Genomic DNA, 122831 nt, shown 5'->3' on the forward strand with positions numbered 1-122831 from the left:
AAGCTATCAGATGAAAGGTCTAAATACAAGACTGTAAAATCAAACACAGTGTAAATTCTCTCAACAAGCCAAAAGCAGTAGATGATGGATTTGACATTCTTCTTAATCCAGATGGAGAGAGCTCTCTGCGCAGGTACAATCTGGGTGTAGTAGAAGAAGTTCAGCCAGACAGAGGATGTTACACTGTTGGACAGACTGCAGATCACCACCAGATTTGAGATTTGAGAAACATTCCAATATTCAGCTTGACAAGTAAAGCCCATCACCAAAAAGGACATCAGATATGTTATTGAACAGCAAATCAAAGACCCCAGGAGAAGCTTCAGAGGTTGCTTGATCCTTTTTCCGTGAAGTGGACAGGCCAAGCAAAACACATAAAAGGCATTAGTCAGTGCATTTAGAACAACAAGAGGTCCATTAAGAAGGAGAAATGTTAGAAAGTTCATCTTTAATTAGTTTGCTGTTTCCTTTGTTATGTCTTTTTCCTTTGTAGTGAGCTCACAAATAAAGCCTGTAAGACTCTATGCAATGAAACGAATCCGAGCACTTTGCATACCATGCAAAGCCAGATGTAAATACAGCATAATAGTGTGAAATTGCCTAAAAAGGATTACGGACATTACTCCATGTGTGTATTGATGATTTGATAAACCTTAACATTGTGGGATTTTATTTACAATGTTTGTTTTCCAAGCATGATGAATTAAACATTAGTTTTTTAAATAAAAGTTATGCAGAACATTGCATCATCTCTACAAAGTTACAAACAGTAACAGGATCATATGAAGTTAAGGGGCTGATATCGGGCAAAATGTAGTGCCTTATTCTGAGTGGCTTTGGAAGAGCATAACATATAGACAAAAGAGCGTTTAGTTATAGATTCATTCAATATACAGACAGAAATTATTCAAACTACGAAGAATGAGGAGGAGAGATTTGTAGGCCTAGTTAACGCTCAAATACACCATAGATGCTCACATTGCAATATTTCGGACAAATCATGAAGGTAACAACGTTATTCATTGGACCTCAGTCCGAATGTAACAATAGTGTGATCGACAGAAAGGGATGGTTAAAATGATCTCGTTTTTTCCCTGTAAGTGCCTAAATGTGGTGCGATCATTCTTTGAAAGGAGCGATACTTCTGTGTTGTGCAGCTTATGCAGCTTGATATGATTTATAAAATACATTGTTCTTTGACTGCCCTTATTTAGCATTAAAACACACTATTTAAATACATATTGTTTAAAGTTTTTTAGACCGATGAATGACCGTTTCAAAGCGTTAATTAATGTACAGTACAGATTGTCATTCATATATAACTTCTCGAATAATGGCTTGTTATTTCATAATTTAATACATCAGCTTTGTTATTTCTATATTGTCATTCATTATTTGTTCACACATCAGCCTCTACATATGGGGGCCCACATTAGAAACCTTAGTTTTTGACAAATACATTAATAAACATTTACCTTTATGTCTATTCAATGACGCTGTAGTATGTTTTAATCCTTTTTTACGTTTATACACATCTGATTTATAAATATGGGAGGGTTATAGTAATGTGAAAAACTTCCATTATGCAACTGTAATAAAACCAGGACCCATTCATCTCTTTTAAAAATACATAGTAGGAGGAAATTAGACTTGTTTCAAGAATCAGGATGGCATAAATAAGTAAATTGCAGAAATAAGCATCTCTTTTTATTTTGTATTTCAATATATTGGCTGAATCAAAGTTTTACAGCTGCTGAATTCTGAATCTATGCAAAGGAAAGTCAGAAATCAAGCATTTACAGAGATGAAAACACAAAACATATAATAATAATATTACTGTATTTCACAAAATATCTCATATACATCTGAGGTATCAATAAAACTTGTGTTACATATATTTTATCAAAGTAAGAAAACAAGAATACAGTGAGCTACAATAATATAAATATGCTGTCATGGTTTATATTTAATGGACAGTCTTTGATTACAGCAGAATGGCTGTCGTTATTTGGGATAATATACAGTATGTGCACTTTATTTATACATCATGCTGCACAAACCTATAACTTTCAAAAAACTAAAAAACTTATTTTAATTCAGAAATATTGTTTATGTTTTAAAATATAATAGTAGCACATGTTGTTTTCTTGTATTCTATATTCATGTCTTTGGATTTTGTACTTTTTAAGAAAATGTCCTCTATGTATGTTCCTATTATGCTCCAGTACACCAAAGCAAATTTCTTGAAACAAAAACATACTTGGTAACAAACAGGATTGTGATTTGACATCTCGCATGATATCTGTTGGCTCTTGGTTTTAAACCTATACCCCATGCAGAATTTAAGGTTATAAATTGCATTTATACAAAACATAATCTACATCAGGGTTTGACATTCAACCATGAAAGCAGTTATTTTCTCTGAGCTCCTTCAGGGATGCAGCATATCCCTGTCTTCTGGTTTGAGCTCCTATCTCACCCTCCTTGTTCAGTCTGATGTACTCTGCAAAATTGAGCTGCTGTAAACCAGATGTCCCCTGCTCTCTGCCTGAATACAGCCTGATTAACTCCCAGGGCCACCGTAGTGCCTGACATGTACACGTTGAAGACAGTCAAATGGTTACATAGAATGATGAACACAGGGGCACAGTCATAGTAAAAAGTCTCGTAAAAAGTCCACACAGTGCAGATCATGTACAGGACTCCCTGTAGGATGCCAGTGACGGTGACCCTCACCTGGCAACGTAACCGTGGAGAGGACACTGGCTGTCCGTTTGCAACCATACGACGCATGTGTCCACACAGGTATACTACAGTACAAACACTCGAATTCACCATCACACCCAGACATAAAATCACGTGGACCTGAATTAGATAGGACACAATGTCATGCTGCGTCTGCGATTCATTTTGTAACTGAATTGTGTGGTTATATCTCGTGAAATTGTAACTGCAGCCATCAAATGTATAATTAGCAGAAGTCAAATATTGCATAACCATGACAAACACAACATTAATTCTCTCAGAAAGCCAAATGCAGTAGATGACTGAATTGATATTCTTCTTAATCCAGATAGAGAGAGCACTCTGTGCAGGTACAATCTGGGTGTAGTAGAAGAAGTTCATCCAAATAGCTGAGGTCATATTAGTGGACATACTAGATTTATACAACACATATAAGACTTCTCTAAAATACAACATGACACCTTTTGATTCAGTAAAGGACAACACAATAGCTGACATCAGGCATGTTATTGTACAGCATATAAAGGTCCAAACGAGAAGCTTCAGAGGTTGTCTGATTCTTTCTCCATTAAGTGGACAGACCATGCAGAAGATGAAAAATGCATTAACCACGATGCTGAAGGTAGCAATAGGCCCGTTGATCAGGACAAATGTTAAAAAGTCCATTCTTATTTTTTTAACTCTGATGAAGACCCGTAGTGTTGAAAGGCTTGTCTGCAGATCCATCAGTGTTCATGTCCTGTATTCACTCTGTGTTCAGTGGTTGCCCTGCGAAGCACCTGATGCAGCTGCACATTGTTGAGAGACACAGATTAGTGAATTCTTCCTTTGTGGTCCTCTGACAGAGAAAACATGTGAGGTACTCTAACTCTGAGCAAAGTAGCTTATCTCAGGTATTTGCATCACATGCAAATCAGAATATTAAAATAAAGCAAATGACTATGAAAATACAAAAAAAGTAGGAATACAGCAGTTTCTTGATAATTTGGTAACAATAACTCTGAGGCCCAGTGTCTAAAATGTATACTTGTAAAGTGTCATGATCTACTTATAGCACTGTATGATTATAACTAAAAGCACACATTCATAACTCCCTATAGGATAAATAATATACTTTATATTATAAAACATCTTCTAACGATTGATAATGTCAGGTATGTTATAATAGCATTTTCATAATCAGTGGTCACTCACTGAACTTTTTTTTTGTGAGTATCATAGTATATTAAAATTCCCACAGTTTATTATAAAATATTTATATATACTTTTTGTAATTTAATCATATGCTCTATGCATTTAGACATAGCTTTGCATAAACATTTCAGGAAGGACCAGTAATTATAAAGCATATCATAATTACTTACACCTATTAATCATAAATATTTCTATAAAAGAATGAATTATTTAGAGTTGTTATAGCTGTAATTATAGAGTACTGTAAGCTAAATTGGATGCACAATTAGTATGTTTATGATGCATTAGACCTGGGCATAATAGAAAGTGTTACTGATTTCACTCCAGCGATTAAGTATGTGATCCTGGGGGCAACAGGAGACAGATTTAGAAAAAGGGAATGGTCCCAACTCAAGGTCTTTATAGGTTTAACTCCCAAAACACAGGATTCTACCCCCCGTAATGCAAATCTTAAGGGCCTTTCATAAGACACCGATGTAAACAGAGATATTTTTTTCAACTTGAAAAGCTTCTTCTGAAAAAAGTATCATGTGTTCACAAACTCGATCCTCATTACATCGTAGTTCAACATCCTGCCTGAAATTCAGAGTTCTCCTTTAATGGAGAAGTCACATAAAATGCCTTTTTTACACATCAACTGCCTCTACTCATACTTCAATTTCTGTTTAGTCACAGGCTTGGTACAATAATGTGTTAACATACAATCATTGCATGTGGCCATTATCTGTTGCTTGTCAAAGCATGAAGTGAGCCTCTTCTGGCGGTGTTCTTTCCATTATTCAACCCACTGCAGTTGTGTTAAAAGGGACCTTTATATAATTATTTTTCTATTCCATTCATCAATTGAAACATTACACTAGCTCAATGATTCCAAGCAACACTACCATCGCAAACATCTGGTAATCACCCTGACATTTGGACATCAACAGTTATAGTAGTTGCTATTTCAACTGATGCCAACCGGCTGGAGTGTGATTCATTTGTTTCGATGCCAACACCACACAGCGGTTTGAGTGCCTTCCAGAGATCGGCTGCCTTTTGCCTGAATATAGCCTGACCAATGCCCAAGTTGACTGTGGTGCCGGATATGTACATCGTGGAGACTGTGAAGTGTACCCAAGCACTGAAGTAAAAATGCAGGGATAAGATGTTGATGAAATAATCAAAGAAAATGAAAGTGGCAAAGAGTAAAAAGAGCACACCTTGAATGATCCCAGTGATGGTGACCCTTATCTGACTTTGAATTTGTGGAGTGGTGGAGTAGAGGTTGCCCTGTGTCACTCTTTTTATGTGTCTATGCAGGTAGTGGACCGTAGAAAAGCTAGAAACCGAGTTAATACACAGAAATAACAGGATATGCATTTGTAAAATTATGAAACAAACATTGACTGCCTGAGAGAGTTCATCAATCCAAAATTCAGTCAATGTATCATTGACATAAGTCCTGGTGTAAATCAATGCATCTGCTGTACACATAACACTATAAAACAAGAAAATGATCCCGTCATAAAGCAAAACCATGTACATGAAAAACTTAATGTTCTTCTTTACCCAGATCAGAAAAGCTCTCTGTGCAGGGACAATCTGGATGTAGTAGTAGAAGTTCAACAAAACAGAAGATGCCATGCTATTGCTCATATAGCACTCCATAATCCCCCACAACACTTGAAACACTTTAAAGTGATATTTTATATGTAAGACACAATACAGAAGGGCCATAGAGACACAATAAATAATAGAGCACCAGACAAGGACTACCAGTAGCATCTTCAAAGGCTGCTTGAGTCTTTGTGTGTTGCAGAAGATCAAGCAAGATGCATAGAAAATGTTCGCAGTGAGGCTGAGGAGGAGGAGAGGAACATTGATTAAAAGAAAAGCCTGCTCACCCAAATCAATATATTGACGGTCCATTGCTGGTTTAGAAAGGTCAAAATATCAAAAAAGTTGTGCCTGTGTTTCTGTTCAACTCTAATGCCTTGCATTGTTGAGAGCAACATACAGTACATGGATCAGAAATGCCACATTATGTAAAGAACTGTACCCACAAAGGAAGGAATATAGTAGCATATGTTTCTGAGTAACACCTTAACTGTCAATATGTGAAAAACAACACGTGAGTAATTTGTTTGATGCAAATCATGTTTTAGATATAGCATAGTCGTGCTGTTTTGAGGGTTGCTGAAGTGAAAACAATGTCTGCCTTCCCTTGATATCCTTCATAATGTAGATTTGAAAAGATTTTCCCGAAACAAGCCTCTTTGCTCTTTGGCAATACTTTAATGAAGTGAACACTAACACTATCATGTCTGTGTGTAAAGAACAGCGCTAAAGCAATTAGCTTAGCTTAGCTCAGAAGAACTAGAAGCAGGAGAAAAACAGCTAGCCTGGCTCTGTTCTCAAAAACACACCATAATTTGTGCTTTCATCAAAATATGCATACACTTGGTGAATAATGGAGCTTTTGCTTCTTTTTTTCTTTCTTTTTTACAAATTCATTTTATATATTTGAGAAATACTTTGGTATATGTCCCCATGATAACAGGGTGCTATTCCATTGCTCGACAGCCCATGTTACAAATCTGAATAGTTTGAAAAACGTAGCAGTTGGCTGAAAGACTGCAATGGGACCATTTTTGAAAAACAAAAGCCCGCTTTTGTTTAAATGACTTAGTTTGCAAAAGATAATTGCAAATGGATCATTTGGGATCATGGGCCATCTGAGTCTTGGTCCTGACAGATGGTTGGTCTCTTGAGTAAATGCTCTGAGAATTCATTTTTTCTCTCTGTTGTTTTCCAATTTCTAATTCCAACCAGTAACTCCATTTTTGTTTGTGGAACAGGGTTTTGTACAAGGTTGAGAGCTAGGCTATCTGTTTCTACTTGCTTCAGGTCTTGCTAAGCTAATTGCCCCATGGCAAGCTCCACATTTGAAACACTAAAAAGAGAGTGGTATTGCCCTACTTATCTTAAAGGAAACAAATATGAAAATGTTTCAACATTTTCAATTATGCATTTGAAATACTAAAATGATAGTTAGTGATGTGTAATTGCACATGACAATGAACCCACATTTTCAGTGTCATTGTTTTATGTTAAGAATTACACCAGTCAAGTTTTTTCCCCCATTAGAAAGTTAAGGTTTTTAGTGAACATACCTTGTTTGGGACAGTTGCAACACTTCTTCTGTGGAAAAGGCCTATGCTGTGTGCGCGGCAAAAAACAAACAAAAAAACACAAACCAGCGAAACAAAAAATATTGTTGGAAAATGCAATACCATTTTAGTAAGTATTTTTAAGAAGATACGATATAGCAGATATTTTTGTTTTATTTTGAGTCAAGTTTTTCCAGGGTATGTTGCGACTATCCAAGTCTGATGCTCTGCCTCCATTTGAGATGTGGCTAAGAGAGCTGAGTGACATCCTTTATTTGAAGAAGGTTCAATAATGCAGGAAGGTGAAAAGGGTTTATAAGACATGGGACAAAAGTTTTCTATGAAAGTCTTTAAGGAGGATTTAGGCGTGGGATGCATGACATTAGTGTTGTAATAGTGGTATATAGCTTGATATGTGTTTCTTATTTCTTTATAAATGTTCTTCTTTTGTATTGCTCCCTCTGTTTGCACTTGTTTGTTTCAACATGGGTCCTTGATAAATCACCCATTTCTTTAAATAAGAAATGCGGCTAATCATTTTAGGGGTAGATTTGCACTGATTGAAAAATTTAAATAGCATTGCTTCTTATTTTCCTGTGTCTAACCAACATAACCCGGGCTATGGGGCTGACCCTAGTGTGCACTGGATTGTTAAAGTATCCAAATGCAGTGGTGAGCCATATGTTGCTAACTAATGGCTATACATCCTACAGGAAACCAACTTCAAATGGGCCATGAGTACATGTAAAACATATTTTACACAAATAAAGAAATATCCACATAGCACAGGTCTTTGAGCTAATCAGGGATCAAAGACATATGTTGTCTTTTTTGGATAATAATGTAAAGAACATTTCAATTGTTGAAAAAATAAATAACTTAAATGTGCAGTACCACTTAAAGAACACAATCAATGATTGTTTGAACCATTTAAATCTATTTGAATTCAATGGCAAACTGTTAAAAAACAAATGGTGCTAAAACAAAATTAACCCTAAATGGAAAGTATTTGAAATACCTTGACATCATTTCCTCAGAATGGAGTCAGAAAGTGCTGTGCAATTTTTATTTAAATAACAAACGCCTGACTAAAACGCCAGAATCAACAGATCATATATAAAAACAAAGATAAACATGTCAGAAACGGCAAACTAATTATGATACTATTTACATTCTTTACAGTGAAACACTCATTAACAGTTATAATCCTTCTCGTACACACACACACACACACACACACACACACACACACACACACACACACACACACACACACACACACACACACACACACACACACACACACACACACACACACACACACACACACACACACACACACACACACACACACACACACACACACACACACACACACACACACACACACACACACACACACCTCCTCGTTCTGTCAGTGTGTAAATGGGATGTCCATTGTGCTACATGTCAGGGACTTGGACAGAGTGAATAAATAAACATTGGCATCAGAATTCAGTCATTCCTCAGTTTCTATTGGCATTAAATCAACCTTTGTGCATACTTCAGTGGTTTTATATGGACTTGTTCCATCAATACTTAATGGAATCATCAAAGAAAAACTTGGAAATCACAGCATTGGCACGCACATTTTCATATTCCAGCACTCAAAGGACCATTTCCATGTTTTTGCATGTTCTAGTCCATTTGCTACACCTCACATAAATCTGAAATCACTGCTGTCTTCTATATTATCTGAATGTATTTCAATGATTCAATGATTCCTGCCTGTGAGCATAGTGGGTAAACATCACATCTGCATTTATTAATCATTGTGCATTAATGCAGAGCAGATTTTTTTCACACTAATCTGCACGTCATTACCGGGCAGCAACGCGGCAGATATGATTGTTTACTGTCATGGATCACCTACCTCACGCATGTCTGCAAATTGTTTTCCGTGGTGGAGTAAATGAGAATCAGTGGCTGTCTGGGAGGCAAATAAAAAAATTAAACATTAAACAGTCTTTACCAAAACAGCAGCAATGTGTGAGTTGAAGTAAATGAGCTAAAACATTCAAAAACACTGAAATGGCCACGCAATAACACTATGGGAGACATTTCACTTGCAAAAAATTAGCACTTCCACACACACACACACGCACACCTGCATTTACATAGTAGGCCACCCTGAATGCTGATGGTCAAATGAGTTTTAACTCATTAGCATTCTGACCGTGGCAGAAACCCATTATAACACATCATCATTATCAGTAGAAGTCATTTTCTGGGTGTGTGTATGTGTTTGTTCAAGGCGGGGCAGTTAGAAGTAGTCTCTTCTTCGTGACTCGTCACTGATGAAGGACGGGTTCCACTGGGCGGGGTAGATGCACGAATGGCGGGACCCCGGCAGGCCTGTGAACGGGTACAGGCCATTTCTCTCCAGGTCTGAGTTACGTAGCGCAGGCTGAGGAAAAGCGCACAGAGAGGGAGCATATTGTTTGAGATGTTTCTTTTTGTAGAGTCTAGTCTAGATTTAGCAGTGGTATTCAAACACAAAAAACAAAGCCTTAACTTGAGCAATGAAGCTGAATGACGGTGTGTGAGTGTTGTGTTTCCACTTACAGAGTAGTAAATGTCAGTCATCTGAAGCAGGTTCTTGGTGCTGCCGTTCTCTTGCATCTCTATGGTCTCCCTGCCCCACTCCGTGGATATGCGGTTATTTTTGGGAAAGTCGGCATACGGGGACATCTGCATGTCTCCACTCTTGAAGATGATCTTGTTTATGTCGTTCTTGTCTTTCCTTGGAGATCAAACATGTTTATAAAAGTGAAACCTTTGCCACATTTCATCAAGATGATTCACTTCATCAAATCATTGAGAGGGAAGAACTGTGTGTTTTGGTACATTGGGTGAACTGATTTGCATCTTGAAAATACAGTAGAGAAAGGTGTGTATTATTAGTGTGTATTAAAACATGTCATGGAAATAGAAAATGACACTTTAAGATTAAAAAAGTTGAATTGAATGCAAAGCTAAATATATTGTTGTGCTAAATGAATAACAGCCACTCACTTGCAACAGGTGACGATGAGAGCGATGATGAGGATGAGGAGCAGAGCGCCCCCTGCAGGCGATACCACGATTGCAATCAGCTTGTAAACTGAAATATCAAATGACAACATTTTAATGCTTATGTGAATAAATCAATTGTGTGATTAGTTTACAAATGCATCCTCTAATGAAGCCGAACATGTTGGACTCCAGTTTAAAAGCCACTTACAATTTCCACAGTTGAATCCTCCAAATCCGAACATGCACCTGTAAGGTAGACCCAGAATCAGCAGTGAGAATTTGGACTTGAACCGTACAGTATAAGTTATCAGTACTGAAAGGAACCAATAAATGAACTTACGGAACACAGGTGCCATTTTCCAGCTTGTAGCCATCCCCACATTCTGAAACAAACATGTTTTGTAGAAACTTTTCACTCTAGATTTTTTCTTGTATTTCTTTGAGCATTATCCATTTTTTCCTCCTTATTTGTATTTAGTTTCAACCCTTTTTTTTTAGACTGTAACTTCTGTGCCCTTTTTACATTTTGTAAATCAATGACGTGTGTTTTCTACGTGCTTTATGCCCACATTTTCTACATGTGTATGCACAAATTGATGAATAAAGCATAAACAAAAGTAAAAATGTGCACACTTAGCTCACCTAAGCAGGACAGGTCGTCGGGGTTGTGTTTGTAGTAACCTTGCAGACACTGGCAGCTAGCCGTACCGCTGTTGTCCGTGCAGGTAGAGCGCTCTGCGTCACACTGAGTCTTCTGGGCCACACACAGACTGTCCACTAGAACACAGTGTGGACACAACTAGTCATGACTACTGCAACAACACAGGAATCTCTTTTCTGTCCTGACCCCTATGTAGTCCAAACACCAATCCAGCCTCCTTGTTTCCCTCAGAATATCTTAACCCACAGTTCTGAGTAACAACAACCACCCAACATTGTTTTTTTTCTTGGTATTGCATGCTTTTCTTTGCTGTTACTGTATGATTTCCTGTAGTAAATGGTTGTGAAATAACAGCTGTATGATGGAGTTTTAAGTGGTGTAATGATACAACTCCGAGAGCTGTATACAGCTTTATTATGCCCTCTAGTGGCTGTAAACAAACTACCTTAAGCTAGCTTATGGTAGGAAACCAGTTCAAAAACTGTAACTAAACTTTTCTCAAATGAGCACAAAAAACCCCAATACCGTTTATTAAAATAATTGTCTATGGTGTTTACCGTGATAGGTGAGCTGGTGGTGCAGCACCATGCGGCAGTGGGCCAAAGAGGAGCTGCAGTTGCTGAGAGACCTCTGGATGCTGTTGAAGACCTCCGCGCTCGTCACATCGGTGGAAATGGAAAACATGTTGACAGCTGAGATACGATCCCCGTCCGCTTCTCTGTGGGGGAAAAGGTCAGCGGTCAAAACAGAGGTGGCAAAACGTCATGTCGCATCATTCAGATTGTTTTGTCTTCCTTAGTTGAGATTGTCTTCTAATGCAGGCCTATACATATTAAGGTTTACATCTTGTGAGTTTAGAAATATAACAAATTACAGAAAAAGTACAAGAATAACACGTTCAGCAACGGCAAGGACTTACTTCTTACTCAGCGTTGAGCGGCTGTAACCTCGTAGGACTGACAACGAAGCATTGAGCTGAGGGGAAAAACAGGAAGAGTGTGTAGCAGATATAATAGACATGGACCTAATGGAGATTTTATCAGAAAGAGCAGGGACACAGGATGATGTGGACCGCCTCTCACCAGCTGGATGATCTCTCTCTGGATCTCATGCATGGTGGCGCTCTTGAAGATAAGGGGGTCATGTGGCAGCCTGTTGACGCTGAATGTTCCCAGAAACGTCTTTGCTACGGAGGGGAAAAATACTGTCGGCTTTAGGGGAAACAACTTCAAACATTTGCAAACATTGCATTTGCATTCTGAAACTATAACTAACATATTTCTATTCTAAAATGTGAGCAACTACGTCTAATGTCACACAATGTATTAAAAGGGCTTTACCTCTGGTGCAGGTGCGCCCGTCCTCCAGGTCGAAGCCGAGCGGACACTCGCAGCTGAAGGAACCTCGCATGTTCACACATCTGGAGCCGACGGGGCAGGGGTCCCTCTCACACTCATCCACATCTGGAAACACAAGCACACGGACATATTACAAAGCCATTTCTGAAAGGGTTGTCACTGAAACCTTGACACGCATCATAATCCTCTGCATTATATAGATAAAGAGCTTTTTCAATTTAAATGTAATTATACCTTTCTGGATACTTCATGCTTGGTTGAATTGAAAAACAGCAGATAAAGAGCGTGCTGCAAATGTTGTTATGAGGAAGAGAGAAAAGCTCACCCTGGTTGCAGGTCAGTCCTGTCCAGGCCTGCTGACAGTGGCAGGTGAACTGATGCCCTAAATAGCTCACACACATCCCTCCGTTCATACAAGGGTTTGACACACACAGGTTTCCTGCAGTTTAGAGAGAAGACAAAATGATTGGACCATTAAAATAGTTCATGACGGTGCAACATATACTGATATTCTTTATGGCTCATCAATCTGTGTGACTTTTTTTGCACATTTCTGTGATTCCTTCTTTGTATTGTTTCTCAGTGTTGCACACATAGAAACATCATCGCGGTATTATCATCATCACAGTCACACATTTTAAAGATGAGGAAATAGATGTGCATCAACGGAAAGAAAGCAGCTCCTTCAGACATTAAAGAACAGATCTGTGGTCGTTTGAATAAACTAACCTGCATTTAAATCTACTAGTTGAGTGAAGAAATACACCAAATCCTATGCAGGCAGTCAACTAAGGTTTTAATCTGCCTAAAATCTATCTAAAATGATGTCCTAACATTGTGTTAAATGTGTAATGCTTTTTCTGTGTCAGTTTTTGTACATTCTACGATTTAAAACTTTATGATGTTGTGATGAAAATGGTGTTCTTGATTGCTGTTTCACTGCCTCCTTATTAGTGTTGCCTACCTCACTGTGTGTGTCAAGTGGGAGACCAGACTCATTTTTTATGTTGTTTGGAAAAGACCAAACCCCCCCAAATATGAATTGAAGAAGACAATTTCAATAGATCAACTAAAAACACGTCAGTTTCGGAAATGATGTGTCATTATGATGTTTTTAAAAAAAAAGTTTTTCTATCAAGCACATTTGAATAGTATTAGTCTTACAGTATGTTGATCTACTCTGCAGAAATACTAGGTTTAAAAACAATGAATACACAAATTGGAACACATCTTGTGTGGAAACTGCATTTCAAAGATGGGCGTTTGGAAATGGTTTAAGCATGTAAAACACTGACTTGGTGGTGTTGGTGCCGTGGTGGGTGATGTGGTCCCAACCAGCTGCGTTGTTCCTCCCTCTGTCTGTTTTTTCCCGGGGGTCTGCAGAGCCTCTGTACTCTGGGTGGGGGTGCTGAGTGTGTAGGTGGTGGTAATGTGACTTTGAGTTGTGATGATTCCCGGCGTGCTGGTGCTGGTTTCTATCTGTAGGGTGGTGGCGCTTGTGGGGTTATCCATCCCAGTTGAGGGCCCCTGGGTTTGGCTGGGGGACACCCGATGAGTTGGAGCTGCAGAGGTCAGCAGGGCCAGGGTTGAGGAGGTGGTGGAGGGTCTCATGTATGGGATGGTGGCCTCGACAGGCGAGTTTGTGGTAGAGCTGCTAGCGGTGCTTCTGAACCCGGAGGATGAGGTTGCAGCTAGAGGAGCGGTGGGGGTGGTGGTTGTGGTGATGGTGGTGGAGGGGGTGGCAGTTGCTTTAAATGTGTCTTCCTCTATTATCTGTGGTCTGACGAAGACAAAAGAAATACATCAAATCTTTTACAGAATTAAGCAAATAAGAATGCTACAGCTGCTGGAAGTCGGACGCTTATTTGCATATTGATGATACTATCATACAGTGCTAGTCTTAGCAGCATTTGAAATGAATTAGAAAATAATATATGTGTGAATTCATTTATTTCTCTTTCCTAGATGTCTGAAACACTTATACTATCATAAATCCGTACCTCTCTGTATCAGAACCAGCTGTGGTGGTGAGGAAGGCCTCAGTAACCACCACTGGAGTGTCTGTTAGGGAATGGTCCACTTCCGAGGTACCATTGCTGACAGTAGGGGGCGCTGTAGTCAGGCCCAAGCCCACCAGGTCATCGGTGGTGTGGGATGAAGCCCCCTCAGTGCCCTCCTGGTTCTGAGTACTGGAGCTGTGACCCCCACTGGAGGACTCAGTGGCGGGTGTAACAGTGAAGCCCGGCCCTGGCTGTGTCCAGGAGGTGTTTGCAGTACCTCCTGCAGGCGAGGTGGCGGACGGGGAGGAGGACACGGACACTTCAGATCGCTCAGTGCTGAGCTCCGTCACTCTGAGAGGTGGTGTCGAGTCGGAGGTCTCCTCTGATGTGGTGGTGTATCCATGGTTGGTAGCATTAGTTTGTTCAGTTAAACTCTGGGTCCCTCCTGAACTGCCCGTCTCTGCAAATACCGTCTTAAAGGTGCGGGTCATGTGCTGTACGTCTGTTGTGTCTCCGCTGTCAGTCCTGGTGGACAGGGCACTGCGGGTGTAGTCCTCAGTGTCTGTAGCAGAAATACTCAAGGTGGAGGGGGCCCGATGGGAGTTGGAGTCCTCTGTAAAGGCAGAGGAGGTGCTGTTGCTGGAAGAGGAGGTAACAGACAGCAGCGTCCTCTCCCCAGCGCGGCTGATGTCCGTGGAGGTGTAGGTGCTGTCGGTGTGGACGTCTGTGTGGGACGTGGAAGCATCTCCTATTCGGAGGGTGGTGTCCGGGCTGTCCTGGGGGAGTCTGGCGTCATCTGTCAACATCCAGGAAGAAGCCTCCCAGGACACAGCGGGGGAGGCGTCTGACACCTGGTCTGTGAGGGTGAAGTCCTTCCTGCTGCTGCTGCTGCTGCTGCTGCTGCTGCTGCTGCTGCTGCTGCTGCTGCTGCTGCTGCTGCTGCTGCTGCTGCTGCTGCCCTCAGTGTTGGCTACAACCAGGGTGGAGGAGAGTGGCTCAGTAGACTGACTCACGGCCTCTAATGACATGCTGCTTGTTTCAGTGAAGGTCTGTGTCTGCTCAGTGTCTGTGGAACGAGAACAAAAAAAGTATTAACAATATAACGTGTTCATTTCGGTTGTTTTTTCTTTTTCTTGTTTTCTTTTTTTAGTATTATCAATATTTACGATCTGGCTGTTTCTGCACTTTCAATCACCAACTGTACACATTGAAGATCACTTCCAGCTGTGGCCACCAGAGAGCACTCGCCGGGCTGAGTCTGCCTGCACAGACTGCAGAAAGGGGGAAGATGCCGTCAGAAGAGCTGTTGTTTGCTGCAGCAGCGGCAACGATTTTGGGTGGAGAACAACTGGCAGCCAGGCTTGTCTGCTTTAACAAAGGATTGAGGTCCTAAATATGGCGGTTACTGTCCACTGGGATTCCATTTCCTTCCTAAAGCTGAGTGAGCACAAGGCTCCGGCGGAAAACTGTCACCATGAGCATGTGTTTCATACTCAGTGGCTGTGGAGTTGTTTTTAGCCTGTCTTTAAAATGTTAAGTGATAAAAAAATTAAAAATGAACACCCAAACAGTATCAGAAGTAAAAGAAAGAATGTTGCCTTGAAAAGACGTTGTTTTTGGATATATATTTTTAACAGTTTCCTTTTAGCAGTTTACATAAACAAGCAAAATGCATAGACAGACAGGATGATGGATAGATGCTTAAAATACAAGATGAGTGTCAGGCAACCAAAACTTTATAAAAGGTATAATTATAATCTTTGTCTGATGGCCAGTCTAATGGTGTTATCAAAATGAATGTTAGCATCAGAAAAGAGAATAATTTTCAACTCAAAAGCTCGAAAAACAGTGAGGCGATTTATAAAATTTCACATTAACTTTTAAGTTTATAGGGAGAACAGCATGTTCCCGTGTCTGCACATTGAGGCGCTATTTGGTAACATAAGCATTCATTTGGATGAACATTAGTCCAAAATGTACTTTCATTTTATTTGTACGTTCTGTTCAGTTCACTTTCTTAATTTGTTTCATTGTGGGTGGATGCACGGTCAGTGCTGTAGTTCACATGTGGTTTATCACAAGTTTTGTTAACTGTTGTTAAAACCAAAACAAAGAGCTAAAAATAACTGAAGTGCACCACAGAGATGAAGGCTTAGGGTAATCATTATCTGTGGGTCCGTCTCCATGTATTACACTCTTTCCAAACTTCATGTGCATTAATACTATGTACTCACACATTGTAGTATGTAGTAAGGTTTTAGCAAAAACTGCATGTGTAGCAAGTAAGTAGTGAGCAAATGACTAATGACACTTGGATTATACTGCACAAGTTGTGCGAGTTTGTAAACATGTGTTTTGATATAGCTTTGCTTCTGCTAAATGCTGCTCCCATATAATTCAATACATCATGACGTTTTAGGATCCTTCGCTTACTGTGGAGATATCAAGGTCTTCTTCGAGAACTCAACGTATGACTGAATAATTAATATACAAATGACCAGGTTGGAGGTTATGTATTCTATGAAAGTTTCAAATGAGTGCGAGAGGAAGAAAAACCTCTCACAAAGTGTGTGGTTGTTTCTCTGCCCATCACTGAGGCTGTGCTGTCTGACAGCCTGCTGTCTGGCCAGTCTCCAGCAGCATTAGGACTGGAACAACAGCACTCTGAGGACGAGCGTCAGCGCTGGACGGCATCCTGACAGCCAACACGTCGCAGCCAGCGTCCAAAACCAAAGGAGGGGAGAGTTCAACTGCAGAACAGCCCCTCCACTGGGAGTCTGTGAGCAGAACTGGGCCACTTTTTTTTCTTTCTCACTTCCTCTGCATGTGTCTCTCTCATTATTTCATTTTCTCTCCCTGGATCCAGTCAGGGCAACAAACCTCAAACTGGAACGTGGTGCTGGCAACAATCGAGGGACCCTCCCAGATTCTTCGCTGGTTATCACTCAGCTCTTGACTGTTAACACGGCTGTCCGTGTCACTCTTCACATCTGATATACCGGAAGCTCTACGGCTAGCATATTCATTTAGGCAGTAGGGTAAGTATAATAATGAGTATGGATGCTGGTATGACGCAGCAGTGTTTTTGAATATATACACAATAGGTGTGATTTTTGTTTATCAGCAGTTGTCTGTGAATGGAAACCCTGGTGCGTGACAGGAAAGGTGAAACTGCGTAACATCAGGGTGAAGAAAGTGAATCATTTCATCTTTATCATTCAAACCAACTCATTCCCTTTGAGAAACACTTTTGACCCTCACATTGTATTCTGTGACTTGTATACAGGGCAGCTCCAACGCTTCATAAAGTTAGTTGTATCTATATGTCTCAGTTGCATCAGTGTATAAATTCAGTATATTTTGGCTTCACTTTGGTTTAAATGAGGAAGCCAGTGACAATATATCATAGTAATCCCCCTAATATAAATAAATGTACTAAACATATTTAGCATCAGAGAGACTTATGTGGTGCAGAATTGCATACAGGTAATGGTATAATGGACTTGCTACTGTAAGCGCAAGGGCCCCCATCGTTGGGGCCCTTTGTTGCAAGTCACACCAAAATGCCAAAATGCCCCCAAAATTACTCAAAATAAAAGATTGGAATTGCATTTGTGTTGGAACTATAGAAAGCAATGGTAGATTTGAACAGCAAATGGAGCAGGTGGATTAAGCTCGTGAGGGTTCTCTGCTGTACTTCACTGTTGCAAATGATGCACATGTAACAAGATGATCTCTAACCAAATGGGTATTGCAGTCCATACATTTAAACACTTCAGTGTTCCTTATTACTTATAGTGCTATCTTTAAATATTTTGTTAAATGCTATTGTTAAAAAAGGTTTTGTTTTTTTAAATATTTTGAATATATATTTATTTATTTGTTCAAACCTGTTGGTCAATTTAACTGTTTGTTGGATATATGTCAATTGGCTTTTAGATCTGTCCCTTTTTCTGACAATGTGTAAAGAAAGTAATATTTAATGAACATATCTGTTATTTAGAGCATACAGAAACAAAACGAGAAAAAGAGCATTAAGAAACTTCTTTCTGACACGTAGGATGCAAATCTGTTGAATTCAATTCAAGCACGCAGTTTTTGCATTCATATTTCAGTTATTCCACAAAAACAGGATTTAATTCATTTTTAACCTTTAATTTATAAAGTTTTAACTAAGAGATGTTTCTCTAGTGCTATCAAAATAGCATCATTGATGAGCTGTCCTATTTCTTTTGTAGCCTATTCCTAAAGCTCATCTTCATACTGTGGAAATTAGTAGTGCCTAACACAGCTCTAACTTTGCCAGGGACAGAAATCTTCATATGGAGCAATACACTGACTGAAATAATTCTGTATCTAAACCGTTGCACTTGTTGCACACAGGCCTCAGTGACAGTGGTCTTACCAAAGGCTCCAGCAGCAGCGGTGCGTGTCCCAGCGGAGTGACTGAGCAGGATGTTCCTCTGTGATGAGGATAAACTCTCGCTCGAGTAAGCCGTTGAAGTTGCATTGTTTTCCATACTGCTGAGTTCATCTGTTGCTGTTGAAGAGTACAATCCCGCCGTTACCGGGTCCGTAATGTTGTTACTGGGGGTCCCTGCCCCGAGGGGCCCCGGTAGACCCAGCAGCAGGACCGACAGAGACACGCCGAGGACGTGGTTCAAAAACCACGTTTCCATGATTTTCAAGACCCCAAAACGGTCGCCGAAAGTTTCCGTAAAGTGAAGTAGAGGCCGTGGAGTCTCCCGGGGAAACCATGGGAGGAGCGCTGCAGCGTTTAGTGGAGTTTCATAAGAATTAAAATTAATCCTACAGCAGGTCCGGAGGTTATCCGCTGCTCCGACGGCGGGGAACGGAAGATAAGAGTGCTGAGGAGCAGCCTGTTATCTGGCGGAGGAGCCGGACTCCGCCTCCTGCACACACACGCGGGCACGAAAACACACGCACGCGCAAACCACTGTGGTGGGTTTACTCAGGCTGCATCTGCTGCCTTCAGGTGTTGTCGGAAGCCATACTTTTGTTTTTCAGCGCATTGATATAAGCATTTTTTTTTAGTTATAAACTTATGTGTTTTCCTGGTCGAAATGGATTCCAATTAACAACATGCAATCATGGCAGCTATACAAATATGTTGAATGCTTGAGAAAAAGGGTTTTAGTAATTACAGTTAGTATACAGGCTATTATACAAAATAAATGTGGACAGAAAATGATGGTGTTTTAGCTCAGATTCTCAAAATTCTGAAAGAGCTTCCCTCTGCATCTGCTGCCTACACTGTCTACAGGCAAGTGTTTGAATTTAATATCAGGGACACACTACAACAATAACTGGTGGGAAATAATAAATATGTCTCCAACACTGAAAAGCATCCAGAATGTCTGTTTGTGAATCCTGCTGTTAAAAGGTAATCCTTTAGTTGGAGCCATGCTGTTCTACGGGCCTGACTGTTTATAGGATATGGTGTTCTGGCTTGGATCAGTGAAAAGTCAGGAACAATTACAATATACTGTATATGCTGGGGTTTAATAAGCTTTTCACTGTGCATGGTCCCACTTCTTAGCCCTCTCATCCAGAGGTGTGTCTCCTTCAAGAGTGTAAGAAGTCTTTACCATCACTCATCTGGAGTACTCATCTGGAGATTGGTAATGATGGGGAAAGGTAGTATTCTCTTTGCAAGAGAGCCAAGTGCTTGAAGACAGGTTTCACCTCTGATACCAACATGCAGAGAGGAAGTGGTTTTCACAGCTTTGTTGTTAAGCTGCTAACAGTGCAACTCTTCAAAACTCAATTCACCTGAATAACATAACCTTATGTATTATGACATAATGTACATTCAGCATGTTTTGCATACATTTAACTGACTTCTTATTCCTTCTGGTATAACACAGCAGATCAGACACTCTTCCTCTTCCATGAATATCAAACATTATTTTGTTAATAGGATGCTGGCTGAGATTTGTTCTGTATATTTCTCAAGTGGTTCACTTCAATGTTAAATATATTCAGGGATCGAATTATTGTAGGTCTGTAAGGTCTGATAGTCCACCTCTGAAAGGTGATTGTCAACTAGTAAAGGCAAACTAAAAACGACCAACTAGAAAATATTGTACATAGAAGTAAACTAACTCATTTTAATGAAACCTTTGTAACATTATGTGTACGTGCGCTGCATGTGGCCCAAGTGGTCTGAGGCAGGAAATGTGGTTTCAGGCTTACAGCTATGACATGAAACAGAGGCAGAGTTTATGTCAGTCAATGGGCTGGTTGCACCATTGTATCGGTTCTTATGAAAGACGATTGGTGATATCGATGACGAGAGGCAAAGTCAGCATTTTCCTCCGTCAGCTGCTTGGTTCTCAGCCCAACCCCGGACAGAGATGGGGTGACTACGATCTCATCCTGAGGGGACACTTTCCCCCTGAAGACAGGGAGAGAAATGGGCTTTAGGGTCATAGGAAATTACGCACTCCTTGAAAAACATGTTCAGATAAAATGTCTGAGTAATACAAGAATGAATTTATTAGGACAGGCATGAACTTTTACATTAGTTCCAGTGTACTTTATAAATTAGCTGGACAAATAACTTAAACATTCTTTTGATGAATTACATTTAAATGTCAAATTTTTCCTATATGCAATCATAAGTTGATACTTGACTGATCATTTTGTACCTGCAAATGCTTTTCAACGATGATTTGAGCCACATGAAAAAGCTGAATCGAGCTGCAACACCTGATAATAAATCAAAATCAAAACTTATCCGGAGAAATTAGCTCAATGAGTGGTTATTTTAAAAACTAGCCTCAGAAAAACATAAAAAAACACATGCAATCACAATACATTAACATTTTACTGAGCGTTCTGCGTCATTATTTGAAGCTGTAACAAAGAACAGTGGTAACACACAGCGGCACATTGACCACCTGTGAGACAAGTGTTTAACACTTGTGGCGCTTGTGCTCAGAAATTAGTCAGCTAAGGCGTGCTGTATTGTGGTGAGTTTATTGCACGGATGCTGCTTAGTGTCTCATCCAGCTATTCTAGAAATCCTAAGCCACAACAGCTGCCAGCCTGCCAGGCAAAAAGATTGCAAGTGATACTCCCACAAAAAGTGCCAGTGAACGTTACAGGGTCACATTACAACGGAGTGACAAATGGAAATACTTGGAAAAGGTAAATGCCACATCAAGGTCTATTGTTGCACATAATGGGATAATCTAAATGATGTACACACAAAAAAAGGCACCACTTGCATACTACCCCTAAGTGCTAATACTTTCAAATACTTAGATTTTTTTTCAAACATTGCTTTTCCTATCTGAGGTTATATTGTCAGTTAAAAAAATATCCTGGTGCTAGCCTATACAATACTAATGCCTGAGTAAATTCTATTTCTACAATTGGAACAGTCATGTATTGGCTCTGGTCTGGTTAAGTTTAAGTTTAGTGATTTTACATCATATCAAACCTGACCTGCACTGACTGTCACTATCATTCCAAAAAAGATGGACAATGCCACAAGAGCAGGCTCGCATGTTGTGCAAAGTTTAGTGCTGCCTGTGATACAGTGACAAAACGCTTTATTAAAATCCATTTTATATTGAAGTTCTAGTCTGGCATACAAAGCTGGAAAATGCTGCACATGTGCAGGTGGTTTGTATGAGAAAGACACAGGAAATCCCCACAGTATGTTAGTATAGCATTTCATCAACTTGTATTTTCCATCCATAATGCACATGCTTTTTATCAGGGACAGTCATGGCCAAATCAGGATATATGGTCCCCATGACAGAACCTCTCATCAGGTGAAGCTAAATGTGTCTAAACAGGAAATGAAATGATGGAAATCACCTATAGGTAGTCCAGGACTCACTTTCCCGATGTAGAAGAAGAGCAGCAAGGCTAAGACGATGTTTGCTAAGGCGTAAGCCCATTGAATAACAAACATAATCACTATGGAGCTCAATGCCTGAAAGAAAGAAACATTCATTAACCTCTGTAAATATTATCTTACATTATACCATGACAACAAAAAGAGGTGTTTAACGTACCCCGATGAGAGCGACCCAGTGGTTGCAGAATTTAACATACAAAGAATCCTGCATAGGTTTGATTTGAACGCTCTGGTGCTCCACTTTCCCTCCAGCAACTAAAAGATTAAATACAGGGTCAGGTTACTTAAAACACGCAAGACAAACTATGAACTCAATGAGCTGATCACCTGTGCTGTGATGGTGGGGGTCACCAGCTGACTCCTGCGGTTCTTCTCCAGCCTCCTCATGTGCAGCAGAACTCATCTCCTCTACGTTGTCTTCAGGGAACATATTCCTGTTTAGGTCTAAGCCAAAGCTTTCCATCAGCTTCTGCTTAGGAGTGACTTGAGCTTTTCTGCCTTTGCATCTAGTGCTCAGCTCTTGCATCGAGGAGGTGTTCTCAGGCCCAGCATCAACATTTGACACTGGGGGAAATATTTGGTCCATGTCCTTGGTAAACTCCAGCAGAGTGCCTTTCATCTGCTGCGGACTCTCCCCTTCACTCCCGTAGCTCGGAAGAGATTCCTCGATCAGAGGCCTGGAGCTCTGCCTGGTTGAGCCACAATGGTATCTTTTGGCCGGGCCGATGGTGCTCCTTTTCTCTTTACTCTGCAGCTGGCAGGTCATAGCCACACTGAAGTAGGAGTAGTCGATGAAGCTGTAGGTGAGCATGAAGTTTATGGAGACGATCGGAGCCAGCACGTTGACCTGACCGATAAAAATGAAGGCCATGGTGAGCAGACTGGTCAGACAGATAGCAGCCACGGGAGTCCTGTTGGGGCCTTTCTGTGAGAGAGGGAGAGGGACACACCATGGAATGACAATGATGTCTGATAAAAGAAATTAAATAATAGAAAAAATACTGAAATGTGGGACCCATTTCTAAACACAGAGTGGAGAAATGTAAACTGAGTGTCCAGTGATGGTCTGTTGGGACAGGAATAGGATTATAGGATGAGGAGATAGTTTCCTTTAATTTGATTTCTAACTGCTGTTTGTATATTTTTGTTTGTATTATTTTGTGGGGCCTTTTTTATGCATGTAAAGGAAACAATGAAAAAAACACATTTATAAAAAAGTTCCCATTTTGATTGAGTCCAAAAATGTACTACAGATGCATGCGTCTCATAGAAAAATGGTTGCTTTGTTAAAAATAAACATGCCTTTGGTCCAATGCGGTACATATACTATCATCTTAATTCTCGTGATTGAGACTAGTATTAAAACTTCAACCTTTTGCCCAAAAAACCCTTAAGTATAGGCATACTAGGGACAAACAGCCACGCAGAGGGAAATCTGAACCTGAAGTCATATTTGAGAAACATAACACCAAACCAGTAGAGAGTTTAGTAATTGTTTTAACATGTGATTTTAACCAGCTTGCTTTCACATCCCAGGTCCTAACACACAGTTTAAGGAGCACTGCTGTGTGCCTGGCGGGCCTCCAGAGCACACAGCGGAGCGGGGCCCTGCCCGTCGCCCTTCCTGCGTTTGTTCTGAAGCTTTGATTTGGGCCAAGATGTCTAGGGCCTCATTCCAGTCCGCTGAGAGAGGTCCGACACCGCTGCCACCCAGGGAAGTCTGAGGAAAACTGGGGTGGACGGGGTCAGGATGTCAACGTGACTGAGGGTGTGTGTGAGTGTGTTGTGTAACAGAAGTTAGTCTCAACTGCAGTGCAGTCAGTAAACTCACTTCTATGAAGTGGAGTCCGCACTCTATAGTTAGGCAGTCCTGTCACTGTTTCCTGTTGAGTCCACCCACCACACCCCCCTGCACATCCAGACTACACACACTCATTAGCAGTGGTGGAGGAGGTACTCAGACCCTTTACTTAAGCATATGTGCTATCACTTCAAAAACAACAAATACAAATGAAAGAACTGCAGGGTAAGAGTAAGAATAATTAGCTCAAATGTAATTATTGAACTTGTATTAAAAGTGTTTTTACAAGATCTATAAATGCACTTTGATGATTAAATTATATAGTTTAAAAAATGTATGCAGCCATCAATCTTCTAAAGGCTTTGCTGCATGCATCTCTGCTTTTTAAAGAATGACTGAATGCCAAGGCATCAAAAAATGAGTATGCCTAACTATGGTAGAGTCATATTCATTAATAAGACGTTGTACCATTCCTTTAATAGTCGGTCTTTTGTTTTCCGATCTAATGCATTGCAAGGCCACTTAGCAATGTGGCCTTTAACTGTATGTGTGCAAAGAAGTGCTACAACTAATATGTCACTGAGGAAGGAAAATGTCCAAATTCCCGCCGGACACAACAGGCAAGACTATCACCTTTTCCATGCTTTTCACCTTTAGTTTCTCCCTTTAGAAGTGTGGGTTTATGCTACTGTAGGAGCTGCTTACTTGGATCATCTCTTAACTGCAAACAGATAAGCAGCTAACGTAACAGTGACAAATTAAAGGTAAATTATGGCTTCAAATAAGTGAACTTACTGGTGCATATAACTACACTCCACTACATAATTTACATTGACATCAGGGTGATGTCTCTAGCTAATATTTTTCATGTACTGTTCCTGCCCAGACATCCCTCCCTTTGAGGCTCCATCCATCCATCCACCTACCCCTCTTCCCAGGAAGGCCAGAGCGGGGATGACCCTCTCTTGGGCGATGCACTGGAGGATCCTGGGTGCTCCGTACAGGCCTCCCATGCAGGAAGCCAGGGAGGAGATGTAGAGGCCCAGCAGAAAGAGGAAGCCCACCAAGGAGACCTGGAGGAAGAAGGAAAACAAACAGAGGGTGGAAGAGGATGGGGTGGGGTCGAGAGCGCACAACAGCTACACCCAGTTTTGGTTCCGTTGCAGCCAGCCCCTTATGAAAACAATGAGAGCTGACCACGGATGAAGAAGTCAAGGATGTTTGAAAATTGTACGTGATGGATTAAAGTTAAATCAGATATTAATGGAGTGGGAGTTTGTAAACCTTTGATCTGGAGTCTACTGAACTCTGGTGATGTGAATGATAATACTATAATGCGCTGAATCACACGTCATAAACTTCTTCTTGTCTGTTGATGGTTATCATTCCCAAAATCAGCCTTGAGGCTTCACCACCACCAACTGGCCTGCTGTGAAGCTGTACTGTAATCAATGTTGGGATATTCTGAGTTACACAGTGTTAGGAAAAGTGCACAGTGTGAAGTGGACTGTGTGTTAGTATGTTTCCGTCATTGGACTAATTGTGTGTGAAAGTGCACTAACAAGTGGGGTTATTGGGACTGGCACAGTATTTTCCAGATACTTTAACCCGGGTTTTCAGCTCCACATCTCAAGGAACATTCATTTAGTCAGAACCTGAACTATTACCACATCTACAATGTGAGCAATCATGGGGAATCCCCTCACCTTAGCCCTTCTGATGAGAGTGCCTCTCCGACAGGGCAGGATGGAAACACAGATTTGGGGCTTTACCTTTTCTGCTATCAAGAAGTCATAGTGCAGAGCTTCTCTGGTGCAGATGGCCCCCAGAAGGAAGACAAAGACCAGATACAGGAACCACCTGTAGGTCAGCAACATTACATCACACAGGATTATGAACAACTGCGGCGCTCTCACTATTAATAGAGGGGTTGTGTTTAAGTAACTGACTGTGTGATAGGGCGCTTAATCTCTCCAGTGTAGATGGAATAAAATGCCCCTTTTTTAAGAGAGTCCCACAAAAGTAAAATCAAAAGCATTTGGAAAGTACCATCTTGGATGAGTCACACCTTGAGGGACAGAACCCACAGATGAATATTTGAAAACTATAATTGTAGTATGAAATGAAGTTAGAAATAAAACTTTAAGATAACTGTTTTTAAGTTGTGACATGTTGATCAACAGCTTCACATTTTGCCACAGCTTTCAGTGTAGCTCAGTGTTTAGGATTCCACAGTATTCAAGTCTGTGCACTTTGTGGTGCTAATTTTAATTTCACAATAAAATAATCACCACAAAGTTTGTGTGTGTGTTTGTGTGTGTCCTCCTACGAGGTGAAGACAGCAGCCAGTGTTCCCACAGGGATGTTGTGTTCAGGCCGCTGAAGGTCTGCGCTCATGTTGAAACCTGCCATAACCCCTACAGACGCACACAGACAAACCACAAACATGCATAACACATACTGTACGATACAAATGTATTTTCAGACTGATTTTAGTTGCAAAAAGTGGGCTGGTTTCTTATACATACTGCACATATGCTATGCAACTGTAAGTGTGTTTGTTGTTAGATTATAAAGAGATGATGGGGGTCTCCTCACCTGTAGCAGCAGGGAAGAAGACCCCAAACACGGTGAAGAAGCTTTCTCCTGAGGTGTAATCTGGCATTGTGTTGCTTCTGAGCAGCCTGGGTGAATAACCAATGAAACCATGTTCTGAGAGAGGAGACAACAACACACTAATCTGTATCTTTACTGAATTACCTGTCCAAGATATCAACAGTACACATTTATTAGCAGAAGACATGATGTCATTTTAAATAACTTGGGATTGATCTTGATGAAATTAACTGGTCAATGGGCATGATATCTGTTCTATAGATCGAAAAGCATTTCAGTTGTTAAGTCTTTCTTGAATTCATATTGTGATGGATGATGTATTTTAAAAAAAATAATTTCCCATGGTCCAATCTCACTTGCAATATTGCCCACATATGATTGAGCTTGTTAAGACTGAATACCTAGATTTAACATTACATACTGATAAGATAAAGAACAAACAAACATAACCCCCCAAATGGCTAGTGTTTAGGCTGTAGGCTGCAAGCTGTACTGCAACCCCCAGCTACAGTATGATTTACCAGTGATTAAAAATGTGCTTGATTTCATTTATTTCCTTGTTAGGTGATTAATGGTGAGTTTTTGCACTGCACTTCTTGGGAAAGTTGAGTGGAAATATAAACACATCATATCTGCAGCAGGGGATTTTCCCAGGGAAGACCTACAGTATCAGACAGCATGATTTTAAAGACATATATATGATAGGTTTTAACAAATATAGCATTTTGCAAGTAATAGTTAGAGGTTTTATACTCAAATCTACAGTTTTATATTTAAATTTAAGTTTTTATATTCACCTAAATGTAGTACAGCACTACCTGAACTCAGAATTTGTGAGGTTAATTCGAAGTTTAACACATGTATTTTTAAATGTAAGTTGTTTGACAGCCTCAGTCATGGTCAGTCAGTTCAGTCTCAGGTCTGCTTGTTGAACGTGCAGGAGTAGAATTGTTCTGCAGTGCGGGGGCCATTTAAACCACACGGGCTGAAGGGTAGGCCCATGTTACAACACCGGACATTTCCCCCTTGGTTATCTTGCAAGGGGAAAGAATGTGTTCTCTCGGATTAATGACATGTTTATCCAAAAGGAAGTCGCCACCCTTTTCAGAAGCTCAGCGGCTTCCAAGTTTGTGTAAAAGAATGAGAGTGAGCGAGAGAGGGAGACAGAGAGAAGAGAGAGACTTGTTTTTCTTTTGTTTAACCAAAACATAAGGTCTGAAAAATCACTAACTATAAATGCACATGTTCTCCAGGAGAAGAATTTAGGGAGGCTGTAAAAACAGACATAAAATGGAACAAGGTGCCCAAACTCGTGTTCACCCTGTGACCCTGTGAGACCGCCCTCTGTCCAAACTGCCAGATCTAACAGATCCAGGGTCCAAGTCTGCATCATGGGCTCCCCACCCATATTACAACATGCACTCCAGCATCCAACCATGCTTAACTCTGACTGCTCTGTTGAGTATGTTGGAAAACTATGGACACAAACGCATTACTTGTTTTTCTCAAACTTTGGTGCAAAAATCTAAAAAAGTACAGTACAAAAAGCAGAATACAGATGGCAGTGTCCTTATATTTTGCACAGTAACCATTGTTTCTTTTGTTTATTTTAATGTCAGTTAGTTTATGGTCATCTGATGAAGCATGACTTTATTGAAGGATATGGCAGGATACAGCCTCACTGATATGATGGCATGGTTGTACAAACTCTGAGTAAAACAACAGCCATTGGGGTTTTTACTTTCATATCTTATATAATATGACAACTGTACAGCAATGTGGCTAGACCTTAGTATGTATAAAAAAACATCACTCCACTCTAGGGAGGCCTACAGAGCATTAAAGATTTCAGATAAGCTTCGGAGACAGCAATCATATTACAGAATCATATTGTGTGAAGAACAAGTGTATATTCAGAGTGGGGCTCCTTTCTGAACGCAGCATTCCTCTGATGCAGACTGGAATGTGTAGTCAGATTTCACAAGGCCTCTCCCACACTGACCAGTATAAAGTGTTGTGCATGGAGCACAGAGGTGGGGCAGGTCCCACTGGGATGATAGAGAGCTATATATTATAGCATCGGATCACAGGGGGACATGTTGTGGCGCTCTCTTGAGGAGCAACAGGCTGCAGATCTCAACTCCGGCCTTCTCTCTTTGTCATTTTCCAAAAATGTGGGAGAGCCTGGTTAACACCCTAAACCCCAGATCATAGCAGCATATTATGACTTCCTGTTCGGTTGGGAATAGGCTGCAACTAAAGGGACTGGGTTAGGTTGGATTGCATCTGTGCACCACATTCAAAAGGATTTGTGGTTGAGTTGTTCTGCTGCAGAGACAATGTGTTGGCAGTGTAACTAACCAAACTAAATCATCTACGACACAAAAACTACTTGTGAAAGTAATTGTCCTCCCATCAGGCATGATAAAGCACTATTTTAAAAGTCCACCTGTCTCAGTGCTGCAGGAAGGACTTGTCATTATCAGTCACTTAACAGATCCTTAAGGTGGGGAAATGTGGAAACCAGGTCAGCCTACAGGTTAAAGTTCATGTTCATATATAATGACACCCCTAAAGAGTGCTACACATGATACAAACACAGAGTCGTCAGCTTCACATGTTTAGATAAAGAAATTGAGTGTAAAATGTGAAATAAACAATAAAGCACCTATTGTTTGTCCCCCACAACCCCAACACTCAATTTAATATATTTTAAAAAGGTAAACAAACAGCAAATGTTTAAGTTGAAGAAGCTGAAACCACTAATTGTTTGGGATTGTTTCTTGAAAAACACCTTGATCTATTAACTGTATAATCATAAAGCCATTCATTTTACCATTTCAGATCACGAACACAGACAATTTGCCAGCAGAATTTGCCAACAGGCCAGTATCCCAGGGTAGTTTTGATATAAAATGTCAATTGGCAAACATGAAATAAATGGGAGTGATGTACCACAATGTCTTATCAAACTGTGACCACATGATTTTGGCGGTGGCTCCTTTTCGTCAGGACGGGCCTTGAGATTTGGTGAGGTGAGCCAGTCTGGGCTGTTTCATCCAGCTAGTGGACCTCCTGGTGTTCTGCCAGCCATGAGGTCACCACAACGCACACAGAAGCTCTTAATTAGAAAAACCTGGAAAAGTCATTATGCCTGCTACTCCCACACTTTTTTCAGGACTGCAAACCAGCCTGCTCTAATATGAAGACGGCTGGAGGTTGGGAGTGGTGGACAAGTTCAGGTTAGGGGTGGTATTAGAGTTTGTTTAGTTTTTTATACTGGTGTAAGAACAGTTGTAAAGTTTGCAAAAGCTAGCCACTGTCCCAGCGGAACAGGCACACTGAGCTCCTTGTGATTTGCTAAAGGCAAAAGGCAAAAAAACAGGACAATTTTTGCAGTATTTTGCACACACTTCTCAGTTTCTGTTTCTGTCCAAGGTCTGTTTTATGAACCGTCCTATTCATAAAACAACAGGATTGACTCCTAGAACTCCTTTACTCTTCCCACTGGACAGGACGTTGATAATCAGTGAGAACAGGAAATGTGGGGAAGGACTTCCTGAAGGCCAGCAAAAGAATACAATCTACTCAAAAAAAGGCAACATTTCCTCACCATAAAAGAAAAAAACAAAAGGAGAAAAAAGTATTCTCAGTAAACACACTGCAGTCTCAGAGTTGGCTTTAGCTACCCGAAAATAGCACTTTATATCATCTATCTAAAGCAAGAAGCCTCTGAAGGCAGGGAAAGTATCTTTGGAGAAAACAAGAAAACTGATAAAGCTGGGTGGAATCTGTATCAAAACGGATGTTACTCAAACACCCCCCTCCTTAGAAAATGATAAATGATACTATAGCTACACCTGCTGGCCTCAACAGGTCACAGCTATTCACCAATCAAGTCATTGTTCCTCAATGTTTCCTGCAGGCTTTGGAGGTTTAGCACAATTACCAACACCTCTCCCCAACCCTACTGATCATTTATCAAACAGTAAAAATGCTGTGGAAACTAGTAAAAACAGGAGCAAAGAGGAATTTGACAAACTCAAGAGAATAATATGCCTTTCAATATTTGGAATATTTGGATTTCATACTTGATTCTTTCCTTACCCGTCAAAATCTATCCCAACTTGTGCTATTCATACATTTTTTTCCAAAGAATTCTTGCTAACCTGAATGTTTTGAGCCTTAGGAGCACTCTTGTTTCTCTTTCGCTCCCTATAGAGACAATTTCATGACCTTTCTGCAGTAGACATTTAAACATGCTATGGCACAGTGAAACTAATAACATTAAACTTCCTAATTTACTTAACAAGCATTGTGTTTTGCTTTCTTTTCCCCGATACAGTAACTTCTGTAGGGATTTTTTTCGATGGTAATACTGATGACATGGCTACTCGGTTAATGACGGAAACATGTTCACTTATTTTCCTCCTAAAGTGTCCTGGAAATGCTTCTGAATGTCTACTAAATGTTCAATTGTATCATGGCTAAATAATGCTTCAAAGGCTCTAAATAATATTAGAACACTAAAACATGGATACTGATTTAACATTCTTACCTCCCTAATAATAAAGGTATTTTGATTTGGATTCTGATCCCTGTTAGCTTCTCACTTTACCCTTCAAATATAAATAAACGCACATCTCTACCTGGGTCAAGGTGCGTGAAGGTGCCGATGACAAAGTCCAGTGTGGAGACGGCCAGCACCGCCAGCAGCAGCAGCTGGAGTCGAACAATCCACTTGACACCGGCCAGGTTGATTCCCAGCAGTGCCAGCAGCACCACCGCTGACATGCCGCGCACCGCCCACTGGCTCTGTAGTCCCAGCAGCTCCGCCACTGACTCGGAGAAACCTGTGATGTACAAGGCTCCAGCTACGCACTGCAAAGGTGGGAGGCAGCATTAGAGATCTTTCTTAAAAAACAGCTCACCTCTAACTGAGCCTGGATTTGTTACTCACCTGTCCAAAGACGTATAGTAGGCCCACTGTCCCCCCGACCCTGCCACCCAGGACGGTGGAGATCATAGAGTAGATTCCTCCACCCCCAACACCGCAGTGCTCACACACTCCGATCCCCGACATCACCGTTACTAAAGCCACCAGAACAACCAAGGAGACCAGGAACATCCCGAGCAGCACGCCCGTGTTCCCCTGGATGATGAAAGAGACAAGATGACACAAAATACTATCCCATGTGAAAGTATCTGCGGCATGTAACTCATCTACAGCTTTTAATTAAAATACTTGTACACACAAAATCTAGTTATAGAGTCTTTAACTTTCAAATATACAGTGGGGCAAAAAAGTATTTAGTCAGTCACCAATTGTGCAAGTTCTCCCATTTAAAAAGATGAGAGAGGCCTGTAATTTTTATCATAGTTATACCTCAACTATGAGAGACAGAATGAGAAAAAAATCCAGAAAATCACATTGTAGGATTTTAAAATAATTTATTTTCAAATTATTGTGGAAAATAAGTATTTGGTCAATAACAAAAGTTCATCTCAATACTTTGTTATATACCCTTTGTTGGCAATGACAGAGGTCAAACGTTTTCTGTAAGTCTTCACAAGGTTTTCACACACTGTTGCTGGTATTTTGGCCCATTCCTCCATGCAGATCTCCTCTAAAGCACTGATGTTTTGGGGCTGTCGCTGGGCAACACGGACTTTCAACTCCCTCCAAAGATTTTCTATGGGGTTGAGATCTGGAGACTGGCTAGGCCACTCCAGGACCTTGAAATGCTTCTTACGAAGCCACTCCTTCGTTGCCCTGGCGGTGTGTTTGGGATCATTGTCATGCTGAAAGACCCAGCCACGCTTCATCTTCAGTGCCCTTGCTGATGGAAGGAGGTTTACACTCAAAATCTCACGATACATGGCTCCATTCATTCTTTCCTTTGCACGGATCAGTCGTCCTGGTCCCTTTGCAGAAAAACAGCCCCAAAGCATGATGTTTCCACCCCCATGCTTCACAGTAGGTATGGTGTTCTTTGGAGGCAACTCTGCATTCTTTCTCCTCCAAACACGACGAGTTGAGTTTTTACCAAAAAGTTCTATTTTGGTTTCATCTGACCATATGACATCCTCCCAATCCTCTTCTGGATCATCCAAATGCCCTCTAGCAAACTTCAGACGGGCCTGGACATGTACTGGCTTAAGCAGGGGGACACGTCTGGAACTGCAGGATTTAAGTCCCTGGCGGCGTAGTGTGTTACTGATGGTAGCCTCTGTTACTTTGGTCCCAGCTCTCTGCAGGTCATTCACTAGGTCCCCCCGTGTGGTTCTGGGATTTTTGCTCACCGTTCTTGTGATCATTTTGACCCCACGGGGTGAGATCTTGCGTGGAGCCCCAGATCGAGGGAGATTAGCAGTGGTCTTGTATGTCTTCCATTTTGTAATAATTGCTCCCACAGTTGATTTCTTCACACCAAGCTGCTTACCTATTGCAGATTCAGTTTTCCCAGCCTGGTGCAAGTCTACAATTTTGTCTCTGGTCTCCTTTGACAGCTCTTTGGTCTTGGCCATAGTGGAGTTTGGAGTATGACTGTTTGAGGTTGTGGACAGGTGTCTTTTATACTGATAACGAGCTCAAAAAGGTGCCATTAATACAGGTAACGAGTGGAGGACAGAGGAGCCAGAAATCTTGCTTGTTTGTAGGTGACCAAATACTTATTTTACCGAGGAATTTACCAATAAATTCTTTAAAAATCCTACAATGTGATTTCCTGGATTTTTTTTTCTCATTCTGTCTCTCATAGTTGAGGTATACCTATGATAAAAATTACAGGCATCTCTCATCTTTTTAAATGGGAGAACTTGCACAATTGGTGGCTGACTAAATACTTTTTTGCCCCACTGTATGTGTATGGGGTCTCAAAATCAATGGAATCTTATCCTTAAAACTCTGGATAATTATTTTTAAAAATCCAAAAAGGTTATTGCATATTCTTTTTTACAAGTCCAGAATAAGTAAGACCAGCAACTGCAAAAAACTGCAACTATAAGGAGTAAATCTCTTTTTTTTTTAAAACAGCTTTGCATTAAAATATTTTATAATAAATAATCAAAGCACACATTGTAAATTATTCATGCATGCTTGTATACTTTTTTCAAATATATATTCTGGTTATGTGTCAGCACATTTTTTTTCATCGACCAAAATAATGAATTAATCTTTTGGTTTTAATGCAACACTCCTTTGTTCTAGCTGGAGTTTAATGTGTGCAACAATCTGGGAGAAACTGAAAATTGTTACCAGATAAAACTCTCCCACACTATTATTTGCCACGTTAAATCCACATAGTTAGATTTCTGCTTCAGTATAATGGAAATGGTAGGATGATGAATGATGTTCATGTTTGGAAGAAATTCTGGTGACACACACTTCACTTTTGCACAATAATTAATGAGGAAGCAATTCATTTATGATGAGATTCCTCTCACTCAAGTAACTGTTTTTCTCACATGGCAAACTACTGTATGTTTAAGCTGTCAAGTGTAACTCAAAGGAATGTTGCAATTAACATCATAGAGTCTTTGTGCTGTATCCGGTGATGACACATGCACATTAAAGTGTTTGCGATCAACTGACACAGTGACACATACTTAATGATGGTTGCAGCTAAACACTAAAATCAAAGAGCCTAGACAGATACATGTAAAGCAGAGCCAAAACCAAGCTTGACGCTACAGATTATAAAAAAGGGAAAAGAAATAAATAATCAGTCGTCTAATAGCCACACATAGTACATTCCTAATTAGAAAAGTCATTTCAAACACCTGAATGCACCATTTGTGCACACTATATATGCACTTTTAAATGCATCTCAATATAATAATATTGAAAGGCAATTAATTTGAGAAGACCATCAAAAAAAGCGTACTGAAGGGTTTAATCTTTGGGCAGATTATTTTTTGTTTTCAAAAGTTAAAGATGGTATTTGGAGGTGGGGGGTTACTCCAATGGACAAAACTCCCAACATATTACTGATTCATACTTAAAGAAGTTAATCTCTTTTACATTAAGCTGAGGGCCAATTTCATCATCAGTAGACACAGCTCTATGAGAACAATACCCTTCAGCATGCATTCATACAAAATCTATGGGTCTTATTTAAGATTAATTGTTATTGTTTGTAATTTCTGTCTCTTCAATAAACAAATGTTTAGCTTTTCTATTGATTAAAACACATGGACCAAACAAAAACACAGTGAATTGCTGTAAGTATTCTCATTCCATCATATTTACTAGGGATAGAAGAACCAAAATACCTCAGAAAATATAGGTAGACAGAACAGCACAATACTAACCACCAGGTAGCCGGTACGTAGGAATAGAACCACACCAAAGATGTTGATCATGCAGGTGGTAAATACTCCATCCCAGGTACCGAAGAGCACCGGCTCCCAGACAAACAGCTTGATCCTCCACCAGGGCTGGCTTGACAGCTGCAAGCCCTGCCCAAAGACAAACAACACTCACTGCCCTGGCTGGTTTAGTTATCTCAAAGTCAACAAGTCATAATATTTGAGGATTAAATACCTGTGCATCTTCATGAAAGAGATCATGGACATGAGAGTTTGTGTCAGTAACTCCCCCCTTCAACAGGCCTGCCCCGTCTCCCTCCGGTTCACAGGTGTGCACAGTCCATCCTACTGGCAGGGTTTCCATTACGTCCTATACATGTGAATAGCTGTGGGTGTAGGTGGGCCTTTTTTTTCCATATAAACCATTGGTGTTATATAACAACATAAGGAAACGTTCTTAATGTTCGAATATATTTCAAACATTAAGCAAGTTTCCACGGTTAGAATTCATTTATAAGTGACCACATTAGTTATGGACATGTTTTTTGTTGAAACTGAAATTGGTCCCTCCTATCATGGTTAAACAACAGGTGCAGCACGCAGGCACCCGGATACACCTGGTTGTGCTCGTGACAGCAGGATCCAGAAACTGCAGCTTAGGCTATACCGTAATTAGCTAGGCTACTATGTTACCACAAGCTAGCTAAAAATAAATGAAAGTAAAACCATGAGCTGCGGTCGACGGTGATATACTAGAAAGTATATATTAACAATTGGAATAAAACAGGGGAACAGATTTCATAATAACATACTTACCTAACTTTTTTAGTTTAGAAAACAACCGGTTTTTTAAAATAAATATTTTTTTTGTAATCATTGTTGTAGGGGGTAACTAGTCGTCAGCAAAGAGAGACCATCATATTCAAAGAAAAATAACATATTTTTGAAAGTTGTTTCATTGTGGCCAAATCGAAATATTCAATAAATAAAAAATGTGTGTTCTGATTCACTATTATTCAGTCTGAGATGAGGCTAAGACAAAAAAAAAAAAAAAAGTATGTGGCAAGTCAGTGAAACAAAAAGTCTATCTTTTAAATGTTAATGTTGGTGGGCTTTAGCCTTAAATCAACAGCCTTAAATCAACATTGAGCAGCAAGCGTTCAGTAAAGAAACTGATTTAATTTTTACAAGGCAAAAACTGATACTGAAAATGACGTGGGGGCCTATGACGTGATGCTCCTCCATTCATGGAGGTTAACGTTAAACTCAACAGTTTGCTAAACCTACCTTTCACAGAGTCCCTTATCTTTCCATTCTGAAAAAAAGTAATAGTTCGTTATCAACTCGACATATCACTTCATTGTTCGTCAGAGATGCCTCCAGTCAGCGTGAACAGGACTCCCAGCTCCTCCGTTAAGTGTTTGCTGTGAAAACGACCACAGGCTTCTGGTAACTTTGATAGCCTACCTCCCAGGGTGTGTGGCCGCTTTGCTCCGGGATCCTGTGTTAGTTTTGGCAAGCCCTTCAGCATATTGACTAATGATTAAAGCAGGGAAAAAGCAGGTGCCACTCAATATCCTTAGCATTTTATTTGTGGAATTATTCCCTGAAACATGATTTTGGGACTACATGTTGTGGGGAATATTTCAACCGGTCTACAGGCACAAATAACACAGATAATAAATAATTCATGTTTATAATTTTGGATTTAACAAATGAGGGCTATGTTTAATGAGTGGAAGTGTTAAGAATGAAGTAATTGGATGTAACAGCAACATTGGTGTTTTTACTTTATCAATCTGTATCTATTTCCAACCTACCCTTCCTTATTATTCTTTATTATAATATTGCAAGGATCCATATCTTTGATCTGTTGGTTGGAAGTTTATCGATTATTGAATAGCACCAGCAGCTTAACTGTCTTTGCATACCAAAACAATTTCAAGGTATAATACTGTGAATTATTTTATTTATAAGGACATGACACAACAATCAAAACAACAATTGAATCAGATTGTTTACAAATCATAATATATAGCAAAAGATCTAATCATATGGGTTACTTGACTGAAATGAATCAGCTACAAATAAAGCTGCACATTAACCATAAAACAAGTTCACTTGACCCAACAAGTTAGAGACCATGCATTTAAACCTTACTGTCCAACTTAAGAACGACCTAACAGTGAAGCTGAAGGGCTTCCTCGTCAAGTGCTTTAAAAGTATGAAAAGTCTGCCAAAGTCCAAGTAGGAGATTCCCATTAGCAATTGAATGATTTTGACACAAACAACTTGTACAGAGATAAATGAGGGTAGCAATAGTGACTTCATATGATATACTGTACATATCAGTGCCTTAAATGACATGTTTCAAAAATAGTTTTTATCAAAAATTCAATAATTCAGATCTTTTTACACAAAACAATTTTTCTGGAGCTTATACAAGGACACTTATGGCCAGGTTACTGACAGGTTAGTTAAAATGAAAAGTACTGCTGATATAGTTCATGAATATTATTCAGTTCTGGACATTGAATTGCTTAACTGAATGAAAACTTCTCCAGGATCAATTAATGGGATACAATGAACCGAAGCAGTATTACTGCGCTGTGCTTTCAATAATGTCTAACAATGGAATTGGTAGCAAGTGAAATATTTAAACCACAAGACTTTTAAATTATACTCCACCCAAATGTTATTTTAACTGACATGAATTCACTCTAACCACAGCTTCTTGATACTTGAAATAAAGTGGTTTCAGGTGGATATTACTAAAAAACAAATCAACATTTTCTCTGTGAGGGCTTTCATTCCTAACTGTAGCAAATCCCATCATAATGAACAATCAACTGCATTGACTTACCAACAAATAATATAAAATTCATTGTACCTAGTTGATTTAACTGTAAAGAAAGTGCCAATTTTGTCTTTATAACAGTGGTGAGATACACAAAAACATCAGAAAGCCACATCTTTATCAGCAAGTGAAATGGATTCCTTGTTGGATGTTAAAAGAATGCTGGAAAACATTTGGATGTGCCTTCCTCTGACAAAAAGTGTCTCTTGCACAAGCCTCTCTATTGACACAAAGATCTAACAGTACTTCTCAGAAGAACATAACAATATACAAAGTATTTACAGCAGTATAATTTCTATACATTCTTGTGGGAATGTTCAAAGAGGAAAAATAAAGCATGTTTTCATGATGTATGTGGGTGCAGTCTGTCCCTGATTGTCTGTAGAATTTAAACAAGAGGGAGCTAAACACCAACTTCCAAACATAATTTGATGCCGCATATTAAAACAGTGATTTACCCAATAGCACCTCACGCATTCATGTACACATCGAAAACAATAAACAGTGTGATGAGGTACAGATGAGCCCTCACTCCATCGCTTTTCAACAAGGCCTGGACAGATGTGGTGATAAAGCTCAAAACTGAAGATTCTAGCAGTCAACTAAAAAATGCTTTTTCCATCCCAACACAGATAATAGTTTGAGAACTTAAGACGAAGCCATTTCTTGCTAATATAATAATATAATGGGCAAAAATAAATAAAGCTCCCATATTTCAACGTATTACAGTCTGAATATGTTGATAGCTTATGTTTTTGTTGTTATTGCGCAAGAGGAATTAGTAGCCATAGCCAACACTGACTAACAAACTGAAATACAGGAATGAGTAAAGGAAAGCCTGTTATAACAGAAATAAAAAGGCATAGATGTAAAACTAATACAACTTGAAAACAAAGCACCTCATTTCCACGTGGACACTCTTTCATAATATAGCCTTAATGATCATTTAAGGGGGGTCTAATCACATTGTTTCCTGAAAAATGTGTGCATCTTCTAAGAAAACTAACAATCAAAGTGTTATTAACGGCAGAATACAAGAGCTACGGCATCTGTTATTTCAAATGACCCAAATCTGAAATGATGAACTACACTCCCTGTAGTTAAAACATTGTGCAAATTGTGCAAGAATAAAGCACAATCTTTTTAAGTAATCTTATTTCACCTCATCCATACTGCAAAATAACCTGGCCACCGTTACATGAATGTAGCTGTTTGACACCTAAATTCTTTTTTGTTTGTGTTTTAAAGCAAATACAGCCCAACATTTGCAAAGGTTACTGTGTGAAAAAAAGCTGTGCCAAGAAATTAACCCACAAAGGGAACATTTTTAAGAATGGAAATACAATTTCTTCTTTGTGGCCAATGTACAAAACAAGTCGGATCTGCAAATGGAAAATAATTCTATTCCATATCAGATGAATACAATCAAATCATGTGGGTACACCCATCTCAGGTGACAGTAAAGTGACTTCAACATAAATTCATCTTTATGATCTTATCATTTTGTCATTTCTTAGACAATTTGACAGGAGTTACACGGCTGGGTTAAGATTGTAAGTAGTGAATTGAATATAATCAGATAAACTGCAAGAAGGGTAGCTACAGTAAGAGCAAAAAGGCAAATATAAATAGGGGCCTATTATTAACAAGTGGAAATATTGCATTAAGCAGCAAAAGTGACAATGATTTTTTTTTTGTGTGCAAGGCAAACAAATTGACTTAAGCATCAATTCTGTGGCGATGCTATCAGAGGATATTCCACTTTGGTCAATGAGTCTCTCAATTTACATTCTGGAGCAAGAACTAACATGTTTTTTTTACAGGGGAAGTGCTAATTAAGATTGAATAAGTATTTCCATTGAAGGAGGTTTCGCTTAAGAAAACAAAAAATATGAAATTTTATGACAAAACACTTTTAGAAAGAGGACATAGTTGCAATGGGACTTGTTTTGGATGAACAGGAGACCGGAGATAAAGTGCCGCTGAAATTACGAACAGAAAAATGAATTCTTCAGCCAAAGGTTTCACTGGAGGAGACGTCGGGGGAGGAGTTCAGTTGAGACCTGGTCTCGGTGACTCTGACTACGGGGAACTCTGAGAAATCTGTGCTGTGTCCTCGGAGACTTAACTGTCCATTGGCAACGGTAAACTGTGAGGAGGATCCAGATCTTGATGTCTGGAAATGAGATTTGAAGTTCTGATCAAAGGAGCTTATTTGAAACGTCTGAATTATGCCTTGAGAAGAGTCTGTCTTTTTGGAGGGCGAAACCTGCTCCAGGAAGTCCTCCTCAGCCGGAGACACAGCAGATGGAGGGGTGGTCTCGTCACCTGAAAACGAAAACGAGTGTTGGGAGTCCCCTACGAGTAATCCATAGTGAGGTTTCTCTAAAGTGGACCTAAGCGGAGAGCTCATCCCTGATTTGAACCTGCTGGGGGAAGGAAACTGTTTCTCGGTGGAGAACAGAGGTTGTCCCGCTAAGGTGGGGTTTTCTGAGACCAAGCTGAGGCTTTGGCTGGTCAGGTAGCTGTCGTTCTGGCTGGTCCTCTCGAGTGCTTGCTGGAGAAACTTTGAGTATTCTTGCAAGAGGCTGACCTTCTCGGTAGCCGGCTGAGCCTGGGCGCTAGAGGCCCCAATGTTTTCCCCAGGGCTGCCGTCTGAAACATTGGAGGAATTAATGGATATGCTCGATGTCACCTCTGTGTCGGCCACACTGAAGGAAATGTCCGATTGCCCGTTGGCTTTGTTGGCGTAATGGTCCAACAGCGTCTGAAGAACTTCGTCTGGCAACACGTTCTTGTCATGCGTGGCTTTAATGTCTGCACTGATAGGCTGGGGCTCCAGGATGGTGGCGGGGACAGTCTCGTCAATGACGGCGGAAACCACCGTTTGTGCGACAGGCGGCTGGGAGGAAATGCTGCTCGTGTTCAGGCTGTAATCCCGACTGTTGTTGGCCATCGCAGCCTGAAGGTAGCGCTTCTTCTTGAGGAACTGCATAGCATCGTCGTAGTTTGTGCTGCTAGCTGCTGGCTTCGTTGGTCCTTCTTGAAGAGTTTCAACTGACTCGAGCTCGGTGTTGCTTTCTACCTCTAAAAGGCCTTGCTTGTCCACGATTTCAAAGGTGTACTGTGTGACCTTAGTATTCTCCTCAAAGGAAGACAAAGTGGAGAGGCAGGGAGCAGTTTGTTCAGTGGACTGTTTGAGACTCCTCTTGGGGACTTTCTTCAGGACTAGTCTGGGAGGAGTGGTGTCCTCCGACGACACTTCTCCCTCTTGGTGTGGGCTAGCCGATTCTCCAGGTTCGACAGAGAAGTCTGCAAGCACATACTCATGTTTGACTTTGGAGGACACGGCATAGAGAGGTAGACCTTCAATTTTATTCTGTCTCTGCTCCTCCTTCTCCTCCGTTTCGACTACAGTAACAGTGTGCCCGTCTGTCTGGGCAGCAGTGGAAGCTTCGGAACTCTTGTCTGCACACTTTTGTCGTTTTTTCTTGGGCAGTGAACAATCTTTGGCAAGAAAAGGGATGCCCAACGTTTCTGCTTCACGCAAAGGCCCCACTTTACCAGCTGCCTTGTTGGTCTTCCTCTCCCTGTTCTCGTGACACATTCGTCTGTGCTTTAAAACCCGGTCTGTTCTGGAGAAGTACTGTCAGGAGACAAAAAAAGTGACTTTATTTTCCAGCAAGTAGGCTCAATGCAGCGCCATACACCCAATTATTTTGTGTGTAATTATGTAGCATTATTAATAATTAATCAAAAACTTTGAATGACAAATGAAGGTTCAAGTTTCTGTCTAATCACAATAAATAAATAAATACGTGATTCAGCGCATGAAACTTGTTATTATAAGTCAACTCGAATCAGTTTCCACAAATAACAACAATTAACTTTATGACTGAAACTCTCAAATTATCTTCCAGCCCTTCTGCTGTTGGCCTTTTTTTTTTTCCAACTTCCCATCCTGCAGTAATTTACTAGCAAACAGAAACAGAGCTTGCCTGGTGGCAGTAGTCACACTGGTATGGTTTCTCTCCGCTGTGAGTCCTCTTGTGTCTCTCCATGTGGTACTTCTGGATGAACCTCATCCCACACTCGTCACAGCGAAAAGGCTTCTCTCCTAAATAAAGAGACAAAAACAAACACTTGAGACTGAAATGGAACCAAATAAAATCATAACGCATAGAGGCTGCATTCATTCTTTACTTACCGGTGTGGATCTTCTCATGTCTCTGGAGGAGATATTTCTGAATGAAGCGCATATCACACTGGCTGCACTGAAATGGCTTCTCACCTGGGGTTTGAATTATGAACATCAGGTTATAAATAATACTAAAGATTTTATATTTCATATAATGCAAAAGGCAACTTTTTCATTTGGCATTTCTCCTCTTTTCATCAACATGATGTTTAATATACTTATGAAGAGATGGTATTGTGTTTCAGTCTGTATATCATGGTTAAGGCAACTTTTTAATTTGAATATGTTATCTAATGTCAAAGCAAGAGGTTGTTAGGGCTGCATTTTAAAACATGACTGTGGAATTAATACCTGTGTGAATGAAGACATGCCTCTGTAAATGGTAGTTGGTTCTGAATGCAGCATTACAGTGAACACAGACGTGACACTTGGGGCTTTGGATGCCCAATGACCCATCATCATTGATGCTGAGAATCTACAACAGCAAAGGGACAAAGACATATCAGTATTTGATACACAATCCAAACCCTGGAGAAATATTAAAAACATGCAGAACAAAATATCATTTCTGAGTAAAAAATTGACTTGAACCTTTGCTGGTGAACGCTGCTTCCTTTTTTTCTTCTTGGGACACAACATCAGGTCCTTAACTGCTTTTTTCTTTAGTTGGCCCGGTGCCTCGGAGAGTTTCAGTTCCTGCTTGATGCTCAACTGTGGAAGGAGGACCACAGATAGGAAAAACATTAACAAAGGCACATAATCCGCTTCAAAGTCCACCCACTCATCCAGCTGCTTATCAGGGTCAGGCAGGTTGAGGATAATTAACCAATGTGAGGGGGACTTCACCATGCAGCGTCATGCCCGCCACAATTTAAGAGGCAAGTTGAACAGGTTCAAGCATCCTCTGAGAATAAACTCAGGTCCTAGAAAACGTAGAACATTCTGTGAAACCCATCTTCTAGCTGGGATCCTCTGCAGATGCCATATGACTTATTTAACTATGCTGCCTAAGTTAAACACTTGAGCATTACAAATGTTTCTTACAGAAACTATGAACATGTAACATCTAAGTTGTAAGAAACAGGAATTACATACTGATCCTCAGTTCAGGTTATCCTAGATGTTTACACTCACAGTATTCAAAAATAATTGTATGTTTTCATGTGCTGTATTATTATTCTTTTGCACGCCAAAAGATTAAACAGCACACACATTTCAAGCTAAACACTTTTTGAAAATGTTTTGCAAAGCAGCTCTAAAACAAACCATCAACAGCACGATGGTTTTGATAAATGTGTCAACACCTGTGAATTCTCAGTGTTGAAGGACATAATGTCACATGACAAACACTGCACGACTGCAATTAATATAATGACGTCTAGGTACAGTAGCAACATAAATAATCTTCTCAATACATGGACTACTTCTTATGAACTCACTGGCATATGAAGCAAGCAGGGCAACTTATTGGTGAGTTTTAGGGGGAAATGCACCTCTCCTCCGCCCTCCTCCGCTCCACCTCTACCATTCTTTGTCATTTCCTCTTGCATCATCAGCTGATCTGGAGGAACAAGGTCATGTGTAACCAGCGAGGTGCCAGTCAAGTCCTCGTCGTCATCTTCATCGTCGTCATCCTCGGCCAACAGAGGGTGGTCTACCAGAGATCGTTCCCCCAAGGTCATCACCACCAAACCTCCCCCACTGCCCAGCCCGACTCTCCCTCCTCCATCCAACCCTCCACTGCTGCACTTCAGCAGCATTCCCTCCAACTTGTCCTCAGTGTTCATCTTACATAGAGTAGTTCTTGAGTCTGTAAAAAGAAATTAAACAAAGAGATGATTGGAAAATGTTGGCAAGCTAAAGATTAAACATTTTGTTCTAGTTTATTTGACCATGAGAAAGATACACACAGAATAACACATAACAAAAAAACATTTGCACGGACTCTCTTGAAGTAAATGAGTAACTAGGTCACTTTTTTTCCAAAATTGCGATGGTTAATGATTATTATTAAAATGCTAAAATGGGCCTTTTGCATTAAATTCTGGCACCATAAAACCCTTAGAAATACAGGTTTTGAACCACGGCTAAAGCCATCAACATTAGCTTTAAGTCACTCACAAAAAAGGGATTACAAATTACTGTTGATGTTGTAAACAAGTAAAAAATCAGGTGCCCTTACAGGAAAGAGAGAATTCTTTGGGATTGAATATATCCAGTGTATGTCATACTTTGAGTGGAAGTACATAGCAAGGGTTAGCAGACTGAAAAGCATCTCTTATTGTAAGTTACAAATCCTTCTTTGATACATGAATAATCAATGTGTAACCAGTCAAGTCTTATTCTTGGTATACAGGGTATTAAACTTACATAGTGTCAACCCTAACCACATATTTCCACTTCAATTAAGCTGCACAGTCATTGTTTTTATTCTTACTGAAGAACCAGCTCTAGCATAGTTGGCATGAGTTTCCTATTAAGGTGATATTTGAAAGACTCAAGAGCTCTACTGCTATACATATGATGTCCCAGTAGGTTTCATTAACTTGGTGCACATACTGTATATGGCTATAGCTCTTAGAATATAAGCTGCTACCATACAGAAAAACATATGATCACACTCAGTTCCACATTTATTGTCCATACAATACTGTCTCCCAGTAATGTGTCAAGTTTTGGAAGTGAGTTAGCTGTGGTTTCTGTGATCTTATCTTAAAGATACAACATGTACTATACAGTTTAAAGGGATGGCAAGCACCCTGAAGCAGCCCAGAAAGCTGATAAATTATTGACATGTTGTGCTGCTTTATTAAGTCGTAACACTTGTCGAGCTATTTTGTTGAGATTAATGTACTAAACAGCCAGGCATATATATATATATATATATATATATATATATATATATATATATATATAAATGTGTATGCTTCGTTAACGGCTTAACGCCAGTCTATGTTGACAACTTCATATTTACAGAACCGAAGGTGCAAGAATAGCTTCCCATTTATTGCTGCAACATTACACTTGTGTTTCCTTCCCTTCAACAAGACCTAATTAGTTAACTAGCTATCACTTGATCTGAAAACGGTAACGTTAATGCTAGCGAACGTAACGGTAGCATTTAGTGACAGGTTTGACCTAACCTTAGCTTATACAGATCGAACTCAGGAGACAGTATGTATCTGTCACGGTTCAAACACACAACAACAAACACTTACTCCCATATGTAAACACACTCACTGTGCCACAGGTTAAATGGGTTAAGTCTCTTGCTAGCCAGCTAGCTAGCCGCGCTTGTCAAGGATGCTACATCACATTTTACGACAGCTACTGAAGAAACGTATGTAAAAAGAAGGATGTGCTTTCAAAATAAAAGCTCACTCCCCACCTCCAATTAAACTGTCACCCACAACTTTACACTTTAACTATTGATACAAATTTGTCATACACACATATGAACCCGGATACTATAACTGTACGAGTCATATTCATGTCCAATCATAAAATAATTAGATAGAAAAACACCATTTTGCATGGCATCAAGTTTGTATACATTATAAAGATAACATAATAATACTAACAATCCATTGTATTTATAGAGTGCTTTTATAAAAACTCAGACACTTTACAGAGGTACAATTCATATATATATATAAAAAAAACATGATTCAAACAACACACTTAACATAAAACACTCCAATAATTTCTACAAAGAAATATCTGACATAGTCAATATCTTCATAATAATGACCAAGGCCATCCTAGTAGCGCTCTTCATCTTCGCGAAACTCCTCATCCTCTATGTGATCCTTTGGTACATTTGCTGAGACGTGGACTGCGACCACGGAATTTGAGGATATTCCAAACGGCAATAACGGGAATTTCTCAATGGGGCGCACAGAGGAGCCCAGGGTCATCCCGTAAATCTGCCTTCTTTGTTATGTCTTTCCTGATGTGTTAGTTCTTCATAATAATGGTTAAAGATAACATGTAATGATTAAAAACTCAGACAACCTGACACAATGAGTTTAAATATTATTCATCCAGAAGTACCAACAATGGATAAAAACATTTTTTTATTTACGCAATTATTGGATGACACACATTAGCCCATATAACAGTAGAGTCAAGCTGTATAACAACGTATGCTATTTAAAGAAATGTGGTAATTATTTTTGATATATTATAAATTAATGTAGTTGGTTTTGGGTCGCCTGTGATGGCATTAAGTATTTATTTATAATCAGTTACATTTACTGTTATTTAACTACATTTCTATTTATCTATATATCTATATATAATTACCACATATATATATATCTATATATATATAGATATATATATTCAAAACTGCCCTGTTGTATTTAAAAAATCTGTTTTGTAATGACGAATGCTATTTAAAAGTAGGCTGAAAACGATTGATTATTCCTTTAATCCTTTTATAATTTATTCTAAATAAACTTTTTGGGGAAAAAAATCCCAAGCACGAACCACATTTTTTATTTATTTTGTCACACTTTAAGATTTAATTTAAAACAATTGTTATATCTGCATTGAAACAAATTAACATCACAACGGGTACGTCACATAATGCTTTAGTTTGAAGGCTGTGACCGGAAGTTTTAATTTCCTTCACCCGCTTGACAAAGGTCTACGGCCCGTTGAAGCTAGCTAGCTAGCTAGCTGCTAGCAAGTTGGAGAAAACATTAGACTTTGTTGCTGTAATATACAGTTGACACCGCATCCTCATTGTATTGTAAGTTCAGTATTCAACAATACATTTTACCTCTCATGAAACAGCACACATGACACAAAGCACAACTTTCGTTTGCACCTTTAACCAAACTTGTTAGCAGCGCCAGTGCGCTCAATAGGCCGGAATGTTATTGCCTGCTAGTTAAGCTATCGTTCGCTAACCCGCAACTCATCAAACAATAACATTAATCTCAGTAGCGCACGAGTAACATGTCAACTACTGAAGCTGCATTGTTTCTTCTTACCTGCTGTGCGTCTTAAAGCCGTTTAGCTGTCATGATTGTTATGCAAGACTACAGTGTAATGATGGTGTGCGGAATAATCAAATACACCATCACATTTTATGAAGACTTGATTTTTGTTTTGATTTGTCGCCATCTAGTGGTTCAAATCGGCTGTAGGTACAATGCGCTCCTGATCACTCCGGCTCATAATGCCTGATGCTTCAGTTTGGCGACCTACTTCTACACATGTATATTTATTCATCATAATATCCTTTCCGGTCTTTTTAATCAGTTTGTTTGTAATAATTTTGTTTTTTACAGTCAACCAACTATATCGACTTTGGATTGTATCCTTCCTGTACAGTGGCTAAAAATGAATTGTGGTCACATAATCCATCCGGAAATGAAGCACGATACCATTAGGTATATCTGATTCATGCAGTGGTCGTAAAAGCTACAACACAAGTCTATACTATAGTCACTACTCTACATTTTTTCTTGGAGGTATAGTTTATAGGCCTATATGTTCGCTAGAAAGAATGCCCCTCCAAAAACATAACCAAACAATCTCTTAACAGCTTCTTAAAAAATGACCATTTCGTTTTAAATAGTTGATCTCCTGCAAAGATAGCTGCATACACACTCGACACCTAAAAACATGTCCCATTACATTTCTACACCATTTGCCACCTAAAATGTCCCATTACATTTCTACACCATTTGCCTTCTTTATGTGATTATTGTGGGATTAGTTACTCTTGAAAAGGTGCAACAATAGTAGCAACCTTATAAGAATTACCCTATGTATGCAATAAAGGGCAGATTAGTATTAGAAGTAGACGAGGGGTTTAGTGCAATAACCATCTGAATTCATCTACTAATCCATCCGAGTGACAGCTTTGCCACAAAAAGGGATGCTGAGGGTCGTGATAAGACGTTAACCTGTCATGCCGAGCCATCACACACATACACACATACACACACACACACACACACACACACACACACACACACACACACACACACACACACACACACACACACACACACACACACACAGAGAGTGAGAGAGACACGCGCCGCCGTGAAGAATACTAATCAACCTGTTTGCAGAAGCTCGGCGCACAACTTTCATCCATCCTGTGTCTAGAACTCTCTACAGGATTTCATCTAAACCTCCACCTGCCGAATTTTATCGCGTTTCCGTAGTCCATCTGTCTCTCTCGTCTCTGTCTGTATCCCAGACAGCTCACTCTTGCGTCGCTTCCAAGAGGGAAGCCCCCCACGCGTTGCGCGCTGAAATCGCCGGTAGAAACTTGCGTGTGCACGTGCGACAGGCTATAAATGTTTGTGATCGTGCACGATACAGCCCCGGACTCCCTCCTCAACAGTTGCTACCGGAGCGGCGGAGAGGAGCGCTGGAGAGCGAAAGAGACAGCAGACTGAGGACGGACGGACGCGGAGCCCCACGCCGCTCTGCCCGGCTCTGTTCCTGACATGCAGTCGCTCATCTCTCCGGTGACCAAGGCCATCCTAGTAGCGCTCTTCATCTTTGCGATACTCCTCATCCTCTATGTGATCCTTTGGTACATTTGCAGAGACGTGGACTGCGACCACGGAATTTGAGGATATTCCAAACGGCAATACCGGGAATTTCTCAATGGGGCGCACAGAGGAGCCCAGGGTCATCCCGTAAGTCTGCCTTCTTTGTAATGTCTTTCCCGATGTGTTTGGCTGTTTCTAGGTTATCTCTCTCAGTGTGTGTGTGTGTGTGTGTGTGTGTGTGTGTGTGTGTGTGTGTGTGTGTGTGTATGTGTGTGTGTGTGTGTGTGTTCACGCGCTTTTTGGCCATGCGTAATGTTTCATGCACTTTGGTAAGAATAGGTGATCAAGTGCGTCTTCACCCGCACGAGGGATCCCAAACACGAACTGAGCAGTGCCCCAAATTTCTTACTGTTCAACTTGGCAGCGATCGTCTATCGATACAGGCTCGTGTTTTAGAGAGCCGCCAGTGGATTCTCAAAGGTGATACAATGTCATCAGGAGGATATCGAACTGATGCGTGTGTGGGCTCTCAATTGATGGATTGGGAAGACCACCGGTGACATTGCGGTAAACGGCGTGGGTGTCCCTTAAGGTCAAGAACAACAGTGTTTACATGCAGGTGCCCAATTTTGTTTTGTTCTCCCCCTCATCATCCCCCCCTCGTCCTCCTTCGGTATATATCTGCAACATTAGTTCATGTTCAGTTCATCTTGGTCTCTGAGGATGCTTCCACATTTTACATTCAACGAGATAACAGGATTATCTCTACTGGCTCCTGCACGTCTAATTCCTAATCTGTTTTGTGCCATGTTTGTGACTCCTTATCATGAAAACGCCAATAATGCTTTTACGCATAGCGCAGTTATATTCACCATGACATCAGTGAGCTTGTTTAACAACATGAGATGTCCGATCTTAGTTAAGAAAAATGCTCTCACATTTACTTTTACGCAGACACACACACACACACACACACACACACACACACACACACACACACACACACACACACACACACACACACACACACACACACACACACACACACACACTCACAAGCGCACAGCATCCCTTGGCCACGCTTAATAAAGGACTTCTCAATATTGCAGGCACGTTGGCCCCAATGCCCACATGCTGTCACATGGTCCATAAAGCTATTAAACATGTGAGATATGATATGATGCCATTTTTCATCCCAGTCTAAAAGCATCTCAGGCAAACCACAACCAGGAAAAATAACAAAATGTGCAAGTGGATAATGTGAAGGACACACCAAGGACATTTTGTGTTTTGATGATTTTAAGGACATTCAATTAGGAATGTAGTGAGGATGCATGCATGCACACCAACACCCAGTATCTATTTCTTTATTTGAACAAGATAGTCTACTTATCTTATAGGTTCCTGTGTGTGAATCTTTAAGATATAAATGTTTGTTATATGTTGTGATATAAAGAGAGGATGACATTTTTCTGGAAAAAAAACCTGGAAAATATATTAGTGATTGCTGAATGATATCTGCTGACTGAGGCTCATACTAGTTTAGCCACCTTTTTAAGGAGCTCCACATCACTATTTTACATCTTAACACCTCAGAGGATTTAAACAGTCGAGCATCTCCCTTCACTCGGAGAGGACGTGCAGGTTTAGGCTTAACATTTTTAGATCTTCTTATTTTAAACACTCTAGTATTTAAAAATCCATAAGCGTCCTAAATGCTGGATGCAGTCATGAGGAAGGAACCCCACAGCCTCCTAAACTGTTTGTGTGTTAGGGCGAGACAGCCTGGTCTCTAACCGGAATACAAAATGATTCCTGTCAGCCATGAGTAGATCCAGCCTGTATCACCCCTCAACACGTAAACACAAACAAGTCAATATACATACAAATCAACTGTTATTGACAATACTGACTCTATATACCCAGGCCTTAAATAGTGAGCAAAAAGGTAGGACAACTGCTTAAACTGATGGTGTCTGTCTGTTTAAACCGGTGTCCTGGATTATCAAACATTCTGTGTGTGTGTGTGTGTTTGTTTGTGTGTATGTTTTTGTGCACAAGTATATGTTTTTAAGGCGGAAAGAAGGGAAAAATCGGAGTGACTGAAGAAAAAAGGAAAGCTGGTGGGTTTGTGTGTGTGTGTGTGTGTGTGTGTGTTTGTGTCTGTGTGTGTGTGTGTGTGTGTGTGTGTGTGTGTGTGTGTGTGTGTGTGTGTGCCAGCGTGGGAGGGGGTTAAACACTGACATGCTCCAGAATGACAGATGAAAAAAAAAGAAAAGTGGAGCAGGGAAGGCTCAGAGGGACTCAGTATGGGAGAGACAGGTGTGTGTGTGTGTGTGTGTGTGTGTGTGTGTGTGTGTGTGTGTGTGTGTGTGTGTATGTGTATGTGTGTGTGTATGTGTGTGTGTGTGTGTGTGTGTGTGTGTGTGTGTGTGTGTGTGTGTGTGTTTCTTGCATCAGACTCTCGTTATCCCAAATCACTTATAATGGACAGAGAGGTCCGTATGCTAATATTTCTACAGTCCTCCACAATACTGCCTTCATAAATGTAGATATCATCATTCCCAACCAATAAATGCAACTTTAAAGGTCACAATTTTGTATTTGTGTTGCTGAGATGTGGCTTTAAAAGGTCACAGAGCAGAATCTGCATCAACAGCTGACAAGAACGTAGCACACATCTGTTTAAAGAAGTCGGTGATGCTTTTGTTTGGCTTTTATTCCTATTTTTATATTTGTCTTTCAAGCTTGAAGAGCTGCAAATATAATTTAGCATAGTGATGATAACTTAGCTTCAAATGTAGACCTGCATCATTAATCACCATAACAAAAAAGAAATATAGGCCTACAACTTCTAGCTACTGAGTAAATGAAACCATCATATATGTACAAGTAAGGAAAAAATGTAAATCTGAGAAAATCTGAAAATCTGAAACAAAATAAAAAATTGACCTTAAACGGGGTGTAAGTGAAACCTTCTGTTTCTTACATTAATAATAACATTTCAAGATCTTTGTAAGACCAGGTCTGAAGTCAAGGTGAACTACAGAACAGTGCTGGAGCTGGAGGGTCTGCGTCTGGCTCAATGATACTTAAGTAGGAGGGGATACTCAATGGAGTGACTTGAACATCTGATTTGTTCTGTAAGAACATTGATAAAAAAAATACTGTTTGTAACATTTGCCATTATAAGTATTAAATACTCTCCAGTACGCTCAAATTCCCCATAAGGTGCTCTGCTATTCCCAAAAGAATCAAAATCAAATGCTCTTTCCTACTTGACATTGTTCACGATGGAATTTAACCATATTCTCTGTATGAAATAGATAATGTAATGGGTGATGAGCCCCTAAAGAAATGTAATTCTAAATTCTAATGTAATCTATTTGAGACAGTTACAGAAAGTTAGACAATACTCTCACAATAATGAACAGTTCTTATCTGAAGTACGATATTTGCTCTTAATTCCTGCTGAAAAAAGCAGTGCGGTTATGGTAATAGTTTGGAAAGATGGTTTATATGTTGCGGAAAATAAATGAAGGAAGGTGTGGTTTTTTAAATGCATGTTGTAGAATACAAAGCTACTATTACTATATATTAATATAATTAATATATAATAAAAATTAAATATTTGTTCCGTTTTTGTGTGCATTTCTCTGTATAAAAGACCCTCCAGTGACAGCATTTATTCTACTAATGCTGACCCCTTAGTTGTGTGCTCATTGAGGGGAATTGGATTTAATTTATTGAATGTGCAATTATGCATTCAAGGTTTGTTGAATAACAATGTTACCTTGAGGTTATGTTTATTTGTTTGTCTGTCAGTGAGCAGGAGTTCTCTAAACATGCTCTGAATGTAAATTAAATCTTGTAAAGGGTTAGGCATGGAGCCAAGGAATAAGTGACTTGTGTTTGGATCAGATCCACGTCCAGCAACTTTTACAACGCACTTTCAACCGTGTGACATTGAACATTTTTACCTTTTTATGTGAACTACAGCACCGGAGCAAGTATCCATGGTTAATGTACTGCACTTTAAAGCATATACAAGATTACAATAATAAACACCTTCTATAATTATGATAAAATACTCAGATAGTGCTGCCTCGTTGGATTTATCCACTCCTTTGTGTTCTCTACCTACTGAACTCGCACTTACAAATTGTCTGAATTTAGTTTAGAACATTATCCATTAAATTGCCTTAAAGAAAGCGCTGAAAAAGGGTATTTGGACACAACTTCACTCAATTTAAGGGATTGCATTACATTTGGTTTTTCAAATGATAATATTTATTGTATCAACCTCGAAAAGCCCTGGGCTCTACTTCTTACTAGCATTAAAGGTAGAGACAGACTGGTATTCTGAGCAGAGAATAACTGCTTTGATGGTGTGCCAACTTTTTGCATTTCAAATAGCTGATTTTTAATGCAGAGCACTCACTTGTTCTCTCCCTGCAATGCACACTTGTTGTTATATTTTCCCCTAATTTTTTAACTTACATCAGCACTACATGCCTGGGGTGTCCTATTATACATAATGTCTCTCCTCTAGTGTTTGTAATTTTGTGAATGAAAACATCTTCAGAGGCTTCTTACTTCTTTCCTTTCAGCTCGCAACAGTAGTCTCATAAGGGCAAGCAATTCCCCCCAAAAAGCCCTTATTAAAACTGCCCTATATCCCTAGCCTCCCTTAACCTAATCACTATTCTAACCTTAACCTCAAAACCAGGTCAGAGCCCTTCAACTGCACCTTAAAGGGATTGTGAAGCTTGACCTGACGTCACAAATATGCCCTCTTTCTAAAACTCAAATTGGCTTTCAGGAAGACAGAAGCACTGGAACACACACACGCACACCTCAAACCCATAAAAATAGATTGTGAGTGACTCAGACGTTATGTAAAGTCCATCTCTGATAGGGCCGCCTGGGGCTGTTTATGTCAGTTTGGCTTGACGGCACTGGAGCTGAGGTGACACGTGTCTGCTGTGTCCGAGTTTCAACACACACTCACCACAAAACACGCACACACTTTTCACAGATGATGCGTGCCAGCCTCCTCCCATCTCACTCTTCCTTCCTTTTTCCTCTCCTAAGCCAACATTCCCCAGTGTGTGTGTCCCAATGGACAGAGATGTGATACAGTCAGCGTTATGGACTCCCTGCAGCCCAAACAGCACACATAATTAGCATTTCAGCGCAGACTGGGAGGGAAACACCACGGCAGACGTGAATCACATCCGCCTTCCCTCTGGCGAGTGGACGGTTCAATCAATACTGGTAAACATGAGCAAACCACGATTTAAAACTGGAGCCAGACTGATGCTTCAGCTTTCTTTTACTCTCTTTAACACCTGCACTAGATTCTTATGGAAAAACCTTTACTTGTGTTAATGATAATGAGACATTTTAATCATCTCTCATGCAAATATGTTTCCACCCCCTTTTAACCTGGGTAAAGGCTTTTCCGTCCGTGAAATTCATTAGGGAAACACTACAGTGAGTGTTTTTTGAATAATTGGAAAGGCCTTTTAGTTGGAAAATGGTCACATTTAAATGTTTTAATTTAGTCCCAAAAGTTTTTGTTGCCAACCAATAACCAGCCACCTTGTACTGTGGGTGAAGGTGGATCAAGGTGGATGATTGTCATAGGAGTGTACACTTTGTATTGAATGCTGTAATGATCTTACTGTCATACCACAAATTATCAGGGGAGGCATCACATTCAGACAGGTGATATCTGATTTAATTTTCTCTGTGTCAATCTGTGTGTGTGTGTGTGTGTGTTTGTGTGTATGTGTGTGTGTGAGAGAGAGAAAGAGAGTGTGCTGGTGTGTAAAGCTGCATGACTGAGCTGGGGCATTTTGGTTGTTGGGTTAAACAGAGGGGTAGATGAAGGGCTTGAAGCCAAGGAAGAAAAAGACACACAAGCATAAACATAAAGACAGCATAAAGTCTCTGTGTGTGCTCATAGCGCTTTAGTGAGAGACAGAAAGAGAGACAAGAAATGGAAAAAGAAAAGGCCCCTCGCAGTCCTGCGTCAGTGACAACATGTTTCAGAAAAACAGTTACACACACACACACACACACACACACACACACACACACACACACACACACACACACACACACACACACACACACACACACACACACACACACACACACACACACACACACTGTATCACAGACTGTTAAATTAAATGTGTTAAGTACTGTGGGTCTGCGTTTGAGCGTGTGTGTGAGTGTGTTGCACAGATTTAATGACAGACTTAATTGGTGCAAGCAAATATCTCTCCCACTGCTCCTCATTCTACATCCACTAATGGAATGGCATCCCCTCCCCTAAGACAGAAAGGAGAGTTTCGGGTGTTTTTGATGAACCTTAAGTGTGCGCACACACACATACACACACACCCACATACACTGATTTTTGTCATCACATGATTAATTAATTGTCAAACAACTAGCATGATTAATACTAAAATAACTGCAGAAGAATGCATCAAAGGACTGGAAAGCATTTACAAGTGAATTCAGTCTCAATATTAATGCTGTGACAATCACTATTACTTAGTTACGGTAATGCATATGACTACAAACTGACTGATATGTACAATTAGTCACAACAGTATGAATTACTTTAAAGAAAACCCAAAAATGAATGTGTCATTTGTTATTTTTGCTGCATTTGTGACTTGTTTTGTTTCAAAAGTCTGGTAAGTCGAAAAGAGATGACATCTCTATGATGAGTTTAAAAGCCGATGTGAATACAGGATGTTATGCTGTGTGCAGTCGGCCAGTGCAAACACTTGCAGAAATCTTAGGTTTCACTTTCATGTTTACAAGCTGGCCTTTGGCTCATCTCCCCATGGAAAGCCTGTGGCGACTGCAGCTGAGGCGACACAATTACCAAATCTGTCCACGTACAGTCCTCTGCCTATTGCCACCCTCGGCTCCTACGGTAGTGCAGAGCCAGCCATCTGTTGCGGGGGATCGCTCTCTGAATTGCCTCTCCTGACGATTCTTTCTCCTTCTTACCGTTTAAGTATTAGTTATAATAGAGAGCTGTTGCTGAGTTGAAAAAACATGCAGTTGTGGGTAGAGCCCCGTGGGACACTGAAGTCCCTTTCACACATGCACCGCAACCCTGAACTTATCTTGATGCTACCCAATGGAGCTATTCTGTTTGTGAGATAACCGATGGTTGAATCATTCCTTCCAGACATCCAAAATACTTTACCATTCCGGCTTATTAGTACAAAGCCTGTGTAATGTCCAATTGAGCCCATGTATGAATAGAGCAACTCATTGCTGGAGACTTCATGGTAAGCTAATGGATGTGTTGATGATGTTTCTTTCATGGATAGCTTAAAACCAACGGAAAGAAAATGTAATTTAGAGATTCAAATTCAAGGAACAGCAAGACACTCGGTTGGTTATGTCCAAATTACAAGCCAGCAGCTTCACCATAGGATATTTCATGCAATGTCGTATTTCCTGCATGCTGAGAGGCGGGGCAAGGAGGAGGTTAGCTCAGTTTAGAATAAAGGCTGGAATCAGGGGCAAACCAGTAGCCTTGCTTTAAAGTCTGTGGCCACCAAAGAGTAAAGAAATGTCCTTGGGCTGACGATGAGAGCGAGCTAAACTATAGCGCTGGTGGTTGCTTCAAGCAACTCTGAATTTTAATAGACAATTTTCAAGCAGAAATGTTGAACTTTGACACAGAATCACAAGTGCTAATTCATTATCACTCAATTACAGTAGTGTCCCAGTAAGCCGTTTCAGCGAGCGAGTATGTACAATAGACCTGGAACTGGTTCAACTGCATGAAATGTGATTTGCATGTCAAATGGATTTTGGTAAAGCAGCTAATATAGACAGATAGCTGTCAGAAACACAGTGCCATATGCTTGATGTTGCAAAAAAAGGCACTTCCTGTGTTAATTTATTTTCTTACATGATACATTCGCCAAATGAGACAGTATATGAGCATGTATCATGCAGATCTGGTGCAGTCTCTGAACTTCAAGTCCATCTTGATTGTCTGCCTCTCAGAGAAGGGAGAAGTCTCATCTCAAACCGGGAGAAAACGAAAGGATCAATTCACACAAGCTGTTGCACTCTGGAGCCCAAATACCTCATGATACACCTAGAAAATCCCTTTTCCTCACAGTATGACACCTTACCTGCCATCTCCTCGGGCCTGAACACAAATGTGAAGCAAAGTGCTAAAGAACAGTGTGTCAAAACAATCCTATTTAAAAAATGTTTCTTGCATTTTCTTCTAAAAATATCCAACATCCTGCAAATTCCTTTTCTCACAAAGAATAAATCTATGTGAAACATGAAATAAAGATAACATTTTAACTGGCAGGATGCCCACATACCCAGACACAGGGATCCCATAGAGTTGCTGTCAACCCATATTTACTAAATAAGACAGCCAGGCAGTGGTTGTCATATAGGACTTGGTGACTGTTGTTTGAAGCTATTTAGATGCTGCTCACATGTCACTTACATCACACACCCTCCTGTCATTTTCTGTTCCCAGCACATCTTCATCTGTGTGTGTGTTTATGTGTGTAAAGGGCTGTCTTCCTGATGTCCCATCATCCCAAATAATCATCCCATAGTCATGCGTGAGATGCGATTTCCTTTAAACAATAGCAGGCCATCTCGCCTCGCTGACCCACAACCTCTCAGGCTGCGGCAGAACAAACACTTGCACACACACACACACACACACACACACACACACACACACACACACACACACACACACACACACACACACACACACACACACACACACACACACACACATCCTCTCAGCTTGCTACAAAATACACATTTTAAAATACCCACACAGCCTCCAAAGCTCAGCCTCCATCAGGGCAGTGGTGATGACACAGTCTCTTTGTGTCGCTGTTCATTTAACCGCCTTCAAAGCAGACTTTAATAACTGGGGCCAAGTGCATATCAGCGCTGCTGTTTTTGGCCTGACTGGAAAGCAGGCAAGGCACAAACTAATGCTAATGATTTCTCTGCCAAAAGACAAGAAGGGAAAGGATTCTGAATGCTCCAAACCTGTCTTTAACAGCAATGATAGTAATTTGGTGGAAAAGAATGACTTGCAGAGTTTGGTTGGCCTACTTTGAATGCCATAGAATATTCAGCTGCCTCCTGCCCTGCAATCCAAATACAATCCATCACAGCAGTAGGCTGCCCGTTCAGATTTTAGGGATCACAAGTTTTATCACAAAACGATATGATGCAGATTTTCTGGGTGAAAATTATATTGCTGATATCACAAAGTCTTCCACAATATGATTGCTGTTTGGTTTGATTCATGGGACTTTTAACAATCAGTTGCAGTTATGTCAACTCACAAAAAGCAATTTGATCCAACCACCAGAACCTGTTTATGCAATTCTGCACAGATTTTGATTTTAAGCATCCAATTTTTCCAATCAGTGACTGGTAATTTCTTCTATTCTAAGTGCTGCTCAGAGGTATGTTTGTCTCTTTTGGCACCATTTGTTTTTTGTGCAAACCTTTCATACAAAAAAACATCCATTATAGTGTCAGGTTTTGGTAGTAACAGGATCCAAAAGCAGTGAAAACAGGGGAGCTTTATTTAACAAAAGCTGTTGCAACAAAACATACAAAACACTGCAAGGGCAGGCATAGGTGAAACAAAAGAAAAGTAGCAAACAAACTGAAACAAACAGGGAAGACAGGAGGGCAGCTGAAAGGAATCCAGACAGGCGTACAGGACCAGGAAACAAACAGATTGGACCAGAAGGCACAGGGACAACATTGGAATGATGAGCATGCGAATGACGACGACACAACAAGGAACACAAAGGGAAGACAAGACTAAATACAGAGAAGGGTAATCACAAGACAAAACACATGGGGAGGGGAGGTGCAACACAGGGGCCACAGGTGAACACAGTCAGACAGGAGAGAAACTAAAGCCAGGAAGTACAATAAACAGATCATAACATATAGAGCCCCCTTTTACAGCCTTAAGGAATGAAAGACCATTCAAAAATGAAGAGTGGTCTTCTCAGCCATCTGACTGTACCCAATTAAGCTTTTGTAGCAAGCAAATCCATACTTTTAAATGGTAAAGTAGATTTACTGATAACCCTTAATCAGCTTCCACTCTCACACAGGACTTGCTAAACGGACAACATGTAGGTCATTAACATTTTAACATTGCTGACAGGGAAGGTGACTCTTGTAGTTAATCCCTGGTTGCTTCACAGTCCTCAATCAAACATATTGAGGCATTAATGTTAGTAATTTCAGCCAAGCTTTTGTGGTAGGATATGCCTTATATTATACAAAAGTAAAACATTTGTATGATATATTCACTGTCAGGCTTTTAGCATCTTGGCAAAATCTGATCATTCTAGCGCTAAAACAACTAAATATCACTGTTCCACAAAGGCTGAGGAAGAGATGACACACTTGGCTGCAGAAAACAGAGTGTATTGATACTGATTCAGTGGGATAGTTTGACAAGTGGTATTAAAGCTGTAATCCACACTCTTATGATCATGCTAAAAATATTTATTTGAATGTATCTTCAGCCTACTAAACTTAACAAAATGTATTGCCTATTTGAAGACTGAAAACACATGTAGGCTTTAGAGAAAATCAAATAGTTCATTCATGAATTATTGTATTTTTAAATTATTGAAAATCCAAAATAAAGGGATTTTTAAAAAATAGTTCCATCAGGTTAAATCAGGTGCCGAATAGATTATAGAATAAAGCATCAAATATCTGAAAGAAAAAGCATTATTCACAACTGAAGTCATATCTGACTTTATATCACAGCAGCCTGTCTAGCCTCAGATAAGAGTAGACTGGTGTGATGGACGCAAGTCCCAGGATAGGAACTCGTAACATCCACCAGTCAGACACATAAAGGTGAAGGGCTGCAGACAGGAGCTGTAATGCTGCTCCAGTAACATGTTTCTAAAGCCTATCTTGGGATATTATGGATCAAACTACTGTGTCATACCTCTGTTGCTTCTGTTGTGTGTGACCTCTTTGGCAGCAGATAACGAGATAGTCAGTTAGTTGAAGGGAGCAATATGGGTGGATCTACAGAGAAGGCTCATATGGCACATCAGGCAGCAAAGCAGCAGCTACGAGGGCCCTAACTACACTTATCCCACCTCCCCCTATAGAAGTGATGGATAGCTGCAGTGGGAGCATTTTGTTTCAAGGTCAACCAATAAGTTACTGAACTTTAAGAGCTATTAGTCAAGTAAAATGCTGATCTAATTCAGCATGAAGACGAACTAAAATAACGTTTTCCCCTATTTGGCTGTTGTAGGCTAAATACGTATTGAAAGGTACGACAAGGAGAGAAGCGAAGAAGGACGACTTCATATTGGAACATGTACCACAGACGGAAGTGCCCCTTTTACCCAGAGCTGCTCGTTTGCTCCTCCACTGCACTGCTCACTCAGTGACAGCCCCAAGCAGAGATGTTATCCGCTATGCGGTGTTATCTTCTACCAATTATCAAACTGTACCTGCTTGCTTTGAAGGTTCTGCTGGTTCAGCTGTTCTGCAGACCGTTCAGGCTGTCAGGTGCGTTTAGCTCTCGATACGTTGTTGTGGGGTTCTTTCGTGGAATAGTGTCACACCGTAACGGGGCAACCTTGAGTCTTGAGCGTTATATAGCTGTTAGTAGTTTTGTTACTTAAATATTACAGCAGTTAATTGAAACACCCGGCGTGCAGTGGGCTAACGTTAACATAATGCTAGCAATGTTAACTTTAGCTAACATTAGTTCGAGAGAAGTAGAAACATGAGTCAAATGAAAGGTTAACTTGTTTGTTATGTTTGCCGAATTCAACAGAAGATCCTTACAGTTCAAAATGTTCTAACATAAATGTATTTTAAATTGTTTGCATTTGTTGCCAATTGATATTGGTTTTAATCTCCACTTTTTATATCAACGTTTGGTGAACATATACATCAGAACGTGTCTTGGCTATAGTTTTATGAAATTGCTTGACTGACAGTAAACAACAGATTATTAACGTATGAAATACAGTATATTGCTGAAATAAAAGTGCATTCATTTAGTTTGAATGTAATTGTTAGCTATTTGTGTTGTTTTAATTAAGATGTCTATTCATTTAAGCTGGGTCAGAACTCAGATATGCACAACAAATCACTTGTGTTTGATTAATCGAAATCACTATCAACTTTGGTTCAAAGTTGATCGGTATACATTTGCAAAAAAAGGTGTATACACTTATTTACCCATGCTCATCAGTACACTGAAAGAAATTAGACATAAGGTTCAGCATTATCTGATTAAGACAAATGCCAGGGAACATAATTACAATAGGTGGAAAACAAGAGGAATTTGGCATAGAAAAACACATTTGTTTAGGTATTGTCCGCACATAGTCTGAAAAATGAATGTGTCTGATTTAAAGAATAATATACATTATAATAAAAGAGTGTAAGTACCACAGTGAAACTTTAAGACAACACATTATTTGGTAAAGTGAAATAAAATGCACCATAGAATGTAAAAACCCTGATAAAGTCCATCTGAGTTTCACATACCATCTACAAGTCTTACTAAAATAACTGCTCATATCTTGAAACAGTGGCCTGTCTTGAAGCAGGGTCCTTATCAAATGACATTCTGCCTGATATCTGCGTGTCCTCTTCTGCTTCTGCCAGTGATGCCCAGACAAGATGGCAAGGTTGCCATAGTGACAGGAGGAGGCAGGGGAATCGGCTATGAGGTAGTCCGCCACATGGCCAGGCTGGGGTCGCATGTTATCATAGGTACAGTATCAAGTTCTGCACCAATGACACAACCAGGACTAAGCGCAGGAGACTCAAACACACATTATTTAAAGATGATGGCAAGCATAACAATAATAATTATAATAACCTTCATATGTGTAGTGCCTTATAATGTGCAATTTAACACAGTAGGCTGGACGCTGGGACAAGATTATGTGTATTGCATGATAAATGAAATTATCACCATAGAGGGCGAATTCTGTCCCGGTCAGAATCACCTGCGAATAGCTGCAAACATGACCAAATAATCTGTCAAAGCACTTTCATGTTGGCGCGGAACTGATGAAAGAATTGAGCCATGTTTCATCACAGATAATGGCGCCTCAATCTCCGCTAAAGAATCTGAGGTTAGTTTCGCCCAGTGCAGCAGTAATGCAGGGAGAGGTAAAAAAACGTTCAGCCTTAGCAGAGAACAGCTAACTGATGGCATGACTTTACATTGTTACACCAAGTTAGGTAAGATTACAACACCTCGATGAGATTTCTCAATTATTATTAAAAAAAAATCTAAATAACTTCACTATCACTTGCACAGATAACACAGGATACTCCACAGTACTTGCTCTGGGTTCCACTATTTTTATAGTTAAACTTGTTATTTTTACATAATTTTCTACCTGAAAATTCCAACATTCCCACTGAATTATAAAACGGTTGAGAGGGAAAACACAAAGCGTATGAGTGTTTTGGTATCGATGGATTTGAACCAAAATCTATTCTGGATTACGTACATACGGCCATTATTTCAGGATCTGCTCAAGTCCTCGGTGTGGCAAATGATGGCATAAAAGCAGGTTTGTTTGTGTTTAAAATTTAGGAGTTTGTATATTCAAAAAATGTACATCAAGTGATTGCATAATGTCAATACACATGGACAAATCTAAGACAAAAGGTTACATAATTGCCAATTTTGCATATACTGTTACACAGATATTTTGTCTAATCATTTTTATAAAACCACAAAATAATTTTGCATCAGTAGCAATATCTAGGTTATTTGGTAGACATTATGTTGTGAATGCATTCAGATAACAATAATTTATTCTGACATGACTTAATATCTTTTCCCAACTTCAGAAAATACAGTTAATCTCCTAGCAGAACAGAGTGGGATCGATGTCGATTGGCTTACTGAGCTTCTAGGCTCTAAAGATGTATGATCTTATAAAGCAATCTGTATTGTGATGTGAACAAAGCCACTGCCCTGCAGTGCCAATCATGTTTAAGGAATGCGCTGTGTGTGCCTCCCTAAAGTCGCCGTCAGAGATCCCTTATTAGTATCAGACGGTCTACAGCGCATCAGATGCCTCATGACACCCCGCTGATCCGTCTTAGGGTTTTGAAACAACATCAAAACAGTTTGTTTTCATCATTTTAAAATATGTGCTTTGCTCCACCGTGACATGATGTAAAGTCCTTTTGAGCTCTGCTGGGATTAAAAGGCTTTTAATAAAAAATGTGGTAAATGTACAATTATGAGGGGCATTTTTGTGTAAAATAAGATTTGGTGTTGTTCCATTAATTACTAAGTATAACTGCTGTCTGCAGATAATTGCAATAGAACCATTTTTCATAAAATGTGGCTGGTTTATGCCATGATTCTTTTAGGATGTGAAACTCCATCACCTTATTATGCACACAAAAATACATGAAAAATAAATACAAAGTCTTAGTAAAAACATATGACATAAAAAGCATGTATGTATTCAGCGTGTGTACTGCATCTATATATATCTATTCCTTCCTTGACGTGCCATAAAGTACTTATTTACCAAGGAAATCTTTTACTCACCATGTAACCCAGCTGAAATATGTTGATCACATCACCTTTAATGCCTTCCTTGACTTTTGGCTCAGTGCAGTTCAAGGCTTCACCAGTGATTGACTGTTCAGCTCCTTCACCCTCTTCAGCATGTTGTTGAGCCTTCTGACTCTTGGGTCTGAAGTGAATTGCTCGGTGCACTTTGATGAATGTGAAAAGGCCTCCTTTTCATCTAATATGATTTGGAAACATGTTTTTCTCAAAACTATTTACTGTCATATCTGCCCTTGCTGTTGATAACAGATGAGTGTTACAGTCTCTTGCTTTAAAAGGGTTTTGCATTTTTGGCCTGTTCTATCAATGTGATTGCCTGTAAGGTACATCAAGGAAGTTTCCCTTGAGCAGATATCAATGTTGATATATGTACAAGGGGCTCCTTTAGCTTCACATGTTATCTGTAGGAATTGGTTATGCTGTGTTGCAAATACAAAGCATGTTCTTCCTGTTTTTTTTTAAGGAGTGTGCATGCCTGTTTTTTTTTTGTTTTTTCACATGGGGGTTAGCGCATAGTGTGCTTCTGCAACCTACTGTTACACAAATAGCTTTCTCTTTATAAATTACTAGTAATCGAAGCTTGATTCCAGTTTTTCCTGCAGGAATAATATATTCAGTGTACACTCAAAAGTGATCTGTTTCATTTTGAAAAGTCAGGTTTTTGAAAACCAACATGGCTCAGTTCAAAATTTTGTTTCAAAACAAAGCTCCTCATCTCTTCCCCAACATGATTTGACATAAAGATGATTTGCTACCACTATTTATTCACTGATATTTGTTGGAACAGAGACTGAATCTGTCTCCGGATTTAAATAAATGCCTCTGATGGCGGTTTTTATATGCAGAAAAATAAAAAATAAATGTCCAGTTCCCTAACATCTGTCATTAAAGGAATGTATAAAAATAAGACATGTCTTCAGATTAATCAGAATTTAACAGATAATTGTGTGTCTTTGTGTAGTGCATCCCATCATTTTGAGGGATGATACTCCTTTATGCCTAATTAACATGCTCAAATCTTCAATTAACTTCCCCTAAAAGCTAAAACACTGCTGTTTTATGATACTGTATTTCTGTAAAGTGTCTTTAGAAAATAAATAAGATTTATTATTATTATTATTGATAAATAAGAAGTGTGAAACTTAAAGTTCATGCAATTCAAAAGTGACACAGTTGTGGGCTCAGATGATTACAGTCATGAGCAAGAAAGAGAAATATGTGTCACTTTGTCCGCTTTTTTCAGACGACTCTAACTTCATTTCTGTGCCAAAATCTTGAACATTTCTGTGATCTTTTTATTCATTTCATTCAGCTATAGTTACTGGATGATAGGAGACAAGTGCAGAGTTGTAGTGAGTTGCACTGAAGGACCACACTAAAAGACACCACTTTAAGTTTGTATATTTTAATACATGTAAACATGAAAATATGAGTCACAATCCTACGAAAAAAGCAAACAAACACTGATTACAATGACAACCATTATGCTAAAGATCTAGTGAAGTGACAGGCCTTTTATATTTTGTCTGACAGCATCTGAAGCTGTTTATATCCTTATCCGTTAGATCTGCAGATTTCTTTGGTAGAGACACAGTAGGTAGGATGGCGTCCTGTTTAATTGTTTCTATTGTTGTGCTTTGTTCTTTTGTCTGGAGGGTTTGGCTAGGGATTTATGTTTTGAGGAAATGCGTTTTTCCTTTTCATCTAAGTTATCTCCCGGCAGCACTCTGCAACTGGCAGCTGAGCTAATCTTTAGAATCTTTTAGAATGTACACTCCCATGGGGTTGTAGTCATTTCTGCTGCTACTGTTGGACTAACAGCATCGAGTTTGATCTACAATTACTGGGTTTGGTTCAACTTAAGTCAATTATCAGGTCAACTCTCTCTAAAAGATTTGTAGAGGTGCAGTGTTTCATTTGTATTGTCCAAACAGGGTTTCATATTTTACATTCTGTACAATTATCATCTTGAACTTTTACTTAATTCAGAAAGGATTGGCCCATTTAAACAAGCCTTTTGATTGGCTCATTGAAACCAGTTATTCAGCAATACTTCGTCTTACAGGAATTGTGTTACAAACTAGTCTCGAGTTCCAAAATCTAATTTGGATCAAGCGGAAGAAAACCAAGAAACTAGTTGCAATATGAATTGGAACTTAGAAAAACTGTGAAAACTACAGCCATACAGTATACATAAATGTATTTGTTTTTTTCTTTATGATTCTTTTAATTGCTATGCCTTTATCATTTAACTGCTGGCAGCTTTAAAATGAATATTATCTGGTAAATTTGCAGCTGGTTGTTTTTATACAGTTAAGACAACATAGAGGAGAACGAGGAGGCAACATGGTGCTTAGTATTCACAATAGGCCTTTGCAACTATAAGTTGCAGACATTTGCAGTGACAACTACAGTAACTGACAAGGAGCTTTCAAAAAAGCTCTCTCACACTGCAGAATCCAAACACCTCCAACATTCCGTGCACAGAACAACAATGTGTTTTCATGCTCTTGGTTCTCCCTTTTTCATTCAGTTCACAAGCTATAAAACTTTGAAGAAAACTCTGCTTTATTCATCCAGTAAACATACCGCAATGTCAGAGGATCCTTAGAGACGTTTGTGCCTACGTGATTGCACAACAATTAATACAAGCTTCTGTTTTACAATCTTTATTGACGCTGATCCTACAGGAGTCTTTAGTCCGTCTTTATTTCCGATATCCCCAACTCTCAAGATAATTCATGAAGTGTGAATATTTATGGTAATGGAGTAGATGCATATTTCAGGTGGAGTATAAGCATAGTGCTTGTATGGGGAGAATTTATTGTCTGTGGCTCTGCTCTGTCAAATACCAGTTGGTTATTAACCAGGATGCAATTACGCTTGAAGGGTTTTTAAGTACATTTGAATTGAAACGGTTCCTTTTTTAAGATCAAATAACATAATTAAAAGTCATTCGAGTTGGAAAGTGAAGTCGTTGCAGCTGCAAAATATGAAAAGAATGTTATGAATAGAATGAAATATATGAATCACAGCATGTTGTGCAAAGCAGCACCTATAGATCCCTCCATAACAATGGAAACAAATGAATCAAAAAATATAAAATGTCCAACTATAGTCAAGTAGAAAATGTTCAGTAGGAACACATTTCTTCTTGAGTCATTTCATATATTAAGCAGTATTTCTTGGCAAACATGGACACAACAGTCATTGTGGATAAGCCTCGACCTTCAGAAGGGAACATAATAGACTTTCACGAAAACAGGGCACCTTGGTGAATCAGCTTCATCATGGTTTGAAAAAAAATTACTCCCCTAAATATCAAAACCAGACTTTGTGTTTTCATTCTGCTAATGAGACAGTCATATTTCATTTTCCAGACAAAGCACCGTGGTACGGCACTCTCCTGTGTCCTTATCAGTGCCAATGTCCTACATTTCCAAAAGTCATGAATAAAGGCCAATGCCAATGAAAGAACACTTTATCAGCCCTTCAAAAATGCAGAATAAAAGCTGAACGCATTACTTCATTACTTTAATCTGTATCATTTAATAAGCCATAATTACACATATTCAAATGTGGGTTTAATGAATTGGACTTGGAAAAAGGAGTCGTTTTTTTGCTTTGATCTACATTTGCTACAGTGAAGCCAACTTTATCCCATTATACAAGTGCACATATTTACTTTGGATAACGTGCTCATCCTTTTGCAAATTGTCGCCTTTTTAAATTGTCCCAAACCAACTAAGGACACACAATAATGGTAGCTCCTAAATAATCTTATATATAAAAAATGTATATTTAGAAAGTTTGCTTAGAACTACTGCATGGATTTATAGATCTATTATTAGAAACATCTCCAATATGTAACACAGCTGTTGCATTTGCAGGTAAGCACAACAGAATGAATCAGGGTGAGTGAGTGAGTGAGTGAGTGAGTGAGTGAGTGAGTGAGTGAGTGAGTGAGTATGCGTTTTAGTGGTGTCTTCAGCTCTGTCATTTCCACACAGACAGCAGATTAGTATTGAATTTGATGTATTTTTTCCCAGGTGTAAATGTTCACTCTTTGTAAAGCTTTGTAAGATTATTTAAATAAATAAATTAGGTTACATTTTTATCCCGGTCCAAATAATTTATTTGGCAAATTAATACCTTGGGGCATGTTTTAATCAGGCGCTATTTTAATGGAGATTTCTGACCGAAAGCAGAATTGTGTATTTAATGCCATGCAACGCTCACAGCGACTGTTGGTCCGTAACCAGAGTGGCGTTATAAAGAGCAACTGTTTGTATGAAATTATTCATTTGTGTGAGATCACGGTGCGTGGGTTCTGTTTGTGTGACCCTTGTGACAAGTCATCCAGAAGACCGGCATCCTTAAGCTCAGCATTAACGGCGGTGCATCAGGGTAAATGATGCTGCGCCCTTCAAAAGGCCGGCGTCATAATCCAAGATTAGTGTGATTGTGTTTGTGCGGAGAGAAATCAAAAATGCACATGCGGGCTATTTGTCTTGACGTATAGTCTGTATTGACTTGTAGGACGTGACTTTATGAAGGTATTGTGTCTGCGTTTGTAGGTGCCCTTGTAAATGCGTCATACTTGAAGTTGTTATTTTGAAAGGAGGGTCAGTAAATAACACCAACAGCTTTTAGTTTTTTTCATTTCTCTTTCTCATATTTTTGCATACATTTCTAAATATATTTTTCCCTCTTTCATAGCGGCAGGGTTCATTTCTTCTTCTGTAAAAAGAAACTGTTCTGAGTCAGAGTGTGTGTATATTTAACAGGGTATCAGTGTCCAAAATATAAGAATATCTAATGTGCTGTAACCAATCTTAAAGTAAAAGACAGTTGGTGTAGTACATATTTCTTGTCAGAAAATGCTATATACAGTATACCAGGATAATTCTTACTTTGTGTCTCGATGCCTGCTCTGACTTCAAAATGATCCAGCTACAATGTTGCTCTTTCTTTACCATCAGGTCTCCCTTTTATTTGATATCTTATACATAATTAATGGTATAAATAATTGTAATATGAAAGTACTGTAAAGTCTTTGAAACCAGAGTTCTGCTTCAAGGGCTAAACAGTTGTTTCAAGAACTCTTTGCATTTGAAGAACCCTTGGTGGTAGTGTATATTATAAGATGAAAGAACACAGCTATCAGGGGAAAAAAAGGCAAATCCGTGTTGTTTTATTAAAGCCTCTAAGGACTTGTCAGATATCATAATAATCTTTGCATCCTCTTCCTTTCAGGTGGGAGGGATGAGCAGGAGGGTCTGGCGGCCGTCAGAAGGATCTGTGAAGAGTACAAAGAGGCCAAAGGTAACATTGCAAACACAATGTTTGAGGATAAAGGGCAAAGCTGCAGCAGTGTGTCCCTCAGGATTGTTTGTACAGTTCTTACTAGGTGCACGCACATAATTGAACACTTGCAGGTATACACACTCGTACACACACACACACACACATGTACACGCACACGCACGCACACACACACACACACACACACACACACACACACACACCCACACACACACACAGATCTCTCTCACTGGCTGTCCAATGTAGGCAGTGTTGTTGATGCACCGTGAGGAAGAGGTGGATCGGCGGGGGAAAGGGCTATGAGAAAACGACGAGGGGGGATAAGGCAGGCGAAATGTGAGATAGGAGGGGAAGAGGCGGACCTTGAAGGAGGCAAAGGGGTGGAGGAGAATATGACTGATGGGCAAATGTAGGAAAATAAGACAGGGTGGAGAGAAAGACGAGGCGGGTTGAAAATGGAGGTGCATGGGAGTCAGCGGTGATGAGAGGAGACAAACGATAGCATCGTGGAGATTTATTACTCCATTGACTAACACTTACAGTGTTCTCTATAACTCCATGTTGAGCAATTGCTCCGTCTGACCTTCACAGCACCATAAATTCCACCATAGTCTCATGGCTTAGGAGACACATAAGTTATTCTTCACTTTACCAAACAGCCTTGAGTCTTTATCACCTTCCAAGGCTTGTCAGTAGGCAGAGGTGTCAACTGTACACACATTCATTACTCACGAAGAAGTACAGATACAGAGTCTGGCAGAAGTTGAAGTACTGCTTCAACTTCTTTTCTGGAGTACAGGCTCTGAAATGTACTCCAAAAGTAAAAGTTAAATGTTGTTTTTGTCCCATTCATTGAAATTGAAATCTGAAATGATGTTGGGAGGGCATGCAATGCAAAATATATACAAACTAAATGAACAAAGCTTTTTTTAAATAGAAAAAGTAGTACAGATTTGTCTTTAAAACAAAAATATGAGCTCAAACTCAAAAGTTGTCAGAGGAAACACATACAAATAGAAATACCTGAACAAAAGTACACTAAAAGAGTATTTGTACTTTGTTACTTCCTATCTCTCAGAAGGCCTTCACTCAGGGGATTTTTAAAGACTTGTAATAATAGAAAATAGTTTTTTTATAGACATATTTGAAATGGAGGAAAACTAATTTTAAAGGACTGTATAAATGTTCTGATCCGGATGTGGTTTGAAGCGCTACAGCCAGTCGGTCAGGACTGCTAAACTAAACTTAAATGAGATGAGCACCACCAGTTTCCAATGGTCTTCTTTATTGAAGATTCGATGACATACTTAGTTGTGTGGTTCTGAAATAAACCCATACAAACAGGAAATGAATAAAGTATACATTAAATACAGTATGTTATCCCACGTTGATGAATCAATCCTGTGTAGCTGCTACAGCATGTGGACTTGTTATTACACAGGTATGACTGCGCATGCAGAACCCTCGTGGCCATTAACGGCTCACATGCACACACGTTTTGCCCTATGCAGCTTACTAGCAGCTTGCTAAATTAACAGGAGGGCACTACAACCACTTTTATACCATACCATAGTTATCAGGTTATATACATACAATTACACACATATTTCCCAAACCTGAAATAGCACTTAACAGACGCTACAAAATTGTTCATTAAACTAACTACCACAGACTAGCCTGCTAAGCGGAGAATTAGCATTTTCCCTTTACAGTGTAAAGAACAGCATGACATTATTAAACTAACGGTTCCAATAGAGTTTGCACTTTTAGTTGTCACGCACACATTCAACTGTCAAGTAGGCTTCAACTGTCAACTAGAAACAGGCACAATAATGCGGCAACCAGAACTCCTCGCAGTTCGCATTAAACTCTTACTCCCCACTGACTACGCGGGCCTGCTGGAATTCCCTTACGTGCATACTGCCCCCTGATTGGTCCATTTTCCCTACATTACGGTGGACCTTTTTAACAATATTGTTGTGCTGTAGAATACGTACATATTATTTCCTTTTTTGAAGAGTATACCATTGGTGTCAGACATATTTGTAGGAACAGTGTCTAAACCTTGAGATTAAGTTCTAAGTTGAAGAGCTGGGAGAGCGATAGACTGCTTTACACAATTCTGTTCTTATGTAATTGAAAACAAGTTCTTTGTTTCATTGACATACATTTTGTTTTGCCCATTCAGAAATCCTAAACAAGTGAAATCCTGACCTCTTTATAACAAGAGCATTTCAAAAGATAGTCTTATCACATTTTAAGCTTCAATGTACCACTGAAGATAGTCCACTGACTGTATCTATTTATCTAATTAAACATTGTTTAATTGAAAACATGTCTGTGAAGTTAAACTGCAGAACAGAGAGTAGAACACTGATCATCCGATCATAGCTAACCTGTGGTAACTGTATTTGTCAGCTCTCCATTAGTCCTGCCCGGTGGAGCTGGTTACAGGTCATTGTGAATCCTTCACTTGGAAATAAGCGGTGGTTGGTGCTGCTTGGCCTTGCAGTGGAGAGCCGCAGAAAGCCGGCTGTTTGTCCCTGTTTGTGTGTAAGTGTGTCAGGTACGGAGACAGCGGCCATGTAGCTGGTGTCATTGAAGTCGATCTCCCTGGACGAGGCTGTGGTGGAATTGATTACTTCTTTTGTAATTGGCAGGCACTGAGGCATAGGGGACAAGGGGGGTGTCTGTAGCCAGATGCTTGTGCACTGAATGAGAATGTGTTGGTGTGTGGCTGTGCGCGTTCGTGCATGCGTGCGTGTGTGTATTAGAATGAGACTGTAATGGATTCTCATTAGTATGTCAGGCAGGCGCTTTAAACATCTCCGTCCTGACGCCCTTTGGCATCCTTCCTAGTGTTTGCACGTTTGTCTGTTAGGAGAAACAGTTGACAGCTAGTGATAAATATGTCGCCTTGCAGAGGTGGTTTTCAAACTGGAGACCTGGGGAAGACTGTAGAGGTCCTTTAAAGGATATCTAAGTGACACAAAAACAATTTCCCTAGGATGCTTCTTGATATATTTTATAGAATATAAAAGATAGTATTCATTGGAATGACTTTGAACACTAATAAAGGAATGTTTTTATTCCTTGAAGTTTTTTAAAGAACATTTATTTTAAAATGTATAAGTATAAATATACTTCAAATTGCAGCAAAAATCCCAAATTTAGCATCATCTACTTTTTTCAGTTTAAATGTGTTTTTTATATCTATTATGTTGAAGCCTTTTACACTTACAGCCTGTGTAAAAAGGTCCTGTCGCTGGGAAACCCTGAGGACATTCCTGTGGAAATATGCTAATGACTTTAGACTGCATGTGGGCTTCAGTCAATGAGGCTTAAAACATTTTATTTTAAATCAAAAACATGCTTGCGCACCACACACACACACACACACACACACACACACACACACACACACACACACACACACACACACACACACACACACACACACACAAACACACACACACACACACACACACACACACACACACACACACACACACACACACACACACACACACACACACACACAGGGTATTTCTGTACTTTTGCCAAAGGCAACGCTATCTGTCCACTAACTTTAGTCACGGTGCACTTGAAAGTAACACTTTGTGCCTCAAACCATGGGCCTACATTAACAGTGTAAAGCATGGTAACCTGTGTGTGTGTGTGTGTGTGTGTGTGTGTGTGTGTGTGTGTGTGTGTGTGTGTGTGTGTGTGTGTGTGTGTGTGTGTGTGTGTGTGTGTGTGTGTGTGTGTGTGTGTGTGTGTGTCACGTTAGGAACCCAGCTGCTCCCTCCCTACAAAAATCTAATTTTACCTAAGCTCTTTCACCCCAATTAACACAATTTTTGGTCGCCTTTGAACCAATCACTTCTTAGTTTAAAGATAGTAAAAGACTGTCGTTTTTAGATGTTTATTTGTTTTGTACAAATTTAAACCATGGCAGTGTGCATTCGTGAAAAGCTGTGGTGTTGCAAATGTCTGGTGTAGGTTTAAGTATGATTATTTGTATAATTGGTATATTATTTGTCCATATAAGACATGCTTACAACATATCCAGATTTAGATGTAAAGCTGTATTGACTTATCATCACTTTGGACTGGGGCTCCAGTCAGCCTCCTCTCTTCACATCAGCTGAATGAAAAGGCCTTTTGAGGAGCTTACACTGGCACAATGCCCAGACTTAATATTCTTAGATATCACTGTGTTGTTTACCAGAAGTTCAAACTGAAACTATTTATACTCCCTTGACACCTCGTAAGAAATTGTTTCAGTGGGGGACACTCCATTTATCCAGTGTCGTAGTGAGGTTAGAAGCTTTAGCAAGATGAGATCCAGGGGAATTTCAACCAGCGGTGAAAGAACTACATGACAATCATCTTGTACAGTGTTTTATTTTCAGCTAAAAAGTATAAAACTGAAACCAAACACATTTCACAACCTTGTTTTTCCTCTTTTCCGACAGTCAAGCATTTGGTAAAAATGCATTGCTCGTCGTAGTGCCTTCCGTCAATGTTAAAGCATGTGTGAGTAATGCAGAAACCTTTTGACAGCAATGCATTTCAATATCAGATTTAGTTATAATCCTTCTTAATCATACCTTATGAAGTCACAATGAGGGCACAAGATGCATGTTAATCCCAGGTGGGAACAGGGATTTTATAGTTAGAGTAGTAGGCAGTCCTCCGTCATCATTTATTTTTCTATAGCTTTTTTAGGTAATCCCTTCTTGCAAAAAAAAAAAAAAAAGGCAAAGAGGGTACAGAATGAAGGCCAGAAATTAAACTTTTGCACTATGAGTATGAGACGTGGGCATTAGCTGACTTACAAAATAATTAGTTCAGGATGAGCTCCCAGGATGAGGATAGCTGTAAGAGTGGAAGAGTATCAGAGCATGTTAAGGTGAGCTTTTACAGAGTTGTATGTTGAGGTCTAGCTGGAAGAACAAACTATTGCACCAAGCTAGATTAAATGGGATTAACTACTGAAACACATGTTTCATTTTGACTGTCTGAACTGCCATGTATCTGTTCAAATACTTAGATTGAATAGACTCAACTATGAAAACTGTTTAGTAACTTATTTTTTAATGAAATCTTATCAAACTTAAAAAGCCCTGTATAAACAGGCTTTTATTTTGTCAGCGCTACAGTGGCACTGATGTGGCAATTCTCATGTTTGTGTTCAAATTTACAATTGCATTGCACTATTGTGTCTGCTTTCCATCCAGATGAACTGGTTGAGATGCAGAATCAGAGCTGTTTGTGTTGAAGAGGTGTACACAAGGTCTGAGTTAGAATTCACTACTCTTCCATGAAACCATCCTTTGACTCCTGCCCCCCTGAACACTTCTCCATTCATAAATGTAAATAATTAGAAATGGTAACCAGTGGTTCTAAAACTGCATGAGGCAGTTCCTGTCATTCATTTTAAAATAATATCTCTGTAATATAAACCAAAACAAATCAGAGTTTGAGTGGAGGAAGCTCAGCTCTATAGAACATCCTGGTGTCGTAATTGAGGGCTGGTGGTAGCAAGCCTACAGCGGATCGATGGCATTTCACCCCCAGTGAGCTTTTTAGATATGACTGGCCTGTCTGAAAGGGCCAGACCCCGAGGGAGCCCACTCAAGAGGACAGGGGGGGACTGACAGGCAGGGCGCACTTATGAATACACACACACACACACACACACACACACACACACACACACACACACACACACACACACACACACACTCAGGGGGAGGAGAGTTGTGTGGCGTGGAGATAGGGCTGCTATCAGACCTTCATCAGGAATGGATGTACTCTCATCCGTCAGGGCGGCTTTTTCCTCTTTCAGCTCCATCAACGCTCTTTCCTCCGTCCTCTTCCTGTCTGTGTCCGTTATGTTTGACCCTTTGCAGGATGAACGGATTTATAGGGGGGAACAATGAATCATTTTCGTGATGGTTGAAGTACATGGTCTTCATGCTTGTGTTTTAGTCCTTCTGTTTCAGTAGGTTTCAGCATGTAATTAATCAAATAATAAAAAGTCATTCAAGAGGAAACAAGTATATTTACATATCTGTATGGCCTTCATTCCAATTTTCCATGCATTTCATGGGCTTGGGTTGGATTAGGTCAATTACCATTTAAAAAAAGTCTAAACGAGTGAACAATCCTGAGGCTTTTGCACCTTTAGGCCTACATGTCGCATAAATATACAATATTACTCCTGTCATCCATAGTAAATTAAAAGTAAAACAGGGAAGCATTGAAACAGCTCACTCAATAGCAATCTTAAACTATCGTAAAGTAATCCTTATTTACTAAACATGTGTTTTGTACTTGTGACGTATTTATTTCGACACACTGCATTTATATTACCTTTATTTTGATGAGAGATGTTGTGGTTCGCAGCAAACCGATGCCAATTTCACATTCAAAGTTTCAGAAAGGACAAGCAGTATTTTAACAATCCAATTATTTGTTTTTCTAGCCAAGTTCTGGGAAATGAAATGAAAGGCTATAATTTGCAGACGACGTGGAGTGGCAAATGAGATTTCTGCTTTTTAAGATTAGGAGTGACTGTGCAGTCCTGTGGAATTGGGAAGGTCATTCCACCAACGGAGAGCCTGCAGGGGAAAGACAGACGAACATCTTCACTGTTATTTATTGCAGCAGTAAATAAAGGTGACGGGGGAGGACTGAAAATAAGTGCTATACAAAGCTCCACAACTGGACAGAAAGTATCTAAAGAGTAATAAGGAATCAGATGATTTGGGTTTGAATTTTCAAAATACTGATATCAACGAGAAAATATTTAGATTAAGTTAGATTTTATTTACATTCTCTGACAAACAGGTTGCCGGAGTAAAACTATCAAATGCATTACATGACTGACAGGAGGGACTAAAACCATTCACAGCAATCCCATATCAGTTATTGGCTAATTAGAGGGGTCCTTTCATTGCTTTCAAATAGCTCTAAAGGTATTAAAATAAAAACAAAGTCATTTCTCAGCACACAGCATACACTTACACGTAAGCGCAGCAAATCACTTTCACACTTTGATGATAGCTGCTCCTGGGCCTCGCCGTCGTTACCTGTTTCTTATCATACATTAGAGCTGATAGAACGTTGTGTTAAGCTTTGATGGAGCTCAGGAGGAAGTTTTAGGTTTGAAATAATGTGCTGTAGCAACAGAAGCGTAGCGCTGCCAGTATTGTACTTTAAGAACCCACCAAGCCTGCTGTAATAGATGATTAATACACTCTTTGATGTCTTACATCCAAAACTGCTTGAAGAAATAATCCATTTACAATGACTCTTATGTGTGTCCCTCTGTGTGTGTGTATGTTTCGAATCCAGTGGAGTTCACCAAGCTGGACTTAGCGTCTTTGCAGTCTGTCCGTCAATTTGTCCGGAGCTTCAAGGAGCGGGACCTGCCGCTAAACATCCTGGTCAATAATGGTGAGTGATGGAGATGTCATGTTCTTTTCTGTGTCGACTGCATGCTGCATATTCAGTAGTTCATCTAATATTCATGAGAACAAGTCAAAATCCTCTCACAGCGGTGGAATTAAAATGTTTTTGTGCCAGTATGTTGCAGGTTGGCTCATCAATCAGAGCAACCCTTTTATGTCTGATATTTGCCCACGGCCCTGTCATATGAACCCGATGTAATTTATAAAACCTACCACAACTTCCTCTGTGTTAATAACGGCACATCATTTATTAGAGACTACTACTGTGCTCTAAAAGCTTGTGTGTGTGTGTGTGTGTGTGTGTGTGTGTGTGTGTGTGTGTGTGTGTGTGTGTGTGTGTGTGTGTGTGTGTGTGTGTGTGTGTGTGTGTGTGTGTGTGTGTGTGTGTGTGTGTGTGTTTGTTTTTCAAGCGGGTGTCATGCTGCTTCCCGAAGGCCGTACTGAGGATGGATTCGAGCAGCACTTTGGTGTGAACTACCTAGGCCACTTCCTGTTGACCTGGCTGCTCCTGGATGCACTGAAGGATTCTGGGAAATGTGGTTACTTCTCACGAGTGGTCAACGTCTCCTCCTCTGCCCACCGCGTCGGCGAGATCAGACTAAATGATTTAAATAGCTGGTAAGCTGACAAACGCACTCACCCACATTTTAGCAATCACAACTTAATTAAATGATATAATACTCAGCTTGCCATTCACAAAAAGCAGATGTAAAGAACATTTAGACAATGTGTGAAAGGTAATTCCTGTTTATGTTAACTGAAATCATATTTTGTACTTATTGATAAGACCTGTAAGCTTGGCAACATCGGTCGGATGATCACACAAGATGTCAACAAATACAAATAAATACAAAAAATGTGTAACACAGGAGTAAGCCAATACTGCACTGTGTTAGTGTTCTTTACCTTTGTGCTGTCACCAGAGCAATTTTCTCATTTTGCTGTTTGCATTAGTGGACAAATATTGGCTCCAGTTGGCTCAGTATCATCCCCGTTAGCAGCACTGCTGTCCTGTAGCATTACCAGCGTAAATACAGTGGTATGCAAAAGTTTGGGCACCCCTTAGGAAAACCACTGCATCAGTTTGTCACTTGCTGAGCTTTTGAAGCAGCAACTTCATTTTAACATATGTTATACCTTATGGTAACAGAAACATCTCAGTAGTGAAATAACTTTTATTGGTCAAACAGAAACATGTTTATGTGCATTCAAACAAAAATAGGCATGTGCATAAATTTGGGCACCCCTAAGAAATAATTCCATTAATATTTAGTATTGCCTCCTTTTGCTGCAATAACGGCCTGTAGACGCCTCCTGTAGCCACAGACAAGTCCCTTAAGCCTGGCAGGTGGTATTTTGGCCCATTCTTCCACACAAAACGTCTCCAGTTCAGTCAGGTTTCTTGGCCTCCGTGCATGGACAGCCTTCTTCAAATAAATCCATACATTTTCAATGATGTTAAGGTCTGGGGACTGGGATGGCCATTCCAGAACATTGTACCTGTGCTTCTGCATGAATTCCTTGGTGGATTTTGATCGGTGCTTAGGATCATTGTCCTGCTGAAAAATCCAACCCCGGCGTAGCTTCAACTTTGTGACTGACTCTAGAACATTCTTGTCAAGAATCTCCTGGTACTGTAAGGAATTCATGTGGCCCTCAACTTTAACAAGTTTTCCAGTACCTGTGCTAGCCACACAGCCCCATAACATGATAGATCCTCCACCAAATTTTACAGTGGGCAACAAGTTCTTTTCATTGAATGCAGTGTGTTTTTTTCGCCATGCATACCTGTTCATGTTATGACCAAATAACTCAATCTTGGTCTCATCTGACCACAGTATTTTGTTCCAAAATGCTTCTGGCTTGTCCAGATGTGCTTTTGCATACCTCATGCGACTCTTCTTGTGATTAACACTCAGGAAAGGCTTTTTGCACATCACCCTTCCAATGAGCTCTTCCTGGTGCAAAGTACGCTGGATTGTGGAACGGTGAACAACTACACCATCAGCAGCCAGATGTTGTTGTAGTTCTCTGGAGGTGGTCTGTGGCTTCTCTGTGACCATTTTCACCATCCTTCGCCTGTGCCTTTCCCCTATTTTTGTCGGCCTACCACATCTTTCCTTCACACGGACTGTTCCTGTGGCCTTCCATTTCACAACTACGTTTCTGACTGTGGAGACAGACAGTTTAAACCTGTCAGATAATTTTTTGTACCCTTCTCCTAATTTATAATGTTGGATTATCTTAGCTTTCAGGTCAGTGGAGAGTTGTTTTGAGGTCCCCATCTTGCCACTCCCTAAGAAAGAACCTAGGCCAGGCACAGCCAGCTATTACCTATGTTAAATAGCCTTTTTCATGATTGGTTCCACCTGTCTTTGTAATTGAAGGTCTAATGAGCTAATCAAAGCAATTTTGTGCAGCAACCTGTCAGCTATAAATCCGTACAGGTGTTGAAATGAATGCTATTTATAAGTGTGCCCAAACTTTTGCACATCCCATTTTTTGCATTTTATTTTATTATAATAAAACTATGTAATGCTACCCTAAGAATTTTGGTCTGGAAAACACTAAAACGTCTACATCTTTGTAGGAAAACAAATGTTGTTGCTGTGATCTTCTATTATAAAGGAAAAGCAAATTGTCATGAAATCTCAGAGGGGTGCCCAAACTTTTGCATACCACTGTATCTTCATTGTCATCTAGTGGTCGGGGAAAGCCCTTGCCAGAGTAAGCTCTCACGATATTTTAAGAAATCTAAAGTAATCCAATCCAATGTTTTTTTCCGTCCTAAATGCCGTTGTGTTTGCTGGCAGGTCAATGATAATGCCTTCAAGTGTAAAAGTGAAAAAAGTGTTTGTATTCTTTCAGTATTCCTCACAACTATGTCTTAAAGTTTCCATCCAGTGATATTATATGGTATACATTTGACAAGTGATTTTTTTAACAGTAATACCTCTGTTGTGAGGTCCTGACTGCAACTGCCTTGTACTAACTGAAAAACATACTTGGGAAAGAAAGCGAAAGCTTGTAAAGAAAAATCTGATTTTACATGACTAAAATATAAAAAACAACAAGTTATCAAATGAATAACAACATAAATCTTCAAAAGTATTTAAGCTACTCAAACAGTGTAGTCTTGGGCACCCTGCTGCACGTCCCCCCCTCTGTCTCTCCTTCTTAACTGTTGATCTTCGGCTGTTCCAATAAAGGCAAAAAAGCCTTGTAAAAAAACTTCAGTCTTGTCTCAGATGTGGTTTTAGTGGGACAAACAGGGCATATTGTATCAAAGTAATATCCAAACAAGGTATAATAGTTGTTAAAATAATTTCAATGACACGAAAGGTTTTAAAATATCTTTCCTTCTTGATTATCTGAGCTGTTAATACTTTAACAGGCATACACAAACAACAGGGAAACTAAATTCAAGTGTGGTGATAATTTCCACTCCTGTTGATGGTGTATTTTAATATATTTGCACCTGCAACATCTGCTGTTGTGACCTTTCATAGAAAAACGTGCTGATATTTAGATTAAAACGTGTAGATCTGGCTGACACTGCTGCACTGCAGTCGAAAGATGTTTTCTGTTTTCAGATTCTTTGCAACAGTGACCTTGTGCGTCCTACATTTAGCAGCTGAGCCCGAGGACTCATAGAACTCTTGATAAGTTTCCACTGTAAGAAGTACTTGGCTTTATTCTAAAGGGAAATTGAAAAATATGGCTTATTGTGGTAACAGTCTTTCAGATTGAACTGAGAAACAGCTTTACTAGCATTGTATACTTGTATTTAAACTTAGGCCCTTCGTGCTTTTAATGTCTGATCGTGTTTATTGTTTTCTTTCCTTTTAGCCAGAGTTATTCAGCCCATGATGCTTATTGTCACAGTAAGCTGGCACAGCTGTTGTTTAGTTCCCACCTCCACCAGGAGCTGCAGCTTGGAGGTTTCCCACTGAGTTCCTGTGCTGTGGATCCTGGCATGGTGGATACTGCTCTCTATCGCCACCTGTGGACGCCCCTCTCCCTGGCACAAAGCGCTATTGCTCGCCTGCTTTTCAGGGTAAAACACTGTCCGGAATTTCATCTGCTTTATTCATGTATTAAATTATTGTCATTCTACAGGTATTTTTCTACTTCACCTCTGAGTGATTTCTCTCTCCACCCCAAATACGTTGTCTCTAACTCTTAATGTAGATTCAGTTACTTATATGGTTGCTTTAAAATGTATTATATAACTTTGTTTACTCAAAATCTGAGAAAGTTTTGCTACTTCTTTTTTCGGTTTCGGAGTGAACGGCACTTCAATTCCTAGTATTAAAACACAAATCTAGAGCTTGTAGCCAGAAGCGTTTAAGTTTTCATTTGTATAGCTCACGGCTGCTTCCTCCCTTAATCTTTCAAGTTAAATATCTTTGATCTCTTAACCAAAAATATGAAGTGGGAAACTGCGTCACAGTTTAAGTTTGTTCAAGGTGTACCACAGTGACCCAAAACAACAAACTCGGTGCAGACATGGTTCAGGATGAAACACAGACACTCATGCATGCGCACATGCATATACACTCAGTCTATCCAAATCACTGAACATTGTGCTAGTAAAAACCAAGGCAGGCTGTTCACTGTTCACTTATATTTTAAAACATTTCTTGCATAGCTTAAAGCGCTGGCCGCAGGATGCCGTTAATGTCTCTGGGATTTAATAAAAGGAGACGTGTGTGCGTGCTTGAGCCAAAAATGGCATTGTCACAGGCATTTGCCTCTGAGAACAACCCTTGGGTTGGTTCTGCCCCACATACGCAAACACATTCATCACACAAACTCATGCATGTAATCATTAGCCCGCACACAAACACCCAAACTGTGATTTTCTCCTGTTACGACACCTTTTAATCCAGAGCTGTTACATTTAGGTACATGCAAAGCCAAAGGCTAGAGGATAGAAAGGAAGAGAAATACAAACACAGAAAATAGCAGCAACTTTTGGACGCAAGCTGAAATCATTTTACGGAGTAGTCATTTTAATCAGTAAAAACAGTTAGGAAAATGCAGTATTCATGGCAGGCAAAGCAGTAAAGTCATATACAATGGAATAACATCCTTCTTCCTCTTTCAAATAAAAGACCAGAACAAAAATAGACAGTCTCATAAGGGTGGTTGAGGCAGAGAGGGGTGTCAAGGTGGGGATACCTCTAGTCACCATCAGAGCCTTAATGTCTGTGAGATCAATAATACATCCTCAAGAGTTTCAGCTGAGCGTTCCATTAATATCAAATCCATACTATTTGAAAAAGTTAGAGACACAGCTGCCCACCAACCTTTTGATTAATGGTTGACAGGCTTTACCTCCTGAGCCCGAGCAGAACCAGCCTCAGAAGTTGGCATCTTGTCTAATATACTTTATTTTCAGTTCATTAAATTCAATTATATTGCCATCAGAAACCAATTGACACAATTTATTTTTCTGCTGCCAAATCCATTTCAGCTATGAATAGTGGGTTCTCCGAAATTAGAAGTGAAGGCAGGGATAAGTTAGTAATAGAAAGTTGCTATGTCCGCTTAAAGCTTTTAGCTGTGCACATGAATAGAGACTCTGGTAAATTAAAAAAACGTGGATGCTGAATTGATGCTCCTGTTGACATTATATTATAAATCCTCCTCATGCTGAATGAAACTCAATTTATCATCATTAAATAAAATTGAAACCATGCTCTATACTGATTTCAAACACATAAAATGATAAGAACAACAACAACAACAACACATAAACTGATTTATGAAGAAATGCATACACGTCATTAGCCCTGTAAGCTAAACCAGCCAGGTTTTAATCAAGAAAAAAAGAGGACAGTTTTCAGACGTAATGAGCAATGAATTGAGTGGCGTGTTGCTATGGAAATAAACTGTTTTGTTTACACAAAAAACATTCATTTTCCACGCTTAAACCTCTCTAAGTGAACAGACAGCGACATAAATCATTTGTGTTTGCCTGTATCGTTATTCGTACTGCAAAATGAACACACACACACACACACACACACACACACACACAGCTTTAGACACACGTATTCTTGTTTACTGTTGATGCTTGCAGGATGTGATCCCATCTCTGCTCTGAAACCTGCTCCTGGTCTCCCAGCTGACACTGAGATCATTGTTAAAGTGCATCAACATGAATACTCAAACACATGCAAGCACACACACACACACACACACACACACACACACACACACAGACACACACACACCCCCTGAGCCTTCTTTACACTGATACTAACATCCAGTGACTCCAGCCCTCCTCTGGCATTCACACACAGACTGAGACACGATATTTGTTTTTTGCAGTTATGACTTGATGTTGAACTTGTCATTGTGCCGTCTCTCTTATACCTTGTGATGTTTATGCTTTTGGATTTTTTATCATTTAAAAATGCATTTAGTTAAACACATTAATGTGTGTGTGTTTTCCTCAGACTCCCGCAGAAGGCGCCAGCACTGTGCTGTTTGCCGCTCTGTCACCAGCCCTGGAGGGGGAATGTGGAGGGGGCTACTGGGCCAATGGGCACAGGGAGATGACAACACCCCCGACCTTTGACCCCCAGCTGCAGCTAAGCCTATGGGATACCAGCGTCCAGTTGCTGGGCCTACAGTAGCAGTGGACAAAAGGACTAACTGGACTAAACCTGAAACAAAACATCTGATTGACTTAAAGACACTCGGGCTAACTAGCCACCTTCTCCCTATTTCTCAGAATTTCTTGTCCATCCACACCTCACATCAAGGTGTTCGTAGCGATTTATGTTGACAATCTGACAATCCACCGGTGGACTGTGATTGTTTACTAGAGGATAGATGTCTTTTTTGTTTTAGACGAGCCAAAGAAGGGCTACAGGGAATGAAAGGCGTTTTTTAAAAATGCTTAAACATATTCAAACAGAATAGGATTATAGGATTTTATCATCACAGATACTGGGCAGCTGCTCAGATTGGCCTTTAGTAAAGTTTATTTCCTGATCATAAACAAAAGAACCTGATGTCTGGCCAGAGAAATAATTCAATAGTATCATCTTCAAAAACATACAATGACACCTGCCTCACTCTGCCTTAATGTCACTAGCCTGGCTTTCAGTAAAGACGTTCATTGCCCCTTAGTGAACTAAATGCTGTTTCACAGGCGTCTAAAAAAGGAAAAAATCAAATGTTAGCAAACATAAAGATAATGCATAAAAATTATTCAATTCTAAAGCTGAATTTGCCATTGTGTATTAGCTCAAAGGAACATTAATGAACCACGAAAATGAACTCTCAAATCTGAACCCGCCTTGCTGGTAGGGGAATGTGATGTCATTAGATCAGACATCACGATGAACATCTCGCCATCACTTGGTTTGACTGGGAGCCCTTTGTGTTTGGTTCATTTGCTGCTTTTACCAGTTAATACTGAATGGTCATGCTAACTGCTAAGTGTAAGTGTATTGTGAGCTGTGTTTTTGGTGAATTCTGCTTTCCTCATGAATATGCTGGGAATACATGATCAACTCCTCTCTCTCTCTCTCTCTCCGCGGCTCAGTAATTCATCAAAAGACATTCCCACTTACTGATCAAACCCAGACAAAAGTGAAGAAATCAGATGCAAACGTTTTTCCTGGTGTTGACATTTATTTGATGCAAGGATTTCCAGCGTGGTTTGTTTTTTCCTGCACAGAAACAAAACCGTAACCATGGGGACCAAACCGCACTTCTCTCTGCCCCCATTTTCCTTTTGTGATCTGTGTTAATCGCTTTTACTGTGTGTGTGTGTGTGTGTGTATGTGTGTGTGTGTGTGTGTTTATGAACATGAGTTAGGACTTAACTCCTGCTCTAGACTCAGTTCATGTTGATTGATAGCACAACAATGGCAATTCCTGGAGGAACAGCGATGGGAAGTAGAGAGGGAGGGAAAGCACTTTTTTTTTGTCCCAGTATTCGAGCTGTGATTGGTTCTTCATTGCTGCCGCTTCCTCATTTGGCGATGCTCCCAGTGCATTGTGGGTTTGAGATTTCCCAGCGGTGAGAGGCAAACTCCATCTGCTGAGCTGGCTTATTTAAACAATCACACTGCAAACAATCACGTCTGTTACATGCAGGAAAATACTAACACACATACACACACATACACACTGCGCCATAATGCCATCTCCACTGTGATAAACCATTTTAGCTGTGAAGATGAAAAGTTTGATCTGAAATTAACAAGTTTTGGCTACAAATCCTGCCCCAACATGCCATCCCATTGCTGTGTGTGTATATTGTTGCTTTGAATACTGCCACTGAGCATCCAGCAATTGCTAATATCTGCCGTATGTGAAGCAATAGTATCACTGTGGAAGCTGATTCAGCCAGTAGCACAGAGACAGGCATTCACACAAGTAAAACAACCCAAAAGTGTGAAAGTGTAAATATAAAAAATACCAGCTTCAAGTTATCCATGATATCAGGAATTCAAAAGTTCTTCTGTCTACATGTATAGAAAATGTTAATTGAAGCAGTGGTTGTTGATGTGTTTCTGAATGGGTAAATTAAAAGATATATTGTCTACGATGTAACCCACAGATGGAAACTAATGGTGTGTTCAAGCTCTCCTCGTCAAATCATTTAGAGCTCTGATTTAACATCATCATGATGAACAGCAGATAAATAGTGGACCAGGTTATAAGTAAATATATCCATGATACTTTCATTTATTTGTGATGCCCTGCGATTTACACGTCCATGCTGCAAATAGTGGAGTTCATGCAAGCCTTCCATTATTTACAACCTTGGTGTAATCCATGTGATATGATTACCAGCGATAGATCACCTCATTTCAACGTCTGGTAAGTATATCATGATCACATGACTTCATGAGTTTACAAAGATTGCCTGAATGCACCACTGAGCAGTCGACTAGCACATAAAGCATAATTGCAGCCTTGCCCCCCAAAATATTGATTTACCATTGAACAAAACTGTATTAACAATTACACTTTAAAGATAAGCATGTCTTTATAACTCCAGGAAAATAGATCACAGCTTGACTTGGTTTAAATTTTCTTCAAATTTTGCGTAAAAAACAAACAGTTTATCGTCTCAGTGCTTCCTTGTTTGACTGTGCTTCCTCGAGGCTTCTGTTAGGTAGTGATTAAACAACAGAACAACAAAACAACAAAACCAAGGCTTGCTTAAACAAACCCTTCCCCTCACACAAATGAAAACACCAGCCTACTTCTCTGCAGTGCTCATTTCAAAAGTACAAGGCCACAATCTACAGCCAGTCAAAGAGCTTCTGTGTTTCTCACAGTCCAGCCGCTACAGCAGATGCTCTAAAAACCTGACTGTGTTTCTTACCTGAGCACAAGGTTTTCCAAAGACAAGGCGAGGGGGATCGTCAGGGTCTGATTTGGGGTTGTTGTAGAAGAGGTCTGCTAAATTATCGTTCTATACTAACCGTGCTCCTGAATCGTTCTACACAGACAGTCGACTTTCTGAACTTGAATTGAGAATATAGAAAAAGAGCAAAAAGGCTCAAGTAACTGTCTATGGTATTATCTGTGTGATTTACTCTATTTCAAAGCTGCTGGACGTTGACCAGTGGAGCTATATGTAGACTGAAAATGTTCTAATAGCCATTTTACTGTCTGACCTGGGATTACATTTATATTAAATGTTTCAGTCCCAAGTTCTGCAAATGCTAAATGTGTATATATATAGAAAGAAAGACATAAGATAAAGATGTATATAGGGGGAAACCAGATGGACTGAGTCCTTTGCTGGTACTAGTCCTAGTTAAAAAACCCATGTTGACATTTATCTGTCCTCTCACCTTTATCGCCATATCCCCTTACAACATTTCTCCTCTGGTGCTATAGTGCAACCTTTCTGCCAGAGTCCCTAGGGGCTGCAAATATAGGAGTCCAGTGTAAACACTCAGTCCATCTAACCCCCTGAGGATGTATGAAATGTGCAAAATGTGTAAATGTTTTATTATTATTTTGTTGTTGTTGAAATACACATCTTATTGCTTTTGCTGTGCCTAAAAAGAAAATCTCCCTCATAAATGTGTAACCGTGAATTTTTCATGTAGAAATGAGCTTGTAGAAACTGTGATTACTGTCTTGTCCTGTGTATTGCCGTATTCTCTTTTTGGAGTGATGGGTTTGTGAGTGTGTGTTTCTGTGCATGCGTGCGTGAGTGAGTGTGTATGTGTGTGAATGTTTGTATGTGTGTGTCTAGATAAGGGAGTTCATGTTTTTTGTCAATGGTTGTGACATTCCAGCAGCAGCCACCACCTTTTCTATTATCCAAAGCCTCTCAATAAACATATCATTGTGCCGCTCTTGCTCTCTCTTTACACTGTGTGCCAGAGAGAAACTATCAGACTGATGACACGCAGCGTGAGACAGCCAGCCTCCAGCGCAGTCTGAACTTTACAGATATTCTCAGATCAGCCCGGGACACTTTCTCACACATTTACTTACCAGGTCACAGTGTCCTATTTTAAAGATAACATATGGTGCAGTCAATTTGTCATTTTTCCATCTGTTGTCAATAACAGTGAACTTTAAAGACTCATACGTCCTATTTGTAGATGATTCCAGCTGTGCTGTTACATCAGTTTCAAATGTAAGGTTAATCGTCATAGGGCAAAAAATACATTCAATTTATTGCACATGACAAAAGCTTTTAATATGAAGTTTGTCTTAAAGTGACACTATTATTTTCTTCCATAACATCATGACATCACTGTGTAAAACGTGCGCTTCTATTGGCTAGCGCTCCAACACAATCTACGTGTTAGGCTTAGGGGCGGGACATCTGTAAGCATTGTTGTAATCACAAAAAACCTGCACCAGTCCAGCAGTGGCTCAGTCAGTACGGGCTTGGACTGGGAATCGTAGGGTTGCCAGTTCAAGTCCCCAAACAAACTTGAAATATGGAAGGTGGACTGCTACTTGGAGAGGTCCCAGTTCACCTCCTAGGCCCTGCTGTGGTGCCCTTGAGCAAGGCACCGGACACCTCCAATGCCCCATCCCCATTGCTCCTGCACAATAGCTGCCCACTGCTTCTAGTACTAGGATGGGTTAAATGCAGAGGACCAATTTCACTGTGTGTGCTCTGCTGTGTGCATGCATGTGACTAATAAAGAGGGTTTCATCCTCCGATTCTATCTACCAATCAAAGCAGAATGGGCCCTGGTTTCAGACAGAGGGTGGTAACAGCACAGGCAGTATGAGAAGAATAAAGTAAGAATAAGTAAACAAGTAACAGTAGAAAATGAGCATAATAGGGCCCCTTTAATATTTTCTAGTTTGTTTTTCATTTACTATTATCTTTATTATTATCATTATTATTATTGTTAGTATTATTATTAGTAGTATTATTATTATTATTATTATCATTATTATTATTATTATTATTATTATTATTATTATTATTATTATTATCATTATTATTATTATTATTATTATTATTATTGTTAGTATTATTATTGTTAGTATTATTAGTATTATTATTATCATTATTATTATTATTATTATTATTATCATTATTATTGTTATTATTGTTATTATTATTATTATTATTATTATTATTATTATTATTATGTTATCTTTTCCATTGCAATGGTGCATTTTATCTCTAAATTGTGCTTATTTTAAAGGAGCTGAATAAGGGGTTGTGCTCTTGTTTTCATGCATGGTGCTTATGAGAGAAATGATGGGGAGGATACATTTCTGCTCAGACTTCAACTGAGGAACATATTTCCGAAAGGAAAATGCAAAGCCAAACAAAGAATCCCACTCCTTTGCGCCCCACTAAATATATTCATAAACCTTGGACCCAGACACTACAATAAATGAATCAGACATCTCCCTTTCCTGCATACCTGAAATAGAATTTATATTAGAAGAAGCAGAGAAGAGTTGCTGTCATGTACTCTAAAGAAAAGTGCCATTGACGCACTTCATTAGGCAGCTGAGCCAACATGACATACAAATCAGCAAGAATCTCTGCAGACAATCAAAACGTTGGGAAAATGTAAGACAACTCATCAAGGTGCACTTGAATGGCAGGTGCAGAGGAACATCATGTAAATGTTAACTTGTTAGAATGAGTTTCTGACACAATGAGGAAAATGAGGCAATGTCTCTTCTGCTCTTTGTAACACAATGACATACAATATAATGTGTCTGCTCTAAACTGACTGTCGTCTGAGCTCATCCGTGCAGAAAACAGCAAGAGGGGAAAGAAAGAACAACGTGAAATCACAAAATACTCACCCTCATTCCTGTCCTGGTAATTGATGCTCATATACTAGGGACAGATTATCCTTTATAACAATGAGTGCAATCTGCAAAGCATTATAAACACACTTAATAGCTCCTTAGTCATCCAGTAAGTGGCAGCTCTTCCTCCATAAAGGCCTTACGGGAGATTTAATGAAGTCATTGCATGCTCACTCATAAACCAGGATGTGGGTAATAAGCATTCATTTATGTAATGACTGAGAATACATTATTTATGGGCATATTCAAAAAACCTGGATGTACACTGTCCTACCTGCAACATATCATAGTCCATTCAGGACTGTACACATCTCTAGAGCCTGGTTTGTTCTCAACTCAGTTATCATATTGTGTCACTTACTGTATTGTGCCAAAAGGACAGCAAACATTATTTCTCCAAAACGATTGTGCCTCTGTCAATGATCAGAAAGTCTTTATTTTATTTAGATTTATCAGCAATTTACTTTTATTAAGCAAAATTTTAACCGCTGGTTCTTTACTTAAGTATTTCATCATAAATATATTCATTTGACAGGATCTGTAATTACTGGGCAAATGAAGGGCTCTGCAGTTTCACACAGGTGTCTTCAGTTATCCTGGCTGATTAGACCTCTGGGTAGGTGTCCAGTAAAATGAGTGGAGCTGCAGGGAGTGGAGGATTAGTATACAGTAAGGAACACAGGCAACAGGCAAATATAGATAGGTAGAGTGACTAAAAGTAGCTACAATCAAACCAGTTAAAGATTAGACAAATGAGAGGAGCAGGTAAAACAAAGCAAGGATCAAGAAAAAAACAAAAATACATTTTTGTTCCTTTTTTTCACTAAAATAGGAACATGCCGCCTAAACATACAAGGGACGGAAGGTGTGTAACTTGGCTCACAATCTCATATGACTGATGGCGGATCTCAGACACAATGCACTGTGGGTGAGTTGAGTTGGTGCAGGTCATGTACTCATAATTGCTTGCTAATCAACAAACTAAGGAGGGCACGACAATGAGGAACAGGTTGAACCAGTCAGGGTCGAGCAGCGAATCACACAGGTTGGAAACACACAAGGGCAGCATGTGAATTTACAAGAGGAGAGGGCAGAATAAAACAAAAAAGAAACCATTCTGCTTAGGGTTAAAAAAAAAAACATAGTTAAATAAAGTTTTCCCTGATCTGGAGTCAGTCTGTGAACAGATGTGATGAACAGATGTCTAATAGAGCCGCTGATGAGTTTCTCAGTGACTGAAGCGATAAACAGAATGACTTTCTCTTTGACCTCCTGTCAACAGGAGACCTGGAGGAACTGGACTCCATGGAAATCATTGAGTTAGAGTAATAAAAGTGTGCAAAACACCCAAAGCTTAATATACCAAGCACAAAAACGTGCAAAATAAAATGAGGGTCTATTTTCCTGCAGAGTGCGAGGCCCACCTATTAACAGTCTCTAAGTGTTATATTAAGACAGTCATTAATCTTCTAGGCAGCAGGGGCTTATGGGGAAAGTCCAGATAACCAAGGTCTAAGTTAAACTTGTACCTTGTCAAGACTTCTGATGGAGGGATGGATGGGTGGACACACACACACACACACACACACACACACACACACACACACACACACACACACACACACACACACACACACACACACACACACACACACACACACACACACACACACACACACACACATACACACACATCATCATCAGGGGCGGGTTTACTCATCATCCCTAGTCAGAACCAAATTCGCGAAGGCAGCATAAAGTTTTGATGCCCCGCAGATCTGGAACAAACTGCCTGAGAATCTGAGGTCTGCCCTACCGTGGGTTCTTTTAAATCAAGGCTGAAAACCTTTCTCTTTAGTGCTGCTTTTCCAGAGGTCTTATATGTTTTACAATTGCACTTCTATCTCTTGATCAATTTACTTTGTTTTATGTGTCATTGCCTTGTGTCTGAACTAAACTAACCTTAACCCTAACCTTAGTGACCGTGAAAAATGTATTTATCATTACATTCTAAAAACACAGAAACTGATGTCATGCTTTAATTTTGCTTTTAATTGTTTGGATAAAGTAATAACGCAACACACATCTGAGGATATCAAGGCTTCCCCTAATAACCTCTCCCATGCAGCTCAGAATCTGGATCACGTTTCTGTACCTCATCCAGAGCCAATAAAGAACGTACTAATCACACGGCTCTCATCGCACAGTTTTTCAATCTGTGCAGTTTTTTGTTATGCATCTCAGTTAATCTATTTCTAATTATGGGCCGTTCTGTGCGGTCTAACTGTGTGGCCAGATAGATCGGTTTGGGTTCTGGTTTATATGGTAGGCAGCAGGTGGTGGGAGGCCAGGATGAACACAGATGGAGGTTTACTCTGGTCTTTACTCATAATGTTTGTGTGCATTTGTTGTGTGTTTTGTATTGTACTGTTTGCTACATATTACAGAAATACTGAATATATGATTCTGTATACATGAGGGGCGGCAGTAGCGCAGTTGGGCTCAGAACTCAGCCTGTTGAGACTTTGCCTGGGAACTGAAGGGTCGCCGGTTGAAATCCCTGTTAGACAAAAGAAAAATCAGTGTGGACTAGTAGCTGGAGAGGTGCTAGCTCACCTACTGCGCACTGCCAAGGTGTCCTTGAGCAAGCTACTGAAGCCCCAACTGCTCCCTGGTGCAGAAAAACCTGGCAGCATCTTTGCTCCAGCACCTCTCCATAAAGATGTGTTTGTGCATATCTGTATTCATAATGTATAGTAACTATGCATGGGTGTATTTGTATGGTATGTATACAATAACAGAATGAAAATCAGAATTCCCTTTTTTTTAAATAAAAGGTCATCTTCTTTTAAAGTTTTCTTTCTAACTGAAATTACATTTCCCTAAATGTACCATGCATTACGCTATGAGAAGCTTAAAATACATGCTGCCAAGCTGTATTTTAGGAGGGTCATTACTCATATATGACATGGCTCTCTCTGACCTGCCAGGCTCCACTCTGTAAGCGTCCGCAGTGTTCCATTTATGTAGGTGAAGGAGAAGAAGGACTATTGTGCTTTTTGTAAAAAGAAAGTCTAAAGGTAGTAGGCTGTGTTTTATAAACCAGGAGGAGGTTAATTGAACACCTCGGACAGCTCCAGGCATCATTTTATGTTGCGTTGTGAGTAATATTGCTTGAAGGAATACAACTGTTTCATCACCTTTATGAAACAGCTGATAGGGGCCAATTGTCAGCTAAGTTGAGATGATATGGCTTAACAATAAAACATAAAAAAACTCTCCCTTTTACATCCAGGCTCACATCAGTTATTGGCAGTCTTAAAGTTTTGGCTTGATCTTCCCGCACTTCATTTAAATGTTGGTTTGCATAGATCTTTAATGCCAATGTCTGAGATCGGTGGTGACAGATCAGTGTGGTAAAATAAAAAATGTAATACAACATCAACAATATAAGGCCTCCTCTTTGAAAGCACTCAAAAAAGACGAGAAAATGAAAAATGCTTCACATTAACACTCAGCAACCAAAAAAAGCTCAGCACAAACAGTGCAGCTCACCTTGAAGAGAGTTGAAGAGAGAAATAAAACTCAATCATCTTCTGCCTCTATCACAGAAAACAAACCCAATAACCTGAATGAGAGAACAGCCAATGTGTTTCAAGAGGAAAAAAACACCATAACGAGTTTCAAAAAACCAATGTTCAGTTAACATTCAGAAACTGTGAAGCTGTGATTTGTCCAATGATGAGCGTTTTTCCCATTCGGGCCAAGCACTGTGTAAAACCAATTATTGTAGCGCAGAACTGGTATCACTGCCTTCCCTCTCAGTTTTCTACAAATGCAAATAGGATTAAATGTTGGGAAATAGCATTTCGTAGGTTAACAGTAATGCGTGGGGAAAGTATCACTGTCAGTGTGTTTAGGAATTTACAGTAAGAGGGTTGAGGAGGTAAGTGGTTGCATGTTGCTCAGCTATTATGTGTGTGTGTGTGTGTGTGTGTGTGTGTGTGTGTGTGTGTGTGTGTGTGTGTGTGTGTGTGTGTGTGTGTGTGTGTGTGTGTGTGTGTGTGTGTGTGTGTGTGCGTGCATCCCTTGCTTTTGCTTAAAACACTCTCTCTCACACACACACAGACTTACATACATACTCAGACACTCTCAGAGAACTACTGTAGGAGAGGATGGGATTTACTGTCTAAAAATGGCCACAGATGTAGAGGAGGAGGGGTGGAGACGAAAGCAGGGTAAGCGAGAAGATATGTGGGAATTCAGCGAGAGAGGATGGGAGATATGTTTCTCTCCGAGCTGACATGGAAGGGAATAAGAGTAGAAGAGGACAAGTCATGAGGGAGAGAGAAATCAGAGAGGAAGAAAATTGTGAGAAAAATGGCTGAATGTAAAATCAGGGAAGGCTGGAGAAACAGAAAATAGGCTGTCATGTTTTAAGTGAGATTTATGTATTTGTAGGGAAACAGCGATGAACCTATAACTCAGATCATTTATTTAAGCCCTAGTAAAAAGGGATTGTCCATTTTTCTTGTTATGTTTGGGCGAAAAAAGACACATGCATGAAAACATTCACACAGCCACAGCCTGAACACATGGTCTGGCCCATCTGAAAAGCGGATGGCACAACAATCTCCAGGGAACAATGTTTCCCTCCACCCACTCATCTCTGTTGAGAGGATTGAGGGAAGAAGAATGAAGAAGGGGGAATAAAGAGGTGGGAGGGCAAAGAGTTATAAAGAAAGCAGGAAGGGGATACAGAGAAAACAGTAGAAGAAGAAGATGAAGGGAAGTGGAGAGGAGGGGGAGGAGGATGACACAGCGGAGAGCACAGTGTATGTTTGCGTCACATCTGCAGTGGAGGAAAACTGCCTGACAGCCGTCACACGCCTGCTGAATGACAATCTCCTCTCTAAGGTCTCTGGATTATCCCTCCTTCCTTCTTTTTCTGGGAAGAGACCACTTTGCTTCTTCGCACTATAGGCTACTTGAAACGCGGGGAGGACGGGGCTTACTGCGCCGAGTGATATCACACGTGGCTATCCATCTTTTCAAAAGAAACAAATGAGATTCTTTACCTTGTTGCTGAGCCAATACTACGTCACCACGGTCGATAATCTATTACAGAGGAATCAATGCGACAATCAGTGTGACACATGAATTGAATACAATCTAGGTCCACCTGGTGTAATTTTCAGTCAAAAGCTGCCTGTTGAAGCAAATAGAAGGGATAGGTAACAGGTTATGGCCCTATTGGTGACAGCTTTATGACTTTGACTGCTAAGAGTTTCCTAACAGCTTGCAAATGCAATCTCTAAATTGTTATTGATGATGTTATAGGATTTGACATTGTGAGTTATCTGTTTGTTACACATTTTGGAAACCTTTTGGGAAAAGTGTGCTTGTTTGACGTCAATTCCCACAATCTGATGAGAAATTCAATATCAATTAAACCTCCATTAGGTCCAGCATCAAGACAGGAAGCACGGAGTCAAGAGGTTATTAAAAAGTGATCCAGTGACGTTGGTGATCTGTGTCAGACATCCCACTGACCGACTTGCCTTAAAGAGCTTGAGCAAACTGACGTATGTGAATATAATTTGTAATAAGTCCATTGTTGAGGCAGATGGGGAAAGGTCTTTGTGGGAAACAGGTAAGCAAACTGAGATAGGCAAGGACAAACAAACAAAAAAACAGGGAGAGATAATAAATATGCAGCAGAGAGAACAAAGACCAAGGGATGAAATACAGGTTCTCATAAAAGCAAAACCCCATCTACTTGTGTTACTTTAAGTGTTTCGTATACCAATAAATACAACATAATTCACATCACGGTCCTATACAAACACCGGAGTCTCAGTGTGTCATATCTCAAGTGGGCTACATCCAAATCACAGTACTTGTCTTGGCTATATACAAAGTAAATGTATTGTGATGAGTTAGACAGTACCATTATGTGATTGGTCACCTAACACCTTTTTTGTCATTACCTCAAAAGAATGGCTTTCGCAATACAGCAACAGTTTACTTTATTGATTCATAACTGAATAAAAATGTCTATAAAGGCAAAGGCCCTCTGCACTTTGCATGTCTATATTAAGTCATTTCCAGACTAAGACAACGTCATCCTTCTGAGCCCTCTACCCAACGACATCCATTTACTTCCATTAGGGAGGAGGTTTTTCCTCCTTAAAAGAGGCAATAAAGGTAAATGAAGTAATTTATTCTACCAGCTACTGGTGTTTTAAACAAAATGCAATTTGGCCTGTTACAAGCTGTGGATGTGATCCCCCATTCCTAGCTCAGTGACAATGATGATTACCACAGCGGCAATGTTAACCTATGTACTTTTTTTATTACCTACCCGGAGAAATATTGCCCATCAGGGACATTAAAGTGCTGTGAGACTCTGCTCTTTTTCAGGGGTAAAATATTGCTAAGTAGTTGTTGGTGTCATTTTGTTTTCTGTCCTCCTTTATGTTTTTTATCACAGTAACTATCTGCCTAAATCTCAAGGAACATTGCAGATTTGCAGGAAAACATGATGAATCAAAGATTTTCCAAAGCTTAGCTAAACTTAACAGCAGCTAGTTGTAGCTCAATAATTTGAACAGAGTTTTTCCCTGAAAGGAACTCAAGTTTAACTCAACCTCTGCTTTATTTCCATAGCTGTCATCTGTCAGCACTGTCAGAGCTGACATGTTTATTTAAGTTTTGTCATCGGTAATTTAGAGGAGCAGGTGATGACGTACTTCTCTACAGGGGGTTTTAACATTTTTAGGGAACTAGTCGTCATGAATCGATGTTTATGATCTTCTGCCAGTACAGTTGTCGTGTTTACTTAATTTAAAGTCAGTCCATGAAGGGGCCTGCTAAATAAAATCCATTAAAAACAATTCTGCTCCTTCTCAAGTTTTTTGACAAAACAAGTCTCATTGTATATTTTCTGACATTTTTTTATATCGAAACAGATTACCTATTACAGAAACACAAGAGCCTGTCAAACAGAAAACAACATGAACATTTCATAGTTCATCGATCTGTGGATCCGGGTGATTGAGAAGCAACAGTGGATATAGCAGAAAATATAAATGACTGTGTTGTGGTTTTTGAAACTGCAGAAATGTCACACCTCAAGAGAAACAAATCACCTCTGAGATTCCTCACCGCACAAAGGTGTCACTTTTCAAAGTTTGTGAGTGAAATTGCAAAAGAGTAGAGAATTTACACAGGAGACTGAAGTGATTAGACCCCATCCTGAAATTAATTAACAACCTGTGAAGACAGCAGATGACTGTGTTCCCTGGAGGTATAGTAACTAGACACTGATAGTGCTGAGAGGCCTTTGGAGATTTCCCGCAGGTGACCAATGCAATTGTGAAAATCTCCCATTAGTACACAGTTACACAGTTGCAACTTATCTTACGCTTATGTATGCATACATCAGGCTACACACACACACAACACTCCATCTCTTTGGTCCAAGACATTTGGTACAGACATTAACGTATCTCTAAAATAATCATAATTGTTTAACCTTTTTTCTCAAACACCACCATAAAGGTTCACTTTTTCATCTTTTCTTCGTGTGTAAAGACTTGGATGTTCTAAAAACCCAGGATGTTCCCATTAGCTTCAGTAATACTTTTAGTGATAATTAGCAGCCTCACAAAGCCGCTAACATGACTTGAGTCCTGACAAAGTTTTGCTAGCCAGAATTAGCATCACACTAAATATCAAACCTAACTTATTTGTAAACTTGGCATACAATATAAACACATCAATATTGTTGTATTAGCTATAATAATGAGAATTCACACATACACACAAATAAGTTCCTTCATTTCAGTGATCTTGCCCTTAACACAGCTGTCATGCATGGATCCAAGCTAACCCTTTATTTTATCTGATGGATAAATAAAGGGCGGCTTTGACCAGACACTCAATTTCACCTGAAATGGTGTGAAAAGTGTGTGTCTGTGTGTGTGTTTGTGTGTATTTGGGAGGTAAAATGCTGCAGTTCCTTGACTTTCATTCCTCTCTTCTTCTCTGTTCACTCATATAGGACTTTGAGAAGAGCAGGAGATTATAGAAAGATTGAAGAGATTAAGGAGAGGAGGAAGGATCAGGAGAAGAAGGAGTCTACCAGATGGGAGGAGATCAGGAGGAGAGGAAAACTGTGGATCAAATTAAGAGGAAAGCCATCCATTAAGCAACCATAGGTGGGGAGTGAGTGCTGCGGTGTCCTTGGGCCTCAGGTCAATAAAGCCATTACACTATAGTGACACACGCACACACAGTCAGGGCCATCCAGACACTGTGTATGTGTGTGTGTGTGTGTGTGTGTGTGTGTGTGTGTGTGTGTGTGTGTGTGTGTGTGTGTGTGTGTGTGTGTGTGTGTGTGTGTGTGTGTGTGTGTGTGTGTGTGTGTGTGTATGTGTGTGGGAGCACTGCATGTGAGACAAATGAGTGACACTGCAAGAACACGCAGTCTGCTAGAGAGACTATTTGTCATCTGTGAACACGAGCTCTACCTGTCACACACACACATACACACACACACACACACACACACACACACAAACACACACACACACACACACACACACACACACACACACACACAGACATATACACACACACACACACACACACACACACACACACACACACACACACACACACACACACACACACACATACTCACCCTCAGGCCTTGAGTTCCCTGTACGCTCATATTAAACATATTTATGTTTTCATTTGGGATTCTGACGTTTTTCATCTACAGCTCTGTGTCTATGGTAAGGATGACATTCGATTATCTGTCCGTTTGCTTTCATATCGTCCCGTGTCGCCACAGACACCCGTGCTTCGTTTATAAAAGTGTCTGGACTGTGACGAGGGGGAACAGATTTACTGTGATCTTTTTATGATAGAACTTTTTCATAGAACGTTTTTTGCATTTGCCTTTTGAGACATCATTCATTAAGGTGTATAAATGGCACAGGCTTATGAAGTTTAACTGTTTTGTTTATAGGATTTCTGTTGTTCTGCATGGGATGTTTTGGCAGATCTGCTGCTCAGAAGCTTAATTAAGTTAAGTAAATTACATTCTATATATTAATATCTGGTGTGTTCATTGGTATAAATTGGAGGCTATAGAAATATTGACATGTCAGAAGTAACCTGAGAGTATATTATATTGATATTTGGTTAACTGTTTTGTGTGTTTTGGATGCTTGCTCTTTTAAACTCTCCCAATACTTACCAGGGAAGTTTGTTGGCTCCAGTTATGTGATACTGAGAAGGTTAAAAATGATTTGTATTCATGTGGCAGACAGGAGTTGTTGTTTCGATTTTTCCCCTTGTTTCAGTTAAATTTGCAAATAAATGCTAAGGGTTTTACACTGCTCCTACTTATCTTGGTTTTTAAAGTTTTCTAATACCATACTACCTCATCTGCCCTTTTTATGGTGTGGCAGTCATACAAAATGAATAAGGAATGGCGAATAAAAATGAGAGTTAATGAGTGAGGAAACAAATGATTAATTTAAAGTCTGATAAAATCATGAAGAAAGAAGAACACCATTTTGGCACCAATCACTTTCTCTCAGAATAATACAATTCCCCCATAACACCCCAAAAAAGTTAGTCCGCTGTTTTCTGACTACGATTGTAGCTATATGAGGATAAATCCTCCTCCAACACTCCACAGTGGAGGTCTTTACCGGGATAGAAGATACTGCCCCTGGGCCCGATCAATGTTGCATGAAATGGGTGTGTAAAGAGGGGTGTGTTCTGGGTGTTATTACTCCTTTCAGGGACTCAAAGTCTGTCGCCCTACATACCAGCTGGAGTTTGTTGTTGTGGAAAATGGGTGACTGAAGGTCCCAGTTGGGTGGTATTTCCTTAAGGATGTCAGTTAGAAATAAACTCTGTAATAATAGAGCAACGTTTCTATTTCGAACACAGATGTTGCAAGAAAATATGACGGTTTCTTCTCTCTAAAAGCATCTCCTCAGAGTAATATGCATTACACCTTTCATTAAACTTTTTTTGAATGTTCTATTAAAATATAATTTGAGGCTAACAATACACCCTGAACTATAGTATACTTTGTTTTTGACGCAACACACAGCACTCATACAATATAAACTGATTTTTCTGTTGTTTTTTTTTAATCAATTTTGTTCAATTAGTTATTGATGTTATATGAACAATGGCATCTAAAATATATGAGCACTTTTAGAAAAACGAAATAAAAAAGGTTTTAAAAATGTACCCAATGTATTTCTTTGCTTCAAATAATAACCACATTTTGAGACCCAGATCATCATAGTGTATGCATTTACGAACCTGAACTAAAATAAAAAACCTCTGTACAGATCTTACCTTGTGACCATTACAGAAACAAAAGACACAAATGTTAAAGAGGTTAAAACCTCACCAAAAATAAAAAAAGTAATCTCCTCAAATATGTAAGAAAACCTATTTAAAATAATACTCTGTTGGTTTATTTTGCTTTGCAGAGGGTTTCCTTTTTGTGCGTGTTTGTGTGTGCGTGTGTGTGTGTGTGTGTGTGTGTGTGTGTGTGTGTGTGTGTGTGTCTTTGTCTGTGTGCATAAATCAGTCAAGCCTTCATTCTGTTTCACTATTTCTTGTTCTCTAGAGTTTTTCTGTCACCCACACGCTTTCCAGTGTGCGTTTCTGTGTGTGTGTGTGTGTGTGTGTGTGTGTGTGTGTGTGTGTGTGTGTGTGTGTGTGTGTGTGTGTGTGTGTGTGTGTGTGTGTGTGTGTGTGTGTGTGTGTGTGTGTGTGTGCGTGTGTGTGTGTGACAGCCCCCCATGGCGCAGTAATGAGACATATTGGCTAGACAGAGCTTTGGGAAGGTCATGCTAAATTGAGGCATTGAGAAAGAAGGGAAGGTGTGAATTGTGCGACATTGAGCCTCTAATGATGAATCAGAATAAAATTGCACTCAATTAGCATGGGGGTATCATCCTGTAATGAACCTCAGAGAGAAAGCATTCTACGAGATATAAGGAGGAGAATCACCATAAAAGGATGCATTGTAACTTGAACTTGACAACACAAAACATGATGCAGTCAAACTAATTTGAATGCGCTCATGAAAGGTTTACAGGCTGTTTTCTAGCCCTTTTGCCCTACCACTGTTAGCAAATGTGTTTAGAATAATTATTACCTGGAGCCTCCTAATAGGAAATGTTTGTTATAAACATATGGATTTATTTTCCTGACATCTACAACATTTCATCCGTGTTCTGTCATACAGCTCATCTGGGTAATTTCTTGATAATTTCACAAGTGTAGTTCATGTATGAAAGGGGCTGTACTGAACTATTGTGATCAGGGATATATTTGAATTTTCATAACCAAAACCGCAATCGTTCCCTAACCTGGAAGATAAAATAAAAAAGACTATCTTCATGCTGACGCCATTCATTAACAGTTTTTAACAGCTTAACATTATTTCCTTTCTGCTTCCTACTCAATCAACTGACTGAGTCCGTTTACTACCCTTCCCCCTTTTTTCAAATCAGCCAGCACTTAGATTTTCCCCATTTTGTTAGTCAAAGCAAATTGCTCGTGTGCAAATGTGTCTGCAGGAAATATGATTGCTTCTGCAGCATTTGAGCAGTCCAAACCCTTTTTCCAAGTATTGCATTTTGTATCTCTTCACCCAATGAAAGATTTATGGAACAATTCAACACCTCATCCCTGACCTGAGAAACACTGTACAGTACTATGAAGCAAGACTGAAACCCATCTTACTTTTTATTGAGCAACAGCATTCAAGAGTCTGAAGGCAATGGGGTGTTGCACTTCCACCTGCTTGATCTCTGACCACATCTGAAAGATCTTGTAAAACTTTAAGAAAGGGTTTCATATGGATCTTCAAAGGTTCTTTGATGCAGAACTGGAATACCGTCTGTGGGATTTCTTCGGACATGATGACACTATTTGCAAGTTACAGTCTCCATGGAGTTGCTGCATCAGAGTATACAGCTGCCTAATGTCTTACTGATAAATCCATATGCTTCAGTCTCTGTCAAAAAAGCTTGTAACAGAACAAGAGGCTTGCTGAAGTCTTTTTAATAATGCAAATCAAACTCCCTGTGGTCTACCCCTGTGCTCACCTTTTGTTCCTATAACAAAGAGGTCAGAAACTGATTCTGTGAGGAGAGGTAAAACATTTCTGCAGATTAACAGACAGCCGCGATGTCTCATGATAGAAGATGTACAGTTCTCGGGCAATATATATTTTTTAAATACATCATAAAGAAATGTCCTCACAAGAACATTGTGATTCAGATTCAGATTCCATAAAATAAGATGACATTGGATTTATCGGAAACAGTCCCATACAAGACAGACACCAGGCACAATACATATGCAGTTCAATTCTGCATGAATCCATCTGATAAGGTGTAACCCTGCTTTCAGCTTTATCCTTTTGTCGAATAAAATCTATTATTGAGTTTGACTATTTATAGTGAAGATATATGAGCAATCATTTGCTCAGGCTGATTATGTATTATATGTTTCTACCATAGGTACCTGTTATTTGAAATATTACTTAAGAATTCCTTTTTTAAATTCATTTTTAAGTTTCTGGATTGTAATTATTATTTTGATTCACATCCTGCACACAGTAAAGAAATAACTGTATATTGTAAAGGATTACCCTGTACAATGCAGGCCATATTCTCAAGTGTTACTAGAGCAAGGGTGTGAAACATCATTGATCACTGCAATGACCTGTGGGTTTTTACAACAGTAGAAATATCAAAAACCGCATCAATCTCACGTTTTGAGTAAAATCAAGACATGGCTGCTGAAAAATCTTAGAGGAGTTGAGATTCATGTTTCTGTCAGCCAGTGAAGCAGAAGCACATACAGTGTGAAAGTGAGCATTATGGGCCATGCTCAACAGATGCTCATTGCTATTACCTGCTCATCTCACTGTCACGCTGCAACAAAATATATATCTATATACACATTACCTTTCAGCTGTGAATGGGTTTCCTGAATGTGTCTCTAAACCAATCTTCCTTCTTTATATCTCATTTAATATAACGACAATTAGAAACCAGTAGACAAATCCAAATGCATTAAAAACAAGCGGAATTACTGGGCATAAATATCCTTTGTTTTTAGGGAAGAAAAGCCTGTCAGACTGAATACACGACTTGTTATGATTGATATTTTTTGCAGTGTGCTCCCTCCTTTCCCTTATCTAGTTATTATTCAATCCAAGTCCACCAGGCTCTTACTCTGTGCAGTGGAGTGCCAATTATTATGGTAATGACTGAAACAGATATCAGATGGGTTTCCCTGGAATAAGCTTTTCATATTTCACACACATCACTCTGTGTGTTAGTTCATGTCCACATGGGTGTGTTTGTGGGAAAATAAAAGATATCCAGCAGAAGCAGGAAGCAAGAAGATTTTCTCAATGTACAGAATCAAGTTTTCTCACATTCTGCGGCTGAATTAAACCTTTATGAGGAAAATTTCATGGCAAACTTGGGTGTGCTCATCCAAAAATCTATTCCTTTGAACACTGAAGACATAAATCGAGATACTAAAATGAGCCATAGTCAGTAACAGGAATTGGACACAAGAGACAGATGTGATGACAGCCCTGTTTCCAAGGTCACTGCTCCATTTCGTATGGTTACATCTCCTCAGCCTCTTTTCAGGATGGATTCATGTGCTGCCTGTGATCCTCATGGCATCATGTAATGTGTTTCATCAAATGTGTTGGGAATGATCAGGGATGACATTGGAGTTCAGGGCCATTTTGGGAGCTGGCTGAGTTGTGGTGGTGAGTACTTCCTGTCCTATATTGAGCCAGGGTGCAGGATAACAGATAAATTGAAGTATGCAACACAACACAACACAGGATTTAAGCTTCAAAACCCAATTTGACTGAAAAATGTTTGACTCTACGTGCTCTTTTTTTCAGCCAAACAGCCAAAATGTCGAAAGATCCAGGGCTGTCTGTGCTTTATTAACGTAGTCAGGCTAGTAGGTTCCTGTTTGTGTGCCTCGCTAGCTAGCTAATGGCACAGGTGTCTTAGGTAATTCGCACTGCGTTTAACATGGTAGTCATCATTGGTAAAACATGTCAGACCGACAGTGTTGCTGCAGTGTTGGCTTACAACCAAGTTCTGGTTCCTTCCAGGTAAACACTGTTAGCTCTCTCAGCACTACAGCTGCGCTTATCTAGCTGTTAGCATCATTAGTTACTAGCGCCAAGCTTAGCCGTAGCTCCTAGCGGCAGGCTTAGCTGTCGCTGTGTTGAGAGCTATGTGGAGGCAATCCCTCTGCTCTTAATTATGAGAACCTTTATTTTTTTTAAATATTTTTTGGGGCAACCAGTGCCTTTATTATAGAGACAGATGAGAAATGGGGAGACAGAGGGGATGACACGCGGCAAAGGGTCTCAGGCTGGATTCGAACCTGGGTCCACCGCATGGGGATCAAACCCCAGTATATGGCCACCAGCCCTACCCACTGAGATATACAACGGCCCTGAGAACCTTTTATTCACATTATATACTGAAGAAACATCTTAAGTTCCGTCAAAAACAACATTTGATTCCAAACCATGACTTTTCCTAAACCTAACCAAGTAGCTTTTTGTTTTAAAATTCAATACCAACCATTTGAGTTCAATGGACTTCCCTTCACATAAAGAAATGAAGCTAATTTGTATTAAAGTGACACCAAGGAGGTCTGATCAAGCATCTGCTTTTGTGGTGTTGGAAGAAAGAACGAGAGTCAAATCTTACCTTGTCTCTGTCCCATACACAAACTCCTTCTTAAAAGAAAAAAAGATGCAATCACATTTTCTTGGTGACAGACACTGTAGGTGTTGAAAGATGTTGTTTGCTTAGAAGATAAGGATGGCAGGTAGCTCTGTTCAAACACAGTTACCACACAGTCAAGGACATTTTGTTTACTTTTTCTACGCCTCCAAATTGTCTTGGGAGATGAGCAAAAAATTGAATGAAATGAATTTCAATGTGTTTTTCCAACACATAATGTCAATTTTAAAATCGAGAACGATAATTTAAAGCCTGCTGCTGCTTCTGAATTGGTCAGCAGTTCAGATTCTCCTCAGAATGTGAAGTGTTGATCCTCCGATGAAGGGAGAGCTGAGGTTTATTGATGAAACTGAATGTTGTATTTTAATGAAGTCCAACACTTTCAATGCCCATCATTCATAAGGCTTGGTTTACTATAAAATCCACAAACACATCCTGCAGGCTGAATACCGCCATGTGGCCACTAAATTATACTTATTTTTAGAGAAGATATAACCCATGATGCTATCCAACAATATTCCACTGAGGGAATTCAATAATCTAAGGATAATATTATTAGGGTTGACAGCCGCTGCAACTGTTAGACTAAAGGCAAAAACGATGCAGTATTTCACGATGAGTTCATTAAGCTTCTGTTTTACGGTTAATAGGCCACTTTACATTCATAATTCATACATGATTGTCAGTTTTAATAAGCCAAAGAATTTGTTTTCGTTCCATTTGCATCCAACACTGTTTGAAATATGTTTATAAAAGAAGCAGCCCTCAGATAATCTCAGCTGCTCAAAGCATTCTTGTTTTTTTATATTTTTTCTCTAGCATGCTGCATTGACCTTTTTTTATTTTCACATATGAAGACTATGACCTGCAAAGCATTTTTATACCACATGCAACTTGATAGAACCTAATTATTCATGATCCAGAGGAGTAAACGTAGTGAATGCTATGCACATACAAATACTTAATAAAGATATTTTTATAGAGCCATTTGGGTCTTTTAACACATGATTTAAACAAATCCCGAATAAGCTTCAAGCCGTTTCAAATAGAATATATATTGTATTCAAAAAAGGAAATACTTACGTAAGACATGCAGTATGTGACATATTGAAAAACACCTCCCACGCACAAAGCATAAAAAGCTTTTCTTTATTTTATAGATATACATTTTGCAAAAGAGATTAAAGCAGCCACACAGAACATAGAAAAATAAGAGACACATTTATATTAGCCATTAGGAAGGAGAGATTTCTATGCATTTTACCTCATGTCCTAGAAAGCCTCTGATCATGTCACATTTAGCTATGGGCTCTACATGTAGGTGTAGAGAATTCTGATGAAAGCTAAAGTAAAGCGGAGAGCCAGAAAATGTGACAGACTTAACCAAAAGTATTTCTTCATCTGACAAAAGCAAAAGGAGATATTTAATTTGTTCTTAAGCCCGAGAAGAAATAAATATAGTTTTACCTCTTTCACTCTTCTGATATGGTAAGACCTTTATTTCAAAAAACATCCAGCATGGAAGACTTGTTCTCACATGCATAACATGAACTTCTTAGTTAGCTGAATATCTTACAGCTTCCAAACATGAAATACATTTCACGGTAAATTACAAGGAAACATTTCTATATGATAGATGTATCTAGAAATATAAGTTCAAAGGCATTTGCAAAGAAACCTCAAGTAAAACCTGGCGATAGCAGCTACAGGTGTAGATGAAGGGGAAGGTGCTTTTCTGCTCCATAAGCCTTGTAATTATGTAATAGGAAAATAACATTAAGGCTGTTTCGGGGACACAACGACATTGTGTATATGGTAATGTCACATAAAACTAGATGATTATTTGGTGCAATATTAACCCAACTTGAACCCATGCTACTTAACTTCTTAAAACATCTCAAAGCATAATTGCATAATACAGGACAGTCTTTAGGTCACTTTCTCGGTGCACATATAAAGACAGGACTGCGTTGAAATCTATTTTTGAAAATACCAGCTAACATATTACCAAATAAAATATATATTTCCCAAATTGTATGATTTTTTTGAAATATGTAGACTGCAATTTATTCTATTTCAGCAGATCCTTGAAACCAACAAATTAAGGACAGATGAATAACGTGCAAGAGTTATTGATAATGATGATCAAAAAATCTGCACTGGCTGATTTTAAGGAATATTTAAGGATGTGAAGCAACTTCTAAACACATCACTGATATATTATCCCGTTTCTCATTTATATGTCCAGCAAAAACAGAACAAAAATATCATTCATTTGGATTAATGTTTATGTGCTGCTTGAGTCTAATATTAACTCTTCTTTTAGCTCAGTTTTTCAGATTTTCGAGAACCCTGTTTGATTTGGGGCATGTGGTGCACAGTGGGCCTTTTAGAGCCTTGCACTGAAAATAGCTGAATGCTTTTTGGGGAAAAGAAAGGCGAGACAATGCTGAGTGTGAACAGAAACAAGTATTTGTATCCCTGAAACCAAAATAAAGTCAGCTAAAAAGCTTCCTACAGGAGAATGATCTGTTGGTAATAATATAAAACTAAAACAGATTTGATACAGGTTTATTTTCTGCATGAGAATGTTTATCTTTCATTCAATAACATTGTGGTGATTCAAACTCAAATGAGAAAAAAACACAATTTGTGACTTTATGTAAAGTAGCTGAAAAACCTTGTGGGGATAGGATTGTCATTCTCAAATTTCAACTTTGTATTATCGTTTGATTGTTTGAGTAAGGATTTAACACATGATATGATACTTATTAAGCTTGAAAGGTGTGTGCTTTAATGTTCACTACAACAAATGAAAGGTATATTTCTTTTCCCTGATAAGGATCTTGTATGCTTTGCTTTTTTAACCACTGAAAATAAGCCTTTTCCAATCTAGCTCTTCGGGCAATACATGAGCTTTAATCTTACTCAGGTTTAATTTAATGTGTCAAATGAAATACAGAATGTTTTACATGAAAATGCTTGAACGAGTACAACGTGCCAAGCCACATTTGGAATGCTTTCTGTTACCCTAAATTAGACAATGATCTTGTAATGTTTTAATAATACTTATAGACTAATCTGTCAGTTACCGATGAAATATGACAATGTGATATGAAGAGTTGGACTGCAGCACTAGGACATATTCGGCACATTGGAGAACGCTTTGTTGTTGGATAACCTTCTAAATTACCTCCTGAACTAAATAAAAAAAATAGTTCTAATGTTGTTACTCTTGTTAACAAGGTGTCATTCCTGTGGTTTTGCAACATTTTCTGTAACTCTTTTCTGAAAAACACATTGCTACTGATGGAAATGTAGCTTTCGTTGTTTTACTTTCTTTGTAACTGATATTTCAGTCCTCTAACCTTGCAAACAAATATGGCATGGATGCAAGTTATAGTTATGAAACACTTTTCAACATCACAATATTCTTCATCTGACACCTGTGCTCAGAATAGTTCAGCAGTAATATGTCATCACCGAGGTAATCAGTGCATCATTGAGCGAAAGCTCTGCAAAACAAAGTGTGACAGGGATGTCTCATTTTGATGTCAACAGAGCTGTTTCCTTCAGGCAAACTCCAGAAAAACATCAATGAAATTATCACATCACATCATTTAGTTGTGACTGATTTAGGGAACACGCAGCAAACACAAAAAGATACGGAAATTTGCGAAAATGTGTTTTTGCTTTCTAATGTGCGCCACATTTTGTCTCCAATAACCCCAACCTAATTTATTGTCACTCCTGACAAACTAAATTATGTTCAACATGTGAATGTCCTTCTTACAAAGGCCACCCTCACTGAATTATTGGTAAAACAAACAAATATGTGGTCCTTTTAACTGTGCTGATGCATTCTGCTCTCTGTCTCATTGTTTCCTATCAGCTTCTCGGGGTTAACACCAACAACAGATCTTTTCTCCATGTTTTCCTAAAGCCGCTGTAATGATGCTGCACTGCCTCCCTCCATATTATTTTTTGGGGGAGTTTTAAAATGCCAAGGATAAAGTTGTTTTCATAAAAGACGGTCGTGGGAGAAAACTCTATGACCTTCTCCTGCTTTTATGTATTTTCATACAGTGTGTACAAGATGTTCTCTACAATGTTGTTTTTTCTATGAGTTTTTGAAAAACCTGTTCAACTCTGAATTGCACTTATTGCTGTAGAATTATGTAAAGGTAGGGGGAGTTTTTCAGATTAATTATTAATTAATAGAAAAGATAAACCACATTCCTAAAAAATGGAATATAGTGAACACATTACACACATTAAACAGACTTCAGTCAACAAAGACATGCATAAGCATGGTAACATGTTATAGACCTATATGTAATTGAAGTGAACAATTGATAACTTTGTTTAAGTTATATTGCAAAAAATGTTCTAGTAGGAAATAACCCATTGGATGGAACTCAAGAAATGATAAAGGTAGATTTAAAAACTCCAATCATCTTGAAATCTTAATTTTATTATCTCCAGATTTGTATTCAAACAACAACATTATACTCTATTTAATAAAACTAATTAGATCCCTGATTCTGGCTAATGGAACATCCAAACTCAGGCGATAACGTCAGAGCCAGAGGATCCCATTATTCATTGCTGCATCTCAGTATCAGTTACCAGAATTAGCATATGGTTCGCTTCTGTTAGTAGAAACCATTCAAATCAGTCTGGAGTAATGGGGAGGTACTGATCAGATTTATTATAGAGGTGTTGTATTACAGGATACAATGATACACCGTAGGGGTTGGACAATCCCTTTTTCATCAATTCTGGACAAGTTTGTAAATTACACTTCAACTACAACACTGGAAGAAACAGCCACCAGAAAAGAAAAATAAACGTCACTGTTGGGAATGGTATTATTCCCCAGAGGACATTTAAAGATTAAATCCACCTTCAGAAAAAGATATGAAAGAGGATCTCAAGCTGCAGTTCTAATTATTTTTAAAAAGTCACATAAACTGTATTCCTTTTTGAAATTCAAAAGGAAACCAAACAAAAATCTGTCTCTTAATACATCACTTCCATAAAAAATATATTTAGCATTTCTTTCCTTTTGCCTCAAATGATTCCATGTTCTGATCTAGATATCAACCTGTTGGTTCTTGACATGTCGCTGTGTAACTTTAAACCTCCCCCATCTGTTTTATTTTAATGAATGTCTTAATTTTATCCTGAATCCTGTGAATGTCTGCTCCTGCAATGACCCAATTTCTCCACAGAGGAATGTAGGATGAGTAAATGTTCATCTATTCTTTGATGTCCTGGCATATATCGGGCTACATTCGTTCCTGAACGACTGTGACAGAATATGTTTTGTGAATTTGTGGGATGGGAAATGTCTTCAGACAACCCTGAACTGGGTCTCCGGGAGGCTGAATTGTCCCGGTTTCATAACCGAGTAATGACAAACTCACCAGAGCGCCAGCGATGCATGACTCAAAAAGATATGATTTTTGAAATGCTAATGATGATTAAACACGGAGTGGAGAAGCAAGATAAAGAAAGACTGAGAAAGAGACAGTAAGACAGTGGGAAGAGATTCTCCGTATCTCGTTGGCTCTTTTGCCGGAGCTGACAGCCAAAGTTTCCTTCTGAATACATAAGATAGATTTTAAATAATCTCTCTTTAACGGCTTTAGTTTTTCATGACTTTGCGATGAGTCAGAGAGGGAAAGAGAGGAATATAGAGTCAGAGTTGTGGCGGTGAAGCCTGCAGCACTGTGGGAACGCTCTTCTACTTTTCTCTCCCTCTTTTCATCATAGTGTGTTCCTCTCCAGTGCAGTGAAACAGGGCTAAACAAGGTTAAAGAGAAGGTCAAACACACATGGACACAGTTGATCTTCCTCCAGTCATTCCAGCCACAGGAGACATTGTTCCTTCAGGACAGACTCAATTATCTTTCTTAGTAAAATATCTTCTCTACACTGGCTTGTGGACCTTAAAATTCTTTCTGGAGGAAAATTGGGGTGATGGTATCTGATTGAAGCCAGAACGATAATTTATGTTAATAAGTATGCTATCATCTCACTCATCTTTTTTCTCATTCTTCATCCCACAGAGCCCCTTTTTCTTCCCCATTTCCTGTTTTTGTGTTCCCTGTTCTCAGTCTAATGTACCTCGCTCTTCTCTCTCATCATTCTCCTGCCATCTCCCCCTCCTCCCCCTCCTCCCCCTCCTCTTCTCTATGCACTTCACAATATTTACCATCTTTACCCCGGTTTCTCCATTTACCACTCCTCTCTTTTTTCTCTTTCTATCCTTCTACTTCTCTCCATACCACTCTGCTTCTGTCTTCCCCGTCTTCCGCTGTGTTGAGCAAGTGAAGGTCATTTTAGTGTTAGAGCTGGGGGGGAGGGGATGATGCAGCTATATGCTGCTCTGGATAACTGCAGGAAGACGGATGGATGGATGATAAGAGAGGGAACGTGCAGGCAGAGAAAAGACAGAGGGAGACGGAATTTCCTGTGACCTTTGTCTGCATCCTTAAGAGGACACAGTGTGCAGCATGCCCGCCGCCCACGTAAAGCTCTGCCTTTATGTGTGCACCAAGGCATGCTGCTGCCATTTGTTTTCATTAGTGTTCCATCATGATGTTCACCCCTTCAAATTACCTTAGCGTCAATGACAGTGTCATTAGTGGGTGCTACAATGTCAGTGTTTTAAGTAACATTAGCAACTCCGAACTGCTGTTTTGGGACACTCCATCAAAATAACTCTTTACCCAAGATAAGAATCAAAATCACCTTATTGGCCAAGTGTGTGTGGACACATGAGAGGTATCTGACATTGTTTTTGTCTAAATTGCTCTTGTTGTTATATTGAATAAGACTTTAAAGGTGGAAACAAGGATAAAACAAAGCTGAAAAAAAAAAAAAAATAGTCCTTTATGTATTATGTCTGACAGTCAACATAATCTGCAACTCTATTCTGATAAAAAGCAATAATTACACAAAAACAGAAAAAGTGTGTTCTTTAACTATATAAATAATGTAAATAAATAGTTCATATAACTATGTGCATACAACATGTCTATATCATCTATTTACAGTATAAGAGATACACATTTACCAAAAGATTAGTCATAATCCTAAATTCCTTTTTTGCTTTCTTGTGAAGTCAAATTATTTTATAATAAAAAGCACAAATCTAGCCTCTGATGCTTGTCCAAGTAGGATTTTCTATAGAAAGCATCCAAACAAGGATTATGGGGGGATATACAAACTGATCCTGCTGCTGTGTGAATATGGCTTACAGGCTTTATCTTGCAATGCAAGGACAGTGGTGCTTCTCTTTATTTCCATGTGTTCTGCATTGCTCATCACCTGGTGAAGATGCTGAAATTCCACCTGGTCTATGCAGCTCTAGCTATGGTATTTCAGTATTAAAACACACATGCATCCAAGCAGTTAAATATTTAAGTGATTTTACAGAATTCCCGTCCAAGACGTCTGTGCAAAATCATCGTATAATATGTATAATATGTATAATATGTTTGTTTTATTTTTCTCAAACTTTGAACTTGTGGTTAAATAAAGGATAAATATACTAGACAATTCAAAAATAAGTTTTATACATTTGGGTTATCACTTTGAACTGCATGTACAGTACTATTTTGTAAAGCCTAAAAGAAACAGAAACTGAGGATGGCCAGTCTTAGCAATGGGTATTTCTTATGTTGGTGTCGTTTGGTGGGTTATCTAGCATCAACAACAAGTGAAGACTGTAATGCAGTTTTAGCTTTTTCCCTTTATAAAAAACCTTTAGGCATACATGAAAAATGAAAACACAAAAGGTTCAATTTGCCAAAAGGGACCAACAGGCTGTTATAGGAAGCAATATTCAGAGTTTCAATGAGGCTTGCATCACAATCAGCTCTATGAATAAATATTTAGTATCTGACAGCAGTTTGTTGGATAGGATGCAAGGAAGGTTTTCCCGTCTCTGATGAAGAGTTGGTAAAAAAAACCCACAATGTCGGCACCCCTGCTGTGTCATTCCAGTCTTAGTGCTTGCTGCTATTTCTTTCTGTCCCGACAGCCAGGTACAGCTCCGTTGTTACTGGGTTTAAACTAGCTCTGCATTTTTTAAATAGCTGAACCTTTCTTTGCCTTCGAGTAAAGTTTTTGGTAACAGACAGAGTTGAAAGAGTTCTGCAGCTGAGCCGACCCTAACCTCTATACTACTGCTGATCAAAAGCACACACTTATTCAAAAGGAATGGAACCGGCTAACAATCCTTGGATATTGAATGAATGAGAGTCATTTCCCATGTGGATGTTCTAATTTGACAGTATAATACGGATTAGTGGCTCTCTGTAGTGAGATGTAAAAGTGAGTGTAGGGTGAGAGGTAGGTGCATGTTTTCACATGTGAAGTTAGGCTTACAGATATTCCTTTGCATCATGATTATACCTTCCTGCCCATCAAACAGGCTGTTTGCTTTGCGTGCTCTGATTCCCTTAGGGATGAGGGCTGGGGCACCCTGGCATTTACACTCTAATGAAAACAATCATTGGAAATATGTTAATCTGCCTGGCTGTGGTTGGCTGAAACAAACTGTGCTCTTTTATAAAGGCCAGATGCTCCTGTGAGTAATCACCTATGGCAACTGAATCCATTTAGCTATAATGTCTCAGTTTTTGACCCATGCATGTCATGTGCTTTAGTCACTCTGCAGAGATGTATATCTGGCTTTTTGACCATTGGGGTACAAACTGAGATTATGCATTAATGTCTCAAAACATTTGGAATCAACTAGGTGACATGTATAGGTAACACCCACAGGGGGGAAATGGATCAGATTTCACAAAGTTTGTGAGGACATCATTACCAAAGCAGTCTTTAACACCACAAAATGCTGAAAATGATCAGTTATACAACATGGAGTAATTCTGCTAAACAAGAATGGATGATACAATTAGCTGAACTGTTCTGCAGAGAACAGTGTACCAAGTACAGCTGCTGCAACTGGGCTGATAATGGCTGCGAGGGAAAGAAATACTCCGGCTGGTACAGACCTAATGTGACTAATCACAGAAAAAATACAAGGTACACACACTCTGGCAGGAATGCATGCAATGTGAATGTCACGCACATCAACTTGAGAATTATAGTATGTTTGTGCTTGTGGAAAATGCTGAAAACTAATCCCTTAAGGAAAAATAACTAGAAAGAAGATGAGTAAAATCACACACTACCCACTCTATTGTTGTCACCGTTAGTAAAAAGCATGAACCTTAATTATTGAAGCAGCTAATAAAGCAAAATAAATGTAGGCAAAATGAACATTACATGCATGGAGGGATGATGATCTGTAAACTGTAATGGGAATTACTATAGGAAGTCTGCTGAACCCAGCTTTCTTTACATTGTTATATTGGAGGGTTATGTCAAGATCCTTTGGGAAGAGGTGGTTCCATCCAATTCTGTGATAGGTTAAGGTAGCTAATAAAACTGAATTAAAGACAAATTAGAAGGGCACTCATCTCTTGCAAGGTTAATAAAAATGAACAATAACTTATTTGGATCTACTCCAAATTGTAGTAGTTTATTCCTTAGCCAATGCTTCAACCTTCCAACAAATTTAAAAAGATGCCAGACTTCCTGGAGTCTTGTTGTCATTGTAATGGTGTCAGATACCAGCAAGAACTCAAGGAAGTTAAGAAATAGTGTAGTTAGAATATACTGGTGTTTTGTCATTTTTTTCATAATTTTCAAGATAATCTCCTGGATCAAATTCAAAGACACCATCAATCCCTTTTTGCAACCACATACAGCATAGTTGATATTTGCACCCACTGCAGTTAGTTGATTATCAATTTCAAAATAAACATAAAAACTTTGCATTTCATTCATGACATATGACAACTGTCACATTTTAGGTACTAAACTACCAAATGTCAACCATTTTGTATGTGAAGGTGTGCATTACATTTTAATATGTTTCCCTGCTGGAACAAATCACTTTGATAAGGACAAATAGTTGGCGGTGTGTGTGGTATAGTTTAGTTGGAGGATGGAGAGGTATTTCTATCTGTGGACTTTTTTCTGGGTATAGGCTGCATGGGGGTGTGTGACAAGTTGCCATGAGTAGAAGTGACAACCTTGTGGCTAAAAAAATGTCTGACAGAGTGTTAGTGTGTGTGCATAAGACGGTCTCTATTTAGTCATGCTAAGGGGCAGGACAAAGATATAAAAAACAGAAGCAACCGTAAGTGACAGAGATGAGGAAGGGAAAACATAGAGGGGTTAGTCATTATCAAGTGGAGAAGTGTCACAGACGCACACACATACGCTTAAACACACACATACACCTACAGCAGAGCTTCGTCACAACTTCAAAGGTCTCTACTAGCAAACATTCTCTGTGTCCTTATATCTACCACCACCTGTGTGTGTGTGTGTGTGTGTGTGTGTGTGTGTGTGTGTGTGTGTGTGTGTGTGTGTGTGTGTGTGTGTGTGTGTGTGTGTGTGTGTGTGTGTGTGTGTGTGTGTGTGTGTGTGTGTGTGTGTGTGTGTGTAGCCTGCAGGGCAGACATCTTTGTTCTCAGTTCAATACTGCTGTCAAAGGCCCATGAATTATGGAAGTGTTTGGAAGTGACAAAGCACGCCTTCGAGCCAAGAGACATTTTTATTGAGTGTGAGACGTGATGGGCGTGGGCTTGCGTGCATATGTGTTAGTGTCTCTGTGTGTGTGTGTGTGTGTGTTCTTACCATGGCTGTGATAAAAAGACAGATCACCTCTCTCTCTGCTCATCCCACTTTTGTTCTCCGTCTCTCTGACACTTCTTCCTGTTATTAACACATCTGTGCAGTTCATATTTGTGTTCCTGTTTGAAGACCCTGTGACTGAAATACTAAATACATAGTTCATGGCACAAAAGGTAAACTGAGTTTCCTTTCCCACAGCAAAACTGTGCCATGTCAGGTTACCATAGCAACACAGGTGGAGGAAATTCAGAGAAGAAACTCTGAAATATTGACAACCTGATGCAGTAACAAGTTACGGATGTGTTTTAAAGTACTGCATGACAAAAGGTATTAGATACTTCATGTGTTCATTATATGAAAAGGATTATTTATTAGTTCTAGCCAATGTTAAAGTAATGCAGTGTCTCGTTATTTTGGAAGAAAAAACATTATTTTTAAGCATTACACTCTTTCCTATGTAAAGTAACCCTAACCCTATAACGAAACAAAGATTTGTCCTACTTGTGAGAAATCTAAGTTAAATACTATACTATAAATACTAATAGTTGTCAGGTTAGATTGAGATTCAAAATACTTTATTGTCCACTAAATTAACATAAAATGGAAATGTGAAATAACACTCATCGTACCATACAGCATACAATTCATACACAAAAAAAGGAAATGTCTTTATATTAATTCATTTTGACATTATACTTAATGTAAAACATAATAAACAAATGGTTAAACAAATTAAAAAGCAATATCGTCCAGATAATTATTTGAAGAAAAAAATATATAGATTTGAATGGCACACATAAATTCCTTTGGTGGAAAAGATCTCTATCATGGTGTACCTCAGCGATACGTTGAGATTTTCCAGGACACTCTTGTTTTAAAACTGTGAGTTGTGAATCTCTTCTGCTGCTCCAAAAACGAAAACAGGTCTTAACTTTCAGTTTCCGGTGATAACTTTAGAACGAAAAAAATAACAACTTAAAAAAACAGCACACACGCACACACACACACACACACACACACACACACACACACACACACACACACACACACACACACACACACACACACACACACACACACACACACACACACACACACACACACACACACTCTTGGCACAAACTGAGTGTTCCCTGAAATGCCCTGAAGTTGTTATCTTAAAGTGGCTTCCTGGAGGGTGGAGGGTGCGTGACTTGTGGAGCAGATTTAGAGGATCCCTAAAGAGTAACACAAAGCACACACACACAGACACACACAATAGACACAGAGGTGAACACACACCATTTCCAATATGCTAATTACACACACACAAGTTCTTACAAATGATCATCAACACTCACATCACACACACACAACCGTAAGTCATACTTATTACTAACTGTGCAGTAATTAAGAAGTATTCAGGAGAGTTCCTCTGTTTATCATTGCCAACTTTTCATCTTTTTACCAAAGGGGAAGATGCTTCCGTACGATATAATAAATGTGTGAGGATTAAGAACATACACATACATATGCAATGCTGAATTTGCATTATTATCTATATTTATTTCCTACAAAGATTGCTGTCTGGAATAAAACCAGGGACATTTTGGTTAAATGACATGCATCATACACACTCCCTATTTCCCTCCCTTAGTATTATTTTAGGATTCTGTGTTTTCTCAGGCGGGACATGAGCTGTGTATCCAGTGTAGATTGTAGAAGTGCCTGAACGTCCTAAGATTACCGATCTCTCCTCTTCTGAATCACAGTCCCCTATTTTTAAAGCTCTAACTTTCTGAAGCCAGCCATAAAACCCTCTCATGTTGAACCTGAGGCCGGCACAATAATAGCCTCATGAGATTGAGTAGTAAATGGAACTGAGAAGTAGAGAGGATAAATGTATGCACCTTTCTCTGCTGAAGTGGAAAACATTGACCCAAGTCTAAATCATTGACGAATAGTGAGGGGGGAAAGCACTTGAAGAGATACTCTCTGAGAATTACAGCAGATGTTTTCCTCGGCAGAGGGGGGAAATCAGTGACGTTTGTTCTGACATCCTAACTTTAAAGCAGTACTACTCAAATAGTAAAAAAAAAAAATTCTGCTGAAATACTTAACACAGGTTTACATGTTTTCTTTTAAATGCAAGTTTTGATTTGATTTTAAGTGTCAACACATTGATTTCCAGAGTTTCCCTTTCACTTGAAAATAAAAAGCATTGGGATACTTTTATCTTCAGAGAATTCACTTTTAAACTTTTCAATCACAAGATAAGCACAAACTTTAGAAACTTAAGAAACACAAAAAACCCTGATCCTTATTTAATCTGGTTTTAGTCTGAGGGGAGGATTAGTTATCTCAGGAAGGTTAAATCGGGTTATAGGGATGATAGCAGATTTGGATTCATTAAAATTCCACCTCATATCTCAAAGGACTTATTTTTACCTTTATGTTTGCTATTTTAACTGAAATAGCAATTATCCTCAAGAAAATATATACTTCTTAAAAGCCTCAACACCAGGATGTACATGCAGTCATTTCCCCAGCCTGACATTGGTAACTCTCCCCGTGTCTCTGGGCACTATCCCTGTCTCCACTCAGGTCAAACTGTCTTCAGCCTGTGCACTTCATTTCCCTTCATTAGGCCGACTCTCTGTAAAGCTGTCCACACAGATTTGACATCAATTCTAATTTGTTGCACTTTGAAGTCTGATTAATTCACAATTACTAAGAGGAAAAGAAGAGAGGAGAGGATAGAGAGGGCAGTGAGAATGAGTGGGAGTGTAGAAAGGAGACAGGGAAGTGAACAGTGGAGGTACAGTCTGCAGACAGTAATGGTGTGGAAGCCTGTTTATCGGTTCGAACATCAGAAGTGGGGATCACTGAAAGGCTGAGCTTTAATAAAAGGCTGATATATATGTGGAGGAGGATGGGTGGGGGTTAAAGATGGGCTGGGTCATTGTAAAGAAGATTTACTGAATCGCGTCCATCATTACTGAGAACATGGCACAAAGACAGCTTTACTGGGCTGTTAAGAACAGAGCAAGGCAAAGGGTTCAGACACAGGGCTAAGGATTGAGTTATGAGAACAGATATGTAAAGAAGTTCATCTTCTCAGCAACGAGACTGGAAGCAGACACTGCACATCATCTAATAGAGGTCGACCTTTGCAGTGTGCGGCTAATCATTCACAGAGGAATCACACTGCTCTGAGATTAGTCTCTTACTTTACTAGGCTTGGGTACAAAAATGATGGCACGTTTCCGGTATCAGGGTGTTCATTTAAAGAGAAACTGAACACTTAGTTTTAGCTTGAACATGTCGCCCTCTGTTTGACATACGTATATCCTATGGACAACTCTGATACTCTTCTGTCTGCCTCAACCCTGGGATTGCTTTTCTGTTGCTCCAAAAATAAAATCATATATCTTTAGGGAGTGTTGTTAGTGACACTTTGGGCTCCATGTAGTTAGACAGCTTGACAAGTGGGGGGCAGGGCTTAGCAAAGTGTCAGTTGCATTAACTGGTCAGTCATCAGCCAACTTTACCACTACTAAAAGCCAGACTTATATTCCTAGCTGTTGTTTACAGGCTAAGATAATTTTATTGTCGTTTTCCAAATATGCTAGTTTACATACAGTGTTACAAACCTTTATTTGTATTTTACGAAACTTTTTGACATTTAAAAATAAATCCAGAAATAGTAACCTACAGCAGCAGGCTCCTCTGTGGGTCTCATGTCTCTTTGTGCCCCAGCACAGCATCGTAGATCTTCCCAGTGAGGCGGTGCTGGGTGCCAATGAAGCCGGCAGCAGTCAGCAGGGCAGCGTACTGAGCAGCTGTCCTCTCTCTTCCCTCTGTCTGTACCAGCATGTTCAGGGAGTAGAGCTGCACGGTCACCGGGCCAGAGCCATCCTCATGGAGCAACGCCTCCACCAGCAACACAGCGCCTCCTGCAGGACCGACCCAAACGTCAGCTTGTTTGATTGTTCCTTTCTTTTGGTATTTTTCCTCTTTTTTGTTTTATTTTGTCTGTTCCTCTGACTGACTGATTGTTGAGGCAAAGCTCAGCTAGCGAGTGATAATTTCACTGCTTGACAAAACTGATGAGGCTTCCCATAGACCCTTTTCATAACTGACTTTTTGACCCGTCAAACACAGGCGTAACTAATGTTCTCAGTTGCTGCATTACATTGCAATAATGGTGGATTAATGAAACATCATTAATGTAATGAGAAACACCTGGCTTTTCTTTTTATAACATTTTAAAGCCTTTGAAAAGGAAAAGAAAGAGAAACGACTTCACACTATGCTCAATGCAACAAGGACACCCTGCTTGGTTTATTCCTTTGTTTTTCTTACTCTATCCTCTGTACACAAAACCACAGACACACAATTGCCCATTATTAAAACACAGAAGAGGGATTTCTGCCTTCTGATAACTACTGCTGCTTTTGTGTGTGTGTGTGTGTGTGTGTGTGTGTGTGTGTGTGTGTGTGTGTGTGTGTGTGTGTGTGTGTGTGTGTGTGTGTGTGTGTGTGTGTGTGTGTGTGTGTGTGTGTGTCTTTGATCAAAGTCACAAGGACAGATTTTTCTGGGATCAGCTGCATTGTGGGATACAATCTGCCATCTCATTTCACGCTGAGGGGAAAAAAGACAGACAGACAGACACACTCACTCTCTCCTCACACACACACACACACACACACACACACACACACACACACACACACACACACACACACACACACACACACACACACACACACACACACACACACACACACACACACACACACACACACACACCTGGTTTGCATTCATTGTAGACTCTAGTGAGTAGTGCTATGCAGCGTTCGTCTGTCCAGTCGTGGAGGATTCTGGCGAGGATGTAGAGGTCAGCCTCTGGCAGGGGGTCTTTGAAGAAGTCCCCTATAAACACACACACACACACACACACACACACACACACACACACACACACACACACACACACACACACACACACACACACACACACACACACACACACACACACACACACACACACACTATTTGAATGCACTGAATTTCTAAGACACTTAATTATGTTGAGAAGGCTTCCAGTAATAAGACAATGATTCTATTAGTGGGTTACATATTCAAACATAATTAACTCAAAGAGATGGGGCCTGTTGCAGTCACATATGTCAAAGGTTTTTAACCTCAAGACATATTTATGGATTATTTTTTACCCGGTATAAATAAATATAAATAAATAAAAATGTACATTTATTTTGATAACATATCCTTGCCATCCATTAGAACTGTGTCACCCCACTTGCATATCAGAATGGTAAATGTGATTAGCTTGTAGTTGTTTATCTTGTTTATTAGCTAGGTAATTACTGACAGTGGCTGATATTCGTTGGGGCCAAGGAGAAAAGAAAGAGGCATACCGGAAAGTTCAATGATGATCTTTACCTCTACCAAAGTGTATCCACAGCAGGTGGGACTACGCACTGATTCAGCGATAGGCTAGCAAGCATTTGTATATGTTGTGTGTGTGTGTGTGTGTGTGTGTGTGTGTGTGTGTGTGTGTGTGTGTGTGTGTGTGTGTGTGTGTGTGTGTGTGTGTGTGTGTGTGTGTGTGTATGTGTGTGTGTGAATTACTGCACTTGGACTGGCTCTATATAGTTCTGAAAGTAAAGGGATTACACACAGTTGCGGTGCAATACCTTCGTGGAAGGTAATCCTCTGGTTGGCCTCGGTGACAAAGTGTTCCCTCGACGTACACACCACCTTGGGGAGGTCGAAGATCGTCACAGTGCATTCTGGGTAAGCTGACGTGCACTGCTTGGCTAACGCTCCACTGCAGCCTGGACAGAGAAAAATAGAGTTACATTTAGTTGAATGAATACAAACAACCTTTATTACCAAGTTAGTACACACAGTGCACACAGAGTCAGATGAGTGGAACAGATTTTTTAAGATATGTACCAATTATTTATTTGCATGATTTGTATTCAGATGTATGTCGCAGCTTGGTGGAAATATGGTTCATTAACATTCATGCCAATAAAGTACACGAAGAAATAGAAGTGAATATATAATGAATGAGAGAGAGTCAATTTACACAAAAATCTTATGTGAAAATGAATCAAATGAAAGCCAACACAAGGGCACTATTTGATTGTATTGTTATCTGACTTAAATGGATTTCACATGCATTTGTTTGCACATTTTAACATTTGAATACAAATATAATTGTAATATGCATGATGGTCCAGATAGAAATATCTCAACAAGCATTGGAGGGATTGTGATGGAATTTGGTTTGCACTTTCATTGTATCCAGGGAATGTATCCTATTGACTTTGATTGACTCTAGTGCTATCACTAATGTTCTCATTTTTGTTCTTTGTTGAAATGTTTTAATAGCTCTTCAGTTTGATTAGTACAGACATTAATGATACGCAGAGGAGCAAATTCATTACTTTAGAGCCCTTCCAACTTTTCCTCTAGCATGGCCATCAAAAGGTCAAATGTTGCTTTTTAAAGTACTTTTGTTAACGTTATTCCCAATATTCGCCATTAATAGCAATTATACTAATTTGCTTGGCAATACTGAGTGAAGATGTTTATTCACCCAGTTTTTTTCTACACTCGCATCCAGCTAAACATATGTTACTTAATAAATTGAATACGTTCCTCTGTATGGAAGCTGATGAAAGTATTTTTGGGAGTGTTGCATTGAAGATTATTTCAAGGCAGCGCCTCCAGGCGTCGTGACAATGATCAGCTGAGAAGCCCATCTACACTGACAGGGAACAATCCACTGTAAAAAGAAAAAGAACTGTAGAAAATGAATCTCACCAAAAACTGAGATTTACCATGTGGTGGAAACCAGACATTTGATGGTGAACATGGTAGACTCCATACCAGCCAAGGTTAACATGCTGGTGCTAGCATTTAGCTTAGCTTCACAGACCTGTTGCTAGCATGGCTCCTCATACTCATTGTAGACTCGAGTGGAAATTCAGGCTTGAAATGAATACACACACACACACACACACACACACACACACACACACACACACACACACACACACACACACACACACACACACACACACACACACACACACACACGGTAGTAGGGATTTAATGTGAAAATATGAATATGTCAGCTTGATGCTTTGGAGGCCCTATTATCAGTGTGCATGCTTCACAAAGCAAACTGAATATTAAACAGAGAGAATGAGAGATGAAGTGTGTGAGACAGATAGATGAAGAATGCATGAATGGGACAGAGTGATGGAAAGGCAGGGAGGTAGAATACAGGATCAAAGGATATCATTTTTAGCAAACCTACAAAGCCAACCAGATCTGTGTGTATATGTTTGTGTGTGTGTGTGTGTGTGTGTGTGTGTGTGTGTGTGTGTGTGTGTGTGTGTGTGTGTGTGTGTGTGTGTGTGTGTGTGTGTGTGTGTGTGTGTGTGTGTGTGTGTGTGTACAGGCCCCATGGTGCATTCCTCCTAACATGACCTCCTGCTACTGTATCAGTCTGTATTTTTTACAAGACTTGCTATTTTTTCCCATACCAACACACACATCATGGTGTACCTCAGCGATACGTTGAGATTTTCCAGGACACTCTTGTTTTAAAACTGTGAGTTGTGAATCTCTGCTGCTGCTCCAAAAACGAAAACAGGTCTTAACTTTCAGTTTCCGGTGATAACTTTAGAATGAAAAAAATAACAACTTAAAAAACAGCCAGAAGGCTTAATAAGCACACACACACACACAGAGACACACAGACACAGACACACACACACACACACACACACACACACACACACACACACACACACACACACACACACACACACACTGGCCTCTCACATCAAACAGGGGTTAGCAGAGAGAAAAATCAAAGAGCAGTGAGGAGGAGCAAAACCAAACACAGCACACTGTACGAGACCATGAGAAAACCGAGCAGCCTCGGTAAAGGGAATGGTGTGTGTTACACTCTGTTACATTTGTTGCAAGTTAACGTCCTTTTCATTCAAATTCTCTACGTTCATTTTACCTATGTTAGATATACATTAAGTTGTACACAAGGATGGATTACTGCACGGGCCTACCGGACCCAGGCCCAGGGGCCCTGAAGCCCAAGCCTCCGCGCTACAATTTAAATATTGTCTCTACAACATAATACAATTAAAGGGGCCCTGAAGCCATAACATTGGTTACATTATGTAATATATCTCAATAGGGCCCCTCAATCATATGCCACGGGTTGTGTAATTAATTCATCCCTCATACGTTAAAGCCCCCCCCAAAATTAAATAGAATGGCATATGATAGGTCATATAGTGCTCCTGAACCACAGCTTATCAATGTTATTCATCCCTAATATCGGAAAAGGGCCCTTAAATCGGTTAGAATGGGGTAGGATATACCATAAAGCAGGGGTTCCCAACCTTTTGCAAGCTGGCCCCCCCTTTCGAAGGTTAGAATATTGTCGAGCCCTTCTTCTGATGTAAATTACGTGAAAAAAATAATTGATTGTATTTGACAAATAGAAACATGAAGCAGATGGTTCTTGCATTAAAACAAAAGAACGTTATGCTTCAGAGGCATTGATATACTTTCGTTAGACTTGCAGTGACCTTGAAGTTAATTATTCCAACAAAACATGCGGTTGAAATGCATGGTAAATGTCAAATTAAAATAAAGTCAGGTGAAGGACGTTCCACAGTCAGACAGTCGGTACAGAACAAACCACAGTCATCATAGTAATGACAAGAACCAGAATGTAGACTCTGATTGTGATTAAAGACAGACAGACAGACAGACAGACAGACAGACAGACAGACAGACAGACAGACAGACAGACAGACAGACAGACAGACAGACAGACAGAGCAGCAGGTGTGTGCGGACACAACAGATGCTGTGACAGACAGAAAGTCTTAATGGGAGACTGCAGTCAGTCACTCCCTTCACACTCCTGCTGTGAACACACACACACTCCTGTTGGCGCTGCACCTTAATGCATAAACATGAACACGCAAACCTCCTGTTGAAAAGTCACAGAGGAGAGGAAAGAAAAGACAGGAGCACTGCCCTGGGTGTGTGTCTGTG

The 122831-nt window shown here is 39.6% G+C and overlaps 5 protein-coding genes across 12 annotated transcripts in view; 1 reads left to right on the forward strand and 4 right to left on the reverse strand.

Annotated features, from left to right (window-relative positions):
• Positions 1-8143: 8143 nt before the first annotated feature.
• heg1 (heart development protein with EGF-like domains 1) lies at positions 8144-19774 on the reverse strand. The gene is made up of 14 exons (XM_063887723.1): positions 18570-19774; positions 14165-15230; positions 13460-13944; positions 12490-12603; positions 12147-12269; positions 11889-11992; positions 11726-11781; positions 11364-11524; positions 10788-10922; positions 10486-10528; positions 10354-10391; positions 10146-10233; positions 9696-9873; positions 8144-9537 (listed from the first exon to the last, which is right to left on the reverse strand). The coding sequence occupies exons 1-14, from the start codon at positions 18841-18843 to the stop codon at positions 9394-9396; spliced, it is 3009 nt and encodes a 1002-aa protein (XP_063743793.1). The 5' UTR covers positions 18844-19774; the 3' UTR covers positions 8144-9393.
• A 507-nt stretch (positions 19775-20281) lies between these two features.
• On the reverse strand, positions 20282-36265 carry slc12a8 (solute carrier family 12 member 8). 2 transcript variants are annotated; one of them, XM_063887724.1, is made up of 14 exons: positions 36073-36265; positions 35021-35155; positions 34789-34935; positions 31436-31627; positions 31125-31356; positions 26458-26571; positions 26189-26276; positions 25566-25719; positions 24786-24932; positions 22386-22983; positions 22216-22313; positions 22016-22133; positions 20836-20896; positions 20282-20582 (listed from the first exon to the last, which is right to left on the reverse strand). In XM_063887724.1, exons 2-14 carry the CDS (start codon positions 35147-35149, stop codon positions 20417-20419), a joined length of 2244 nt encoding a protein of 747 aa, XP_063743794.1. In that variant the 5' UTR covers positions 35150-35155; positions 36073-36265; the 3' UTR covers positions 20282-20416. The 2 variants fall into 2 exon arrangements, with proteins under 2 accessions (XP_063743794.1, XP_063743795.1); XM_063887725.1 differs by lacking the exon at positions 20836-20896.
• Positions 36266-36737: 472 nt separating this feature from the next.
• znf148 (zinc finger protein 148) lies at positions 36738-46952 on the reverse strand. 5 transcript variants are annotated; one of them, XM_063887828.1, is made up of 7 exons: positions 46841-46952; positions 43334-43650; positions 42432-42551; positions 42192-42315; positions 41850-41933; positions 41641-41759; positions 36738-41288 (listed from the first exon to the last, which is right to left on the reverse strand). In XM_063887828.1, exons 2-7 carry the CDS (start codon positions 43625-43627, stop codon positions 39654-39656), a joined length of 2376 nt encoding a protein of 791 aa, XP_063743898.1. In that variant the 5' UTR covers positions 43628-43650; positions 46841-46952; the 3' UTR covers positions 36738-39653. The 5 variants fall into 5 exon arrangements, with proteins under 5 accessions (XP_063743898.1, XP_063743895.1, XP_063743896.1 ...); XM_063887825.1 differs by having other exon boundaries at positions 43280-43650; XM_063887826.1 differs by lacking the exon at positions 46841-46952 and adding an exon at positions 45059-45220 and having other exon boundaries at positions 43280-43650.
• A 1137-nt stretch (positions 46953-48089) lies between these two features.
• Positions 48090-84424, forward strand: LOC134867888 (dehydrogenase/reductase SDR family member on chromosome X-like). 2 transcript variants are annotated; one of them, XM_063888759.1, is made up of 8 exons: positions 48090-48511; positions 59721-59980; positions 61094-61201; positions 68295-68363; positions 75729-75830; positions 76255-76462; positions 79694-79901; positions 82312-84424. In XM_063888759.1, the coding sequence occupies exons 2-8, from the start codon at positions 59875-59877 to the stop codon at positions 82489-82491; spliced, it is 981 nt and encodes a 326-aa protein (XP_063744829.1). In that variant the 5' UTR covers positions 48090-48511; positions 59721-59874; the 3' UTR covers positions 82492-84424. The 2 variants fall into 2 exon arrangements, with proteins under 2 accessions (XP_063744829.1, XP_063744830.1); XM_063888760.1 differs by lacking the exon at positions 59721-59980.
• A 30382-nt stretch (positions 84425-114806) lies between these two features.
• The window catches only part of asmt (acetylserotonin O-methyltransferase), a 15591-nt gene continuing 7566 nt past the window's right edge, over positions 114807-122831 (reverse strand). The window contains exons 6-9 of one of the 2 annotated variants that reach the window (XM_063888172.1): positions 119421-119561; positions 118513-118635; positions 117416-117656; positions 114855-114938 (exon numbers count right to left, since the gene is read on the reverse strand). In XM_063888172.1, the coding sequence (XP_063744242.1) occupies positions 117439-117656; positions 118513-118635; positions 119421-119561 (482 nt within the window). In that variant the 3' untranslated portion in view covers positions 114855-114938; positions 117416-117438. Of the gene's footprint in view, positions 117657-118512; positions 118636-119420; positions 119562-122831 lie in introns of both variants that reach the window. The other variant, XM_063888171.1, reaches the window with a different exon arrangement.

The sequence above is a fragment of the Eleginops maclovinus genome, chromosome 7 (assembly GCF_036324505.1).
Source record: "Eleginops maclovinus isolate JMC-PN-2008 ecotype Puerto Natales chromosome 7, JC_Emac_rtc_rv5, whole genome shotgun sequence".
Classification (NCBI taxonomy): Eukaryota; Metazoa; Chordata; class Actinopteri; order Perciformes; family Eleginopidae; genus Eleginops; species Eleginops maclovinus.

What these genes read in the sequence shown, in the direction of transcription:
- heg1 (XM_063887723.1), bottom strand. Translation starts at nt 18,843, where the DNA reads ATGGAAACGTGGTTTTTGAACCACGTCCTCGGCGTGTCTCTGTCGGTC. An exon ending in CCACCAGCTCACCTATCACG is followed by an intron (nt 10,923 to 11,363) that starts GTAAACACCATA and finishes ACTGTGTTCTAG; the next exon opens with TGGACAGTCTGTGTGTGGCC. An exon ending in GAAAATGGCACCTGTGTTCC is followed by an intron (nt 10,392 to 10,485) that starts GTAAGTTCATTT and finishes TCTACCTTACAG; the next exon opens with GTGCATGTTCGGATTTGGAG.
- slc12a8 (XM_063887724.1), bottom strand. Translation starts at nt 35,149, where the DNA reads ATGGAAACCCTGCCAGTAGGATGGACTGTGCACACCTGTGAACCGGAG. An exon ending in CTTCACGCACCTTGACCCAG is followed by an intron (nt 26,572 to 31,124) that starts GTAGAGATGTGC and finishes CTCCTCTCTCAG; the next exon opens with AACATGGTTTCATTGGTTAT. An exon ending in ACTGGGTCGCTCTCATCGGG is followed by an intron (nt 22,134 to 22,215) that starts GTACGTTAAACA and finishes TCTTTCTTTCAG; the next exon opens with GCATTGAGCTCCATAGTGAT.
- znf148 (XM_063887825.1), bottom strand. Translation starts at nt 43,627, where the DNA reads ATGAACACTGAGGACAAGTTGGAGGGAATGCTGCTGAAGTGCAGCAGT. An exon ending in CCTGCTTGCTTCATATGCCA is followed by an intron (nt 42,552 to 43,279) that starts GTGAGTTCATAA and finishes CTCCTTCCACAG; the next exon opens with TTGAGCATCAAGCAGGAACT. An exon ending in AGTGTGACTACTGCCACCAG is followed by an intron (nt 41,289 to 41,640) that starts GCAAGCTCTGTT and finishes GTCTCCTGACAG; the next exon opens with TACTTCTCCAGAACAGACCG.
- LOC134867888 (XM_063888759.1), top strand. Translation starts at nt 59,875, where the DNA reads ATGTTATCCGCTATGCGGTGTTATCTTCTACCAATTATCAAACTGTAC. An exon ending in GGGGTCGCATGTTATCATAG is followed by an intron (nt 61,202 to 68,294) that starts GTACAGTATCAA and finishes TCTTCCTTTCAG; the next exon opens with GTGGGAGGGATGAGCAGGAG. An exon ending in AAACATCCTGGTCAATAATG is followed by an intron (nt 75,831 to 76,254) that starts GTGAGTGATGGA and finishes TTGTTTTTCAAG; the next exon opens with CGGGTGTCATGCTGCTTCCC.